Source organism: Lissotriton vulgaris, chromosome 4_1, assembly GCF_964263255.1.
Source record: "Lissotriton vulgaris chromosome 4_1, aLisVul1.2, whole genome shotgun sequence".
Lineage (NCBI taxonomy): Eukaryota > Metazoa > Chordata > Amphibia > Caudata > Salamandridae > Lissotriton > Lissotriton vulgaris.
The window spans coordinates 1,882,477,146-1,882,621,324 of record NC_141691.1 but is presented as its reverse complement, the minus strand read 5'-3'; the positions used below and the strand labels follow the sequence as shown (position 1 = coordinate 1,882,621,324).

The 144,179-nt window shown below is 45.9% G+C and overlaps 1 pseudogene; it reads right to left on the bottom strand.

Annotated features, from left to right (window-relative positions):
- Window positions 1–70,596: 70,596 nt before the first annotated feature.
- Window positions 70,597–125,606, bottom strand: LOC147724674 (uncharacterized; annotated as a pseudogene).
- Between the last annotated feature and the right edge of the window lie 18,573 nt (window positions 125,607–144,179).

Genomic DNA, 144,179 nt, shown 5'->3' with positions numbered 1-144,179 from the left:
ATTAGAAAGCCTGCATCCCCTGCAATGCATTAGAAACACTTGCTGTCCTTTTTACATTAATGCAGGGAAGTGCGTCTTTTTTGTCTGTTTGAGTTTTATCAGCTGGCACCTGTTGCACTGCGCTTCCTCCCCCCTCTAACATCCTAAGGGCACCACTAGGAGCCCTGCGACTGCCAAATGTCTCTCCTGTGCAGAGAGCCGGCAGTTCGTTGCTCAAGAGGCCCTCTGCGGACCCACTCACTCCTCTTTTTCAGTTCTCTATATGCCTCAGGTCCCAAGACGCACTCTTGGAACGGAGGTGAAGGAGGTGGAGGCAACCTCAAGCGAAGAGGGCACTGAGCTGATAGTGGGGTGGAGGTGAGCATATGAGGAGGAGTTGCTGAGATTAAACTTTATTGTGGTTTACATTAAGGGTATACAGTATGTTTTTGGCATGATGCTTAGCCAGTCTCATAATTAACAAGGGTCCATGTATGGCCCGTGGGTGTGCACGTGTTGCCTTGAGAATTCATATCTTTTTGTCGAAAATATGTAACGGATGGACTCTGAAATGTGCTGCTGACTTCAACCTCTTCTCTGCCCAGGCTAATGAATATTGAGCCAGGCCAGCTTTCAGTGAGCATGTTACTAAGGGCTCAAAAACAAGTCAGCTTGAGCTATGGTTCGAAAAAACAAATACTATTTAAAGCAGCAGTGTTTGCTTCCACATTCAACAAAATGTTGGGTTTTGGCTTACTATGTATTTTCTGGTCAATATAGCTTTCCAGGGCTACAAGATCATTAAAATCATACTATTGACATAGATGGATGTACATATGAATATGCAGTGATTTAAACGGAAAAAAAATAAGTGCTGGTACTCACCATATAAAGATGCTATTAGGGGGTTGGGGTTGGGCTTTGGCGGGTAGGGGATATGGGGCGGGGCTACGGGGAGTGCTAAGGGACCCGGCCAGGGGCACACATTTGGTTTGATTGAGAATTAATTGGTGTGCAAAACTAGTAACCCACATGCCTATCTACATAAAATACAAATCTGGGATCAGCATGTTGTGTTTTGCAGCAAGCACATGGACCCTTCATGTTAACTTATAATTGGTCAAAACTGTTATCACATAAAGCATCTTTTTGGCAAGTACTTTTGTTGGCAATTGAAAAACACAACATTTGCAGTTAACCTAATTATTGAAATTATAGTCGAGCTGAAAATGTCCCAATGGCGCCAACACCTCACCTGGCCTCCCAGCGATGCCTCTGAGCCTTTACACACTCCCACACCCACCATGGCCTGAATGTGATGGCCTGGCATAGAGTTCAGCTGAAACAAATTGCTTCTGCACTGGGCTAGCCCTTTAGGGCTGATGTGGGAACAGCCCAGAGCTTTAAATGGGCCGGTACTGTCCTGTACCGAGTACCAGCGCTTTTTTTTTTTTTTTTAAACCTTTATTATGTAAAGAAATAACAGTTACAGACCCACAACCACGGAGGCTGGTCAGTCGAGCATAAGAACATCAACATCAAGTTACACAGCTCATCAGCCGACAACCCAGGGGTTCGGCAGCGATACTCCACGATTACGTACAAGCCTGTGGCGTGGTAGGATACGTAAAAGGTTTCGCATTTTGTATATTATTTAAATAACCCACTAACAAAAAACACAAAAGAGAGAAAAACGAGGCATGGCTGTGTATAAACTGGTAGTTCCCTGTGGCTGGGGGGGACAGGGGAATCATAAATGTCAATAAAATAAGGAGAAATATCGAGGAGGGCAAGGAGGGGGTAAATGTCAATAAAATAAGGAGAAATATCGAGGAGGGCAAGGGGGGGGGGGGAACCTAGCAGCAACCAATACAATGCAACCAACAAGAGCCGAGTATCAGGAACGCACGATCAAGGAAAAAGGAGCCGATCCGGAAGGTCAGTGAATTGGGGGGGTACAAATCTCACCACGATATGCATTCCATTGTCCCCATATCCTACCCCATTTCTTGGGTCTGCCACGGGAAACATACACAATTTTCTCTCTGAACATGGACCAATCCACATTCTCCTTCTAAGACAGGAGCGTCGGTGGCCGTGGGAAACCCCATAGCTGGGCTATGTCACGTTTAGCAACCATATTACCCAGTGTGACCCAGTGAGTTTGAGCAACAGTGCAATCATTCGGTTCCCAAACATTCAACAGACAGCGCCTAGCTTCAGGCAACAACACTACACCCGTCACATCACCCATAACCACATGCACTCGACGCCAAAATGCCGCCACCTCCGGGTATTCCCAAAGGATATGCAGAAAAGTGGCTAGCATACCACATCCGCGCCTACACAACCTGTCCACAGAGAAACCCATATGCATCAGTCGAGGACCCGTGACATACACCCGATGCAATATTTTAAGTTGCACCAGTCTAAGACGTGCCGGGATCGCAACCTCCTTAGGAGAAGAAATCGCCGCCTGCCAATCCTCATCGTCCAGTTCTAATCCGTCTCCGGTCCAGGCAATCCCCAACTGCAAAAGTAGGTCCGAGCGATCATTAATGAGTTTCTTGTAAATGAGGGATATAGTACTATCGGGGACATATCCGTCAAGCACCCTATCCTCAAGAGGGGAGGCCTCCGGAATAGAAGCGTCAGCCGGAAAAACGGATTGAATCGCATGGCGGACCTGGAGGTACCGGAAGTACTCTCTATCGCTCAGTTTATATTCTCGCTGTAGTGCCTCAAAGGTCTTGACTGCACCCTTGGCCCAGAGGTCGCCCACCTTGCTAATACCAATAAGGTCCCAACTGGTGAAACCTTTCGATTTCCACAGACCACCTAGCGCTTCCGAGGCAAACAGTGGAGTAGACTTCGTCAATGTATCCGTCCATCCCGTGGCAGCGGTCGCGCTTCCCCAAACTCGCACAGCCACTGCTGTAGGGCCCGGGAGATGTTTGCGGTCGGCTCTGGAATAGAAGGCCCGATTGTAATCTCCCCCAGGGAGTTGCCATCTGTCCATTTCAAAGGCAGGATTAGGGACGGGGCCATACATGGCGTGATTCACAGCACTCAACTGGGAAGCCCAGTAATAGCGCTTGATGTCGGGTAGTGCGATACCTCCATCGTACCAAGGCAAAGTCAATTTTGCCAGTGCAATACGTGGTCGCCCACCCCAAACCAACCGCCTCTGCAAGCCCTCGATCTCTCGAAAGTAGCTAGCAGGTACCAAATCAAGTGTATTTTGAATGGCATATAAGAAGCGGGGGAGAGACATCATTTTGAACAGGGCCGCCTGTCCCAAGGGGGACAGCGGCAGGCCATTCCACGCAGTAGCGTCCGAACGAAGCCAGGAAAGCGGAGGTAGCAAATTCCGCTCATAGCGAGTCTTGGGGTCTAGTGAAATATAGATCCCCAAGTATTTGAAACCGTCCCTAGTGACTAAGCATGAGCGAATTTTGCGGATCTCGCGTTCGCGAATTTTGCGGATTTGCGGATTCGCAATCCGCAAAATCCGCGAATTCCCGCGAATTTGCGGATTTTTTTTTTTTTGTGTTCGCCCGTGTTTCTGCCAGTTCGCGAGGGTTTTGTACACTTTCGCAAATTGCGAACTTACCTGTCGGGTCGCAAGTTTCGCGAACTTGTTGTTTCTACGTGTCCAGCCTGTTTGGGACACTCTTCTTCATCACTGCCACTCTCTGTCACCACTGCCACTCTCTGACTACTCATGCCACCCTCTGGCCCACCCATGCCACCCTCTGTTTCATCACCACACCCTCTGGTTGTCCAGTGTACATTATTTTCGGCAAAGCAAAGCACACCTTCCCTGCCTCAAGTGACCTGAATTAATTTGGGGCTGATTCATGTGTCACAGAATATTTTTTTAGCTGGCACCTGCTTCCTTAGTGCGCCCTGATTAGTGATCTTTTGCACTTGCTAAGTGCTTTCATTGTTGCAAAATTAGTTACAACACCTGCCCTGCCCCAACTGACAATAATGAATTAGGGGCTGATTAATGGATTTTAACTTCCAGCCTGGCTCCTGCTTGTCTCCCTTAGCTGTAATTCAGGACCTTTGTGGCATATGTGTAACTATTCTGAGGTTCAGAGCAGGGTCACATACTAGTTTCAACTGGCAACTGAACTCTGGAGGGGCCCCTCAGGAAGCACTCCAGGAAATGGCTACTAATGATGAGCCTGAACTTTTGAACCTGGTAAGTAGTTACTTTCAGTTTTGCTAAGATCGTATTTCTGCAATTTTGCACTTATTCGCGGGGCGCGAACTCACGCGAACAGTGCGAGCAGTGCGAGCAAAATCCGCTGCTCGCGGATTTGCGGATTTTGCGGGAAATTCGCAAATCTCGCGGATTGCGGATTTCCCGAAAATCCGCAAAATCCGCGAGCGGAACGGATTTTCCGCCCACGCCTACTAGTGACCGGTATAGGACAATGGCGAGGAAGAAGAAGCTAATCGTCAGTGAGTGGATAAATACAGGATTTAGCCCAATTAATTACCAGATCGGAATTCCTTCCAAAGGAACGTAGCACGTCGAACAGAATGCCCAGCGACTTACAAGGAGAGGTAATATACAACAAGATATCATCCGCATAGAGTGATATACGGTCCTCGAAGTCCGCCGACCAGCGGATGCCCTTAAGCGACGGTTCCCAACGCAGCCATGCAGCCAGGGGCTCAAGGGCAAGTGCAAAGAGGAGCGGCGACAAGGGACATCCCTGTCGCGTTCCCCGGCCAAGGGTGAAGGGCTCGGAAGCCCTTCCATTAACCACCACCTGTGCCAGTGGCTGCTCATATAGGAGTCTAACCCAGCCGATGAATTTAGGGCCGAAACCAAACTTGGCGAGAACAGCCCACAAATACGGCCATTCGACCGTGTCGAAGGCCATCGAGGCATCGAGGGAAACCAAAATGGCCGGCTCCCGAAGAGTCCCCGCCCTTGCCAAGACGCCATGAAGGCGACGTAGGTTGAGCGCGGTGTTTCGGTGGGGTATAAATCCAGATTGGTCCGGGTGGATCAAATCTGCTATCACTGTAACCAACCGATTCGCCAGTAGTTTAGCAAGGATCTTGGGCTCGACATTTAAAAGCGAGATCGGCCGGTATGACGAACATTGGTCACGGGGTTTGCCATCCTTATGTATGACGACAATGGACGCCAGTCTCTGGTCGCGAGGAAGAGAGCCGAGATCTCGCGAGGCCAAAAACATCCTACGGAGATATGGCGCCATTTTGTCCGGGCAGAGTTTATACAATTCTACCGGTATACCGTTGGGCCCGAGGCCTTCCCGGACCAAAGTGAACGGATAGCGAGCGCTACTTCATCGGTGGAAAAATCCGCCTCCATAAGCTCTATGTCGGGATCCGACAGGACGGGCAAAGCTATATCTCGGAGCAAAAGATGCGAATCCTCTTCCGGAAGATCCGAGACCGGTGTATAAACCGTCTGAAAGTGACGGGCAAATGTTCGGACTATGTCAGTCGGGTCCACCACTCTAACACCATCCACACTCTCAACAACAGGCACCACTCTGTTCAATCGATCCTTTCTATCCAGCCATGCAATCAACTTTCCCGCCTTATCACCCACATCACACAGGCGCCCCTGTTGCTCTCGGTGCATCGCTTTAGCTGCATCCGTGACCAGGGTCTTATAGTCAAATTGTTTCAGGGCGAGGGTATGCAACACCTCCGGATCGTCCCCAGTCCCAACCTGTTCCTCCAAAGCAGTGATCTCGTTTTCTAGTTCCACCACCACCGCATTTTTACGCCTCCTTTCGCTGGCAATGAGGGACAGGGCCTGCAAACGAATCACTGGCTTATAGGCCTCCCACAAAGTAACCATGGAGGAGACCGATCCATCGTTCTCAGCGAAATAGCAATCCATACATTTCACCAACTCTGACCTGATTTTAGGATTACGAAGGTGCCAGGGGTTAATCGGGGCAATTCGGCCTTCTGTGCCCAACTGCATATCAATCGTAAGGAAAAGCGGAGAATGATTCGAAATCTCCCTGGCCAAATGTCTAACTTCCCTTACCGAGACCATCTGTGCCGCTGGCATAAGAATATAATCTAATCTCGAGAAGCTCTTGTGCGCACCCGAGTAGAAGGTGTACTGGAGATGACCTGGGTGTAACTGTCGCCAGCAATCAGCCAGTCCCAGCATATCCAGCAGTTTCCCTAGCCAGAGTTGTGCAGCAGGCAAAGTTCTGGGGGGACTGCGATCTACATCACCACTGACCACTGAATAGGCGTGGGCGGAAAATCCGTTCCGCTCGCGGATTTTGCGGATTTTCGGGAAATCCGCAATCAGCGAGATTTGCGAATTTCCCGCAAAATCCGCAAATCCGCGAGCAGCGGATTTTGCTCGCACTGCTCGCACTGTTCGCGTGAGTTCGCGCCCCGCGAATAAGTGCAAAATTGCAGAAATACGATTTTAGCAAAACTGAAAGTAACTACTTACCAGGTTCAAAAGTTCAGGCTCATCATTAGTAGCCATTTCCTGGAGTGCTTCCTGAGGGGCCCCTCCAGAGTTCAGTTGCCAGTTGAAACTAGTATGTGACCCTGCTCTGAACCTCAGAATAGTTACACATATGCCACAAAGGTCCTGAATTACAGCTAAGGGAGACAAGCAGGAGCCAGGCTGGAAGTTAAAATCCATTAATCAGCCCCTAATTCATTATTGTCAGTTGGGGCAGGGCAGGTGTTGTAACTAATTTTGCAACAATGAAAGCACTTAGCAAGTGCAAAAGATCACTAATCAGGGCGCACTAAGGAAGCAGGTGCCAGCTAAAAAAATATTCTGTGACACATGAATCAGCCCCAAATTAATTCAGGTCACTTGAGGCAGGGAAGGTGTGCTTTGCTTTGCCGAAAATAATGTACACTGGACAACCAGAGGGTGTGGTGATGAAACAGAGGGTGGCATGGGTGGGCCAGAGGGTGGCATGAGTAGTCAGAGAGTGGCAGTGGTGACAGAGAGTGGCAGTGATGAAGAAGAGTGTCCCAAACAGGCTGGACACGTAGAAACAACAAGTTCGCGAAACTTGCGACCCGACAGGTAAGTTCGCAATTTGCGAAAGTGTACAAAACCCTCGCGAACTGGCAGAAACACGGGCGAACACAAAAAAAAAAAAAATCCGCAAATTCGCGGTAATTCGCGGATTTTGCGGATTGCGAATCCGCAAATCCGCAAAATTCGCGAACGCGAGATCCGCAAAATTCGCTCATGCTTACCACTGAATTAAAGTCGCCGCCCACCACCAACACATCGCCCGGGAGCCCGAGGATCACATCACCAAGATCAGCAAACGTGGTAGATTGCAAGCCAGGGGGAACATACACCGACAAAAAGGAGACAGTTTTCCCTTCCCACCGCCCCGTAATGGCCGCATAGCGGCCCCTATCGTCTAGCAAAACATCATCGATCTCCAGTGGGAGGGAAGTACGTACCATAACCCCCACCCCTCTCGAGCCAGAGGTGAACCCCGAGTGTGCCACCATACGATAACCACATCTGTTTAATGCACGGCATGCATTGCCCACCAAGTGTGTCTCCTGAAGCAAAATCACATCTGGGGTATAACGTTACAAATATTGCAAGACAACACCCCGCTTTATTCGATCACCAAGACCGTTAACGTTCCAACTCAGCATTTTAAGCTCCCCCTCCCATCCCAGCATTGAACACCCATCCCGCCATGCCCAGAATCGACAACAGGAGATGTAGCAGCCTTGATCAAAACAAGAAGAAAAGGTCCTCCCCACCACCCCCAGGAAGCCCCAAAAAACACACCCCCCCCACCCTGCACCCCTGCATTAGACCAGAAAGCCACCCCAACTTGCAGTGTGCCTGTCGCCCCATAAAACTAACCTACGAAAAGAGAGAAAAGTCCCCCGGAGGAGGAAGAGGAAACCCGAATCCCCCCACCTCCGGGTATCCACAGTAGTAGAAAGTCTATGAAAAAGCCACTGCTAGAGGTCCAAAGTAATCAGTTCACCGCTGCAGGCTCATTCCTCCTGTTCAGCCAGGCCGCCCTCGGCACCTTCAGGGCCCTCGCCGCCATTACGATGTGTCGGTAAAGTATCCAACCAGTCACTGGCCACCTCAGGGAGATCGAAGAAGAAGGCCCGCTCCTCATACTCAATCCTCAACCGGGCAGGAAAAAGCATAGCGTATTTGAGACCAATGGCAATGATGGGTCTCGGCACAGCTCCCAACTTCGGCTTCCCGCCTGGAACTCTATGGGCCCGTTCCACTGTGAAAAAGTTACTTAGTCCTTTAGGCGCGAGATGTTTAAGGACCAGGTCTTCCACCAGAAGGTCCATAGAGACGTCCGTAGAGGTCTCCGGAACCCCCACAATACGAATGTTATTTCGCCTTGCCCGGCACTCGAAGTCATCCAGCCGGCGGGCAAATTGATCGTTGGAGGCACGAAGCGTGCGAACCTCAGTCTGAAGGTCTGAGACATCCGTGGTCAGACTAGCAGTTTTGATATCTAAGGATTTGACCCGTTCATTTGTCTTCCCCAGGTCGGCTCTGATGAGATTAACTTCAATTGCCACCGTATCGATCTTGGCAGCAAGAGTCTCATACTGGTGGCCCATGTCGGTCCGGACACTAGTAATGGCGCCCATGATATCACTCAGTGTCGGTTCTTCCGACGGCGGGTTATCATCCACGGTTCCTCCAGGGGATTTACTCACTCCGCCAGGAGACCCCTTCGGGCGGGTGAAGCGCTCTATAGTCTGGGTTTGAATGAGGCCCCCACGATGCGTGCTCTTGGTGTTCCGTTTTTCGGCTTCCAGCCTGCCCGCCATAGTGGGCCTCGAGCTCCCACGAAGTCATTGCGATCTAGTCAAAATGATCACGTTTTCGATGAACCTCGAGGGCAAGAGGGCTAAAAACCAGAGCAGATTCAGGATCCTCAGCAAGGACAAAAAGATGAGTGAGGCAGCCGTAGACTTTGCGACATCGGCCCAGAACGAAACCGAAAGCACCACAGGGGCAGTGGGCGTGTCCAACCAGCCGTTGTTGTTGACTTGCCACCCGGGTACCTCGGTGACTCCAGCCCGGGGACGGTCTACGATGTAGGCCACAAATTTCAGGACGGAGCAAGTCCCGATCACGGCGCCCGATTTTGGTTCTGAAAAGTTCCGCAGACTCAGCAGGGCATAGTCAACAAGTACCCATCGATCAAATCAGGATTTGTGGCAGGATAGATGCGGGAGGCAAAGAGGGTCTCCGGAGCCCTGTGCTCACGCGTCCATCTTGGATCCACGCGAAGCGCCTCCCCCGCGCTTTTTTATTTTGAGAGGGAGCGTACCCACACTTCTCAAGAGAAATGCTATACTTTTAATTGGAGAGTACCAGCACTTTTCAGAAACAAGAAGGTACTCTGGCACAGAGTACCTGCACTTCTATTTTTCCCTTTCAAGCACTGGAACGGCCCAAAAGGTAGAGCCAAACCTGGCCTTTCAGGAAGGCCTCTGTGTAGTACCCGCACTCTCAGCCTACCACGGGATGAATGTAAAGCGGCTGCCTGGGAGATAGCATGGGAAAAACACAACCTTTAGGCTGCCGAATGACCTTAGGCCACAACACCTTGCCTGACCTCCCTGTGTGGCTCCTCAGCCTCCTCACACTCTCTTCTCCCCTGCCTACCGTGGCCTCAGTGCAAGGAGTGCTTGGCAGAGGAGTACTGCAAAGACACTGCTTTTCTGTTTAGCTGTTCCAACTAACGAGCCCCGTGTCCCGCGGGGGCCGAGTTGTGAATGGCATAATGACCAGAGGAACACCTGCCCTGCCCGACGACCTCCATTAAGGCACAGTCTGACAAAATGGCAGGAAGGAATGTAGAATAGCACTGCTTGTGGGGTCTGGGTTAAGGTGAAGATGGCCAAAAACTACAGCCACAAAACTGGCCTCTCACTCGTCTCAGCTCCCCACCTCCTAGCACAGCCTTTTGTGCTGCGACCCGTCTACACATTCCACAGTGGCTGATTTACACACATATGATTGTCTCTGTGCATGCGTGTGTGGTGTAAAGTGCTCTGACACCATACACTGGTATGAGTGGTGCTATAAAATTAAATGGCACTGTTAAAGGGTGCTAGTGAGGAAATCTGTGGCAGAGTTGGCCGCGGGGGCAACAGACATTGTCGCACAGGGCGCCAACAGCGCTAAAGCCGGCCCTGCATAGTGGCCTAGTCAGGTGGCCATAGTGGGGGCTGGGTGGCCAGTAGGATATTGTGGTTGGTTGTCCTCCATGAAATTAGCCCACAGGTGACACTAGGGCAGGGCCCATGCGCTTTGCCTATCTATCCCTGCCTGCTGCCCACATTACTAACCTTGATTCCCATTGGCTGTGCTACAATTTCACTATCAGCACCTTCCTCCTCAAGTTTCAAGTTTAAGTTTATTTGCTTTAGTTCTCTGCTGAGAACAACACCTTCCTCCTCAATCTGACTTTAAACAAGTGCATCCGTACTCTGCTATGCCAGCACGAATCCTTTCTTAGATTTCCCACAGTGACAATATGCCTATTAGCAGGCCCTGCCCACACACCTACAGTGCTATTGACGCCACAAAGCCTGAGTGCCAAATATCACAGTGTGACTCGGGCCCCTCCCAAACTTTCTGCCAGCTCTAAATAAATGCATACAGGCCGCCCCACAGTTAGTACACTGAGGGCAGATTAGCACTTGATTATTCTTTTTGTACATGCTAAATTGCACTGAGCTTGGCATGCTACCCCATGAGTACCGGTACTCTCGTTGGACATGGAGAAGTTCCGGTACTCATGAGCAGAAAATGTAGAAGTGCCCGTACTTAGTACCGGTGAGTACCGGCCAAATTAAAGCACTGTATATATGTATAAGTATATTAACATTATATTGGGACGTGTTATATAGAGTATTGGTGTTTCAGATTCAGCATCTCAAATGCTTAGTTATAGATTCCTCTTTTCCCCAAGTTAGTCAAACAAATAACCTTCGTTATACCCTAGAAACCTGGAATGCTTAAGCTGAGTTTTTACATGAGTCCCCTATTCCTCAAAATCAAATGATTAAGCGTGGTCCCTGGCCGAACTTTGCGTGCAGATACATATCTATATTAAGGCACATCTGGGTTCCAAATGCAGCATTCTACTTGGAGTAAACAGAACCATCATCACCCCAAGAGAAGAAGAGGGAGGCAATCAATTGGAGTCAGTGCTTTAAATGGAAAATAAGAAGTGCCGGTGCTCACTAATTAGACTGGGTGGTCCGTTAGGGCTGCAGCTATGAGCCAGGAATTTAACAATAGCCATATAAGTAAGCTTTAATGCAAATGCTCTGATTGTCATGTAAAGCACTTGAAAACTCATGGGTCAAATTCGCACAATATCAAACTGCTTCCTTACATAGGAGACATGGCAAGCATCAGCTCCAATGTCATAGGTACAGGCCCTCATTTTTGGCAGTCTGATATTGCGCGAATTTGTTCCATGGACATTTAAGCACTTTACATGACAGTCAGAACATTTGCATTAAAGCTTACTTTTTTTTTAAGCACCACTGGTTACGGGAGTTGTCCAGAACCACAGGATGATAAGCCGACGTCAGGATTCAAACCTGGTTCTCCAGTTCCTCTGTCGGCAGCTCTGGCGACCTCCTCATTCTCATTGCGATGCCAATTAGAACCTAACACTGCAGGAGCACCCCAGCGCAGGAATACACTACCATCTAAAAGGGTTATTTTCAGACGTTTTTGCATTGCACATACCCGTACTTCAGGGCATGAGCCCTGTTGCTACTGGGAGTAACAGTACTATCTTTGCCCAATAACAAATTCCGGTACTCAGGGGGAGAAACTTGAGAAGTGCCGGTACTCAGTACTGGTGAGTACCGACCCATTTATAGCACTGGACCCTAATGCTGATTTTGTTTCTTATAGGTGAGCACATATCATGCAGGTGCACCGTGACACAGATCTGTCTCACGGTATGCGGCCTTGTTGGACCAGGAGGGGCACCCAAAGTGCTATCCTTATAGTGGTGGAAGGCTACAGCCTTCACCAGGTGTTAAGCCGCAAAGCACAGTGGTGGCAGCATACTGTGTAGTGATCAGCAGTAGTAAACAGATCCTTTTTACCATGTCACTGGAGTGAAGCCTACAACCTCACTCGCTTGTTTAAAAGCTCCGCTGCTGTGTACTTGAATCACCCATGGCCTAGTTCAGGTAGATGTGCAGTGCTGCGCAGGAGCAGTGTCTCTGCACTATATATGTATGCACCCGGGAAGGGTACAGTGCAGGGATTTGTATATGCTGCTGCCTGCTGTACTTATTATTGTTTTAACAGTGACTTTGAAATATCTGCACCTTCATGCACAAACCAAAGGGGCATTGGTTGGCTAAACTGGTTTGATTTTTGTATGCTGCTGCCTGCTGTACTTGTTATTGTTTAAAAAGTAATTGTGAAATATGTGCACCTTCATTCACAAACCAAAGAACCGTAGTCTGGTTAAACTGGTTAGATTTGGTTTTTGTATGCTGTTGTGCATGTTATTGTTTGACCAGTCACTATGAAGTATTTGTGCCTTCATACACAAACCAATGGGGAAATTGTTTGACCAACCTGGCTTCATTTCTGCATACTGTTGAATTTGTATTTATCACGCACTTTGATTAAAGGGTCTTCACCTTGATGCAAGAAGAAAGGGGGATTGCTTTACAAAGCACGCTTGAGTTTTGTAGATTGCTCTTTCTTTTATTATGCACTTTGAAAGTATTTGCACTTTTTCCTTTGCTTCACCAGTTACAGTGGGTACAGATTCTGTCATTAGGTACTTGCTAATATGGTTTGTTTTCATCCTACATGATACGTTATTGATGTTGTTGTTTGCATTTGTCTATAATATGTGCACCTGAAATCGTGTAATTAGCGTTGTTTACAATACAGAAATGATAAATACAGACACACATCTGCATCAATGTTCTGAAGCATCCAAGCAGTTTTCATCCTCAGTCTTGTGTGCCTGCCTGTTTATGCCCTGCTTACTAATAATGCCCTGATGGTAGATATTGAAAGTGCCACACCAGTTTATTTCTCTTGTAGCAGGCCGGATACTGGGCTATATCTTGTGTACTGCTCATGTATATTGTCAGTCGAGTTTGTTAAATTGCAGTTTTGGGTTTGTCTTTCAAAGTTTCAAGTTCTTTTCCATCAATGTCAATTCTAATTCAGACCCTATGTAGTTGTTCCTTGTTCTTCAGCGATAGGCAGTTCCTCAAACAATACAACAGCTCCTTAGCATTGCTCTGATTCCTGTCTCAGTTAAATAATCTGTTCTTGACAATAATGTTACAAATGGTGTAGCTTATATGTTAAAAGTGTTTCTTACTTTCTTATTCTAATTTTGAGTACCCAAATATAGAAGCATCTCATTAAATGTTGGAGTTTTCAATTCAAATATAGCAGATTTTTGGGCGGTGGGGCAAAGTGGTGGGCGGTGGGTCAGGGGGCACCCTCCATGTACTTGGCAGGGTTTGTTACGCCCCTAGAATGGAGGGTATAAATCATGGACATTAGGGTATGGTATGTAGGAACTGGCAGTACAATATGTCACTATCCTTGCCATATATTGACACAGATCTAGCAACAGGCTAAATATATAGCATTAGAATAGGACTCAGGTGAACTTGTCTCAATTACTCATGACCACTTCTAATGTTAGCCTTCCAAGTACTCATCAGGATATTTTTTAAGTGACTACATTCTTGAGAGAGAAGGGTACAAAGGAGTGAGGCACTTTGAAGCAATATGTCAAGACAAGTGAAGTGGCTTTAGCACTGAACTCTGGGTGATTAGAACAGGTAAACCTGTTAGTGTTTGTCCCGTCTTGAGAGGTAAAAAACATGATAATAGCATGTCAATTAACGCCAAGAAAACGGCTTCCTTTGCTCAGAATTGACTTGGAGGAAACGTGGGAGACAGACTGTCAAAACATTGGTGGTGGACCTACAGAATTTAAGTTACCTTTTTCTTGGTATTTGATTGGGACAGTTTTCCCTTATCTTTGTTATCTGCCCTCCCTTGATGTGTTCTCCCTATCTCTTGCAAACTTTGTCAAGAGGGGTTCTTATCTGACTTTCTTTCTTTGTTCCCTACACAGAATAAACATTGAGCCAAGGATCAATGTTTATTCTTCTGTGTTAATTTTTACATCATTCAAGAGCCAAAGTATGTCATGCCCTTGAGTTCAGTACAAGAAGAATGAAGGGAGCTGGGTTAAGGGCAGGTCCTGGAGGTTGTCCTATGCCACATAAAATGCCGAATCACACTAAAAAAAGAGATTCATGCATGCACAAAATAGATCCCTGACTACCTTCTTATACGTACTTTAATAATGTACACCACATATTCACATAGGCATACACATGCACATAATAGACAGAAGCATACATGCACTCACAAAATAGAGACACAGCCACACATACACACAGATATATGGACAGAGACATTACACATACATACATAAATGCTGCATCATCTCCTCCTCCACTTGTCACTCAGTGGCTATTCCAGCAAGTCTTCCCCCGTCCTATTCATCCTGGCAGCCATGGCCTATGTAGCCTATTTTTGGGTTTTTTCCCCATCAATTATAATCTAGTGTTTGGCACAGCCTACAGTTGTGCTCTCTCTCAGATAACTGGAAGAGGCACCACCAGAGTGACTCAATCAATCAACCAATCTATCAGGGACCTGTAAAGTGCGGCTACTCAACCGTGCTGATCGGACTGGGTGGCGGATCATTCTAAGAGCCAGGTCTTGAGGTCCTTCCTGAATTGGGTCAGTGAGTGACGCTGAGGTGCAGGGGCAGCGTGTTCTATGCCTTGGTGATGAGGTAGGAGAAGGATCTTCCTCCAGCTCTGGTCTTGTGGTTCCTGGGGATGGAGGCGAGGTCAAGTTGGGTGAATCGGTGTTGCCTGGGGGTACGAGGAATGTGAGACGGTGGTCCAGGTACGCTGGTCCTTCGTTGTGTAGGACTTTGTAGGCATGAGTGAGGAGCTTTAAAGTGACTCTTTTGTTGACTGGAAGCCAGTGCAGCTGTTGGAGGTGTTGCATGATGTGGCTGTGGCTGGGGATGTCAAGGACCACTCTGGGGACGGCGTTTTGGATGAACCGTAGTTTATTGAGCTGTTTCTGGGTGGTGCCGGCGTAGAGTGCATTGCCATAGTCGAGTCTGCTGGTGATGAGTGCATGGGTGACCATCCTTCTGGACTCTGTGGTGATCCATCTGAAAGTCTTTCGGAGCAGGCAGAGCGCATGGAAGCAGGCTGAGGAAACTGCGTTGATGTGGCGGTCCATCGTGAACAAAGAGTCCAGTATGATGCCAAGTCTGCGTGCCTGGATGGGGGGGAGCACCCAGAGCAGCGGGCCACCAGGAATTGTCCTGGGCCAACACGGTGGGTCCCAGAATAAGGACTTCTATCTTGTCCGAGTTGAGCTTGAAGCAGCTGTCCTTCATCCATGTCACAATGCCCTTCATTCCGCTGTGGAAGCTAGTTCTGGTGGTTGAGGGTTTATTGGTGAGGGAGAGGGTCAGCTGTGTGTCCTCGGCATAGGAGATGCTGTTGAGTCCATGGCTTCTGAAAATGGCTACGAAGGGGGCCATGTAGACATTGAAAAGGGTGGGGCCAAGGGAGGATCCCTGAGGAACTCCATAGCTGATCTCTGAGGGTTCTGAGAGGAATGGTGGTAGTCTAACTTGCTGGGTCCCGCCAGTCCCAGAGACTGTACGATGTAAATGAGAGAAATCCGGGGCTGGCAGAGGCACCAACATGATTACCCCCTCACAGGTTCAGTGACAGCTCCTTTCCACATAGGATGTGTGAGATTCTACTCAAAGCTATCCAGCCAGCAAAATCCCCAAACTTCACATTGATTCATGGGGCTCAAACATACAAATCATCAGCTTACTGCTGCCAATGCAAAAGAGATCATACAGGGAAAGCGTACACTGTGCAACTGACATAAATTATGTCATTGGTGAGATGGCTGCAGTAATTTTCTGCTGCACAGTTTCACATACATAGAATATTGGTGTCTCCCTCTGCCAATTTATGTTCTAAAAGCATAATGCAAGCCAGACACTTTGGCTTTGCTAATGCTCATTTTAATCTTCACCCAGAACCCTTTGGTCTTATTCCAATATCTTGAAATGGCTAACCATAATCATTCTCGATGATGACCCTCTGCTATATTTCAAAATTAGATCTCAGTATGACTTCAAAACTCTTGCTTCTGGCATTGAGATTATCAAAGATTGGATGACCTTTCACCATTCTCAAATGAACTAACAGTTCGGCTCATTTACACTCTGCATACTTACTTACCACCCTGGCACTGATTTTGGACATCAAACCTGATATGATAAAATATGGTAAATGTATAGCTTTTTATCCTAGACATCATATATGTTTTATATACCCATAGTAATGTAGGCAAAAACAGTGATTATCAGTTTAGATAATTTTAAGGGCTAACATCAAAATCTCTAATGAATCTTAACAGAACTAGAAAGTTTGACACACTTCAAGTTTCAAGAAAAAGCACACCCTTAAACCATCTTTTGCGTGTTGAAATTACTACCCTACTCTTAGGACCAACATCTCTCAGGTCATTTTCAATCAGGAAGGATAACTACACTTTTGAGGGCAATATTTCCACATAGAAATGTTTGAATACCTGCCCACCTTCCAAGTTTCCTCACAAATTTAGACACAGCCCAGTTTCCCAAAAATATATAAATATTTGCTCAGTTATTAGTTCTACTTTATGTTGTTCTTGTTCGCTGCAACCTATTGCCCCTTCGGAACAGCCCCTCTTTCTTGTTTCCATATTTTAACCGTTTTCCTTGTTGGGTCTCAAACCTCTGCTTGCCTGTTCTTTTTCATCATACATTCTCACCGTGTATGACAAATACTTATGCCTGTCTCGGAATGGATGTTTGCACTTAAAGTGAGGGGGAGGTGGGGGACGAGATGGGAGTTACAAAAGTATCTACTAAGCTCAATGGTAAAAGAAAAATATTTCTGAGAAAAATATTTTTGAATTTAGGAGCTATCTAACCAACCTCTATCAGTCTAAAAAATATACAGGTGGGAATGCTCTATTGAAAATTCAGAGGCAACCAATAGCCACTTGAATGATTCACAATGCTTTGGATGGACCTAAAATTGATGAATGAATGTATTTTTGCAGTACAAATCAGGATGAATCATTGGACATTACACACTATAAAATGTGTGTAATGTCCACATCCACAGTGTTATGAGTGAGGCTGTTAAACTCCACAGGGCCGATGCATCCGCCGTGGATCCAGGATCCCTCTGTAGTAGTGCTGCAGTCAGGGTTTTGAAATATGCTGGCATTGCCTCTGCGAAACTAGCCGGTCACATTATGAATTGGTTTTCCACCGTCCCTTTCACGGTGGTGAGCCTGCAATGAAAAGGGTGGTGGAGATGCAACTAAAGGGGCCCTAGCAGGGCCCTCTGACACTCCTGGGGCTGTGGGTGCATGCAGAGGGGAAAATGTTGCGCACCCATGCATTTGCATACCCCAGTACCTTCATGGTGTGGCGTGCATACCACACCATGCAGGAACGTGCAGTTGGCCTCCTCAGGGTGGCAGTTGCAAGTTAAGCTCTTCTATAAGCCTAACAAACCATCGCCATCAGACCACCACTACAACGCCCGCCCGCCATGAATTACAATCGTATTCCAGCGGGCAGGCTCACTACAGCCCTGGTGGTCCTAGAGCGGATGGATTTGTGGCGGTGGATGTCTGTTTCCTTTCACAAGGGTTTGTGGGTAAGGATAGGAAGGAAGGACGCAGACTATAGAGAGGTACTGAACCCGCAATTTTTGTTACTGTGACAAAAAAAAGACGCCATCTAGTGTAGGGACACAGGCAAAATGAAAGACAGAAATATTGGCTATTGCAGGAGGATTTCATCATAGCACGCACTAAGCTATAAACTCATGATGGAGTGGTCAGTTGGTAGATTATTTGGTCACTTCATAGAAAATATTTTCTTGGTAATTACTCTAATGTAATCGCCATGGGACTGGGTGTTATGTATACGTAGTCTGTGTGTAGTAGATTTTAGCAATCTTATCTATGTAATTTAATGATTGTATAGGGAACTGGAAAGTCTAATCAGATTTAGCCCAGCTGAGCCCACAGTCCATACAGGCCTGTTAGATAAGAAGAGGTGTCATGTTGTGTGGATCACTTTGGGCCTTAGAAGTATTACAAATAGGCTGCATTTTCCCTGTGTGTGCCACTATGCACCTTTGAACAGGTGCAGTGGGTGAAAACAGGGAACTAGGTCCCTATTGTGATGAATGCGCTACCCTCAAGGCAGCCTTGAACGTTTGTTGCCCTGGGGACAGGGGATTCAATTTAAGTAAGGAGAGGCCCCTTGAAAGCTGCTCTGTGTTTCTCTGTGCAGGTGCAATCCCACCAACACTTTGAATAGGGGTTAGAGATCCCCTTGCAGATGGGTGCAGTGAGTGACTGCACTGGCCTGCGGGGAGGGCTGCCTTTAGGGGGGCATTCACAGTGCACTTTCTCTTAGATGTGCACTGGCAGTGTGCCTCCTTAGAGAATGTTTACCTGCATCTGTAATACAGTTTGGGTGCAGCGGCATTGTGGTTCCCTCAATTGCATGAGGCCACACCCCCTTGCAAATAAGGGATCACCCTCTCACATTCACACTGGCACTACATGTGCACCAGTGCTATCAGTATTACAGAAGGGGCCGCACAAGCTGACAGAGTTGTTCTCAGTTGGGGTGTTCACCATTGGCTAACTCTGTGCCAGGCTCTGCTCAGCATGCTTTTGATCAATTTAGTTTCCATACGGGCCCACCCCTTACCCACTGCACAAAGATCTTTGGTCTCTGGGTGACCAGCTCTTATGTAAACTGAATATGAGTGAATAGAGAGTCTGCCGTGCGGATATGCTGGCCTGTCTCATTTGTATTATATCAAACAACAGAAGAGTAACCAGGTAAACTATTAACCTGGGTAAAAGTTTGTTACCTTAGAACCCACAACCAAATGAAAATAACGGTAAAATTAGTCAGACACTGTGAAAATGAACCCTCATGCACCAACAAAGTCGGTGACTAGCTTCATCATTGGGTTCTTTTTTTATAGGCTAGTGAATTAGTGCCCATGTGTGAAAATAGTGATTTAAAAGTAGATGTAACTGTTCCCTGAATAGATGATTTTTAATAAAGGGACAGTTCACCTTCGATAAAAACAAAGTGAAGACGGACAACTAATGGTTGAGTCAATTTGAACCAAAGTGGCCTATATAAACATCGTGGTCGACATGTTTCTGCTTTCACGAGCTCATTACGCTCAGCATTCATCAGGACCATTTGCACAAATAATTGAAGACCCCTAGTTGGTAACACATTTTTACCCAGGTTAATAGTTTACCTGGTTACTCTTCTGTTGTTTGATATAATTTACCTAAGGGGTGCAAGAGTGACTGTTTGACCCTTTTCTCTCCTGTTGTTTGAATCTGTCTGATTTGTAGGCATGTGTCACTCAATCCTCATTAAATCTCAAATCCCCAACCCCGTAATGACTTTCAAGAATTGTGCTTTTGTTGAACATTGATTCTTCTTTAAAAGAGAGTTAGTGGTAGACCTTTTTTTCTGGAGCAGCTTACTCTGTTGAACTGGAAAAGGAGAGTGAGTTTGGAGACCAAAGTAAATTACTCGAGAAACGTCCAATCATTCAATCTTGCTGGTTTAAATATAATAAAGTTCCCCCTCCTATTAGTGGCCAAGCTAAGTCTATATTTGCTCTAGGTCTCTGCTCTACTAACTTACCCGTATGTTATGATTCCTGTCCAACTTGAATGCTAGCTTGACTATTTAAGTGTTTCATATGGGACTCATTTTGCCCCTTCCTGAGGTCTTAACTAATATAGTGTTTACTGTGTAATCCAATTTCTTTAGCAAAATAGTTAATCCAAGTTCTGAGTGCTCTAACTCCCTTTTGCTACAAAAGCATACGTTTGATGAAATCAATGAAAGACCTCATTTAGAGTTTGGTCGACGGGTACTCTGTTGATATGTAATGATATCCTGTCCACTCTATTACAAGTGTCATATTCAGGGGCATAGCTTGGCCAATAATATTACAGAGGTGTGTAGCTGAGGATTCCCAAAAAGCAATGTGGTATACCCAACTAAAACGGTAGATAGTGGATAGGGGCAGCTGGGAGGGAAGGGCTACAAGCTTTGTACTTCACAATGACTAAACAATCTGAATTTGCAAAAGGAAATTAGAGGGCCAAAATAAAGTAAACAAATGGACATAGTTGGTGGTGACGGGGCACCATTAACTATAGTGGGACACATTGATCAAGTATACCTTGAAATACAGCATTACAAAAATGTAAAGAACATATGCAGGCTCGTGCTGAAGGATGTGTATCACTGCAAATAATGGGAACAATACAAGGTCCATTGAGCTCCCTTCATTGAGCATATATTCCAGTGCACCCTCCATATCTTCCCAATTATCCTTCTTAGCTTCAAGGCACGGGTAGCTTACATGCACCACTTCTTGACAGCCTATTTACATTAGTTCCTGCTAAAAGCTGACATATTGCCTGAACTGCAGCCCCCGCATGACTGTTGTGGAGGGAGCTCTGCGTACTATGGGCCTTATTTATGAAGGCCTTGCGCCACGGTGCGTCACTTTTAAAATGGGAAAAAGTGACGCACCGGTGGCGCAAGCCCTTCATAAATAAGGCCCTATGAATCCAACTCAAACAAGCTTGCTTCTAGAAAGGCCCAGCTTAGATCACTGACCCAGTGCACATCTGATGCTCTCAGAGGCCTTGAAATAGCTGTCATATGGCTCAACTGTTAATGTGACAAAAGTATTCAGTCATGACTCTTTAGCAACTGCAAATTGGATTCTGATACAGGTAGTCTATTTTTAAAAATGTTCTTAGTCAAGTCAAGTCAAGTCAATAGATTTATATAGCGCGCTACATACCCAGAGGGTCTCAAGACGCTTGAAGAAGGGTCATCATGAATAGTGCTGTTAGCTAAAAATATAACACCGACTTATGGTGTCATGCATAACCCAGAGCTACTTACAGGTATTCTAGCAGAGGATAAGGCCCATATTTTGGAAATCTACTTATGATTGTAACCATGGTAACCATTGTTGTCACAGGGGAACCTCTACCGGCTAATTAAAATTGAAAGCATACACCTAGCACAGTGTTAAATGATTAATGGTCCTTTCAAATATTGAAATAAACTTGAATTTTCACCAGGATAAACAGGTACTTTTTTTCAATCCACTCGAGCCCCACCCTGAATGAAGCAATATCCCTGCAAAAAAAATGTGTTTCACCTGTATTTTTCAACCACGGATGCAATTCTTCTTAACAGCCCCCACCCAGCTCAGCTCAGCAATGGAATGTCTGCCACGAATCATGTTACCTTTAAAACCAACAACATATTTCATGTATTTTTTCATTCACTGTTAAATGGTACAATCAAAATGGCATGTTCCAGAATGTACAGTGATGTTGGTCAAAAAAACGGTACTTGCTGAAAATGGTCACATTTGGCCTGGGGCCACTAGGCAGGTGTGGCTGTGCAATATGAGCAACAGCTCATCTTTTCACTCATGATGCACTCAAGTATTACCTAAACGCCTATGTAATTTTAACAATAGTTTGTTGTAGTGACAATCTAGTGGCAGCACCAGCTCTACAGATGTGTCAAGACAAAAACACCACATTATCAGCTGACATTTGTAGTGTATGCAAATAATTACAATTTTATCATGGATGTCCCAAAATTCCCAACATGTTGAGGAGTGCCATGATGTCTAGGGAGCAGGGGCAGGGTCACACCTGGGTCTCATGGCACATGTAGTACTTTTATAACAGCACAAAAGAGAGGTAGAGGACCTGGGCCCTTATTTATGAGGCCTTGCGTCAGTTTTGCGCCGCCGGTGCGTCACTTTTTGTGACGCACCAGCGGCGTACAAAATGCGCCTTGTTGCGCCATATTTAAAAAGTGACGCATCTAGGTAGATGCGTCACTTTTTAAACCCCTGCGCCACATTATACCTGCGTCAGGTATAATGTATGCAGAGGGGGCGTTCCCCCGCAAAAAGCCTCGTAATAGTGACGCAGTGAAATCTATGAGATTTCACTGTGTCACTTTTAGGATGCTGTTGCGTCAAAATCTTGCGCCTGCCTCACAGCAGGCGTAAGACTGACGCAAGCCCTTTCACATGGGCCTTGCCCCATGTGAAAGAACGCATTGCTGGAGTTGCGTCACTTTTGTGACACACTCCGACAATGCGTCACTTTTGCGCTTACAGATGCGTCAGAAATACTGACGTATCTGTAAGTCCTTGCGACATGATGCGTCATACATTAAATATGACGCATCATTGGTGTCGCAAGGAGTGCGCAGTGAAAAGTGACGCATCGCTGTTTTCACGCAGCGATGCGTCACTTTTCATAAATGAGGCCCCAGATCCCTGCCCTACAGCCTCACCTCAATGCACTAAACTTAAAAAATTATGATGATGAAGCATGCCACAAACAAGTGGGTGAGGCTTTTATGTTCATGAACACCTGGGGCTGTAATAAAGAAGGTGCCCCAGGAGTGCAACTTGTGTTTGCGGCCGCTTTGCACGCCCCCGGGGCACTTTGGTATTATGTAAGGGGACGCAGACGCCTGTGTTTCCCCTTCTATAATACCAATAGCGCTGGGGCACTTAAAGCACCAGCGCTATCAACAGAGGGTGCACCCTCATTTGCATAGGGGTGTGCCCTATGCAAATGAGGAAATTCCCTTGACTCTGAGCCGGCGCCATATTACAGACGGGAGCACAGACTAGTCAATGAAGCCCTCAGGAGGCGCACTGACAGTGCGCCATTTAAAAGGTGGTACACTGTCAGTGCACCACCTGATAGCAGCTCTCTGCAGAGGGTAAAGGGGGTCTCATGGACCCCCTCCCCCGCCCCCCCCCCCCCGACATCCCCTTGCAGGCCAGTGTAGTCACTCACTGCACCTTCCTACAAGGGGATCTCTAAACCCCTTTGAAAGTGCAGACGGGTGCCGCCTGCACTGTGAAAACACTGAGTTTTCGGCTGCCATGGGGGCGGCGCATACACCATAATGGGGTGCATAATCACTGTTTGCACCAGGCGCACTTTTTAAAAGGTGCTCCGAGTGCAAACAGTGATAATGTGTAATATGGACCATGGTTGTTCAGGAAGGCTGGTATGGCTGGCCCTCAGATCTGTAAACGGGGAGGGGGGGGGGCGGTCCCTATGGAGCATAGGTGAGCCACTCCTGGATGCCCTACATTTTTGTGAGTTATATGTAATACTTTTGCCAGCATTTCCTCTTAAACATCCGTTTGCATTCTGGAACTTGCAGTTTTATCAAAGCGTGAAATGTGCTGTTAGATACATAGTCACGGCTGGCTAAGGGTGTTGAACCTGACGGGAACAACTTGGGATCTATGTAGGTTAGATAAATACTAGTTGGCACAAAAGTGAGGAACACAAGCTGTGTTGCTCAACAATGAGAAGGCTTTTGTATATTTACTCCATACTCTCTGTTCAAAGATGGTCTGCAAAATGCTTGTTACTTTTCTTATATCTGGATATAAATCGCTTTATTGAGTTAAAAATTTTCACTGAAAAAATTCACAAGCAATTCACAAACCACTTCTGAACAGGGTTTAAATAAATTAATAAGTAATTTCTCTAGTGGTCACAAGCTGCTAGAGCTGCTAGGATTGACTAGGACACCCGACTTGGAGTAATAGGTGCAAGTGCTGTGCTGTTCATGTTATACCTAGGCTCAGTATAATTGGGGCTTGAATAGCTTGCATGCAATTTCAAATCAAACATGCCACATCTGCGTCACGAGCGCACTCACGCGGCCTTCGGTCCTTGACAGCACAGGCATGATTCAGCACAGCCCCTGCAGCCAGGCAGTGATGTGAAGAAATATCCCACCCAGTTGGGTCCGCCCTGATAAACAAATATATTAGGGGAGGTGTTCCACCCCAAACACCTCCCCTAAAGATTTGCCCCAGCCATAGCCTGTAATGCACCTGTAATAGAGCAGACGGGACATCCTGCATATTTGTGACAGAGTACCCTGCCGCCAAACTTTAAACAAGGCCCATAATCTTCGATCATTACTTGACTTTAAGCTATCGCAATGGTCCTTATGGAATGTATACATATTATTTCACGTACTTGTGTTTGGGTGCTATGCAGTGCACTTCTTGGAATACAAAGAAATCTACCGGCATTAATAGGTGCTATATTTTTTGGAATGTGCATTTATACTCATGCTAACTTTAATTGCTGCGGTTTATTTGCCCCTTCCATAAATATACTGGGCCTCATTTATGAGGCCCTAGCGGCACTTATGCGCAGCCGGAACGTCACCTTTTATACGTTCCTGTGGTGCAATGTACCACAACATATTTATAAGGTCACGGAAAGCCACTTTAATGGGCTTTTCATGGCCATATAAATATGTGCCCCTTTCACGCTGAAAACTGCGTTAAAGGGGCGTTCCATGGGTGTTGCTATGAATGTTCCCATACAACACCCATGGTACCTGTCACATTCCAAGATTTTCGACAAATGTTGAACCTGGGAATGCATCAGAACCAAAGCCATCCCAGGGGTGGCATTAGGGAGATGCAACAAGGAGAAATCTTTTCATTTCTCCTCTTGCTTTCCTTTTTCTATGTGTGCTGCATAATGCAACAAACATAGAAACAGGAAATTGTCTTAATTGATTGATTTTGTGCAGGAAGGTGCCCCTTCCTGCACAAAATCAATCAGTCCTGCACGGCAGCACATTGTGGGGAAAAGGACAGGAATGCCCCGTATCACATAGATTCAGCACATAGCTGCCCTTTTGTTTTGACGTAGGGCAGCGAAGCAAGGTTCCTCGCGGTGCTGCCCTGTGTCAAAACCTCATAAATGAGGCCCACAGCTTACCATGTCGACGTTGATAGGTTGATTGAGTGTCACCTGCAGGGGAGAGGATGTGGCATAACCTCCAGAGCTGCCGACTTTGGAGTTGGAGAACCAGGTTGGAGTCTCCATCTCCTGTGGCAAATCACTTAGGGACATATTATCAAGGACAATGTTAAAATTATCGCCTGTTTAGCGTCAGAAAACTGGCACTAAAGTAGCGATAAAAGGCTTGTTAATATGCCCTTGAGAATTCCCATAGAAACCCATGTTCTGGTGTGAACATGGGCTTCTATGGGAATTCACAAGGGCATATTATGAAGCCCATTATCGCCGTTTTAGCGGCAGTTTTCTGACACTAAACCGGCAATAATTTTTAACGCTGTTCTTGATAATATGCCACATAATCTCCCATTGCCTACCAAGAAAATGAATGTGTCTTTGTGTACCGTAACTGGTGCTCGGATAAAGCGCTCCAATACCTTCAGGTCGAGTTCGCACTATTTAAATCTGCAAAAATAAATAGGAATTACTTAACTGCTAGGCAGCAGAGGTATTCATTGCAAAATGCCTGTTTACTCCAATTTCTAGCGCCACAAACTCATCAGTGACAGTTTGGTTTATGTTCTTTTTGTTGTCATAACGTTATTGCTCAAGTCTTCATTTCTGGCTGCTTTCGGTCGAAAGCACACACCGGAAAGTAAGTTACTGATGTTGTTACAGGAGGCCGAATTGAGCAGTTATCTCTGGTTTCTTGCAGAGTGTACAGTAAACACTACGTGAAAGGAATTTTGTGTACACTCCAGCTTTGGCAAAACGTGTTTTTTCTGCAATGGTAATAAAGAATTATTGTATTGTAATTTGTGTCGTGTTTTGCTTCGGAATTTTAAGGGATATGCGTTTATTGACAGTCAACTGTTTAAATATGTGAAACATTTTATAAATGCGAAGTTAGAGAGCTGCGTCCTGTTGGAACAAAGCAGCGCGTTTATCAAGTGCTTGTCTCCTAGTGGGCTGCAAGTGCTGCACAAGTGGCCTTGGTTGTCCAATTGCACCTTGGTTTGGCTGGGAGCCCACTAGCTTCCGGTGCACACGTACTAAGGCTTGTCATTCTGCAACGAAAGGTTAATGGGCATGATGTCACTGAGTCTCATCTGTGGCACCTCTTTTATGAGTGCCGGCATCTTTTGAGGTTGCATTTTTGTCATTGTATTTCTTAATTTTGGGCCTTGTACGTACTGTTTTTAAAAATGACTGCCAAATGATTTGTGCCAAGGCAGGGTTGCTTTTTTGAGGACTCGAGGCCATATTATCAAGAAAGGGCGATACATTATCGCCGCTTTTATCGGCAGGAAACTGCTGCTAAAGCAGCGATAATGGGCTTGATAATATGCCCTTGTGATGTCCGATAGCAGCCCATGTTAACACCAGAACCTGGGCTTCTATTGGAATTCACAAGGGCATATTATCAAGCCCATTATCGCCGCTTTGGCGGCAGTTTCCTGCCGATAAAAGCGGCGAAAATGTATCACCCTTTCTTGATAATATGGCCCTTAGTAACAAGCAAATAAATACTGAACAGTTTCCTTATTCCCATTTGTATTGAACAAATGGCTTTTCACTTTATGTGGCTCAGCTAAAGGCCCTAAGGGGGTGGCCTGCTCCTAACATCCGATCCTCCATGGATTGGAGTTTAACAGCGGCCATAATGATCACCTCAGCCGGGATCACCCCTGCAAAATGACACATACCACCCAGGTTTTCCTGTTTAATCCACCAAAATACGCATGTCCTGGTATTTTCCACCCTCTTTTCCTCTGTAAATTTCCTCAGGTTTGACTTGGATAGGAGTGTTGTAATGAGTGCCAAAGTAGAAGGCCCGAAGGTTTAAAGAAAAGTTTATGACTTAGGGAGGGTTCTGCCTATGCGAGGCACACATACTCCAGGAAAAGGCAGTTCAGCTCTTCTTACAACATAAATCAGTGAAATAGAAGCTACTTAATGAGGTGGTGGTGCAGGGGTTGGAGGAGATGTGGGGGGAAACAGCACTTACCTGCACGCTGGCCCGGTGGCCGGTCCTTGACTATGGCGGAAGAGCGTCGCCCCACTGCTTTTAAGCAGTGCAAGGTAAAGGAAACATAAAATGATTAGAACTTTAAGTCATTTTCAGTTTATGTTTCTGTGCTGCTTAGTTTGCGAGTGGGCTGGTGGGTGGGTGCGGCTGCTCTGCTCTTGGAGCAGTGAAGGGGCGGAGTGTTTTGTCCACTCCGAAGAGAAGATGACTATTTGGCTGGCCCTCTCGTGCCGCCCAAACCAGTCATGCACACTTTGCCGTTCTACATGCAGGCTGCATTACAGCCTGCATGGAGAACATGCCCAGACCCCCATTCCCTGGCTGAGCGTCGAACCAGGACGCTCAGACCAATCACAATGCTGCATTGTAGCATTGTGACAGGTCAGGGGAGCATGGGTGTTTACTAATCATAATGCTGCATTGCCGGGAGAGCCTGGCTCTGCTTCCTGTTCCTCGAGTCAAAACGAGGAGAGCAGGAGCAGAGATGCGATACCGGTGGCAGTGTAAGTGGTTATTTGTTTTTTACATTGCCCACAATCCCCGCTAAGTGCCCCACACCCTCCCCGACACCCGCGAGGCATGCCACTTACCACTGCGCTGGCTGGCCACTTCCTCTCTGTCCCCTCCGGCTCTTTGGTGGAATATAGGAGCAGGAAGGAAGCAGGAACCATGAATCACACAGGCTCCCAGTCTCTCCCAGCCAATCACAACGCTGCCTTCTAGCAGTGTTGTGATTGGCCTCTAGGCCATGGTTTGGCACTCAGAGAGGGACAGGAGGTCTGGGCATGTTCTCCACCCAAGCTGTAATGCAGTCTGGGTGGAGAACATGCAAAGTGCACATGAATGTTTGGCCAGTCCGAGATCCGGCCAAACATTCAGGCGCACTTAAGCGTGTTCTGGTGACGTGCAGCCCTGCCCCTTACCAGGTGAGACACAGGCGGAAAAATGTAATGATAATAACGTTTGTTATAATCCTTTTCTGTTTCCTTTTGTCAACTGCTCACAGAGCAGTGGGAGTGGGACTACGCTCCTCCGCCTTAGTGGAGGAGCCGCCTCTGGACTCAAGCTCACAACCTTCTCAACTTTGTGACAAATTTGAAGGTCATTTTATCCTAAGGAATTAAAGTGCGAGTTCCAAGGAAAGTGTCAAAGGATTTTCACGGAAACCTTATCCAATTGTTACAAAAACCCACTGTGTATTCGCTAAATGAGCATTCACAAACATTTATAAATGGTTTCGCCACATGTTGATAAAACATACATGTAAGAAGGAGAAATAAAGCATTTCTCAAGTAAAAATAAAAAGCATCCCCATTTCGACCACTTGCTTTAAATAATTAGACATTAATAGGCTTAGGAAAGGAGTTGAAAGTTTGTTTGTTTCATGAATGCAATGCCCTTCAAGTTCAACTCTTCTCTGTGAAGGTCGTACATTATTCCTATTTCGGGATAAAAAATTCGTGACTAGCTAAATAGTTGTAACTTACGATCAAACTTACACCTGTTGTACACCAGGGTTATTTGTTAAGTATAGGTGACAATCCTTAAATACTTTAATGTCACTGCAGAGAGCATGTATTGTTATCAGGTCTCAGAAAAACAAGAAGAAAGCATTTCTCTTTACCGTGGATATAAAAATTATTTTACAGAATAGATATTCTCGACACGGGAAATGTCTGTCTCACTAAACAAACCATGCATTATTTAGTAGCACAGCGAAAGCTTTCAGGTAACAAGTTAATTATTCACCAGGTGCTGAACCTTTTCAGATCGGTCTTTATTTACTTACACTGCCCTGTATATGTTTACTGCTAGTAATTACCAGCGCTAGAGGAGCACGTCTGAGGAAGAACCCATCATCTCGCGAGATCTGCAGGTGAGTGTTTGAAAAGCCAAAACCCAATCACATATGAGGGACGGGAGGACTCATTTGAAAAAAAACCCACATTATTTATACTCAGAGTGGACTAATAATTGAAAGCCATGGCTCATCCTCACTTGTAAGTGAATGGATCTCTTCCTTGACATGAAAACAGTCTTCACTACTACTGAGTGAGTGGACAACTTTGTAGTGACCACTAGACCTCTCGTTGAACAAGGAGTAAAATAGCCTGTCCACCGACAATGGCAGGAGTGATAAGATGCTCATGTACTTTACCAATGCAATATTTGTCAGTAATTTTGCTCGATCCCTAGATGATTGTTTTGATGATCTGCAGGGTGTTAAATTTGAAAATGATTGGGGACAAGTATGATCAATGCTTTATCATGTCTGTGTTGGATGGTCTGCTGAAGGCTTCAATACAGTCCTCTCATCTGCCACCCCATGAATGTAGATGTGTTAGGATATGGATTTGCAATAATGCTCATGGTCATTAATTTCATGTCTCTGGTAACTACAATGTGGGCAGCTTCACAGAGATGTACACGAGGATGGACGCTCGATAAAACATTAGCTAACTGAGGTTTGGGTCCAACCATGCTCACTAGGGAACCAAACCACTTTCTCTCCCTTTCTGTTTCCTTTGGGTGAACAAACCCACCACAGACCTTCTCCCTAAGAGGCATGTTTCTGCAGCCATTTTGGGATCCCTATCTTTCCTGTGTGTCAGATAATCATTTGAGGATGTAGGGGGTCCAGAGGTGTTCTCAGGCTTTTTTCCCAATTCTTGCAGTTGAAGGAACAACCAAGCAACATCATATGGGAGATTGCTGGTGTCCAGTAACCAAGAGAGCAGATAGTTGGTCTACCTTGCAATGAGGCCCCGAGGTGGCAGACTTCAGAAATAGCCTTGAATGATGACGGGATACCAAGCATCCCCCACTCTCTGGATAATTGTAAACATGTGATCCATGTTAAGCCTCCAAACCTGTCACATACATAAAGAAATAGCACAAAATCAGTGTTCTCCAATTTGTGATCCACGGTCAAACATTTGGAGTTTAGGGGCAAATTACCAAGCAGCAGCGATAATTATCGCTGGCCGCACTCAGTTTCAAAATGTTTATCGCAGATCATTATCGCCATGCTAGTGCTGTATTAACAACGCTTAGAGCAATGGCGAGAATTATCCCAGCGATAGCAATGTGTTTCATGGAACATGGCTGGTTTTCCAGTAATGCTACATGGAAAACAACTATATCATTGTTGATAGGGCCTGTGGTCTCAGCCACAAAAAATCTACCCCCCGTGTAAGGTATGCTTAGTCAGGAATTTAACAGACGTTAAATTCCTGCGTTAAGGCATACATAACACGATTTAAAATATCACTACCCCTTGTTGAAAATATTGTGAAGCTGGGTTCATCATATTTTCCCATGGGGTTATGTCAGACACGCCTCCTTTGCATCTCATTAACGATGCAATGCGAGGCGTGCAGTCAACGGGCGCAAGAGAAGGAAACACACGCTAGCGTGTCCTTGCTGATAATGCGATATTATTATCACCGGTTTTCGCCCGCATACGGGCTCTAAAGCGGCGATAATATTATCAACACCCCTTGATAATATGCCGCATAGTTTAATATTAAAGATGAGCTCAAACGAGGTGGGCTGAGGTTGAGTCTGAAAAGTACAACACAGTCATCATAGTTTCTTTAAAGATGAAGCCGGTGCTGTGGGTTTTTGTATAACATCTCCGTCAAATTATGAACATATGAACAGTAAAAACTGTTGTTATGCATCAAAAAGTATACAAATCACATGTGCAATAAAAGGTCCTACAGAAGAAACACCGCAATAAATCAGTATAAAGTTATTATCTTGCATCGGTTTTTCAGTCCTTGGCCTTTGGTGATTCTTTTGATCGTTCACAGTCAACACTGTTGCAAATGAGGGAACACAGTGGCGACCGGTGCAGTCTGTCTCTAATCCCTGCTTGCCAGAGCTGCAATGTATAAGAGCATAAATAGCAACACAAAAAGCAAAAAGTAACAAATCAGAAACTTAAAACGACAACACCGTGTCATTCATTTCTGAGGTGAAAATAAAGAAACTGGACTTATCGATGTATCTCTTGATTTAAGGTGGGCAGTTGTTGGTCCCTAAAATAATCATCTCCTCAGGCCTAGATGTCCTAGCAACTTCATGCAACAGCACAACACTCACGAGGGACCAACTTTTTGGGTGAAATTGAGAAAACGAAACCTCCAAAACAAAAGGAATTTAGGGGCATATTTAAAAGGACATAGGGGCATATTATCAAGAATGGGCATTACATTATCGCCGCTTTTATCGGCAGGAAACTGCCGATAAAGCGGCGATAATGGGCTTGATAATATGCACTATGAATTCCAATCGAAGCCCATGTTAGATGTGAAGACATGTAACATGGGCTTCGATTGGAATTCATAGAGCATATTATGAAGCCCATTATCGCCGATTTTATCGGCAGTTTCCTGCCGATAAAAGCGGCGATAATGTAAGGCCCATTCTTGATAATATGCCCTTTTATCTCCGCTTTTTTGGCTTAAAAAGCCAAAATAGCAGAGATAGAACCATCGCCCTATTTACAAGAGGGTGCTAACATGCAAAATCGCATGTTAGCACCCTTTCTCCCAACGCCTCCCCTTGCATCTCTAAAGAGATGCAAAGTGGGCGTCACTGGGCGTACCCCGGATGGACTACCTTGCAAATATCGCTGATGTTCACATCGCGATATTTACAAGGCTGCCCAGGGCATTTTAGCACACGTTAGTTTTTGGAGAAAACCACTGTTTTCTCCAAAAACTAACACCTACTAAAATGCAAACTTACCTATCCCTAACATTGGGCTGGATTATGCTGATATGACCCTGTGGGTCGTATCAGCAAGGTTATCGCCGTTTTGCAGGGAACATCGCTGGAAAAACAACGATGTTCCCTGCAAAACAGCGATAACCTCGCTATCGCTGGAATTTTTATCACCCTGGGGAAACGCTTTGTTAATAACAAGCTACCACGGCGATAAATTCCAGAGATAGCCTGCGATAACAAAATTATCGCTAAGCGCGGCCATCCATAATTATCACTGGCCGTTGATAATATGCCCCGTAGTGCACTCAGAAATGGGACACACAGTGAAGGGCCTCTCATGCCCTTCTCAGGACATTCTCAGTGTGGCAAAGGTGCAGTTCAGCCAGGTGCTAGGCCTCTCTACAAAAGAGTAAGGTGAGGGTACAAAGGCAATATAAGGGGGTGCAGGGTGAGAGAGTGCTCCCCACTCAGCTCCTCTGGTGATAGTTCTTAGTGTGTTCTTCCTTCTCTGCCTTTTTAACAAAAGGGGTACTCTAGGCACTGTGCCCACATCTCTGGACTCTATGGGCTACCTTAAGGCTTCCAGGGGAGAAGGAATGCAGGTCAAGAGATCTTCAACTGGCTTTTGGCCACAAGGAAAGTACTGCAATTTGCTCCACACCCATAAAGCCCCAGTCCTTGGCCACACGGGTCGAATGGATTGTCCTTGAGCGATAGAAGCAGAAGGACAGGTCTTGACCAACCCCTGAAAGCAATGCAGTTCTGTTTCCTACCAGACAGATCTATCTCGAGGGACCTGCTCTGGTGGGAAACTGTGTACAGGGCCTGGACAATGGAAGCAGGAGAGTGGGGGGAGGGGCTTTGCTGGTTGTTTCTGTGAATGCGTCATACCCCACAGATAGCTGCTATCCTTCATCTTGCATTTGTTATTTCCTACCTAAACATATTTGTAATCACCCAAGGGCTATACTAGTGACAGGTGAGCTAACTGTGCACAAAAGGTGATCCCAATCTATATTCTGTGCACATACATTCCAGCGAGTGTGATCAAAAATGTAAAAGTCATGCACATAAAGTTCGCAGACATACACATTCATTAAAAAAAACATGAAACCTTTGTGTCACTGTGCTTGGCTTAGATAGGGAGGAACTTAGCTCAGCTGCAGCCACTGCCCAACAAAAGACAAAAAAATTGTATCAGCACCTAAGGCCTGGACACAGAGGTAGAGGGGCACTACCCACTGAGACTACACTTGAGGGCAAATTCATTATTCCCATATCTCAGGAAAAGAAAGGAGCCCCTGAGAAGCAGTCTGCATCAAAATGTGAAAAAAAAAATCAGGGTAACCTCAGAACAAAGGAAAAGTGGCAAGAATGAGCTACACAAATGGTCAGGGACTACTCAAGAACTTGTGTCATATGAAGGGGTGCTTCAATGTGGATGTGTGCTGACTACCCGGCATGCCATTCTCCCCTCTGATGATATGATTTGTACACGACTGTCTTCTTTCTCGTTGAAAGGCAAATAAAGGAAATTTGGGTAAAAAATGAAGGGGAGCTTGACAGAGTGGGTGAGTACTCTACACATTTCGATGGTGCAAGGGAGCCTGGGGCATTGCAAGGATGACATTTAGGGAGGGTGTGAGAGTAGGATATGTAGTGGAAGTTGCTGTCCGGGCTGGCGGGATATCAATACCAGCAATGAAAACAGCCGAGCCCACATCCCAGTGAGCGTCTGCCCCTTGATAATATTTTTCTAAGTGTGCTGTGCTTCATGACCCCATATTGTGCAGAAATGAATCTGACGTCTCGTCAATGGCACTCCATGTGCCAGCTCAGGAAGAACGGGCAATGCGTAGCTTCATCATTAAGGGCAGGGATGCATTCATTGGCCTTTCAGTTTTAAAAATAACAAGCATTGGCAAATGCATTCGGTTTCGCCTATGTAATTAATAATATAATTTTTTAAGTTTTTGCTTGGCAAGCAGTTGTGCAATTTCAGTTAAAGAAACTCTGTAAAAGTGTTATGACTGGTTTATTGAAAAAGACAATATATTGTGTAGTATGTCCTTCTCCACCGTGTCGAACAGGCGGGCATCCAAGGCGTTGCTCTTGAGTGGGTCAAATCCTTTCTCACGGGAAGAACCCAAGCGGTCCGCCTAGGTCCCTACACTGCTAAACAAACCCCCACCTCCTGTGGTGTCCCCCAGGGCTCTTCCCTTTCCCCGCTCCTTTTTAATCTTTATATTCGGCCACTTATTCAGACACTTTTGAAATGGGACATTGTCACTTACAATTATGCTGACGATCTACAAATCATTTTTTCTCTCAACTCACCACATGCCATTAAAACTTTCCATGGAGCCATGCTTCACATCCAACTCTGGATGAACCAGAACCAATTGAAGTTGAACCCCGGTAAAACTGAGCTCCTTCTCCCTGGGCTCAGTCACACCTACTGGGGCCCACAGTTCTGGCCTCCAGAGTTCGGCTCCCCCCCCTACCCCAGTAAAAACAGTAAAGAGTCTGGGTGTCATCATTGACACCGAGCTCTCCCTCAGGGCTCAAGTTGGAGCGGTGGTTTCCTCCTGTATGTACCAACTTCGGAGGATCCGCAAAGTTTGCTGCCTTCTCCCCCCAGCGGCACTTACTCAAATCATTATCTCGCTGGTACTTTCCCGTTTGGATTTTTCTAATGCCATCTACCACGGTCTGCCGCAATTTCTGATACAACGTCTTCAAGTTGTCCAGAACCAAGCGGCCCGCTTGATTCATGGAACCCCCAGATGGCAATCAGCCAAGCCTCTGCTCATGAGCCTTCACTGGCTCCCAGTCGATCGAAGGGCCGCCTTTAAGGTGGCATGTCTCACCTTCAAGGCACTTCACTGCCCTGGTCCCGCCTTCCTAAAATCCCTCATTCACCCTCACTGTCCCACACGCAATCTGCGATCAGCTCACCGCAATCTGCTGATCACCCCCAGGAGTAAAACTAAGAGATTCGGCGGCCGCCGTTTCTCCTACCTAGCCCCTGTGCTTTGGAACCTCCTCCCTCTCCCAATCAAATCCTCCCCTTCCCTCTTGAACTTCAGGAAAATGTTAAAAACCCACCTCTTCCCCATCTCTGGCTAGTTTTTGTCATCTATACTCCCCCCTCACCTGTTCTGTCTGTCAGCGCCAGGAAGCTTCGGTGTCAGCGCGCTCTATAAGTCGCACTTAACATAACATGTGGTGGTAATATAAAGCACTCCTTTACCTTCAGGTGTTGTTGGTGGTATATAAAACTGACCCCAAAATAAAATTGTGAAAAGCAAGTTTGAATGTGAAGGTGATTAGTGGGAGTGTACGTGATCTATGCAATGGTAGTTTACCAGGGGCAAATTGCGAAGTGCGGTAGGTATACTGGCAACATGCAAGAAATTTGGGAAGCCACACACTCTGCAGCAAAAATGTGCAGCCCAGTATTATAAGTTATTAATTAAGAACCAAATACAATGCCATAACAACGTCCCGTTCCCTGTCAAAGAAATGTGGTTTAGCCTTGTTATACACCAGTGTGGTTGCTTTTCAGCACGGTTAAAAGTGGTGTAGAGAAGTGTGGAATGGAGTGGCGTAGATTGGAGTGGCGTAGAGTAAAGTACACTGTGATTTCAGCAACGAAGCCATGAATGTCTGTTCATTGAATTTTTGCAACCCACTCAAAATGAAAAATTACCACCCCTATCCCAGAAGTGTCTTCTTAGTGCCAGGAGATATTGTAATTATTTTGTCCACACTATTACAAGTTATCTTTATGCATATTAACAGGGATTTCCGGGTTTCAGTAGTAAGGGGTCTGGCAATTAAAGACGTGTTGGCATTACTGTCTCAAAGCTATGCTCGTACAACTCATAAATTTACTGTATCCCTCACCCATGCATGCATTGACTACAAAAAGAAAATGGAATTCAAAGTAGCTAACATTACATAATGCAAGGTATGAGAGAGTGCATAACACATTTTCACCAAGTACTTGTCAATTATGTATTTCTTAGAAAAATTCCCACAAATACATTACATATTCCTACGATATCATATGCCACAGGGTTGCATTCAAGTGAAGAATTTCATCTAGAGGCTTTTTGTGAGTGAAATTGATGTGAGCTATCACCAACGTCTACACAAGAGTGTATTAAGACCAATATACCATTCAAATAAGTTGATATTTACTGGCTGTTGGGAATCTGTCAATTCACAAATTATCAACAGTGCATCATCTTTAAACTATAGCCTTTCATAGTTGATGCACAACTTATGGAGGGCAGGGGGGTGACCAAAGGCATCTAAAGAAAGGGATCGATGGATGGGTTATTATGTGATCATGTGCCTTTTCAGCAAGGACCACGACGGCACCCACACCTGCCACAACTGCAGGGACAACAGCAACACAACAACTGTCACAGCAGCTATGACCACAGTGCTACACCCGCAAAGATCACACCAGGCGCACAGCTGTGACCAAAGCAGCCACCCCGGCAGGGACAAAAACAGCAAACCTAGTTGCCAGCAAGTCAGGGTCAACAGCACTGAACACAGCGGTGACCACAGCAACGACAACACAGGATCAGCGGCCACAACGAACACAACAGCAGCTATTATCAAAGTAGAGAAAACAGCAGTGAGCACAGTCTTCCCCTTCGAGAAAAACAGTGATGAATGGGGAGCTTGAACTAATCTCAGCTATTAATAATTACTCTCATTCACATTCCAGTCCATCAATTTGTTTTCTCACTGTGCCAGTGCAGACAGTGACCAAAATAAGCAATTCAGCGGAGGTTCTCCTCTGTTAGCAAAAGTCCAGCGGAGGCTGCTAAGCTGTGGCTCCTCTGACTGGGAACACAAACAAACAACCTCAGAACAGTGATGTCTCACAGGCCTTATCACTGATGTGTGGCTTGAGTACAACGAAACAGGGAGCACAGGGCCCACGTCTCGGTACAACCTTTGCACTTAGGGCCTTTTTTTCTGGGAAAAGCAAACAAGACTAGAGAAAGTCTACAAGTCTGGTTGCACACAGACACGCCCACATATGCACATAATTGTACATCGCTTCTGTGCCACTTTGCTCTCTCTGTGCCTCCTATGACTGTGCCATATTTTTTTCAAATTCCACATGCTTGTGGTGCCAAGCAGAAGACTATACAGTGGGATGACACTTTGAGCATGCGCTAGGACATGTACTGCAGACCTTTTGGCTTTGCCAATGCTTGTTTTTATCTATATCGCCTTTAAGTAGCTCCCTTAAACTATTACCCTTTCATGCCTCTGCGATCCTCAAGCTGCTGTGCCCCCTGCCACATGTTCTGCCCTCTGGACACGTCGGCGCAGGGCTTTAAAACGCATTTCCTTTACTTATTCTACCCGATTACTGCTAACTGACGCAGTTAACTGACAGCTGTTTCTACCATCAAAGGGAGGCCGGCGAATAATTTCTAAATTATTTCACTACCAGCGGAAGGGTGAGAACGTGAGGTATGGGTTTAGGGGAAACTGATTTTGAAGGATTGTCTCGAAAGGTTCGTCAAGGAAAAAATGAAGCCTTTTACACAAACTGACAAACATCCCGAGTGCGCTTCGCATCATTCGTGAGCGACACTTCAATACACAGCTGCCTGGAGGCTACCGGAGCAGTTATTTCATTATGAGAACACACGTTTGATGAAGCAGACTTGACTGCCATACCACGGGCTTACACTGCCATCTTGTGGTAAAAATGAAAGAAAGCATTTTGTACAATTAACCTCTGCGTAATATCTGAATATATCTGCTAAGCTATTTCTATATCCACCTTACTTATTTCCCATCGGTTGGTGTTACCATCTTTAAAACTAAATAAACGAGCCTTTTATGTCGACAAAATTAACGCGGAGTTCCCCTGTTTTGCAAGGCATAGGCTAAAATTTGCACAAACCCATGCTGACTTTTATTTCAGGTATGTTTGCTTAAAGTGATTCAGTTCTAAATATATTCTTTTCATGCAGAAGAGTTCTAGTTCCCAGAAATAAGTCAAGTTTGACATTGGAGGTATGCTTTATCTGCTGAGAAAAATATTCCTTGCGCATTCATGAATCCATATGAATGGGCCCTAGCGCAAGCAAGGAACATGGGCCCCAGACTATCATAAGAGTAGGATAGTAAGATACAGTCATATTCAGTCTTAGGTACCCCGGTGCGACTACACCTGCTGCACTGTTGATACCTACCCCTCTGCTAAGATCTCTTTTTTGTGGTATTCTAAAGGAGCTCCCACTACGTCACTTCATTGTTGATGGATTGAATACAGGACTGGTTTGCATAGTGGCACACCCCAGTGAGGCCGTTTCACAGCGCAATGTTAGAGGGGACACAAAGGTATTCAAGTATGAGGTTAGATAAGGCTTGCCTAGAAGAAGCAGGCGTGTCCAAGCTGATGATCATAATGCAATCTGTCAGAAGATGCGAGCAGGAGAGGATGACCCTTCGGACACATTCTGGTATCCTGTCACCTTTAAGCGTGACAGGGTTCCCCACGGAAGTTGCATCTTTCGCCTGGAGACTCCATCAGGTGGAATACTACAGGGATATGAAGAAAAACCAAGGGACTCAGAAACCACATTAATATGTTCATCGGTAATCCGTCCATTTGCAAGGCACATTCGGGGTCTTACAAGCACTACATGGTACCTCTGGGCCCTGGAGATACTGAATGACCCCGGTATCAATAATTCAGGGGGAAGGGCATAGTGATATAACTCTAGGACACTCGCAATGAGGCCATGGAAAGCATCATATCTGGAAAGTGGGTTCCAGGCCAAGTTTAGGATTCTGACCGGTATGATGAACATCGATCAGTTGGTCAGGCAGTCTGGGAGGCAGAAGACTTGGGCTGCTAAAAGAAATAAAGGAAGAAAGCAGTCCTACACTATTACATACTGAAGAACCGGGTTTTAGAACCCAGCGCCGCCAGGCATAACGCCCGATGTCTTCGGATTCCCCTGCCTTGGCAAACAGAGACACGGGACACTTCTCGATGACGTCAAAGACCAACTTTATTGGCTGCAACCAGGAACAGAGATCTACGAAGCACAACACGGGTGGTTCGCTAGAGACTGCACAAATTCATAGAGCGGAGCATCGTCTTTTATGCTAAAAATCACATTCCTGGCTAGCAACAATTACATACAAACTGACGAATCATAAGGTGAACATATCGCTTAACGACAATCCCACTTTCCGTTGTCCAGCCCACCAGAGATGACCAAGCAAAAACCAACATTCCTGTCCGAACGGGCCGGACAAACCCATCATAAAGACCTCAACCCATATCAATGAGTAAGCCATAAAGGAAGAAACAGAAGCAGATGAGAAGCAAGATAGAAGGGTGTGTGCGTGTACCATAAACTCAGCAATGTCCTGCTCTTTGATCTCTATCTGACCAACTGCTTAACAAGGATCTGACTCAACGAGGTCAGCCTCGGGCAAGGAGTCAGTTCGTCCAGGTCACAAAGAAGTCAGCTAAAGGTGTACGTGTCCCAGAGACTCGTTCGGCCATAGTCATCGGCCTATGTGAGGGCAACCACACAAAATGGCTGCCGTACACAAAATGGAACCCGAGGGTTCAGAACGGAATCCATGAATACGTAGTGTTCTCATTGATCGGTTATGACGAAAACACTCATACATACCGCACTCGTCATTTGCGGTCCCTGATACCAAAATCGTCTATTTTCGACGACCTTCATGAAACGGGTTCAGAATCTCTGAACCTCAGACCCTCAGAAACACAGAACCACAGACCCTCCTTTTGCCCTTACGTAGGCAATAACCTAAACTCACGTCAGTCTGAATCCAGGTCTATATTCATCAGATCATCAAGATGTTGCTGTAGCATCATCCTAGTACTTAGCAACTCTCTCTGGACAGGTCTCTTCACACACGAAGTATCACAAAGGCCACATATAGCAGGAGCACACTGTATGCAGAGACAGAACAGGAAAAGGATCGCTAAAACCATCCCAATGATCATCAGAATCTTCCATCCCCACATGGATAACAATTCCCAAAACCATCCCATCAACGGCCAATCTCCCTTGTCTATATGTACAGACTCGGAGATCTTATGTAACTGGGAAATGGGCTGGAAAACTGATGGAGCGTTGTCTGGAATGAAAACGCAGCAGCTTGATTGAATCAGTTTACACACCCCACCTCTATCTGCAAGTATGACATCAAGTGCAACTCTGTTCTGAAGAGTCATAAGGCGATCCGACTGGAGTTCAGCAGTCAAGTTACTAAGGGCACCGGCAGTTTCGGCTATGGTGGACTCAACCACTCTTGTCAACTGTCGTATGTTCCTGCTGTTAGCCATAGGTCCCCAGAACGGCAGAAAACCCTTCAGAAAATCTCCCAATTCTTGTCCTGCAGTATCTTCCTTACTGAAGACACCTCTAGCAACTCTTGTCTTGTGGTAATCTGCCACAGCTGTAAAAGTGGGAGGCAACATGTGAGAAGTTGGCCTGGTATATAATGCTCACTAATTCTAGTGATCACTTTGTACCATGCCAAGCAACCCTTATGATGATTGGTTGTAATTCAACCTTGTAGACCAGTTATCCTAGTGGTAACGTGGACAAAGCAGTCTTAGGCTAAACTCTGAAAGGCATGTGAAGCCAGCTGTAATACCATACACAACCCCCTTGAATACCAAATGAAAGGGACACCACACAGATATATATTGAAAATATATATTGATTTATTAACTATAAAATCCCCTGGACTCTTTATGAGCACAGAAGCACAAGCGTTAAATCACAAGACAGTTTAAAATACACAAAAGTTGCACAATATGGATGAGCCCTAGGGGCCACCTAAACCATATACTAAGAAAGTGGTATAAGAGATACCAAATGGAAAGGGAACAGGCCTAGGGCCTTGGGAATCGCTGGAGCTATTCGAGACTAGCAATGATTAAGTCGGGAAAGGCCCGCGGGACTCGGGTGCAGTGTCTAAAGTGCACGCACTTTCCAATGTAAAGTCTATGGTGCGTAAAAAGTACAAAGTTAGATAGTTCGGAACCTTCCGAGTGACCTAGAACGCTGAAACTTAAGACACAGGCCCTTGAAATGTGTACCAGTGTAGGAACACCGGCGGAGCTGAGTTACCTCACCCACAGGAAGCGGGTGCACAGGGTCGAAGTAGTGTCGGGTTTCGTCACGCTGGTCGATGGTGCTTGGAGCTGAAGATGCTGCAGGCGGCTCGATGTGAAGAGTTCCGGTGGATCCAAGGGTGGATCTGAAGATGTGAAGACCTGAAAGCAGAGGGGACAATGTTCAAAGTCACTAGCCAGTGACTACAGTGGAACCAGATTGGAACCAGGCGATGTCGGGTGCAAACAGGCGTTGAGGTGTAGCTTCTCTCTGCAGCCACGTGGACACCGGGGGTCGAGGATGTGTAGGAGTCGGTCACGAGCTGTCCCCCGCAGGCTTCTCACTGTTGGCAGTGTCGGCGACCTGATCGGAGCAAACAGGCCTTGGCTAATGCAAGCCACGCAGGAATCAAAAGATGCTTAACACTCGGACCTGGAAGTAGGGGTGGGTACTCCAATATACCCTTGCGGGCTTGGGCGGTAGAATTGTTTTAAGGAAAAGGTTGCCGGCAAGGGGTTTGTTTGTAGATCTGAGTTAGACAGTGTAGCGCAGTCTGTATTAGTCAGACTTAGCAGCTGAGTGAAACAGTAACTGTTTAAAATCTTATGAATCTGTCAGCCCAACACTCGGACCAGCAAGGTCAGAGCGAGTGCTCCTTTTCACAGGAGCTTGGGTAAGTCTGGAGCAACCAGACCCGCAGTGTAGTTTGTCGGTTTCGTCGCCAAGATGGCGGCTGACCACGTGGCTAGTGGCCGGGATGGCGCGTCGAGTGGCACAATGCAAAAGGGCCCCACGCAGATCGTGGAGATGCTGGAGGGCTCTTCTTCGGTGCAAGGACTGCTCGGTGGTGGGGGTTCTCAGTCCCCAAAGCACAACATCGAGGATGCCTCGGTTGCTGCGCAGTCAGCTTTTTGGGTGTCTTTCAAGAGGTCCGGTCCCACGTCACTCGGTGCCTCCACGGGTCCCTTCTTTGCAGAGACTGTGGATCGGGCTGTGAGAGGTCTGGGAGTCTGGGTCTTGTCAGGCTCTGGGCTCGGGCTCCGGTGGGAGGCGGCGGCGAAGCAGACGTCGAGTTGCTGGTTGGTGCCTGTGTTCACAGGGTGGCCACTCCTAGGCCACAAGGGAGATTCTCTTCAGTCTTCTGAGCAGCAGAATGTCGAAGTCCAGTCGTCTTCTTAGTTTTAAGTTGATTCAGGATGATCTGCTGTGCAATGGCACTGCTCCCACTCTTATTCCCAATCTGAGGGGTGGATCACCTACTAGGTCCCTCCTCTGGGAGGAACCAGGAAGGGGGGCGGTTACACCCTCTTTCCTTTGTCCAGCTCCTCGCCAGGCCTGGGTCTGGAAAGTCCCAGGACCGGTTTGGACTGGCTTATGCACGGGGACACCTTGTGTGCCCCGGGCATGTCTGATTCTATTCAGCCCTGTCCTACCCAATACACAAAACCCTGTCTGGGGTGGTGCTCGCACCTCCCAAGGCAGGAAACCCTTTGTCCAGGCCACCATCTGCCGAGTTTCGGTCAGCAGCAGGAGGCCAGACTTGTGTCTTTGGTGGCAGCATCCATTTTGTGATGCTGAGGCTCTGGTTAACTTTAACCGGGGTTAAGGCTACACACATGTCGTGTCCCTCTAGAAGGGTGGAATGCTATCCCCGTCGACAGAACTGTCGAGGGGATAGTATTCCAATTCGTATGACACCTTACTCGACATGTTTTGATAAAGCCAAACCAAAGATAGCATTTAACCGCGAGGATTATAATGCACTTAAGAGTATATGGTATGGCAATATCCCGTAACAGCTTAGGGAGTGGTTCCCGACAGCTGCAGACAGGCTCAGCTCATGCTAGAGCACCATCTCACATATTTCCAAGCACTCTGCCTCCAGGATTGATGAGGCCTTCCATAGGAGTGGCTGATAGGAACATAGGTGTCCAGTTTAAGGTTAGATATAGGGATACTATATCTAAGTAAGATGTGATTACACCAACTTACCCCAGCTGAGTGATCAGCCAGTTGTGTCAAATATGGAGGCCAGGCCAGGGGTGGCACAATACATGCTGCAGCCCCTGGTAGGCCTTGGAAACACCTATGCCCTGGATACCCAGGGTACACTGTTACAGGGGCCAATAAGGTGAACCAATTCCAATACGTAATGCACCTAAAGTGCATTGGCAGTAATTTAGAGAGAGAACAGCAGGCTGTGGGTCTGATTAGCAGGCCCACAGCCACATTAAGTCATAAACCAGTGAAGCAAAAAGCAAAAATTTGGGGTGACCATAGGATAGCAGACCCTACTCTCCTACATAACCCCCCCCCCCCCAAACGCAGGGACATTAGACTAACCTTGACCAGTTGTGTCTTCATGTTCTAAGTGGAAGTACCTGGAGGGACCATCTGCGTTGCCATGGTCAGTCCCTGGGCGGTGCTCCACTGTAAAGTCCATCCCCTGTAGGGAAATGGACCACCTGAGTAGTTTGGGGTTTTCACCCTTCATCTGATTAAGCCATAAGAGGGGCTTATGGTTGGTCTGAATCTTGAAGTGAGTGCCAAATAAGTATGGTCTCAACTTCTTCAGGGCCCACACCACAGCAAAGGCCTCCCTCTCTATAGCTGACCAACGTTTCTCTCTGGGGGTCAGCCTTCTGCTAATAAAAGCAATGGGCTGGTCCTGGCCATCTGCATTAAGCTGTGAAAGCACTGCTCCCACTCCCAACTCAGAAGCATCTGTTTGGACAATGAACTCTCTTGAGTAGTCAGGACACTTCAGGATAGGTGCAGAGCACATGGCCTTCTTCAGGTCATCAAATGTCTTTTGACAGATTTCTGTCCACTGAACCTTTTTGGGCATCTTCTTGGATGTCAGATCATTAAGAGGAGTCACAATGGACCCATAGTTCTTAACAAACTTCCTGTAGTACCCAGTCAGGCCCAAGAAAGCTCTGACCTTAGTCTGGGTAGTTGGAGGGGACCAGTCCTTTATGGTCTGGATCTTACTCTCCAGTGGTTGAACTTGGCCTCCACCTACAAGGTGGCCCAGGTATACAACCTTGCTCTGCCCTATCTGGCACTTTGTTGCCTTGATAGTGAGGCCTTCCTTCTGCAGAGCCTCAAGCACTTCCTTCAGGTGGACCAGGTGATCCTCCCAGGTGGAGCTAAAGACAGCAATATCATCTAGATAAGCTGCACAAAAGTCATCCAACCCAGTGAGGACTTGATTCACCAACCTTTGGAAGGTGGCAGGTGCATTTTTCAAACCAAAGGGCATTACCACAAATTGATAATGCCCACTAGGGGTAGAAAATGCTGTCTTGGCTTTAGACTCCTCAGCTAACCTGATTTGCCAGTAGCCAGCTGTTAAGTCAAATGTGCTCAAATATTTGGCAGAAGCCAACTTGTCAATGAGCTCATCTGCCCTTGGAATAGGGTGTGCATCTGTCCTGGTGACAGCATTGAGTCCTCTGTAATCCACACAGAACCTCATCTCTCTCTTGCCATCTTTGGTGTGAGGTTTGGGGACCAGAACCACTGGGCTAGCCCAGGGGCTCTCTGAAGGCTCAATGACACCTAATTCCAGCATCTTTTGCACCTCAGTCTTTATACAGTCCCTGACGTGGTCAGGTTGCCTGTAAATCTTGCTCTTTACAGGAAGACTGTCACCAGTGTCCACCACATGGGTACACCAGTTAGTCTGACTGGGTGTCAATGAGAACATATGCCTGTATGCCTGTAGAACTTGTCTGCAGTCATGTTGCTGATGTTCAGTGAGGCTGCCACCTAAGGCCACACCATCAACTGAGCCATCCTCAGGGGTCTGAGTGAGCAGGTCTGGGAGAGGGTCACTCTCTTCCTCCTGTCCCTCATCTGTAGCCATGAGCAAGCCCATGTCTTCCCTGTTGACATATGCCTTTAGTCTGTTAACATGGAGCACCCTGTGGGGGCTCCTGGGAGTTCCTAGGTCCACCAAGTAGGTAACCTCTCCCTTCTTCTCCAGAATTGTATGGGGTCCAGACCATTTGTCTTGGAGTGCTGCTGGGGCCACTGGCTCCAACACCCATACCTTCTGTCCAGGCTGAAACTCAACAAGGACAGCCTTTTGGTCATGCCAAGCTTTCTGTAATTCTTGGCTAGCCTCAAGGTTTTTGGATGCCTTTTCCATGTACTCTGCCATCCTGGAGCGGAGACCAAGTACATAGTCCACTATGTCTTGCTTAGGCTTTTTGAGAGGTAACTCCCATCCTTCCTTCACCAGACACAGGGGTCCTCTTACAGGGTGCCCAAACAACAATTCAAAGGGGCTGAAGCCAACCCCCTTTTGAGGGACCTCTCTGTAAGCAAACAAAAGGCAGGGCAGTAGGATGTCCCATCGTCGCCTGAGCTTTTCAGGTAATCCTTTGATCATGCCCTTTAGGGTCTTGTTAAATCTCTCAACAAGCCCATTACATTGTGGATGATAAGGAGTGGTGAACTTGTAGTTAACACCACATTCCTTCCACATAGCTGTCAAATATCCTGACATGAAGTTGGGCACTCTATCAGATATTACCTCCTTAGGAAACCCCACTCTGGAGAAAACTCCAAGTAAGGCCCTGGCCACAACAGGAGCTGTTGTGGTCCTAAGTGGAATTGCCTCTGGGTACCTGGTGGCATGGTCCACCACCACCAGTATGAATCTGTGCCCAGATGCTGTAGGGGGATCCATTGGACCTACAATATCAATCCCCACTCTTTCAAAGGGGACCCCCACCACAGGTAGTGGTATCAGGGGGGCCTTTGTTGTTCCACCTGCTTTACCACTGGCTTGGCAGGTTTCACAGGAGCGACAAAACTCCTTGGTGTCTTCAGACATGTGAGGCCAGTGAAAGTGAGGGACAAGCCTGTCCCAGGTCTTGTTCTGGCCTAAGTGTCCTGCTAAAGGAATATCATGGGCTAAGGTGAGAAGGAAACCCCTAAATTGCAGAGGTATAACCAACCTCCTGGTTGCACCAGGCTTGGGGTCTCTACCCTCTGTGTAAAGGAGTCCTTCATCCCAATAAACTTTATGGGCACCTTGAGCATTCCCAGCAGCCTCAGCAGCAGCCTGCTGTCTGAGGGGTTCAAGAGAAGGACAGGTTAACTGAGCCTGCCCCAAGTCTGCCCTAGAAGGTCCCCCTGTCCCCAGAAACTCAACCTGATCAGGTTCAAGTTCTTCAGAGACAGTTCCTTCAGGGGTCTCAAGACCAGCTTCCTGTGAAGCTTGATCCTCACTTGCAGGCAGTTGGGAAGGCACAGCCTTAGCCCTCCTGTTCTTCTTCTTGGAAGGTGCTTGGTCCATTGTTCCAGGATCCAAGACCTGAGGTTCAGAGAGGCACTTTTTGGCCTGTGACCTGGTCACAGCAAGGACATGTGATGATATCCCTAACATCTCTGCATGAGTCCTGTACTCAACTTCGGACCATAGAGAGTTCTCCAGGTCATTGCCCAACAAACATTCAACTGGGAGATCAGCACTAACCACAACTCTTTTTAGGCCAGTTACCCCTCCCCAGGAAAAGTTAACATGTGCCACACTATGTGTAGTAGTGACATTGCTGGCATTGGTCACCAGGTAATTATCACCTGGCATGTATTGTCCAGGGTCCACAAAGTTAGGTGTCACCATGGTGACACTGGCACATGTGTCCCTGTAAGCTTGAGCCACTTTGTTATTATTCAAAGGCGTCTGTCTGTATTTGCCCAGATTACTGGGACTGATGTCAGGGGTCAAATCCATGTCCCCTTCACAAATCAGGACAGCCTGTGTAAGGGTTCTGACTAGGTCAGAATCTCCTTCAGTTCCCAAGGTGATATCCACTACCCCCTTGGTTTGTGGACCAGCACTGCTAGCTGTACTAGTGGGTGCAGTTGCCTTAGGGGTCTGCAGTGCTGGGGGCTCCACCCTTTTTACACTCACTTGTCCAGTGAGAGGTGTTTTTACAAGTTTTACACCAGGGTTTCTTCTGACCTTCTTTCTTCTTCTTCTTGGAAGTTTGGGACCCACCCTATGTATCATTTTGGGGCCCTGTTGAAGACTTCTGGTCTTTAGCTTTCTGCTCCCCACCCTTCTGGTCTGTTTTCTTCTGGTCACCACCCTGGTTCTGGTTCTGGTTCTTTTGCTTAACTCTGGTTCTTACCCATTTATCTGCCCTCTTTCCCAATTCTTGGGGAGAGGTCAAATCTGAGTCAACCAAATGTTGATGCAACTGCTGGTTCTGACAATTATTTAAAATTTGTTCTCTCATCAGCAAATTATACAATCCTTCATAGTCTGTAACCTTGCTTCCCAGCAACCATCCCTCCAGAGCCTTAGTGGCACACTCAACAAATTCAGACCAGTCCTGAGTCTGTGTCTTCTGGGTATCTCTGAACATTAACCTGTACTGTTCAGTGGTTAAGCCTAACCAATCAATCAGAGCACTCTTCAGGACCAGGTAGTTTCTAGAATCCCCATCACTAACTGTGAGGAGTCTGTCTCGGCCTCTACCTTCAAAGGAGAGCCACAAGATTGCTGCCCACTGCTCCTGAGGGATCTGCTGTACTCTGCAGGCTCTCTCCATTGCAGTGATCCATTTATGGATATCATCCCCAGCTTTGTAGGGGGACACAATCTTACTCAGGTTTCTGTTATCAAAAGACCTGTCTTTATCCTTGGGGATATTGCTGCCACCAGTGGGTTCTATTACCCCACTCTCTCTAGGCTGTCTTGCTCTAGCAAGTTTCTCTTGGGCCAGGGCAACCTCTAGCTCTTGTCTCTGGATCCTCAATTCAGCCTCTCTCATTTTGGCCTCATGTTCCCTTCTCTGAGGGCTAGTCATCTCCCTTCTGGAGTGACCATGAGAGCCTCTAGAAGCATGGGAGTTATTAGAGTCACCTGAGTGAGTCCTTCTCCTCCTAGGCTTCTGGTTAAGTCCACCTGGGGGTCTGAATGGGTTGTTACTAGATTCAGTCCCAAATAGGCTTAAGTTAGCCTGGTCCAGTCTACTGACCAGCACCTGACTATTTATGTCATCATCTGACTCACTGCTCCCCCCTTCTGTCTCTTCTTCCTCTTCCTCTTCCTCCTCATCTACCTGAGGAGCTCCAGTGATGGGGGCTTCCTCATCTACCAGGATGATAGGGACAGGGGTGTCTACAGTGTCATCCGCAGAAGGATGGCCTCCTTCAGCATCCCCTGTGGGGTTTGCCTTAGAGGGCTTTAGAGTCTCAGACTGGTCTAAGAGCTCTATTAGGTGGTCTGTAGTAGGGGAAGGCCCTGTCTTCAGACCCCTTAAGACACAAAGCTGTCTTAGTTCCTTAAAGGAAAAAATAGCAAATTTGGATGGTGCCCTTGGAGGGTCACTCTCAACGGGGATGTTCCCAGTGGAACCCTCTGCTCCAGACATTGCTCTAGTGTGGGTGGATGTGTTGCAATCTACCTACACTGGTGTTTACCTACTAAACCTATCTAGTAGTTGTAGTCAGGGTGTGCTACTCCCTTTGCTCTACAACAACTAAGTTCAGTAGAACTTAAGTATACTAGTCTTGTTTTATATGTACCTAGCAGGTACCTGTATGATCTTTCAAATGATAATCTCAAAGATTGTAATGGTAAAACAACAGCAAGCTCAGATCCCACCGCTGCCACCAATGTGAGAAGTTGGCCTGGTATATAATGCTCACTAATTCTAGTGATCACTTTGCACCATGCCAAGCAACCCTTATGATGATTGGTTGTAATTCAACCTTGTAGACCAGTTATCCTAGTGGTAACGTGGACAAAGCAGTCTTAGGCTAAACTCTGAAAGGCATGTGAAGCCAACTGTAATACCACACACAACCCCCTTGAATACCAAATGAAAGGGACACCACACAGATATATATTGAAAATATATATTGATTTATTAACTATAAAATCCCCTGGACTCTTTATGAGCACAGAAGCACAAGCGTTAAATCACAAGACAGTTTAAAATACACAAAAGTTGCACAATATGGATGAGCCCTAGGGGCCACCTAAACCATATACTAAGAAAGTGGTATAAGAGATACCAAATGGAAAGGGAACAGGCCTAGGGCCTTGGGAATCGCTGGAGCTATTCGAGACTAGCAATGATTAAGTCGGGAAAGGCCCGCGGGACTCGGGTGCAGTGTCTAAAGTGCACGCACTTTCCAATGTAAAGTCTATGGTGCGTAAAAAGTACAAAGTTAGATAGTTCGGAACCTTCGGAGTGACCTAGAACGCTGAAACTTAAGACACAGGCCCTTGAGATGTGTACCAGTGTAGGAACACCGGCGGAGCTGAGTTACCTCACCCACAGGAAGCGGGTGCACAGGGTCGAAGTAGTGTCGGGTTTCGTCACGCTGGTCGATGGTGCTTGGAGCTGAAGATGCTGCAGGCGGCTCGATGTGAAGAGTTCCGGTGGATCCAAGGGTGGATCTGAAGATGTGAAGACCTGAAAGCAGAGGGGACAATGTTCAAAGTCACTAGCCAGTGACTACCGTGGAACCAGATTGGAACCAGGCGATGTTGGGTGCAAACAGGCGTTGAGGTGTAGCTTCTCTCTGCAGCCACGTGGACACCGGGGGTTGAGGACATCCAGGAGTCGGTCACGAGCTGTCCCCCGCAGGCTTCTCGCTGTTGGCGGTGTCGGCGACCTGATCGGAGCAAACAGGTCTTGGCTAATGCAAGCCACACAGGAATCAAAAGATGCCTAACACTCGGACCAGCAAGGTCAGAGCGAGTGCTCCTTTTCACAGGAGCTTGGGCAAGTCTGGAGCAACCAGACCCGCAGTGTAGTTTGTCGGTTTCGTCGCCAAGATGGCCGCTGACCACGTGGCTAGTGGCCGGGATGGCGCGTCGAGTGGCACAATGCAAAAGGGCCCCACGCAGATCGTGGAGATGCTGGAGGGCTCTTCTTCGGTGCAAGGGCTGCTCGGTGGTGGGGGTTCTCAGTCCCCAAAGCACAATGTCGAGGATGCCTTGGTTGCTGCACAGTCAGCTTTTTGGGTGTCTTTCAAGAGGTCCGGTCCCACGTCACTCGGTGCCTCCACGGGTCCCTTCTTTGCAGGGACTGTGGATCGGGCTGTGAGAGGTCTAGGAGTCTGGATCTTGTCAGGCTCTGGGCTCGGGCTCCGGCGGGAGGCGGCGGCGAAGCAGACATCGAGTTGCTGGTTGGTGCCTGTGTTCACAGGGTGGCCACTCCTAGGCCACAAGGGAGATTCTCTTCAGTCTTCTGAGCAGCAGAATGTCAAAGTCCAGTCGTCTTCTTAGTTTTAAGTTGATTCAGGATGATCTGCTGTGCAATGGCACTGCTCCCACTCTTATTCCCAATCTGAGGGGTGGATCACCTACTAGGTCCCTCCTCTGGGAGGAACCAGGAAGGGGGGCAGTAAAACAGAAGTCCTCATATTAGGTACATCCCCCTCTGCATGGGACGACTCTTGGTGGCCGGAAGCCCTTGGAATAGCACCCATCCCGACAGACCATGCACGGAACCTAGGCGTGATCCTGGATTCTTCTCTTTCAATGAACAGACAAGTCAGCGCCGTATCCTCATCCTGCTTCAACATTCTTCGCATGCTCAGGAAAACATTTCGCTGGATCCCCACCGAAACAAGGAAAACAGTCACCCATGCTCTAGTCACGAGCCGACTGGACTACGGAAACACCCTCTACGCAGGTACTACCGCTAAACTCCAGAAGAAACTCCAACGAATCCAAAACGCCTCAGCCAGGATCATATTAGACATCCCGCGCAACAAACACATCTCTGGTCACCTGAAAGACCTCCACTGGCTACCCGTCAATAAGAGAATCACTTTCCGACTGCTAACCCACGCACACAAATCACTCTACGACATCGGACCAGAATGCCTCAACTCACGACTGTCCTTCTACACCCCCTCCCGCCAGCTACGTTCTTCCAGCCAAGCCCTCGCCACTGTACCTCGCATCAACAAGACCACCATGGGTGGCAGATCCTTCTCTTACCTGGCTGCTAAAACATGGAACTCACTCCCCGCGTACCTTCGCCTCACCCAGAACCACCTAGCATTCAGAAAGCAGCTTAAAACATGGATATTTGACAAGTAATCCTCCTCCCCCTTTCTAAGCGCCTTGAGACCCTCTGGGTAGGTAGTGTGCTATATAAATTCTCTGACTTGACTTGACTTGACTACACCCCCTTTCCTTTGTCCAGCTCCTCACCAGGCCTGGGTCTGGAAAGTCCCAGGACCGGTTTGGACTGGCTTATGCACGGGGACACCTTGTGTGCCCCGGGCATGTCTGATTCTATTCAGCCCTGTCCTACCCAATACACAAAACCCTGTCTGGGGTGGTGCTCTCACCTCCCAAGGCAGGAAACCCTTTGTCCAGGCCACCATCTGCCGAGTTTCGGTCAGCAGCAGGAGGCCAGACTTGTGTCTGTGGTGGCAGCATCCATTTTGTGATGCTGAGGCTCTGGTTAACTTTAACCGGGGTTAAGGCTACACACATGTCGTGTCCCTCTAGAAGGGTGGAATGCTATCCCCGCCGACAGAACTGTTGAGGGGATAGTATTCCAATTCGTATGACACCTTACTTGACATGTTTTGATAAAGCCAAACCAAAGATAGCATTTAACCGCGAGGATTATAATGCACTTAAGAGTATATGGTATGGCAATATCCCGGAACAGCTTAGGGAGTGGTTCCCGACAGCTGCAGACAGGCTCAGCTCATGCTAGAGCACCATCTCACATATTTCCAAGCACTCTGCCTCCAGGATTGATGAGGCCTTCCATAGGAGTGGCTGATAGGAACATAGGTGTCCAGTTTAAGGTTAGATATAGGGATACTATATCTAAGTAAGAGGTGATTACACCAACTTACCCCAGCTGAGTGATCAGCCAGTTGTGTCAAATATGGAGGCCTGGCCAGGGGTGGCACAATACATGCTGCAGCCCCTGGTAGGCCTTGGAAACACCTATGCCCTGGGTACCTAGGGTACACTGTTACAGGGGCCAATAAGGTGAACCAATTCCAATTCGTAATGCACCTAAAGTGCATTGGCAGTAATTTAGAGAGAGAACAGCAGGCTGTGGGTCTGATTAGCAGGCCCACAGCCACATTAAGTCATACACCAGTGAAGCAAAAAGCAAAAATTTGGGGTGACCATAGGATAGCAGGCCCTACTCTCCTACACAACAGGAACAAAACAAAACATGTGCCCGAGAAATCAGGGGGCAACCATGTGTACGCTTTATCGTAACAGATAAAATAGGTACCCTTAGCTGCTAGGAACGCTGGGGAAGTCTGAGACGCAAATACATAAGTCTCAGTACAGACACTCTTCCCTAACTGAGCTCTCGTATTCTTGCCATTACCTTGCAGACAATATTGACCCTGATGGAGCACTATCCAAATCGGTGGAGAACTTTTCGCTCGCTGGTTAACACTCAGACTAACTCCATATCCAGTAACATTCCAACCAATGTATGCTAGTGTCTCATCTCTCGGGATAGTCTCATAGGAAGTAATTCCTCTAATCATGTCGACTATACCCTTGACCAGAGCACTAGTCTTCGAACTATCTTTCACGGAACGTAGGGGGTAGGCTTCACGAGCATAGATGAACATCGTTCTGTATGCCCAAATAGAACCATTGTAGCTGAAAGGCAGAACTAGGTAAGGAATACCTTTATCGGCAGTATGGGGCATTAGGCCACAAACCCAACAATTTGTCGTGTTCATTACTAACTGGTGTTGGTGCAGAAGCTGAACAAAGGAATTGTTAGCAAATTCCAGTCTTCTAACGATTTCATGTTCGGGCAAAGGATGAAAAGAATGAGAAGAAACAGTAGGAGGAGGTAAAGGTTGCATAGTGGGCATGAACGCCCCTTGAAAAAAGAATGTCACATATCCAATTAAAAACATCATTAAGCTTAGCAATGTAAACAAACATAATATTAAAAAACGTTTTCTGCTCATTAATTTACAGATTTTGTTCTTGAAGCTTATTCTTTCAACAGGTCTCTCCATCTCGAGAAACTCCATCCTCTCTAATTGCTGCTCGCAGCAGTAGAGTGTTCTGTGCTAAGGAATGCTTCTGTCAGTCCAGGGCAACTCCCTTAGACCAACCAGAACCGTCGACCTAACGTCTTCGGCTTGCACTCCAAAGACTTGATACCGCGACCCTACAGCTAAACCCAGATGGCGGTTCGAAAAACAAAAATCAAAGTAGTTCCTCGGAGGAAAGCTAAAATTAAAAATCAGAAGAAGAAAACTTCAATTCTTTATTAGTCCCGCGACTCTCAGTCGCAAATTATAATGCTCTTTGCCAGGCAATGTCTGTTCACAAAACAGTAAATCAGGTTCAACAGTGTTCAAACGGCCCAACGGAGACACAGCTTCCTGAAGGAGATCGTCACTTTCTTGCTCAGTGTTCGTTCCAATCAAACGGGCATTGTTGAAAGGCAGAAAACGAGGCACGGTCTCAGTCTCAGAATCAGGAAGTCCTTTCTGGACCCACCGGTCGTAGGGCAGAGGCAAAGGGGCCCTCTTACAATGTACACCGTGGATCCAGTTCTTTTTACCGTGCACTCGTACTGCAGAACGGGTGGCCAAAAGCACCAAGTAGGGTCCGTTCCAGCGGGCTGCTCGTTCTTGGTTCGCTAGAAATTTTTCACGAGCACCCATGTGCCAGGTTCAATGGCATGTCCTGGATCTTCAGAAGCTTGTGGCAATGTATCGTGAACCTGTTGATGCAAAACACTCAATTTAGCCGTCAATTCATACAGGTAGTCAAGCAACACAGGATGTTCTATTTCGCTAAACTTTGTCGGCCGCGGCACTCCCCAAACATTTGCCGGGCGACCAAAAACTACCTCATATGGACTCAAACCCATGTGTGATTGCACAGTCATTCTAGTGGACAAAAGGGCTAGAGGCAAGGCATCTGGCCATTGTAAACCAGAGCTCGTTTGTATCTTGGCCAATTTAAGTTTAAGAGTGCCATTATAGCACTCTACTAGACCAGCTGATTGGGGGTGATTTGCAGCGTGGAACTTTTGCCTAATTCCTAATCCATCACATACTCTCTTCATCACTTGACCCACAAATTCACTTCCATTGTCACTCCAGATCATTCTCGGCAAACCATACCTAGGGAAAAACTCCTTAATAAAATCCCTTTCACACTGATATGAGCCATTCCATGAGCCATTGTAACCACTGGAAGTACATACGCATTGGGTAACAACCATCTCTGATGCTCTGACAAAACAATCCAACAACCATTCAAATCCAATTTACCCTTGCTCTCTCTCCATTCATTCAACTCTTTCTCTGTAGCTTCAGCTTGGATGGATTTCACACTCTCAATCGTATCTTCACACATACTTCCATCTGGAACCCATCTCGCCGGACCCGCAACATGCATTCGACTCATCACATTTCTTGCAGTTTCTTTCGCGACTTCATCTGCAAACGCATTACCACGACCAACATCATCCATAACTTTCTTATGCGCACTGCATTTCACAATCGCAACTTGCAACGACAAATTAAGTGACTCAAGGAGTTCGTTCACCAACTGACCATGCTGAATCTTAGTCCCATGCGAAGTCAGGAACCCGCGCTTTTTCCACAAACGTCCAAAACTATGAGCCACACCAAACGCATACTGACTATCGGTATACACAGTCACTCGCTTCCCTTTTGACAACACACACGCTCTTGTCAATGCAACCAATTCTGCTGCTTGCGCTGAATTATGTGGGATACTTGCAGCGTCAACAATCGTATGCAAAGTCGTAACAGCATATGCCGCAGTCGTATCACCATTCGGAAGCTTGAAGCACGAACCATCAACCAATAAAGTACCATCACACTCTGAAAGAGGAGTATCCCTAAGATCTATCCTCCCTTTCGTTTCTTCCTCTGTTCTAACGAAGCAATCATGCTGTTCAGTAACATCTGTCTCAACTGAAATCGGCAACAACGTAGCTGGATTCAACGTATCGCATCTCTTTATATGCACTTGACTCGCTAACAAGGTCAATTTGTAACCCGACAACCGAGCACTAGTTAAGTGCTGTGTCTTGGTACAATTCAACAAGGTATCCACTGCATGTGAACCATCACAATCAGTCTATTGTCCATCACCAAACCAGCGAATCGAAACAGCCGCTGCCGCTGTAGCTCTCAAACAACTCAGCAACGCTCTAGCTACGGGATCCAAAGTCGACGAAAAATAAGCACATGGACGCTGCTTATCGCCAAACTGTTGAGTCAAAACTGACAATGCACATCCCTCTCTCTCGTGGACATACAATGTGAAAGGCTTGCTGTAGTCGGGGGTACCCAACACAGGAGCCGAAGACAACGCATTGCGCAATTCTGAAAAGCTCTTCTGACATTCGTCAGTCCAAGGAATAGGATTTGGAGTATCCTTAACGGTAAGAGCTATCAAAGGTTTCGTGAGCAACGAAAAATTAGGGATCCACTGTCTACAATACGACGTAATACCTAGGAAAGCATGCACTTCTCTCTGTGTCGTAGGCACACTTATTTTCACAATGGCTTGAATTCTTTCTGGGGTCAATTTCCTTCCCTCCTTCGATAAGAGGTGACCTAAGTAGGTAACCTCTTGTCGACAATATTGCAACTTCGAAAGAGAAACCTTATGATGGAAATCAGACAAATGACGTAACAACGACAAAGTAGCCTCTTTACAAATGTCTTCGTTGTCAGCAGCGACTAACACATCGTCAACATACTGAATAAGAGCAGCACCATCAGGTAAAACAAGCAAGTCAAGTTGTGTCTTCAAAGCTTGACTATAGATTGACGGACTCTCACAATAGCCTTGAGGAGCGCGCTTAAACCGGAAACTTCGTCCTCCTAAAGAGAAACCAAAGATATCTCTACTTTCCACAGCAATCGGGATGCTGAAGAAAGCATTCTTCAAGTCAATCACCAAAAACCACGTGGCTGTAGCCGGGATCAAAGTCAGTAAAGCGGTGATATCAGGCACAACTGGAAATTGCGGAACTACGATCTTGTTCACCTCGCGAAGATCGATCATAAACCTATATACAGGAGGTTGTGAAGAATCAGTTCTTTTCAGAGCAGGCAAAACCGGACTATTGCACACATTACCTCTTGTTTCTTCAATCACACCTTTCTCAATCAGATCATAGATGATCGCCAAAAGTGCTCTTTCACCATCACTGGAAATTCGGTATTGCGGAATGCATGGCAATCTAGCATTCACTTTCAACGTCACAACATATGGCGGAATCTCTAGGAGACCCACGTCATTAGGACCAGTAGCCCAAAGAGAATCAGGGAGAGAAGACAATTCAGGTGGAAGTCGATCATTAGACAAGTACATCGGAGAGATCACTCTCTTACCCAATGTAAGGTGTACTCCTGGCGGAGAACAATATAGCGTTGCATACAATCTCTTTAACAAGTCCAATCCCAACAAGTTCTCACCACAACCTGTCATCAGAATGAGGGGTGCTTCGAATTCACAAGGTCCAACAGAAATAGACAACGGACTAGAAATCGGATTCGAAACCGGGGCGCCAGGAAAACCTACTGAAACATTCACTAAGCCAGACAAAGGTGCGCCAGGGAGTTTAGAGTGCATAATAGAACTCTTCGCAGCACCAGTATCCAACAGAAAAGGCTCTGACACACCTGATGCAATCACTTCAACATAAGGTCCACTCTGATCTACTGGAACTGAAACAACTCCCTCTCTTTGTCTATGGCTGTCCTAGCAATCATTACCATCCATATTCTCAACTTCAACATAGTAATCGTCCACATAATACTGTGCCGTCCTACCAGACGCACCATTCTGCTGATCAAAGCTATTCATAGAATTCTGTGGAGGCAAAGAACGCACGTTCTGACCATGACCTCTACCTCTAGGAGCTTGTTGAACACCTCGACCTCTCACACCAGGAGCACCATTCGTGCGCTGGAACAGAACCGGACAACTACTCTTAAAATGACCCTCTTCTTTGTAATACGCACACTGATTAGGGCCTAAGGGAAAACGTAGTTGAGAAGACTCGAACCTTTGCGAGTTTCTCTGATATTACTGAGGTTGCTGATAATCACGCTGATTATTACGAGGCGGATAAGCTTGCTGTAGAAGAACTGTAGTCTTCAATTCCTTAGTCTTCCTATCCACTTTCTCTATCTCATCCTTGTTCCTATTCTCATAGTACTGGTGGGCAGTAGCCAAAATCTGCGCTGACGTAGAAACAGCCCAAGCACTCTCAGAATCCTTCAACCTATTGCACAATTCTGGAAGCAAATTATGAACAAATTTGTCAACGAACAACCGTTGACCACCTTCTGTACTCATGTCCTGACCACTGTGGTCTACAAATGTCTCTTCGAACCGCGTGAAAAAGTCGGACACAGTCTCTTCTTTCTTCTGCTTACATGCAGACAATTTGTCCCAATTAACACGCATAGCCGGCATTAGAGTCTTCATATAATCAATAATTCTACCAGGGAGTTCAGCAATCACATCCTCAGGCTTAGCACCACCTACTTGTCTAGCATCTGCAGCTCTAAGATTATCCCATGCATCACCTAATTCCTGTGCATGATCCGTGTGACGAATCTTTCCCCATATAGGCTGTGGAACAACATTCCCAAACAACATGTCTATATCGGTTAGATTCATGATACATGAATCCGCAGTTTGGGATAGCTCCTTATAATATCCTGCTGGATTCTTACGTGGATCAGGCAAAATCTGCTTAAGAGCTAAAACTTCAGCACGCTTCCATGGAACATGTACCCAAACTCGCTGAAAGTGTGGCGGAATAGCTGGATTAGCTGCTGCATCACCAGGCCTCCAAACTGGGGGAACCTCACGCATCGGATATTGTCGTGCTTTTCTCCTAACTGAAGAATCAGGCTCAAACAATCGCTGAGAAGGAGATTCACTCCTAAACGACAACAACGTCGCAACTGCTTTCTCAACCTCAAGACCCACAATAGTCCCTTTCGCAAACTCAGAACGTATACGGTACAACTCAGGCGGAGTTTGTCCTACCTCACCATCTTCCCATTGTTCACAAAGGAAAAAACACATCTTATCGAAAACATATCTTTGTTTCGGTGCTTCCCATTGATGGAAAACATCCATAACACCCTCAAGATCATATCGCGAAGGATACGTAACCCATTTACGCGCTAAAAGATCTAACACTGTCCATTCATCAGGACCAGGCAATTGGCTACGCAATTGCTTACGCTCTACAACAGGAGATATACCCAATGAACCCAACAGAGGAGAAAAGAGACCAGCAACAGCATCAGTCATTCTCTGTCGAGCAGAAGGAGAAGTTGACAAAAGAACAGGAGACGGAGCAAAATGAGAAGAAACCAACGTTGGGACAGTAATAGAAGGAACAGGCAACACAGGTGTAAGAATAGCAGACGAAGGGGGTAGCAAAGTTGGCGGCCCTTGAGAAGGCTGCACCAAAGGAGTAGGAGCCAACAGAAAAGGAGCTGGCTGTTGAGGAATCACAGGTGGCAAAGCAACCGGAGGTTGCGCAACAACAACTTGTGGAGGTGCTGTAGCACTCTGCACATAAGGGGGTGGCGAACTCAATAGATGCGACGTTAAAGGATCTTTCGCAAGATCTTTCTTTTCTTCTTGCTGTTGAGGTGGCAAAACTGGATAGCACTTGTCTACCGCAAGTTTACGCTGCCTAAGCATCTGTTCGCTTTCTTGTTCTTCTTCAATATCCCTAAACTGTATAGCAGCTTGCACCATTGACATACCTCGTTCTCGTTTATTTCACTTCGCTAACTTAATTTCTTTCTGTTTGGCTTCCTTTCGCCATAAGCGGAAAGAGTCAAACATCGTCGGCCGGGCTTTCTTCTTGAACAGTTTACCTATGAGATTGTCTAAAATCTCCGTTTCAAAACTACCATAACGGGGCCACTGTAGGACACCGTCTTTCCTGTTATATTTGATCCATACCTCATTATACGTGATGGGGCCCACTCCATGTTTTACGTAGAGCTCATTGGTCGGAGTTCCAATCGGAGGAACCGGACACGAATCCTCCAATCGGGAATCCCTAGTACAACCACAACAAAATATCTTTCCAAGTCTGCTAAGACCAGGCATCTTCGCTCACTAGTCTAGCTTCAAACTTCAAGGTAAATCTCAAAACGATAGACTCGTGAATACACGAGTCCCTCGGCTTTGGGGCCTGCAGGTACCAAATCAAAGCGATCCCAAAGGGATACCAAACAAAACTAAGGACTGGGAGACGCTCCGCTCATACTTAACTGAAATGTCGATGGCGTCACCAGAAGACCCGTCTATCGTCTCGCTCTACAAATCATCTAATTGCTCCAAGACAGGGCGACAGTCAGGGCAGCAGTCCTTCATAGCCGTCGGAAAGCGGGGAACGTTGCAGCAAATTCCCTACCGACACGCACGCTCCGACTCCATCCACAACTTCCGTCCGAGCCTGACCCGGAAACACTCAATTCGTGCCAGACGGCACCATAAACACTGCTACTTCCGGCCGGTCAAGTACGATGTGCAGTTTCTACGTTCCTAATGGGTCGCCACGTCACAGCACCCGGAAGAGCTGCATATCATTTCAGATTCACGCCATTAACCCATTCCCGGATTCGAAATGGAGCAGCTATCAACGGATCGAGACAAAGTATGAATCCAATCGCGCAGGTCATATCAGTCCTGTACATATATGACCAGCTCAGGAACAGACACGGACGGCGCAGACGGTAAGTCCAACACCCACCCTACAAAAAACCCAGGGAGTCCACACCCTGTCAACCAGTACCACGGCTCCTTAGTGAACCCCTGGCCACCAATACTGCCACCCCACTCATAGGGGCATGTTATCTATTACTGATGCCACCCCACCCATATGTGTCATGTTGCCTATTACTGATGCCACCCCACCCACATGTGTCATGTTGCCTATTACTGATGCCACCCCAACCATATATGGCATGTTGCCCACCACCCCTGCCACTCCACCCATATGTGTCATGTTACCTATCTCTGATGCCACACAACCCTTAGGGGCATGTTACCTGTTACTGATGCCATCCCACCCATATGTGTCATGTTGCCTATTACTGATGCCACCCCATGTTCCCCCTGTTCCCATGATGCACTGGGCCAGGGAAAGACTGATTTGCATATAGCCGGGTTCTGAGCTGGGATGGTGCAGTGAGATAAATAACGGTGATGGATCAAGCCCTGATCCTTGGACTGGGTAAGAGTGGTCTGCTTAATTCAGACACTCTGCTCATCACCACCCCCTTTTCTGAATCGTTTTTGGCCACTATAGGTGTGGCAGGGTATACTCAGACATGAGTCCCTTTCTCACTGCACCATCAGGATTCAAGCAAGCCGGGCCGAAGAAGGCTGAAATGCCAGAAACCGGTCCCCGGTAGCTTGTCTCCTTTCTGGTGAAGAATTGGCTTGGTAGTTTAGTCAGCCCTGTTCCCATGATGCACTGGGTCAGGGACAGACTGATTTGCATATAGCCGGGTTCTGAGCTGGGATGGGGCAGTGAGATAAATAACGGTGATGGATCAAGCCCTGATCTTTGGACTGGGTAAGAGTGGTCTGCTTAATTCAGACACTCTGTTCATCACCATCCCCTTTTCTGAAAAATATAAAGGACCATCTAGTGAGAGCATCCCTACCACAGCAACCCCTCAAAACCACAATAAATGATGCATGGGGTTGCCGCCACTCTTGGGTCATTCAAAATGTGGAAACTGTGTATGTTGCGACTCAACCATTGAAGGCAAAACTTTTGAGTTTGGAAATATAAAATTTGACCGTAAATACTTTTCTGACTGCAACTCCGCAAATCTTGTATATGCTATTTTATGTCCATGCATGCTCATTTACATAGGCCAAACGAGCCAGAAAGTGAAACTACGGATTGGCCAACACAGAAGCAGGATAAGGTGCAAGACAGCTAATGCACCGCTTGTTGAACATTTTTCAGAAAAAGGTCACAGTGACAAAGACTTGGTATGGACTGTGATAACAATCATCAAACCCCCTCCTAGAGGAGCAGACATGTCCCTTTTGCTCAACAAGGAGGAACTCCATTGGATCGTTAAAACCAACAGCATCAGGAATGGCCTGAATCGTCTCGAAGATTGGACCTCCCTACTGTAAACAAAGCTTACATGAAATAACCCTCTAAATGTTATTCTATGTACTGCAATGCACCTGATTAACTTGAACAATGTTTACTCTTTTCACAATATTCACCACCTTAAGATGGCCGCCGCGTCTGCACACGATGACTAGAGGTTTCACTTCCCTAGTCCTTTTTCACTGTTCACAGCCTAACCGGCTCTCACTTCTGCAGTCCATCATCGCTTTCTGCAGACCACATGGTCCTTTCAAATAACTTGCCACACGCCCGTTCTCTAACACCAGAACCCCACCATCCGCCACAGCGCCGCCGACTTCTGCATGTAAGTAACCCGCACGCGCCGTTTCCTTTCACTACAGTCCCACCATGCCCCGCTGGGTAATTGACTCCACTGAACTTTCTCCCCAGACCGAGCTATTACGCTCCCGATCTAGACGACTCTCCACGCTGGACAAGGCAGTACCTGTAATTATTCTACCAGTAGCACGCCATGCCGCTCACCCCCCTGGTCGCACTCGACCCTTTTTTAATGTTCAACCATTACTTTTCCAGATTCTCCTATGTTCATGGTATCTGCTGATTCGATGATTTGCCTGTTGTAATACGCGTAGGTTTTAGTCTCTATTTTTGCCAGTCGCATTCTCCGTATTTATGTTCACCTGCACTCATAAAGTTTGTGCCCTTCACTACATGACTGCCCCACGGAACCCGGTTCAGCCTCCGTCTATATTTGTGTTTTATGGTTTATTAGACCTTCACTGCCAACATTTTTGACCGATCTCACACTAGTCACTGTGTCACATCGAAATTTGGAACACTTGTCTCCATCACTGCGAGTAATAGTCTGCCCTCACGGTACTTGATAATTTGCTCCTCAATGCGCCGTTATTTTGTCATCACTAGCACTCAAATACACCCCTCTTACACGATGAAGTCATTTCCCTGTTGTCTTTCGCAATCCTGGACACTGAGTTCCACCATGCGCCGTTTTTTTTTCTCCACCACGAGCACATGAATATACTCTGTTTTAATGGAAGAGATGAGGTTGCAAATTTCCAATACAACATGCCTAATTTCATGTATTTCTTCTCTCCCCTTTTCTCCTCCTTTTTCCCACTGTAACAATATCATAAAGGGTACCACTATAACACATCCAATGAAAGGACATAACATTAAGTTGAGAGTAAATGCCACTTGTGACTCTACCCATGTTATATATCTACTAAAATGCCCGTGTAGTACAGTATATATTGGGAAAACCGAAAAGAAAAGAAAAATACGATTGAATGAGCACAAATCCAATATACGGACCCTTAACCAGAAATCTACAGTGGCAATACATTTCGCTGAAGAACACCATTATGTTTCACAATTGAAATTCACAATATTGGAAACAGCAACCAACATAGAGGGGACCGATATGAACAAATACCTCCTCCAAAGAGAGAACTTTTGAATATTTAAAATGAACTCCATGAAGCCCCAAGGGCTCAATGACCGAATTGAATTTGCGTGTTATCTGTAACTAGACATGTGTATAAATGTACAAACTTTATTGATATTGTAACGCTGTATGTTTTTACCCATTGGTTCGGCAAATGATGAGGTTAACATAACTGTTCTTTAGACTGTACGTATTCACATCACATTACCACTTGTGCCCGTACATTTCATTTTCAGGTTTTTTTTTACATCATATACACATTTCTTTTTTCTCTTCTTGAGCCCGTCTTTTTTATTTCTTTCGTCTCTTTCGATATTTTGCGTTATATTTACATGTAGTTTGTGTTTCAGTCCGTCGTTTAGTTCGACCATCACATGATTGGAGTTAGATGACCTATCAGGAACGTCCTTACATTATTATGCGAATGCAACACACCGATCATTCATAGACGCGGCGAACCTGAGAGTTTACACAGATTTCGCAAGCTGAAATATTAAGAGACTTCCGTGGCTCATATGTAAGTACCGATACCTGACCCGAATCGACCGACATCAACACTCTGTGGAGTTTGTACTACTTATAATCGCCAATTATATGCATTACTCATTTTCTTTCACAGTTCTATAATTTCTTATGAATGCCTAAGAACCAAGAGTCTGGCATGTAAGTAATATCCCTGTTTTTCATTTATTTTGAGCTCACGCTGGCACAAGCATGCAACACACTTCACTTATCACAATTGTGGGCACTTTATACGGAGTGAGTTTGTTGTGAATATTGACCACGAGTGAACCACAACGTTATGTACAAATAGAGTGAACGTAGAGAATATATTTTTCTGTTGATATGTCATACATATAAATATATGTTTTTCTTTAGTGATGCTCCCTGAAGAAGGGCTCTATGCCCGAAATGCATAGGAGGAGTTGAAGCCAGATGCATTCTAAAATGTTGCAACTATGTGAGAACAACATAATGATATAAGTTTAATTCGACATATGAAGATAAGAAAGCAACAATAAAATCTTTATTTGAAAATTCATTGAAATAATTTTATAATTAAGGTGCCAAGAAGAGTAGTTCAGCTATTCATGGAGGGGGAGTGGAAACGAGCGGGAACACAGTCTCGGATGGTTTTAATCTATCTGCATAACCGGTTGGCCTCATTCGAAGAGAGCGCCGGCATGAAATAAATCGCGGTGGCGATGGGGGCACCTCCGCAAAAAATTGTCACATGAGCATGTGACTTTGGAAGCTATCGAGTTGAGGTACCGCAAGCTGGATACCCGCGAGGACACCTAAGTCTGTGACATAGATCCAAGTTTGTATGTATAGTTTCATTTACATGTTTTTCTCCCCCCCCCCTATCCCCCCCTTCTTTGTGCATGGGCGCTCATTTGAAACAATCCCTTATTAAATGTATTCTAATGTTTAGCCATTGAATATGGTCTTTAGTACATTGTGAATAAAAACTCTGTACTTCATCCCGTTTTGGTTTTATGTATGTATGTATTAGTGTGTCACTACTTACTGTAGATCTTTTTCTCCCAGTTCGCGCCCACTCTGTCTATAACGATCGTAGCAATAGCAGCACATGCCAAACAGTATGTATGATTCTTGGTCATGTCAGCACAACACATGTTCAGTCAACCATCATTTACCACCCGATGTAGGCACTGGTGACTTACGCCTGGGTACGGTACTGCCCCTTAAGTCACCTGCACATAGACAATACATATGTCTACCAAGTTGCACAGAGGACACAGTTGACTTAACATCAATGACGCCCACACCTGCATGTACAGTGGAGATGGGACAACAGTCAGGGAAAGTGTCAAATTGTACATTGTGAAGCACATCATATGTGCATGGGTGCAAGCCACAGATGTGGCCATGTCAATGAAATGTTACCATCCCTGTGCTAAATTAGTTAATCATGACACACCAAGTCAGCTGCATAGGATGACATGGATACCAACCTGAACAGGAAACACATCTCATGGTCCTCATGGAGTACACCACATCAACAACTCAGTAACAGACATTTGTAAATCCTGCTTCACCACAGCAAGGTCAGGGTAAACAGCATCAACAATATGTATTGCTAAATCAAATGCACAAGGGTAACAAAAAAACCTTTAATCAGCAATTTGACTTCTGAAAGTGAAAATCCAAAATGAAATCTAGTCCAATGTCCTTCCAAAAATACAAAGTCCAATGATGGTGTGAGTCACACCTGTCATCCGTTGCTTGCCTGCACTGATAAGGACTGGGGAAATCCACTCTGAGGAACATACATGGGGCAGGCCAGGCACCGCAGGGACAGGATCATGGCTCAGCAGAAAGAGGCTGTGAAGGATGTGAAGGGTGCAGGAGAGTCACTGGCAACTGCAGTGGAGATGTCTGACATGGTTTGTGCCGTCACAACTGTGGGACACAACTCTGATCGGGTGGGTTCTGGAACCACTGCAGTGGACAGGTCAGGTGTAGTGGACATGGTCCCCACTGCAGTGCCAATGTCAGACTGGGTGGTCGTGGACTCCACTGCAGTGCCTAACCCCATGGGAGTGGAAAGGGTTGCAGGTGAGGTTGGCAGGACAGCTGGGGGGGGGGCACGGTCCCCACAGTAGTTGCAGTACCAGACAGACTGGTGGTGGCGTCAGTGGAAGAGCAAGTGGGAGTTGGAGAGGATCTGAGCATTTTGGGGATGATGTATCTGTGGGTGGGGGAACTTGGGACAGAGTGTGGTGGGGGAACCTGTGGTGTGCTGACCTGGGGGATGGAGGAAGGAGATTGTAAAGTGGAGCTGGGGGGGGTGGGGGTGAGGTCTTGCTCTTCTGGGTACGGATGACTTGCGGGTGGGGGCCTCAGGCTGCCTGCACCTGGGGAAGAGGTGTTCGGGTGTGAGGGGCACTCTTCTCTGTGAGCGGCGACTTCTTCTTCCCCCTGTAGTCTGATCTGCTGGATCTGAGGGGAAGAGGCCTAGGTCACACAGGAAGAGCTTTTTAGGAGATGGGGTTGCAGGTGAGGCAAGGGAAGGGCTCTTGGAGGGAGAGGGTTCTGAGGACTGCGGAGTGCTTGTGGATGCCTGTGTCTGTGTTTGCGACCCATTCCGTGTGTGTGTGGTATCAGTCCCCTGACTTTGCTTGCATGCACGTTTTGACTTTTGTTTGGGTGATTGTGTGCCGTCTGTGTCTGTGTGTTTGGGTGACCGTGCTGGTGTGTGTGTGCTGGGGACAGGTAGGGTGATAGGAGTTGTTCTTTGGGCATCAACCATGGCACCCATATCCCTCCTGGACCTGTACCCATATGTCTGTTGCATGCTGGCTGATAATACCCCAAAGTGCCCACATGCACTACATACACAGTTGTTGTACATGCAAATGACCATGTAGAAGTACATTACTATTGACATACCTCACATCACATGCCAATCACTCAGTACAGGTGTCTGGATGAATGTATGCCCAAACTCACATTTCACAATCTTGTGATGCCTAGCAGCACAACACACAATGATGTCCTAACGTCCTGAAAGTTAATGACACAATGGGGTGCATGGAGCACATTTGACTCCAATGTAGGATCCCCCTTCTCAAGTCAATGCCATGGCACACACATGCATGGTAAGTCAGTCTTCACTGTCACATGTCATGGGGCAATGCATCCTGACAACATCAGTCTGCACTCGGTCACATTCACAGGTCATGTCCATACCAAACGCTGCAGCAGACAAGTGCACTAGTCTGTCCCCTGCCACACACTGTTCTTGGACTACGATGAACCTACATCACTTAAATCTGACATATGAGTGACTGAAAACACAACTACCTGAACATGAGCACCTCACAGTCTGCTGCTAATGACACACAGCTGCGTGAAAGTCACTGTTGCCTACAGCATTGTGCACATTCAACTGACCACACCCCTATATGTTGCACAGCTATCATCCTCATTGTCGCAACTCAGATGTCCTGCTGACACTAAAATTCTCAACACACCAATTGTCACAAAAAGGAAGCCACACTACAATGAAATTGTGTCAGGCACATGATGGCACATTTCAGGAAGCACAATCAGTAGGTCCATACACGTGAGTGTGAATACAGAGTCTCCCAATGCTGTGGAGTGGGCATGACAGACCAGGTAAACCAAAAACAGTATATTGGCATGGACAGTAGGCAGGTGTCTGGGCTAGTGTGACATACTTCCTCTACATAGTCCCAAGGACACTACATGGACTCACCTGCTGGATGGGTATGTTTTAAGAACCCCACACACATGTTGTGACCCAGACCAGCAATTTAAACACATATGAAAGGCACACACAGAACACATGTCAGAGACCAGGTATAGTGCAAAGAATAGACCCACCCACGATGCACACATCAGAGTCCCAGTAACATATGATGTGCAGGACCATCAGCATAGCTGATTGAAGGGACACAGTGCCCAAGTGGAAAAAGTCACAGACTGTAGGGGCCACAACTGTGGATCAGATGAGGAGTGTGACTTACACAATTGAGGAACACGAGTCCTGGACTCCAAGACCAACGTAATGTGGGAGTATGACAAGGCCAAAAGACTGCAAATAGCATGTCAGAGACGTTCACAGATGAGGCATGGACTTACCCCCTACTTGCTGCTGTCTGGCCATCAGTTGCCCATCCAGGTCCGGGAAGTCTACTGGCAGAATCCTGAGCATGTGGGGGGTCAGGGTCCGGTGTCCACCCCTACGGCGAGGAGGTGACAGCTTCAGCTGGACCCTCGCGATCCTCCGGGTCCAGCCACATAGGTCCTGTTACCTCTTCTGGCAGTTGCGGATCCGACACTTGTAGACCCCCACTGATCTCACTGCCCGGGCGATGGTCAGTCAGATTTCTTGCTTCTGGTGGGCATCAACCTGTCAGTATGACAAAGTGAAGAGGGCATTATCAAACATGCCACATAATTGTGCTGCATACAGTTGAAAATGCATGTAGTCATCACAAATCCAAAAGAGGTACACAGGTAGTGCACCCATATAAATGTGCATTTGTGCTGCGGGTCTGACATGGTAACATTGGCCAGGAACTTAAGGCTAGCACTACTGCACTATCCAGCAGGACACCTGTTCATCACATAGGTAGCTGAAAGTACTCAGTGCATATGCCACATACTGCTGTGCACACGTCTATTACTTTTAGTCAGACAACTTGCAGAAAATGAAAATCAATGGAGTGCATACTCACCTGTTCCCCTGGTTTTCCATACAGCTTGCTGTACTCTGGAAGGACCCCAACCAGCAGGGTCTGGTTCTCCTCCTCTGTGAATGCTGGGGCCCTCTCCAGAGTACGTGCCATTGCAGGATCCAGAGGAAGCAGAGACAGCAGCAGCAGTGGATTCTGAAAAGTGGTCCTGTAGCATGTAGTGCAGGCAAGTGAGCTCCCTGTGGGCCTGCCAGGCTTAAATCAGTGCTGCAGAGGCAGATTCAGTGACATTGCCCCTTACTGATAGGCCATACGCGGTTGCATTCTATGAAACTGCCCAATCCATGGAAATGTAAGACTCCTACACGTATTCCACATTGTTCAAAACGCTCACCTTCAAGATACCCTAAGATTGCAACATTGTTGTAGGCATCCAACTGAATTTCCAGCGCAGGACTCGAACAATTTTTGAATTTGCGTCCGTCTCCATGACATCCCATTGCCAATGAGTGCGCACGGCTCGGTAAACTGAGTATACGATGCGTATTTTTTTAACCAAACGCGTCCGTCTGGATACGATTCTATGGGCTATGCGTGTGCGCGTCTCGGTCCAGGAAAGCACCACGCATCACTGTAGAAGTCACCCGCGTCGGGTCAGATTGCATACGCGTCCAACATGCATCAACCAAGCCGTGCGCACGCATTGCCTATTGGTATCAATGTGATCCGATGCCGGTGGCTGTAATGCATACGCATCGTGCAGTCAATGGACAATGTGTGAGCACTACTCGGTCCATACATGTACGGCGCATCTGCATACAAGTCACCCGTATCAGATCACATTGGTGTGACTTGCAGACGGTTTACACACAGATTTCATTGCCATGGCCACACCTTCAACACCACAGCATGTCCCACACTGCATCACATGGCATCTAAGGCTGCATCACCTGTGTGTGTATGGGGGGCCACATTTCTATTCTTGAGTGGCCCTTAGGTCAAGCCACTACCAGGCTGGGCTGGTGTTCATGGGGACATATTAGTTTTGGTGTGCTGCACCTCACAAATTTATTGTCCAAGTGTTGGCTTATGGGCATGAGTCATGGACACAGTACCAGTTTGGAGATGTGTATGACCTGTGACATACACCATGAGTACAGGGTTTCATGTCATGTACGTCACAGCCAGACCCATGGCCACAATCATGATGTACCCACACAGTCTGTGAGCATGTTGTATCTCTGATGTTTGTGATTCCATGTGCCCAATGTGAGACAGGGTCCACCATGTGCCTTGTGCATCCACATTTATGCAGTGTGTGTGTCTCAGGGACGTCCATGTATGGCCTGCAGGGACCACTGTAGCCACTAACTGTGGGACTCATGATTGGTTGTGGGATGTCCATGATACAACATGCCATTCCAGTGCACATGTGGCAATACAGGGACCATGGCTATCTCCCTGACATGGAGTTGTGATGCCTGTGAAACATCACTCCTCACTTGTGACTGTGTTGTGTGTTTTTGATGTGACATCAGTCCATGGGTACTGTGCCACAGCCCAATGATTTGCCATTGCACCACAATGAACTCATGCACACATGTGTCAATGATATGTGACATGATGGGCATGAAGGTGACATATGCGTCCATAACCACCATCACATACCTTAGTTAATTGTGAATTGCTATGATGTGTAATGTGATTTTTTTCAAGATGAGTGCTACATGGATAGCTGAATGTATAATGTTAAGTTACCCATCTCTGTACAGCAGGGCACCAGCAGTCCATAGACTTTTCCCCGACCTCGAGACCATGATGGAATGCGACAGCATCCGACGGTACCGATTCACCAGGAGCCTGATTGATGAGTTGGCGGAGCAGTTGGCGCCACATCTGCTACCTGGCCCACATACCCGAAAGCACTGACACCAAAGGTGAATGTGATGGCAGCCCTGCACTTCTTTGCCACCGGTACCTTTCAACATACTGTGGCTAGTGTTGGTGGTATGTTACAAACTATGTTCAGCCGTGTGCTACGAGATGTCTTGGAGGGGATGTTGAATCACCTAGACTCCTACATAAAGTTTTTCTAGACCGGGTGAACTCGCAGAGATCAAGGATGCCTTCTATGGACTGGGCAGGATGCCAAACATGATTGGCTCAATCGATGGCACACATGTGGCCCTGATACCACCACGGGCACAGGAACAGACATACCGCAATCTCAAACATTACCACTCAATCAATGCTCTGGTGGTATGTCTGGCGGACATGGTGATTACACATGTGTGTGTACGTTTCCCTGGTTCGGCCCACGATGCCTACATCTTGAGGAGGAGTGGCATACCGTTGATGATGCCACAGATGCCAAACCAGTGTGTCTGGCTTGTTGGTGTGTACTGTTTACCATTATGTGTGTTTTGCAATGTTGTCTCCCACCCCCTTACAATACTCAACTAATGTGTGATTCTTTGTATGTAGGTGACTCTGGATACCCCAACATGCCGTCGTTGCTGACACCCCTGAGGATCCCTGTGACAGCATCCGAGATGCGCTCCAATGAGACACATGGCAGAACCAGCGAGTCATCGAGCGTACCTTTGGTCTCCTGAAGAGCCGCTTCCGCTGCCTGTACTAAAGCGGAGGGGCCCTCCCATATGAGCCTGCAAAGGTGTGCAAAATCATCATCGTATGCTAAACCAATATCCAAAACAGGTTCTGGGTTCCTGAGGGATGTGCATGGACAACTGTGGCTCACTTGTCCTTCTTTGGACGACCCCTCTTCTTCTTCGGGGGGGCTCCTCAGGTGCAGGCGTCAACGTTGCATCGGACTCTCCACCACATTCATCCTCCCTCCCTGTGGCATTTGTAGATGTTGTTTCAAGAGATGTTGTGGGCACACAGGGAGGGGTGGACATATTTCTGCTGTTCTGGCGGAGACAAGTCAATATGTCACTAAGCACATCAGTAACTTTGTCCCACTTGGCCTCCATGCATACATGATGGCCAGCCTGCTCCTGTTGCATGTCCTTGAGGATCCCCACGACATGGCTGAATCCTCTGGTGCTATCCTGGTACACATCTATGATGCGTACCAGTTGGGGGTCATCATGCAGTCCAGGCCCCTCTGCAGACCATGACCTCTGTCTCACACCACTCCCACCACCCCTAGACACATGAGCTGGACCTGTGGTGACAGGCACAGTTGACCCAGGACCCCCTTGGGTGTTGCTACTGGTGTCATTGTTTGTAGCTTCCTGGGTGGCCGGTGTCCCTGTGCTGTTTGAACTTGGTGTCCTAGGTCTGTCTGTGTTGGTGTTGGGGTTGGGTCTGTGGCCAGATGTTCTTGGCGTGGCTGCAGGGGTTTCAGGTGTTTCTGATGGTGGGGCTGCATGATGACTCACACCGGAGGTGCCAGGTTGATCTTCGCCATCCGAAGAGTACAGAGCCAGATCCACACCAGAGAGCTCATCCTCCAACAGCATCTGGGAAAGGGACTCCTCTTCACTTGTTGCTGTTTCCGCAGTAGCACCTGTGTTTGGATGAGACAGACATTATCCGTTAGGTTACTACAGACATCAATGGTTAACCTATGTATATTGCAACAGGGAGGGAGGGAGAGGTACTGATACATCCATCTTGCAATGGGTAGTACTAACATTGAAGGAGGCGGCAAGGTATAACCAGACTCTAATTGACCTGCTTTTCACGCTGACCATCTGTTTGAGGGGAAGCTGGGGCGTTATTAGGGCAGTGTACTGCTATTTGTAAAATTTGCGAATTGTTGCTTTAAAATTGAATACATTTATTTTATTTTATCACCCTGAGACATAAAATCGTTTTTAAACGTCCGCTTACCCGCACATAAAAACTTTCCAATTCACCCGCTGCTTAGCGGGATTTAAGGCTCCTCAAGGCTAATCGATCTGGCACTTCGCCATCTTGGGTGTGGGGACTGAAGGCTTGTTGGTCTTTACTGAGCGCCATCTTTGTTCGCCATCTAGTGTCCGGCTGACTGCACTTGCCTGCCTTTTTTAGACAGGCAATGCAAGCGCGCAGCGCGCGCGCGCAGCGGGCGCACCAGAGGCAAGCCCGTCTGCGCCCGTCCGCGCCCCGGACGCACACAGCACCAGCCATGCTGCTCGCTCTGACAGAGAACAAGGTCGAACAATATACTCAAGGGAGCAGCTGCTTAAAATAGGGAAGAGGGAGGATAAGGGACTTTTGCACTGTCCATCTGGCATGGACCAGGATAAAAAGCCCCTGAACTGTGGGTTGATCAACAGCAGATCTTTAATTAAACATCATTTGGAAGTATCCCTCATGATAGAAGATATGGACTTGGATGCCCTTTTTTTAACTGAGACATGGACTAGCGTAGAATCCGCTGTAGAAATGGGGCTTGCCTGCCCTGAAGGGTATGAAATCTTTCACAAACAAAGGTCTGCGGGGAGAGGAGGTGGGGTGGGGTGATTTTTAAAGAGGAATGGAATTTTGCGCCGTTAAAGATAGGTGATGTCAAAGGAATTGAAATTTTTGGTTTTTCGCTGCAGGAGGCCAAAGGTAGGCTTCTTACAGGAATGATCTGTTACAGACCTCCAGGATATGATACCCAATTTCAAGCTTTTTTGGACAACATTACTAACCTGACCCTAAGCCACTCCAGAATAGTTATATTAGGAGATTTTAATATGTGGGACAATGGAAGTATGGGAAGCCATCTCAGAGACTTGAGGCACACATGTGCAAATCTCGGCTTACAACAACTGGTCCACCAACCTACTCATCAAGGGGGGCATGTCCTTGATTTGATGTTTGCTACCCAAACTGAGACTGAAGTGATAGACATCTTGCCACAGAGTTGGACTGATCATTATCTAGTCCTTTTTAACATCAAGGCACTCAGATCTGAGAATATCGATAACGGCCCGGCGACCTACCGGAAAGGAAGAGAGTGGGCGAAATTAGGGAAAGATAAGACTAAGGCAGTTTTTACGAATCTAAATATTTTTACCCCCTGCATCTCTGTAGAGGAGAATTATCAAATATTTTGTGACTATATAGCTAGAACTCTAGACCCGATAATACCAGTAAAAAGTCTGAAAATCAGGAAGAAAATTTCTGCCCCCTGGTATAATGAGGAATTGAAATGACTGCGTTTGTCATGGAAGAAAGCCGAGAGGAAATGGAGGATGAATTATTAAGACCCAGACAAGAAAGATCTGAAATTAGCCCAGGCTAAATATAAAGAATCTATCGCAAAATCAAAATCGGATTTCTATGCTACCTCTATCCTACAAGTCCCTAATAGCACTAAAGCTCTTTTTAAACTTGTTAAGAACATTTCTAGCCCTACTAGTATGAGCAATAAGGTAGCTGCATCACATAAACTCTGCAATGAGATTGCCACCCACTTCGAAGACCAAATCGCTAAAATTGTTGGAGATCTCCGCCGCAATGATAGTAGTGACTATGACAACTCTACCCGGACACTAGATGAAGTATCCTGGGTGAGTAGCTCCTTGGAGAATTTTCAAGTCCTTACAGATATCATCTTTAATGACCTGGTCCACAGTGTGTCCTCGGGCTCGCCTCTTGACCCTCTCCCACATAGAATTTGGAAAACTATTGGTCAGGAAACCTTTCCTTGGCTGCGACAGATCTGCAGCCAATCCCTGAAAGAAGGAGTGGTCCCGGAGGTGTGGAAGCAGGCAGTAGTGACACCCCTATTAAAAAAAAACCCTCACTGGATCCTAAGATACCAGCAAATTTTATACCCATCTCCCTCCTGCCTTATCCAATTAAAATTCTGGAAAAAACAGTCAGCAAAAGTCTCTCATGTTATCTGGAGGACAATCAGTTACTGGACATGGAACCAATTTGAGTTTCGTTCAGGCCACGGCACCGAGACTGCTCTGGCCACCGTACTGGATAATCTACGTATGCGTGCTGACAATGGGAATGATACCATCCTAGTGTTAGTAGATTTGTCAGCCACATTTGACACGGTGAGCCATACACGTACTGGTGGATAGACTGGAGAAGATAGGGGTGACAGGACGGGCCTTACAATGGCTACAGTCCTACTTATCAGGAAGACAACAGATGGTGACTTTGCCACCGTTCACCTCCAGCAAGTCTCCAGTACATCATGGTGTACCGCAGGGCTCTGCGATCAGCCCTATTCTTTTTAATATCTATTTACAATCCTTGTTCCCCATCATTAGATCCTTTGGTATTGACCTGGTCAACAATGCTGACGACACTCAATTAGTGTTTTCCCTGGAAGGGAAACAGGCGATATCCATGGATACATTCCAAGAATGTATGCGGCAGACTGCTGGATGGCTTAGGAGAAACTCACTAAAATTTAATGGGGGGAAAACAGAGGTGGTCTACTGTCCCACTGCCAGAATGTCCCAGCATATACCTCTGGAGTTTAAGATCACTCCAGATGAGGAGCCTTTGGTTCCAGCTAATACGATGCGTAATCTGTGGGTCCTGGTAGATGGCAATCTCCAAATGGAGTCGCAGGCCAACAAAACCCTTAGCGTGTGCTTCTCTCTAATGCGCATGCTACGACAGATTTTACTCCCAAAGGACTCATGCTCCCTTGTAGTGAGGAATATAGTGCTGAGTAGGCTTGACTACTGCAACTCCCTGTATTTGGGAGCACCACAATACATCCTTCAGGGACTGCAAAGAGTCCAGTCTATGGTAGCAAAGTTGGTGCTGAACAGACCACGCGGGTCCTCTACTACCTTGGCCTTGAGAGACCTTCATTGGCTGCCTATCAAGGAAAGGGTCTGCTTTAAATCGCTATGCATTGCCTATAGAGCCGTTCACGGCTTGGGCCCAGTCCCGCTACAGGATAAATTTAATTGGTATAACCCCAAGAGGCAGCTTCGGTCTTCCAATACAAATCTGTTGACAACTGCCAGATTTAAGCGTTCCAGGATGGGGGGAAAGGCTTTCAGTGTGGTAGCTGCACATTTATGGAATGAGTTGCCCAAGAGTATCAGGCAAGCCAATTCCCTGGTTGAGTTTAGAAAGAGTCTGAAATCCTGGTTCTTTCCCAGGGTCAATCTCTAGCCCCATCCCTGTCGTCACTCTGGTCTCCTTTATGATGGTCTTTTTCGAGTCGGAGCACCAGGATACCCGTAGGGTGACAGTTCGCGCTATATAAGAACCTAATTCAATAATTCAATTCAATCACTCATCCTGTGCAGCCATGGTATGTACATGATTTCATTCCTTAGTAAATTCCCTCATATACGTATACAGGAATGGGGCGGTGCTTCTTGGATTGCCCCCTCAGTGTACTGTAGCGGTACAAAAGGGGGTGGTGATGGACGAAGCATCTGAATGACATGGCTTGGCAATTCGGGCTGGACTGTTCCCATGAGGCACAGGGTGAGACTGATTTGCATATAGCCATGTCTGAACTGGGGTGGCAGAGTGGGCTAAAGAGCGGTGATGGATTAAACCCAGATCTTTTGACTGGGTGTGAGTGTTTGATTGGTTCAGATGCACCGTCCATCACCACCCCCTATTGTACCGTTCAGTGTACTGTAGCAGCATTTACTTTGGATCACCATTACTGCAAATATGATGTGCCTCCACGTGGAGGTAGACTGGCTGCTTTCCTAGTAGTGTCCAGAGGAGATATTAGCTCTAGAATCACATGGGGCTGCAACATTTTGGCCAACAGTGACCGACCCTGGTGCGGTGGATCAGTATCTGGATGCATACACGAAACACCTTTGTTTGTAACTTCATACATCACAATGTTCAACAAAAATGATGGAAATATTCTTTTGTATCACTACGCTATGTAGTTTTTTAAATGAATTTGTGATAATGTTTTAGATTGTAACCCAGTTGGGAGGAAAACAATAAATTCCATCATTTTTAAACTTTGTCTGTCCGTCACATTTAACTGTGTTTTTAAGTTTGTTAAATTGTGGTTCAGTGACTCCCTCTACCTAGTGAGTTATTCGTGTTATTTATATGATGGTATAGAAAACCATCCCCTCAAGCCAGACCATTCCCATAAATTTTAAGACAGTCATTTTCTATCTGCTGTTTTGATAAGCAGGGACTCCCAATTTTTCTGCTGTTATAATCCCCCTCCCTGCTATAAATAACAGGGGAACCTCCAATTTGTTTTGAACAATTCCTAGTAGGGCCTTGTGCTGCCCACAACAGACCCCAGTCCAAGAGTACTTGCAAGCCGATTTCCAGCCCCTCTGAGGTGAGCATTCTTCAGAGAGGTGTTGATGGTGCAATTGTGAGGGGGGGGCATTATCTGTGACAACAACCCCATCATGCTTTGGTATACACTCACTTTACCAGCATACCTACTTTTCATTCCTGTCAGTCAGCTTCACTGTGAGATAGTGGTTGTCGTGGCAGGGATGTCTGACAGTGCCACTGCCTTGCCCTATTTGTTGGTAGGTTTTTCGATGTCATGACACACTTACAAATCACTATGATGTGGCCATTATTGTGTTTGTCTGACTAGCATAGACTTCTTGGGCTGATTGACTTTTATTTACTATGCCTTTGCTATCAGTGCATGGTTTCACTGTCCCCTTAACGGTGATGTGTGTGTATTGCAACACAATATTGGGTATATTGGTTGTGTACTCATCAGGCTCTGGTATTTCAGGTAGGCCATGGATGCCCTCTGGTGGTAGGGTGTCCCGCACCTTCTCCTCCCAGGACCTGAAGTAGACTGGTTTGGCAGGAGGGCCACTGCCAGTGATCTGGCTCAAGGCGTATTCCTTCTGGAGGAGCTTCTTGACCCTCCTGAGCACGTCATACCACCTGTTCTGGATGTCGGTCTTTTTGCGACATGCTGGTGCTGTGGTTCCGTGGTTCGAGGGTCTGTGGTTCGTAGATTCTGAACCCGTTCGATAAAGGTCGTCGGATATAGACGATTTTGGTATCAGCGGACCGCAAATGATGAATGCTGTGTGTTTTCGTCATAATCGATCAATGAGAACACTACGTATTCAGGGATTCCGTTTGAACCCTCGAGTTCCATTTTGTGTGTGGCAGCCATTTTGTGTGGTTGCCCTCACATAGGCCGATGACTATGGCCGAACTAGTTCTTGGGACACGTACACCTTAGCTGACTCTTGTGTGACCTGGCCGAACTGACTCCTTGTCCGAGGCTAACTTCGCTGAGCCAGTTCCTTGCTAAGCCGCTGGTCAGATAAAGATCAAAGAGCAGGACATTGCTGAGCTTATGGTACATGCACACACCCTTCTATCTTGCTTCTCATCTGCTTCTGTTCCTTCCTTTATGGCTTAATTATTGCTTTGGGTTGAGGTCTTTATGATGGGTTTGTCCGGCCTGATCGAACAGGAATGTTGAATTTTGCTTGGTCATTTCTGGTGGGCTGGACAACGGAAAGTGGGATTGTCGTCATGCGATATGTTTGAAATATCACAATGCTATTGGTCAGTTTGTATGTAATTGATGCTAGCCAGGAATGTGATTTTTAGCATAAAAGACGATGCTCCGCTCTATGAATTTGTGCAGTCTCTAGCGAACCACCCGTGTTGTGCTTCGTAGACCTCTGTTCCTGGTTGCAGCCAATAAATTTGGTCTTTGACGTCATCAAGAAGTGTCCCGTGTCTCTGTTTGTCGAGGCAGGGGAATCCGAAGACATCAGGCGTTATCCCTGGCGCCGCTGGGTTCTAAAACCCGGTTCTTCAGTGCTTGTGCACGATCCTGTCCCACATCTTGGTTTTCTGTGACATGGTGGTCCTTTGTACCAATGTGCCAAACAAATGTGGCTCCACTCTGAGGATCCCATCAAACCAATATTTCTAACTCTGTGTCTGTGAATGGTGGATTCTTCTTAGTGGGCATGGTGATGGGTGGTGGTGAGGAGTGATGTGGGTGGGTGGGTGTGTGGGTGTAAGTGAGGGTGGGTGGGTGTCTGTTTTGGTAGGTGTATGTGTGAGAGCTTTTAGAGGGGTGCTGATGGTGTGTGGGTTGTATGATGGGTGAGTTGTGTGTGAGTTGTATGTGTCTGTGGTTGGTGTCTCAAGTTGTTCTGTGCTGGCTACTCTGTTGTATTTGCAAAGGATCATGGTAGTGTATTTTTGCTTTTTTATAGGTGGAGTTGTGGGTGTGTCTTTGTGCTATTTTTTTTTTTTTTTTATTGACTTTGTCATTGCTTGACTGGTTCTTTTTTTGTGTTTTGCCATTGTTTTTTGCGGGCATGTAGGAGACGTTCTTCTGACCAATTCGGATGCTCATGTAGGCTTGTGCGGGCTGCTCCGTGCCTTTCACGCAGTTTTGGTTATGTGTTGCATGCGAATCGATCGCAGTGGTCTGTCTCGCTTCAGGTACAATTTCGGGCTGTATCGGTCGTGCGGCTTGGGCTCCATGCGAATCGGTCGTTTTTCATGCATTTTGTATCGTACTGTGCGTGTCGGACGTCGCGAGTACATATTGGTCGGGTTCAATCCGAGTTCGTATCGGTCGGTGCGGCTCGTGTCCATTTTCCGGCCGGATATCTGAATTTTATACGGATGGGTCGTACGGCTTGTTTTCCGTACGGCTCGGTCGTAGATCACTGGCTTTGCATTGTACTGCACGGGTTGTACGGTGCCGGTAGGTGTCGGTCAGACTCCGTTCCGGGTACGAGTCGGTAGGGCCGATTTCGGAATCGGCCCCTTATGGTCTGATTTACAAACTGTACGTTTTCTAGTACTACAAAATGTAATTAAAAATGTACGTTTTATCTAAACTTATGTGTGCAGGGTTTTCCGACCCAACTGTGGAATCTCAACACACCTAAGTGTAGGTTTTAGCAGACGTAGTGGGCATGGTTCACAGGTGGTGGGGCAAGTGTGGACGCGCAGGGGAATGGGGGCACAAGGGGGGACATGGTGTGCAATAAAACAATCTATATAATAGAAAACACACTTACCTGTCCGTGCCAGGTCCTGCGTCCCTGCTCTCCTAGTCAGAGAGGAACAGGAAGAACTGCCGGGCTCCCCTGACCAATCGCAATGCTGCACTGCAGCATTGTGATTGGTGAGCACCCAGGCTCCCCTGGCCAATCACAACTTTGCAATGAAACGCTGTGATTGGTTCTGAGCATCCTGGTTCGACGCTTAACCAGAGAATGAGGGCCTGGGCTTGTTCTCCATGCCGGCTGACCAGCCTTCCCCCGCTTGGCAGGAGGGGAAGCAGGCTGCCGCAACCACGACCGGGAGAGGAGCAGAGTCCCCAAGCAGAGCCCAGGTGAATGGGCTTCCCGAGGCAGTAGTTGATGCCTGAGTGGTCCCGCAGGAGAGCGGGCTGCTCCAACGATGGGGTCATTTTCTCTCGAGTCCCAGTGGGGACCCAGTAGGCACTGCAGTGCCCAGGCTGATTTCCTTTTGGTGGCTCTCACAGCACATTGGTGCCAGGGCCCATTTCTGACCTAAATTTTGACACAGTTGCACCAAACCAGCGTGGTCAGCTGCAACATTGGGCACATTTGTTTTGCCAAGTACCAGTGGGGACCCAGGAGGCACAGTAGTGCCACCGCCACTATTTCTTTGGGGGCATTTTTATTCATTTGATGAGAAAGGAATTAGGTACACTTCTGCCCTGCCCCAACGCAGTGCGTGCCCTGTGATGTTGCTGCATTGGCAGCCAAGCCCTGACATTTAAGCATAGGGCATTTGAGTCCCAGAGAGAAGGCCAGTTGGCCACGGGGTCAGTGTTATGTTGGTAGGGAGCCTTTGTCCTGTCCTATACCTCGCTGCCCACCCATGGTTACGAGTTGCCATTGTCCCTTAAGGAATTGTGGTCAACTTCATTTCTCTAATCTTGAGCCTGGTTAACATGCCCTTTTGACTCCCAGACCTCGTTGGCTCTTCCAGCCCCTGGGACTGTATAGCCTCCACCCTCGAGACTGGTTGGTTGGCTTCACCACTGACCCAGGAACTATTGCTGTTTGATCTTGATGGTGTTACCGTTTGAACCTGCTTAGCACCCTGCTCAGCCTAGCCACTGAACCTGACACCCTGAGGAGTATTAAGCATGCTGCTGGGTGGCAGGTTTCCCGGAGGCTTGGCACCATCATTCTCTGAGTCTGACCTGCGTAGAGACTTTGACCCTGAGCACCTGGAGTCCTTTGGGTGTGACAGCACATCTCGCGCTGTAAGCGCACGCTCTCTGGTGGTTCTGCCTGTTTGTTCCCCTCGCCGCCGCCTGAGTTCCATCTGCGGCCGCCGAGTAAGGGGACTACAGCCCCCAGAATCCCTGGAGGCAAACACCGCCCACCCACGCCCACTTCCACGCACGGAGGCGCAGAAAACACCGGCGCTCCTTCGGTGGAGCGGGAGACTTTGACCCTGAGCACCTGGAGTCCTTTGGGAGTGACAGAACATCTCCCGCTGTAAGCGCACGCTCTCGTGTGGTTCTGCCTGTTTGTTCCCCTCGCCGCCACCTGAGTTCCATCTGTGGCCACCGAGTAGGAGGACTACAGCCCCCAGAATCCCTGGAGGCAAACACCGCCCACCCACGCCCACTTCCGCGCATGGAGGCACAGAAAACACCGGCGCTCCTTCGGTGGAGCAGGAGACTTTGACCCTGAGCACCTGGAGTCCTTTGGGAGTGACAGCACATCTCGCGCTGTAAGCGCACGCTCTCTGGTGGTTCTGCCTGTTTGTTCCCCTCGCCGCCGCCTGAGTTCCATCTGCGGCCGCCGAGTAGGGGGACTACAGCCCCCAGAATCCCTGGAGGCAAACACCGCCCACCCACGCCCACTTCCGCGCACGGAGGCGCAGAAAACACCGGCGCTCCTCCCGCGTCGGCGGACGCGCGCGGGCGACGCCGGGCAAAGCCCGGGCCAAGGGCGGGCCCGCTTAAGCCCGTTAAAGACCGGGTAAGACTGGACTGGGCCACCTTATTAACATTCCACTATCGAGACTTTGAAACCTGCATTACTTGTATATGCTCATTTGCCAAACCTATTTGTCTAACTCATTGTTGGCAAGAGGGCTTCCATTAATCACTAGGTATACGTTATCATTACCTTCTCTTATCCCTGTTTATTGTATTACTCACGCTGATTCCTACCACTAATCATGAGTACAAGGGGAAGTAGGAGCAAAATGGCTCAGGGTGTAGGCCAGATCACAGGCCCGATCGATCAATTCATCACAAGGGCAAATGAGGCGATAGATCAGGGCATCATCCTGTTGGAAAGAAGGGTTTCACAAGACCTAGCTATAGCACGAAGGTCCTCAATGGGCCCCTTGGCGTCAGCCAGAACTCCAACCCAATCAGGAGCAATTGGCCCACTGTTGTTGGAAATCCCAGCAGACATTCATAGCATCCCTAATAATGTAGATCTATCCGCATCCCAACTTACAATGGATTCAGAGATAAGGGAAGACTTAGAGAAAACCCCTGTCTTGGTTATGAGTCCTACCCAAATAGTACCCCCAACCCAAGTAGAATCCCCAAGAAAGCAGGAAACAGGGAGGAGGGAGGGAGCCATCCCAAAACAAAGAAATAAGAAGAAGAAAGAGCTCAAACAACAACCCACCAAAGTCTCTGTAAAGAACCAAAGACACCGAAACTCCCGCCTAAACAAAATGACTTAAATTCTACAAATACATCTATAGTCAACCTCTCTCCAACACCGCCTAACGCAGATGCTACAGATGGGGGGGAGGGGTTTGTAACCTAAGTGAATCAAATAAACAGCTGCTAGCCAGCATTGGGGAGTTGATTAAGATTCATCTAATACCAATGGAGCGAACTCTAATGAACATTGAAAAACAATTAGCCAAGCTGACTATCCACCCAAACAACCCGACCAATCCAAAAGCTTTAGGAGTCACTAATCTGGGGGGTAATAAAGGCATCACTACACAGAAACAGCTAGGGCCAACAACAAAAACTAAAACCCCTTCAAAGATGCCCAATGCACAAGAAAAACCAAAAGTAGTTCAGGATAACACACAGACAATACCTGATATCCCTAAAGGACCCACTCAAGCAGAAAAACAAAAACCAACCCCACCTAAGACACCAGTACCTCAACCTGAGGGAGACAAAAAAAGGGAGGAAGGTTTAGGCATACCATCGAACTCCCACCAGAGGCAAGCCCTTTCACAGCGTTCCTCACAGGGGTCCCCGAACTCCCCGAAAATGTGAGAGAATCCACTTGGTCTTTAAAAAATAAAGTTCAGCAATGGCTTAGCACAAATAGACCGCTTCCCCCCTATCGTAGTAGTAGAATTTCTATGGTGCGCAGGGTACCCTGGATTGGAGAAACAAAGAAAAGAACACAGGGGGACTGTATCATTATAAATTTTGATGACCCAGGTACAGTTGAATATATCTGCTCATCGCCAACACTGGCAAAAAAAGAAGGAATTAATGCAAATCGTCTATCCTTCTTTTACCCTCCAACATATGCTTATGACCAAAAACCCCTGTATAACTGGAATCAATGCTCTGAATGGAACTGGAGTTAAGTAGACCCCCGGAATAGGAGAAGGGACTGGGAGGCCTGGTCCTGGAATCCAAGAAGAGACCAATCCTATATGGAGGGTTGGAGGGGCATACCAACTAGTAACCGATTTACATGTCTAGAAATGGTAGACTGACCACCAGCAAGCGTAATATCTAGCGAGATAGATGCTATAAACCCCACGACGTTCATAGCCCAAAGGGGAAATCGTACTCAATCAAACGAGAGGACTTGTCATTCATCCAAACATAAACTAGGGATAATTAATACTGATCTTTCTAACGACCAAGAACCCCCCAGTCCAGACCCATTAGTAATAAGTAATGTATCTGGGGGGGCTAGCATTCTAACCAATAACAGGGGAGACGAGGAAGTCTTATCGGATGGTAATCGAAATAAGTTTCTAGCCCAAAGAGATAGTGTAGGAAAAAATGGGAACTCAATCCAGTTAAAAGTGGGGTCAAGTCAAACGGGGCCAACTCGAAAAGGTTCCAGGGACAATCTGTCCATTGTGACATGGAATATTGCGGGACTTTCTAAAAAAAGCCACAGACCCACCTTTTCTGAACTTTGCCAATAATTTTGATTTAATATGCCTTCAAGAATGTTGGGATCTGGAGCCTACCAACCTAGATGGCTTTAGCACTAATTTTACTCCGGCTATACAGACTAGTAAAAGTAGGAGCTCAGGCGGTCTCTGTATGTATGCTTCAAACATGGCAAACATGACAGTAGAGAGTCTGGATTCTGAGCAGGATAAGAATAAGAATAAAAACAAAAACAATAAAATTGGACACTCAATCCAGGCATTCATAGTGAACGGGAAAAGGGCCCATAGTTTCTTGTTGATTAATTTATATAATAATATTGTGAGGGACGACCAAGTAGAATTTACGGATGAGCTATCAAATGCCCTGTAGTGGGGAATGGGAAGGGATAATGTGGAAAGATGTGCCATAGTGATGGGCGATTTTAACTGTCATTTATGCCCTCACAGCGGATCGAATGTTTGTGATATAAGAAGCCTTAATGGCGAACCAAGCGCCCACTTCGAACATACCCACCTAGGAAATTTAATGAACAAATTAATGGATGATTGGGACTTACGCTTTGTTAATGAGCTCACCAAGCCAATGGTTAATTTCCAACCCACTTTCCACGGGATGGGGACATATTCTTTAATAGATGTCATGCTGATGTCCAATATCCATTATCGAAGTGCCATGGCTTTTAAAAATGAGGACATCGCCATGAGTGATCACTATCCGATTAGTGCAAAATTTGATGCAGGCCTTAGGGTCAGTCAGACATCGGATTTGATGGAAACTTTACACTGTCACTTGATCTCCCTGGCACGTACAAATGGTTACTCTATAAAATGGTCCAAGGTAAACCCAAAGCTTTTTTGAAAGATCTGATCATGGAGGATCTTGATCAATTTGTGATATGCCTTGAAGAACCTTTTAACCCGTGCGCAGTAAAAGCGGCCTTTGGAAAAATAGCAGCCACAATCAAGAAAAACCTGACAAGGAAGAAAAGAGAAGATAACAGGATAAGTCTGTGGGGTGGTTCAACTCTGAATGTTCAAAAGCCCATAATACCCTTAAAGACATATTAAAAGAGTACCCAAAAATTTACTACAAATTAGAACTGCTCGACTGGTATATAAACAGTCAATCAAGAAACGAAAAAGGGAACTGAAAGTTGCCGCCTGGGAGGCGCTACTTAAAGCTAGCACCTTGAGGGATAATACGGCCTTCTGGAGGGAAGTGAACGCACCTTTTTTTAGGGAGAGGACGACAGACCTCCTAGAAATTGCTATAACAAGGACGTCTGGATCAACTACTTCACAGATTTATATAAAATAGATGACTTGGTTGAACCACATAACCTCGATCCCTGGTTGATAAATGAGAGTGACTTACAGAGATCCCCGGCAGATATATTCCCGTTACAGATACACTTTTCACTTCCAGAAATAGAACAGGCCATACTGGAAAGTGCAAACTCTAAAGCTCCCTGGCCGGATGGCATCCCAATCGACATATTTAAAGATAATATGTCTATATGGGCCCCCCTCCTTACAAATGTTCTTAATTCCTATAGCCTAGAAGGTTTTCCAACAACATGGCAGGAAGCCATTGTAATTCCCATCTTCAAAAAAGGAGATAGAATGGACCCAAAAGGCTACAGGCCAATCTCCCTACTTGATTCAATGATGAAGGTAGCAGGTAGAGTCCTGTTGAACAAATTACAAACCTGGGCCACAGAAAAGGGAGTTCTTTCAAAATTCCAATATGGATTTGTATCGGGGCTAGGCACCGTAGAGCAATGTCTCAACCTGGCCTTGATTACAACTAAATACGCTGTGGTAAAAAAGAGCAATCTATATATGACTTTTGTTGACCTAAGTTCAGCATTTGATTGCCTCAACCACAGCGTACTATGGAGCACCCTTATAGAGCTGGGAATTGATTTAAACATACTTGAATTCATGAAGGAATTATACCGAGGGGCGGGGGCAATGGTCCGATATGGAAAAAACGGAAAATGCACCAAGAAATTTCCTATAAAAAAAGGTGTCCGCCAGGGATGCATCCTTGCCCCATTTCTTTTTAACTTATATATAAACGGAGTGGCAGATTACCTGGCTAAGCTGGAAGTAGATTACCCCAAAATTAATGGCATGGCAGTAACAATATTACTTTATGCAGACGATGCTGTCATAATGTCAAGAACACAACTAGGTCTGGACCCTCCTTCAGTCCGGTTGCTCCCCCACGCTCCTGCTGACCTGCACGCTGGTATTGTTTGATCTCCTGCTTTCAGTTCCTGAACCCAGCATCTCTGCAGCTCTCTGCTCGCCTAGCGCTGCACTGACGCATTTATTTATTTAATTATTAGCGCTGCACTGTCGCTTTATTTATTTAATAGCGCTGCACTGTCGCATTTATTTATTTAATAGCGCTGCACTGTCGCTTTATTTATTTAAATAGTAGCGCGTCGTCGCTGAGGCAGTAACTTTGATTTTCGCTACACTAAGGCTGGTTTGTGCGTTTAAGGCTCTTTTCCTAAACACTCTGTGCATTTGCTGCCCCTGTCTGTGCTCGCCTTTGACCCTCCATTTTGTGTTGTTGTTTTTCCCCTGGTCCGCCCCTCCTCCCGCCACCGCCTCCCAGCTGCTGCCCCTCCCACGCTCCGCCCCCTCCACCATCCATTTATGACCAATGACCTAACGCGCAGCGTCCACGCGCAGCGTTCGCGCCCCATTCGCGCCGAAGGTGCGCCAAAGGTAATCCCATCTACGCCCGTCCGCGCCTGGACCGCGCCCAACGCCAGACCCCCTGGCCCCCGTACCTCCCTCCCCTCCCGCATTACGTACGATGCCACCACCCTCCTAGCCCTAAACCCCGGCCGTCCCCCCAACTGTGTCCAAGCCGCTCCTGGACACACCCATGGACCATTCTCTTGCAACTCCTGCAAGTTTGACGGCACCAAGAACAACTCCTCATCTACGAACACACAACAGATATCCGACCCCAACCACCTACAATGCATCCTGCTCAACACCCGCTCGGTCCACAGGCACGCCATCGACCTCTGGAATCTACTAGACACCATCTCTCCGGACGTCGCCTTCCTAACAGAAACATGGATGAACGCCACATCAGCCCCAGACATCACCATTGCCATCCCGGAAGGCTATAAGATCATTCGCAAGGACCGTACCGGCCAAACAGGAGGAGGCATCGCTATCGTCCATAAGAAATCCATCCGCATCTCAACCAGCTCAGACGTCAATCTCGCCAACACTGAACACCTTCACTTCCAGATCCACATCGACCCCAAGACCACACTCAGAGGCACCCTCCTCTACAGGCCACCAGGACCCCGCTCACAATTTAGTGAAGACATCACAGACTTCATCACTCCACACGCGCTCCCCTCCGAGGATTACATCCTTTTGGGAGACCTCAACTTTCACCTTGAAAAGAACAACGACCGCAACACCACCACCCTCTTGGACAACTTCGCCAACCTCGGACTTAAACAACTTGTCACTACCCCCACCCACATCGCAGGTCACACACTCGACCCTATCTTCACCTCCAGCAAGCATGTCTCCTTCAGCCACACCACAGCTCTCCTTTGGACTGACCACAGCTGCGTTCACTTTACCTACAACAAGTCCACATCCAACAACCACCCCCAACCCACTCTGCGAAGAAACTGGAACAAAATCACTATCGACCAGATCTCCTCATCGCTTCTTCAAAACCCCCCCCGCCCACTCCTCAAACCCCGACCAAGCAGCCACTAACCTCACCCAATGGTTATCCTACAGCGCCGACATCCTAGCACCACTGAAAAAACGACATATCAAACTAGGCAGCAAGAAGGCCTCCTGGTTCAACGATGATCTTAAGAAATCCAAGAAACTCTGTCGCTCCCTTGAGAAGGCCTTGAAAAAAGACCCAAACACCAGCACCAAGGACGCCTTCAAAAACGCCACCCGCATACACCACCAACTGATCCGGAATGCCAAGAAAGCCGCTTTCAAGGACCGACTAGATGGCAACGCCCACAACAGCAAGGAACTATTCAACATCGTCAAGGAATTTACCAACCCCTCAGCCAACTCCAACGACATCACCCCCTCTCAAGCCCTCTGCGACTCCCTAGCCTCATTCTTCCACAACAAAATTGCAGACATCCACAACAGCTTCGACAACCGACCCGAAGACCAACCCACCCAACCCTCTGCAGGACCCCCACCCCCCTTGAACATCCTCAATGACTGGAACCCAATCTCCACTGAGGACACCATCCGTCTGATGAACTCTATCCACTCAGGATCCCCCACAGACCCATGCCCTCACCACATCTTTAACAAAGCAGACTCCATTATAGCACCGCACCTCCGAGACGTCATCAACTGCTCCCTCAACTCCGCAACCTTCCCGGAAAGTTGGAAACATGCCAAACTCAGCGCCCTCCTGAAGAAACCCACAGCTGACCCCACCGAACTCAAAAATTACCGCCCTATCTCGCTCCTTCCATTCCCGGCCAAAGTCATTGAGAAAGCGGTCAACAACCAGCTCGCCGCCTTCCTCGAAACCAACAAATCCCTCGACTCCTCACAGTCCGGCTTCCGAGCCAAACACAGCACTGAAACCGCCCTCATCGCAGCAACAGACGACATTCGAACTCTACTGGACAATGGAGACACAGTCGCCCTCATCCTCCTCGACCTCTCCGCAGCCTTCGACACAGTCTGTCATAGCACCCTTTTACAGCGCCTCAGAAACGTCGGAATCCAAGGAAAAGCACTGGAATGGATCACCTCGTTCCTCACCGGAAGAACCCAGAGAGTCCGCCTCCCACCATTCAAGTCAGAGACCACTGAAGTCATCTGCGGCGTACCACAAGGATCCTCACTCAGCCCCACCCTCTTCAACGTATATATGAGCCCCCTCGCGACCATCGCACGCCAACACAACCTCAACATCATCTCCTACGCTGATGACACTCAACTGATCCTCTCACTCACCAAAGACCCAAACACCGCCAAAACCAACCTGCATGAAGGAATGAAAAAAGTAGCCGAATGGATGAAACACAGCCATCTGAAACTGAACTCAGACAAAACAGAAGTCCTCATCCTAGGCACCTCCCCCTCCGCCTGGGATGACTCTTGGTGGCCAGAGGCCCTTGGAAAAGCACCCATCCCGACGGACCACGCACGGAACCTGGGCGTCATCCTGGATTCCTCACTCTCGATGAACAGACAAGTCAACGCCGTTTCTTCATCTTGCTTCAACATTCTTCGCATGCTCAAAAAAACATTTCGCTGGATCCCCACCGAAACTAGAAAAACGGTCACCCACGCACTGGTCACGAGCCGCCTGGACTACGGAAACACCCTATACGCCGGTACCACCGCAAAACTCCAGAAAAAACTCCAACGCATCCAGAACGCTTCAGCCAGGCTCATATTAGACATCCCGCGTAAAGAACACATCTCTGGTCACCTGAAAAACCTCCACTGGCTCCCCGTCAATAAGAGGATTACTTTCCGCCTCCTAACCCACGCACACAAAGCACTTTACGAAATTGGACCCGAATGCCTCAACACACGACTGTCCTTCTACACCCCCTCCCGCCAGCTACGATCCTCCAACCAAGCCCTTGCCACTGTACCTCGCATCAACAAAACCACCATGGGAGGTAGATCCTTCTCCTACCTGGCAGCTAAAACCTGGAACTCACTTCCCACTCACCTTCGCCTTACTCAGAACCACCTAGCATTCAGAAAGCAACTTAAAACGTGGATATTCGACAAGTAATTCCCCACCCTTCTTCAAGCGCCTTGAGACCCTCTGGGTATGTAGCGCGCTATATAAATCTCTTGACTTGACTTGACTTGACTTGACAGAAAGCATTGACTGGTTTTTCCTCATTTATGGGTTCAAGAGGACTTAGGATAAATGTGGGAAAAACCTTTACTATGTGTTGCACGTTAAAAAACAAAGTAGACTGCAATACTTTTTTAAATCAAACAAAGATAAGCTTGACAAAGACCTTCACCTATTTGGGTATTGTTTTTAATAGTAGGGGATCATGGAACACATCCATCAACACACGCAACCTGGCCTTTTGTCGTGAAATAGGCGCTTTAAAGAAATTTGCTAAAAAATTGGGCGGTGAGCCGGTCCAGATCCTGCTCAATATTTACTCAGCAAAATGCGTTTCCACTGCGACCTATGGCGCAGGAATCTGGGGCATGGCAGACTGTCGGGAGATCCAAATTAGTGAGAATGCTTTTTTGAGATACTTATTAGCAGTGCCTAGATCTATCTCTACCACCATCTGCCACAATGAACTTGCTCGGGTCCATATCACTGACGTAATTAAGATAAGTCCAATATTGCTTTGGCATAAGATATGGACCTCTAGTGAAACAGATTTTAGCAAGGATGTTATTAGAGACATTATGGGTCTAGCCACCTCAAGAAACATACCATGGCTTTCTTATGTTAGTAAATTTCTAAATTCCATAGGCCATTCTCAACTGTTTGAAAATCCTATTTCATGTTCTTTAATTACGAAAAAGGCTCTTAAAGAATGCTGCCTAGGTTTGCTGGAAGATAGGCGCTCTTATTTAGAGGGAAACAAGCCAACTATTTCCCACCATCACCTCCTGTTGTGCGGAGCAGGTATTCAACCATACCTATCACCATTATACTCCGCCTATACGAGATTATTATTAACAAGGATGAGGACTGACTGCTTCTTCAGATTGATAACATTTCCTACTGTAAATGATTGGTCTGCCAAATTGATTAACTGCCCGTGTGACGATATTTCAAACCAATCAAACATCCATTGCATTTTATTCTGCAAATATTATGAATGGGGAAGAAAGAGACATTTGATTCTGTTGCTAAAATTATGGGGCCTTAGACAATGCAGACCAGCCTTGATTAAATTATATATGTTACAAGATGAAGTCACTGTGGCAGCAGTAGCTACGTTTCTGAAGTACATAGTAAAATGTAGAGTGTCGATGGACTGAATACTTCGTATAAACTATTTTTATATATACTATTTTCTGGAAATACCTCATAATAGGTTCTTATTAATGATACAAATTTTAACCTCATGTATAATGTATTAAATGTATGTAAATGTTTTTAAAAATTGTATTTAAATGTGCTTTTATGGTTTTTATCTTCAAAAATCGAATAAAGCTATATTTGAATTGAATTGAATTGGTAGGGAGCCAGTCCCTAATGTGATTTATGTGGTGCCTATGATAAACATGATTTATGCACCATGATTTATGCCTCTAATGTGATTTATGCTTATGAGGTTATTGCATACTTTGTTTATATTCATGAGGTTGGTGCATAATGTGTTTTAATGCCTAAGGAGATGATGGTTGCATAATGTGATTTATGTTGCCAGATATAATGCTGTGTACAGTACTTTGCCTGTAATTACTGGTTGTGTTCTACATTTACTATTTGTGCTTTGTGATGGTTCTGACAGTGGCCCAATTGGCCCTGTCATGTGTATATAATCCCCTGTGGATATTGTGTGATTACTATTCTAATGTGTTTGGGATAATATAAAGGCTAGTGTTATATATAACCTTGTGTGGAGTTTCTTTTGTGGTGTGCCTAGTGTGTTGCTGCTGTGTGTGTGTGTTGCACAAACGCTTTACACATTGCCTCTGGGATAAGCCTGACTGCTCGTGCCAAGCTACCAAGGGGGTGAGCAGGGGTTATCTTCAGCGTGTAACTCCCTTGCCCTGACTAGAGTGGTGGTTTCTGCCTGGCTTTGACGCATGCCCTAGCCAACCAGAAATCCCATTTCTAACAGGGGGGATACATGTAACTTACTCTTTTGTAGTAAGTTTACGCTTAGAGTTTGTGAATACCAGAAGTGGTGAACTTACTCCAAAGTGTAAGCTTAATCAAAAGTGCAAGTTACCTTTGGGAATCAGGCCCTATCTGCTGAGATGTGTTGTGATCATAGGCCATAGGTTTGATTCTCCACAAGACCAGCTTTGCCCTAAAAGCTTTCAAGATCAATGAACTGAGTAATATTAAATTGTGTAATATTAACACTAATTATTTACAGCACTTAGAAATGTTATTGCATTGTGGTGTTGCAGTTTTATACTACTTTACTAACTTCTTATATGACTTGGTGGGCCTTTACTAACTCTTGTCAAGGCCTTAAAGCACGTTCTTAAGTGTTCAGGTGCGTTATTTCTACTTCTGTAGCTCAGGGAAGGGAGAACAGTAATACTCCGATCTGGTAGTACTGAAGTTCCGTATTCTGTTTCAGGCCTGGAGAGTGTGCTAGACTTTGTTCTGCGTCATATATGCACTGGTTGCACTTGTTGATATAAGCAGTCATTGCTGATAAATGAAATTAGCTTTCGGTCTATACAGAGAAGCAGCCTGGGTGGCTGTGAGCCATGATAACAAGAAGGGCAGGTTCCCAGGCAAGCCAAGATCATGTAAGACGTCAGGATGGCCATTTTGAGTTCAGGCCGCCTTGATACATTAACACAAAGAAGGAGTTAGGTGGACATTTTAAGTTGAGTCTTGCACTTGAATCCTGACAAAGCATTAAACATGGCTGCTCCAGTGAAAAATACCGCAGTGAAATTACTTCCTATTTAAAATGCATTTATGAGATAAATAATGAAATGGGTGATCATTTAGCGGACACTTTAGATGTGAAAAAGTCATTTATGTCTTGTAATGGAACCGCTTATTAAAAGCTGGAATGATTCACCAAGAAACTGATGGCATGAGGTTATAAAAGAAACTCACTCATTATAGCGCATAGAAGTCTAACAAGTATTAAATGCAAAATAGCCCAATAAAAATAAGCATGGACCAGAACTTTACCCTTGATCAATTGGAGCATGTAATGCTAAAATCCATACATCTCGGTGCTTCATTTATGCACTTTTTCTCAATGCAAGTGGATGGAAGCGAGAACACATAATGTAATCAAAGTCTACAGATAGGCATTCATGAGCACATGCCAGACTTTTCTTATGGAAAGATTGTGGTAAAAAAAGATACAGGTATCATCAACAAGTGCACTTGTTAATGATACCTGTATCTTTTTTTACCACAATCTTTCCATAAGAGAAGTCTGGCATAGTATGAATTTACTTTCTCCAGGTGAAAATTAAATACCCCACTTTGCTATTTCTTAAAAGCTTTAAGAAGTAAATTGTCCGCACTTCGTAATAAATGAAACAATATCAAAGCAGTAACACTTATTGGAGGGTTAATAATATTGCCCAGAAGTTGAACGCACAGTGCTAGCTTCTTGTATGACTTGGTGGTCCTGGGGTTGAACCTCAGCACGGCCATCATTGGCTTCATATGTCAGTAAATGGAATAACATTTAATCGAGTAATTGAAAAGTGTGGTTTGAAGTGCTTCATAAAAATAAGTAAGTGTCGTTTATTTTGGTTCAGTGTGTTTTTGTGTAAATATGACATTCAGCTAGTACTAAAGAGCTAGAATACATGGGTTTTCATAATAAATTGGTCAGTATGAAAGTAGACACACTAAGTCGAACATGTCTACTAATCAAATTGAGCTTTGAATCGTTGTATCTTTGTAGTTTTGAAACTTTCACTGTTTTCCAAAATTGATTTGTCTCTGCTAAGTTTAAGCAAGCATGTTCAACACGTGCCACTGGTTTAAAAGTATTAATTTATAAGCATTGGTAAAAGCAGTTACATTAATTGGTTTTACAACTTCTGGCCCACCCTGTTTCATTTGCACCTGGACGCGAACAGATATAATTAAATAAAAATAGAATCAAAATAACAAATGCTGTCTAAGCTATGGATGCATCAACAAGAAAATCAAGGCATACAGTGTTTACCCAGAAAAATCTGATCATTTTAATTTGTTTGAACATCTAACTCCTACCAATCATTGTAAATATGAAGACACATGTTTATTCTCTATTGATAGTGGGGGCATTAGTCACTAAAAATATATTAGATCTTCTCCCACAGAATTCCCCTGAGAGTTAACTTTAGCACTGGTGGCACGAGCTATGACAGTCTCTTTTGGTACCCCTCTCCGCACAAATATATCTAATGATGCATTTTTTGTATTGGTTTGATGGTAACCACTGTTCTGTCTCTAGAGAGCTCAGTCGTGCAATTGGCATAAGCTCCATCTGATCTTCCTAACAAGATGGGTAGTGGAGATGGGATGAATGATGGAGTGCGGGACGCAGCGGGAGCACGTAGGAAAAAGAGGGAATTGTTGGCTTATATGTGACCAAACAACTCCTTAGCACACGTATATCACAATACAGTTATGTATAGGCGTTGCCACCCCTTAGACACAATCACAGTACGTAGTTCTTGGTTAATAAACGTATTGTATTTATTCTTGAAAGCTGGAAGTTCTCCACACAGCCGACACGTGTTTCGTCGTGGATGGGAGTGTAACCCAACGACTTTTTCAAGGCTATTTCCAGATCTGTTCTTTTATTGTTGGTATGCGGTGATAATTCCAACCCGCATAGGGGTTCTACGGGGGTCTTCTATTATAATGTCCACTTTGTCTTATCCACAGGACTCCACTTCTCACTTTGTTTAGGACGGCTTTCGCCCGTGTTGTTATTCTCCGTCGGTGCCCCAGTCGAGCACACGCTCTGATTGCGCAGGGCATCACAACGTGACGCATCTCTCAGATGCGTCACGTGGTAAATACCCCGCCCCATTGCGCATCTTTTGCGCCGCCGGTGCATCACAAAAGTGACGCAACGGTGGCGCGAAAAGAGGCGCAAGGGGCTTGTAAATCTGCCCCATAGTGTTTGTCAGAAAGCTTTCTTTTTTGATAAGGGTAATTTGAAATTGAATTTCCCTTCTGCACACTTTTGAGCACACATACTTATTTGCATACAAAAATTACATTTTGTTCAATTGGGTTTGCTCCTCTAGGAAGATTATTTTTGATGTATCTTTTTATTAGGCACTTAAGAGAGTAAAACATTGTTACATACCACAAGGTACTGTTAAGTGTAAACAGTACTCTTCCACTGTGAACTGGTCTTTTGCTTGTATGACAATACACTCCTAATCTGGTGGAAGTAAGACGTGGTATTGACAATATTTTTAAATCTGGAGGACAGCCCCATGGGGTGGCACATGGACTACCTCTATAAACATTCCATTTGCCCCAAATCTTCTCTCACTTTTTAGGACAGCCTCTACTTTCATACGCCACCCTTTCAGCAATCATGCACCAATCCATGGGCCTCATTTATGAAAAGTGACGCATCGCTGCGTGAAAACAGCGATGCGTCACTTTTCACTACGCACTCCTTGCGACACCAATGATGCGTCATATTGTATGACGCATCATGTCGCAAGGACTTACAGATACGTCAGTATTTCTGACGCATCTGTAAGCGCAAAAGTGACGCATTGCTGGAGTGTGTCACAAAAGTGACGCAACTCCAGCAATGCATCCTTTCACATGGGGAAAGCCCCATGTGAAAGGGCATGCATCAGTCTTACGCCTGCTGTTGGGCAGGCGCAAGATTTTGATGCAACAGCATCCTAAAAGTGACGCAGTGAAATCTCATAGATTTCACTGCGTCACTATTACGAGGCTTTTTGCGGGGGAACGCCCCCTCTGCATACATTATACCTGATGCAGGTATAATGTGGCGCAGGGGTTTAAAAAGTGACGCATCTACCTAGATGCGCCACTTTTTAAATATGGTGCAACAAGTCGCATTTTGTACGCCGCTGGTGCGTCACAAAAAGTGACGCACCGGCGGCGCAAAACTGATACAAGGCCTCATAAATAAGGGCCCATGTCTGTTTAGCTCTGTTTTTCCCCCATTGACGGGTTATATTACATTTGGCAATTATCATGCCCAGGGTCACCCAGGATTGTTCCATACAATTCATATCCTGGCATCTCAGATTTTGAGAAGACACAACTTTGCTGATGGTGTGAAAGTGCTCCCACATACTCGGCTCATACAGATTGTCACTGATTTCCAGTAGTCTTGAATCACTGGACATTCCCAAATGACACGGAAAAGGGATCCCTTCCGCCCGCATTGTCTACAACAATTCCAATCGAGTGCTCTACCCATCTGTACCATGGTGGTGCAGGACAAATAGGATCTATGGAGTATTTTTAACTGCACCAATCGATACCTTGCTTTGCTTGCTTCTTCCCCGGGTGAGGTCATTGCCTCTGGCCAGTCTTCTTCTGTCATAGCTCCTAGGTGCACTTCCCAGCGGTGGCATGAGGGGAGGAGGGTGTCTGAGGAGTTGTTTATTCATTTTTATAGGCAAGGAAGATTGCCCCTCGGCTCAAATGCACGTCTAACAATCTGTCTTTCAATGGCAAAAACTTCTGGGAGGACCTCTCCCAGAGGGATGGTCGCCCCTCCTCTAAAGTTGGCTTTTCTTACATATGTAAAATATGAAAAAGATATATAAATCAACACGATAATTTTTTTTTTTTTTTAAGTATGTTCATTTTCTTTATTTCAACATTCTTTTGATTAATGTGTCACAGTTTTGCTGGAGTGTTATTGTGGTAGGCATTAATACAAAAGTCAACATAATATTGTTTTAATAACAAACATGCTAATGTATGTTTGAATTAATAATGGCAGGAAAAGTCTATCATTTGTTAAATACCTATGGCTTTTAATAATAAATGTAACACAAACCATGTCAAAGGAGAATAATACTATTAATACTACAACCTCTCTCTCATATATAGAGGCTGTATGACATTTAAGTAAGGACAATCTTTTAACATACACATATATGTGTTTATGAACCACTGATTAAACAAACATATTCGTCTATACTATTTAAGATTGAAATATTGATGTGTGTTCATAACTTTCACACCTAATGACATTATGAGTTGACTTAATATGAACTGAGAGTACCTGGGCACAATTCATACCCAAAACTGTGCAAACATTTGTAGCGTCTGTCTAGCAATCCAAGGTTGCTTGAGGTGTGTGTAGGTGTAAGGCTAATATGGAAGATTTTTAAAACAACATATCCACTTACATGTAAACAAAAATGAAAATATTTAATTTTAATTAGTACAATAATAATGTGCAGTAGGACATGTATTTTTGAATAATCTGCAAACACTTCTTGCTGTATCCTACAGTTGTTGCAATACATTTACATACTGGCCTGCTGATTTCCAGGCCCCATTGTGTGTCTTTTAAGTCGACAAAGATTGGTATAATATATTTTCTTCAAAGTTCGCTAGATGTTACTTACCTGTAACATCCTAGTAAATGATACCTCATTGGTAAGCCAATTAGGTAGAATGAAAAAAGTGGACAGAACTAATCATCCTGTAAGACACTACAAGGAGATACCAAATATGACTACAGGACAAACTAACATCATAAACTGGATGAGGTACTATTACATTAATAATTAAGTACGTCAAAATACTACTATGTTTACCGGCATTAGCAATGTTGAAAACATGTATAAGGGAATTTAAATGTAGGGCTACATTTCACTAAGGCAGGATAATTTTTACTTTTTTAACAAACCATATATAAAAGTCAATTCAAATATATCCTTGTATGGAAAGTTATCAAGTCACAAAGAGTAACACTGGACTGCAATCTCATAATAAGTAGCTGCTTATCACATTTTCTGATTTATACGTTTGGGTTCTTGCCATTTAGTACACCCAGATTTTTTTGCTTCTTTTGATTGCCATGTTTTGGACATTTTATTGGGTTTGAGTCTCACTAATTATGTCTCACCCATAGGAATTACATGATTTATGACTGCACATGCTTACTACCAGTTTTCGTCTATTAAGTTAAGGCATGTAAGGGGCACTTGGCTGATTACAGGTGAACACGTGAACACTTGTGCACATGTGTGAGTGCTGTGCCTGTGAAACTACCGCCAAGCGCGGTCCAGTAGTTGTGCACAGTAGGCCTGGTGCAGCGGGGACTCTGAAAGGTTAGGTGGTGAACTGGGACGCTCATATGTATAGTCAGTATGGTTAACTGTTTTTTGTGTGCAGTGACACTGTATTATAAATTTAAGCAGAAAGTGCAGTTTCACTTCTATTCTACAAAGTCCAATGAGGTATGAAACTATGGGGTGAAACGTGCGCCCTGTCTGACCAGGAAGGTTTCACGATCATACATGTATACTTTATGGGTGGGTCAGAATCTTCATATGTCTCTGACTCAGCTAAGATTCACAGCCCAGACCATTAGTCACCCTGCTGGCCCAAGGTAATTGTATGGCTCACCAGCAGAGGAAAAGGAGGCCTCCCAAGCAAAATGAATAATTAACAGTGATTCCTTCAGTTCCTGAGGAGGAAGGGGTGGGAAAGAAAACCAACATATGTTGATTAGCTGTCAAACTGTACCAGGCCTTGGACAGCCCAGGCCCACTGAACAAAGGAGGAAGCCTGGATAACCAGAGCCATCACAGGAGAGGGGCTCCTCTTTGGAGTTTTACTGAGAAAAGCCCTGGCCTTGATGTTAGTGAGTGTCAGTGCTGAGGCCGCCAGAGGAGATTTGACAAGTCACATACAGATGGCACCCTCTTGAACTGTTCCAGTATGCTGTGCGGGCGGTTTGTGACAGGTGTGAAAGGGTGATGTGGTACCCTAGGATTGGCCTTGGGTGCCTGGCTTCTTGAACCTTCCACCCCCATTTAAAAACTCTTGCACCAGGAAGAGAGTGTGATTTTTGCTGTTTGGTTTGGACAATGGAACTGGATGGGGCAACAGTCACAAACAACTGGAAGGACAAGGCCCAAATGCCCTAAAGGACTATGGACTCTGCCCACACTTAACCCCAGGACAAGTGGGTCACTCCAAGGGCCTGTCAGGCTGGCCCTCTTACACTCCTTGAGGAACAGTTGGGGGAAGATCTGGACCCAGAAGGAGGAGAGGAGCCCCAGAGACAAAGGAAAGGAGAAAAGCTGGTGCAGGGAGCTAATAAAACCAGCTGGCACAAGGAGTCAGTAAAACCAGCTCCCTGCAGAATGTGCGGCCCCATAGGTTAGGAGGTCTGCTGAAACTGCTTCTGGTGGCTAAAGCTTGCCACTAGAAGAATAATGAGCCCAAGATAATCCAAATCAGTCCAGTAGGTCCCAAGCTATTGCTTCTTGTAGCTCTGTGACCTTTGACCCCCTATAAATAGAGCATGTATGGCTCCACTGCATTCTTACAAATACCCCCTAGGTTGGACCAATGCTCTTGGGTCAGCATGAGATTTATTTGATTAGCTGAAAGGAAGGGGTGTGCATCAACTACATACTGGTGTAGTTGGTCTGAGTAAGAATTAGCTATTGTGTTCTCCTTCATGAATACATTCCATAGGCCCTCATAGGTACTTACCTTCTACCCTGTATCCAGCCCTCTAGTGCAGTCACAGATAGGTCTACAAAGTCAACCCAGATTTGCGTGCAGACTTTCTGGGTGACCCTAATCCACATCCTATACTTCTCAGGGGTGAGACCAAACCTTCTAACTAAGCTTTGTTTCAAGTGAAGATTAGGACTCATCTTCCTTCCCCTCTTGGGTCAAGAGCCTGTCTCTCCCTGCTACGGGAATCAACTCCCATAGGAGTGAACCCCAGTACTGAGAGCTCACACTTCTCATCTTAAGGGTCCTCTCAAAAGCTGTCAGCCACTTATCAATGGCATCACCCTCCTGATATTTAGGGACAATTCCCTGGGGGAGTCTTGGGTCAAATTCACCATCCCTAGACACTTCTATCTCTTCTTCGCTTCTACCATCCATCCTTTCCTTGTGTGCCCACTTCTTTTTGTCCATGACCAACTTCTCTACCTCAAGTTCTCTCTCTCTGAAGAGCAGTCATGCTTCTCCTGTGGTGGATCCTTTCCCCCCACTAGCTCACCAGGGCCCTGGTCACTAAATGGGTGGACATCCATTCTGCTTCCTCATCAATGAGGTCTAAGGGGTCTGACTACCTCTCTTCTTCTATTTCCGGAGAATCCTCTGTTTCAGCAGCCTGATTTGCTAGCTGGGACTCTGTCCAGGCTGTAAAAGCATTTATCATCTCTGACTTCCTGCTAGTGGAGAATGCTTGTAGTTCCTGAGCCTTACACAAGCACCTAACCTCTGCTACTTTGAGAGTGGGTAGGATAGCCAGATCAAGCTCTATGGTATTCCTTAGTTTTGGATCACACTCAAAAACTATGGCAAAAAATGGTTATTGCAATTTCGAAAATATATTCAAAAAAATAATTAGTTAATATTAGTCCAAATAAAAAATAAAAAGCGATTTTTGCACCATGTCAATCTAGAGGATTTTTAATTGCCTCACTTAAATACTGAATGGTGTTAGCAAACACAAGGTCTGGATCCCACCACTGTGCACCAAATGTAGAAAGGTGGGTTAATGGTAGGTGAAGGTAGGTACATACAGCTAGTAATATTACCTCAGCCTCTAATAAGGTCCAGTCAAGTCTCAATAAATGAATCTTTGCTCAACCTTTGGTAGCTTGGCAGACAAGCTGTCATGATTAACTGCCAGCTGTGTAAAGCATTTAATATCATTAACACAGTAAATAATTTAAAGACTCAACACAATAAAAATCCAATACTAATTTATAAAAACAGAGAATATATTTTTTTTAATGGCATGAAAATGACAGACAACCAATGTAGGGAACTGGAGATATGAATTTATAAAGATTAAACTGCAGTATAGCACTAAAAAACATAAAGCGCCAACCGCAACTGTCTGGTCGCGCTGAACATGGTCAAATCTAAAATTTTAAGCCGACCAGGATGGAGAGCAGGTCATATAAAGCTCCAGGTAAGTCCTGCTGATGTTTTACTTTCTCAAGAATTGTGCAAAGAGTCCTGTCCAAGTTAAAGAGAGCGACACTGGCGGTGGTCCAAAGGGCGCAAAGGGTCACCGGTAAGCCTGGGTTACGCGGAACTCTGCGAAGTGCAAAATAAACTTTGCCACGCTACGCAGCGCTCTGTGAGCTGCGGAGTGCGTTAGATAAATGCCTTTCAGGGTATTTGTCCGTACTGTGCAATCACTGCGAATGGCAACATGCACAGTGCAAGCGGGCGCTGCTTCCTTTTTGCTGTTCGAGTAGATTTTTACTCGAGCGGCAGCTTTCTCAACGCAAATGGACAGTTTCTCAACGTGAGTGGTCGCGAGCATACGCGGCCACTCGCTATGAGAAATCTGACCGTCGGCTTTGAAAAATCTCACCAGGAGGTTGATTTTCTTCGCTCGCCAACTTGACGTTGAGTTTTTGGGAACTCTGTGAGCTCCGTGTAACGCGGAGTGCGGAATACTCCACAAACTCCGCGAATGAAACGGAGTTCACCGCCCACACTTAGCCACTGTTGCGTGCGGGTGGGCTAGAGCCTCGCGGTCACGAGTGGTGATACTTGCTGTGCAAAGAGATTAACTTGAGCCTTCTCGCTCTGATCCTTTGTGTGAGTGGCTTGGCTCTGGACTAAACAGGCCCCTTTGCATTTGCAATGAGCTCAAAAGTTTGAATTTATGGGCGCAGAAAGCACTCCAAGGGCCCAAGACCTGAGAGGCGCCTCTTGGAGGTCAGGAACTTGATCCAGACGGGTCCAGGAGCTGTGGTTCTGTTGGTTCATGGTTCCTGTGGGGAGATCAGTGTCCTAGGCGGAGATCAAGGGTTCAGAAGCTCTGGATTGCCCCTGGGGGCGGGACTCAATCTCCCACAATGCATCTGTTCAGCCCAGGAAAATGCAGTTGCAGCTTGTCAGCTGAAGTAGCCCTCTCTTTGGGCTGTTGCAGGTGGTTTCTCCCAGCACATTTCTACCTGTTGCTGCTCAGGTAGTCCAATCATTAACCTTTAAGAAAAGCACAGTCCTTTCTTGTATGGAGCCCTGTGACTGCAAAAGGTGCAGTCCTTCTGAGTACAAGCCTTCTTGGTGCAGTACAAAGGTCCAGCATGGCTGTCCTTCTTCTCCAGAAGTTTCAGACAGGGATCAGAGAGGCTCCTGCAGATCTCCCATATTTATTCCCCATTCTGGGATGGCAATGGGGGGGAACTCAACCAATGCGGTCCAGGTTGTCACCCTTTGTCATAACAACTTCCTGGAAAGTGTGGCATATTTTTGTCACAGGATGCACATTTCGCCAAAAACTAAAATGGAGAAATTATCTTCTTGGAGTGCCAGGCTGGCTAACCCAACCAACAGATGTAGCTAACTTTTTCTTATACTCCCCTTCCAGCTCCTCTCCTAATCTAATTAGGGGGCTTCCATTTGACTGGGGATCAAGGAAGTGGGTGCTGGCATGTGTCCTCTGATGTCTGTGCTTCTACCTTTGAAGTTCAGTGTATCCCCATGTTAGCCTATGGAGCTAGAAGCACTACAATGGAGAAAACAAGTTTGGCTGTTATTCCCTCACCAGGGCATATAAAACATATTTTATAATGTCTATGCTTTTAAAACAAGGCATCCTACCCTTGGTACACCTAAGGCAGACCTTAAGAATGGGTTATATGTAATAATGAGGTAGTTTTTGACTTTGGAAGTACTTTTAATTCCAAAGTCGAATTTGGACACCATGGCAGAACATACTTGTGAGAAAGTGCCATCTTTCTTGCAAGGTATGCCCCCAATTTTTACTGATTTGCTGATGTGCTTTGACTGAGTGTGCCCTGGGCTCCTGCCAATCAGGTGTCCATGGCCTGTGTTCCTTCCCTAAAACTGTGTTGAAACTAAAACCCAATTGGCATCTCTGGCCCCATGTCAGCCCCTACTAAATGGTACCCTAGGTACCCAGGGCATTGTGACCAGAGAAGACCTCCTAAGGGCTGCAGCACTTATTGTGCCACCCTCAGTGGCCCTGTACCCTGACACACACACATTGCCTTTGCAGGCTAAGTGTCCTGGTGCTGAACTAAACAAAGAGTCAACATGGCACACATCCCTGTGTGCCATGCCCACAAACCCACTGCCCTCGCATATATCAGCCACCCCCCTAGCTGGGTGCCCTATGCCAGTGGTGTGGGCACAGGATCATGAGCCCTATTCCCCTACAGTACCCAGGGACATTCCTGGGCACTGTAGGTGTAGTGATGCCATTAAGAGTATATGGTGCTGGGAGGTTGTCATTATGAACTCCACAGCACCATAATGGCTACACTGAAGACTGACAAGTTTGATATCAAACTTCTCAGCATATTAAACCACACTGATGCCAGTGTGGGATGTAATGTCAACTGCACTACAGAGGGCATCTTAGAAACCCCCCCTGAAACCTAACCTACAATCCATGTCTTGTCTGGGAGGCTGCCACACAGCAGACATGTTGCTGGACCTTTGGGTTGAGAGCCCCCAGCTCTCCTGGGCCTGCAACAATGCACATCCTGGACTAGGTGCTAGGCTTCCTCCCCCAGGATGGGCAGGGGGAAGCTTCAAAGGCATACCACCTTTGTGAGCTTCTCCAGGCCACTTGCTGTACTCAGCAACTGGCTCCCACCAGTTCTGACCCCCACTCTGGCGGGAAACCCTACGTCAGTAAAGGGGGTGTGCCAGCCTGTGTCAACTCCACCCCTCAGGTGGGAGAGCCGAAGTGAAGCACAACTCCGGGCTACAGCCATCTTGAGGATGAGGAGCCCTACCCACTCACAGCTAGGCTCTTGCCCCCCTCCCACAGGAGAGAAGCAGGTTAGGGGGAGTACCCACCCCAGGACAGGGACCTATTGGCCCCTGCCCTCACCCTACCTGTAATGCCCCTAAATTTAGTATTTAGGGACACCCTGAACCTTCCTTCCTCAAATCCTGATTTATAAACAAGAAAGAAGACCAAGAAGAAGAAGACCTGCTGTGCAGCTGCTAACAAAAGGACAACACCAACTGACTTGGCCCCAGCCCTACCGGCCTGTTGATCCTTGAACCTGCTCCTGCTCGATCCCGGCGTCTCCTGCGGACAGCACCCTCAAAAACCCCGGAGGACCTGCCTGCCTTGACCCTCTTAGAGACTGGGACTCCCACGAGCAGTAGCTCTGCTCAAACAACAATATCCCTGGTGCCAACCAGGAACCGCGAACCCAGCCCACTCCGCACCCGCCGAGCCCGGCCTGTGCCCAAGTGGACAAAGACCCTGAGGACGTTCCCCCGGCGATTCTGACTTGGAATCAAGTGCCCAAGGATCCTCCTCGATGACCCAGACGACTCCTGCAGCCTCAGAACCAGGGACCCACCCAACCGTGACCAGCTGAGGGTAAGATTTCCCGACGCCAAAAGACACCCTTACACCCGGCGCCCCACGGCCTCCTGTGCCCAACTCCTGGGTGTCCACCCCTCCTCCAGATTCCCAACTTACCTCTCAAAGTGGTGGTCGCACCTGAAGCATCTCCGTTCCGAGCCTGCAGCCTTTGTTCACTTTCCAAGATTGCCATTGCATAACATTGAGCGCCCAACGGCTCAAAAGCACCCTGCACCCAGCCGCTCGAGTGCCCCTGACAGTGCTACCTTTGCCCTATCCCACTTCCCTATTTGCCCTGAGCAAGTGACCAGGAGCCTAGCTCCCACAGCCGAGTGGCCTGCTAGCCAGCAGCCACCAACTGAAGGCCCCCTGCCTCTCATTGGATAACATTGGGCCTACCTACCTCTGCACCCGGCCGCCCCTGTGTCGCTGAGGGTGTGCCAACTGTACCTACCTGATCCTGGGAGACCCCTCAGTCTATGCCCAGAACCTTAATTCTCCAGTCGAGTACTTACCTAAAAGCCGATAACTCACTTTTCTTCCATAGGCTAACATTGTCTGGTTTTCACACAGAAATTCTTTTAAGTGTGAAGTTTTGGAACATTAAAATATTCACCTAAAATCATCCAAACAACAAATTCCAAATTACTCACCTGTTATCAGGAGAGACCTCAGTGCTGCATCTTTTAGCCCAGCACAAACCCTGAAAAGTAATTTTTACCGTACTTACCAGTAATCTGAATTGTCTTCCTTAGGAAACCATTGTCTGCTTTTCTGTGAAATTTCTTCTGTCGATTTTTGCAAACTACAAATATTCTTTAAAAATCGTACCAACTACTAAAACTTAATTACTTACCTGTCTTAGATAGATGTCCCTGTGCTGAACCTAAGAGTCCAGTACTTGATTACAAAAGTAATGCAAACATGCCTTACCTGCAACTTGAATTTCCTTCAGTAGGATAACATTGGTAATTTCTAAGTGTCAACTTTTAAAATACAATAATATTCCTTAAAAATCACTACTGTAACCAAAACACTTTTACTTAACTGTTTAAAGGACGTGTCCCCTGACTGAATTTAGGATCCAGTCTTGTGGTTAGAAAAGTAACCTACAAAGTAATCTATTGCATTTATCTGAAAATTCCCATTGAGCTCAATATTGCATTGTGTTTGAAATGGTGTTGCTGATTGCAACCACCTGTGACTATTACATTCCAAAAGTCTAATGCCTATTTGAAGAGTATTTAACTAAAGTAATTCATTCTGATAAAGTATATTTTGATACCTTGTTGTTTCTAAAATAAAACAATTATATCTTTTGATACAAAACAATTGGCCTTGAGTTCTGTTCGTGAGTGTGTGAGACCATTTGCTGACTGAGTGTGTACAACAAATGCTTTACACTGTCCTCTGATACTGCCTTACTGCTCGACCAAGCTATCACTTTAGAGAGTAAGATTATATCTAACTTTAACCTCTGCCAACCTCTGGGGATTGGAGACTCTATACACACTGTACCTTACTTTGATCCAGTATATATAGAGCCACTTTCCTACAATACTTAAGTGCATTAAATCCACTGGGGTCTCTAAACCTACATGCCCTACCATATACTCGGGACTTAAAGGTAGGCTGTCTTGGCCAAATATAATTACACCAATTACTATGTACGTTTTAAGGCCAGAACACTGCCCTGGGTCTGATTACCAGAGCCTACAGCATTTCGAAGTCAGTAACCACCAGTAGCAGTCAAAAAATGGGGCGAGCAGAGCATTAAGGATGATTTTTCTCCAATATATAATAAATAAAATCTAAATTGACGTTTACTATGGAAGGACTCGATTGATAAACACAATTCTTACTATACTAAACCAACAAATAATATAAATTTATAAACAACTTTAACCAATAAAATCAAACAAATAATTAAATCAGCAATATAAAAGGCACGCTAATTTCAACAATTAAATAGTTCAAATATGACAAACGTGAGGAAACTTTGTTGGATTTTCTCAAGAAACCAATATAGAAGAAATATATACTCCTCAACAGCTACATAACAAAGTAAGAAATACTTATCTTTAAACTAAACCGTAACTGTTATGAAACTTAAAAATGTAAAATGGCAAATACATTTTAATACACTATCAAACTTTTATCTTTTTACATAGATATCCTAAAAGAACACATTTTCACCTATCACAAACCAACAATAATCTAATAGAAAGTAAATAAGCATAAATAAATAACAAATTATAAACTCATCCAAATAGTGAACAAAAATGAACCTACCAACCTCAAACTCTACAAATCATCAACAAAGTACCCTTTACAATGACAAAACAAGATACTTGTATAAGAATGTATATGTTGAATGTAAACAATGTTTAACTCAGGATCACAATCATGTCACCCCAACACATGCTTACAAGTGTCTGGTATTATAACATATTTATTCCGTTGTTCCAATCATAGGCTGACATGATGTCTATCAATAAATCAATCAATCAATCAATCAATCAATCAATCAATCATTTGTAAAGTGCACTACTTACCCGTGAGGGTCTCAGGGTGGTGAGGGGAGGGGGAGGGCTGCTGCTGTTCAAAGAGCCAGGTCTTGAGGAGTCTTCTGAAGGTCAGTAGGTCTTGGGTCGGCCATAGATGTTAAATGTTAAATGTCGTATACTTGTAAAGCGCACAGCTGCCCCAGCAAAGGGGCGTCCCGGCGCTGTATACCGCTGGGCAACCCATCCTGGCTTTCCCTGTGAGATGGTCCCTCCTGGGCATCTCCAAGCTATTGCCCAGAGTTGCTGAGTGGGACCCATGGTTGGAGTAGGCACCGAGGCGAGAATTATCGAGTCTGCTGACCATGGCCCAAGACCCTGCCGTGTTGGGAATTGAACCCTGGTCCCGGGTCTGCCGTCTCTAACCAGTGAGCCACACCACTCTATAGGTGGGTGGGGATGGTTTTCCATGTCTTGGCGGCGAGGTGGGTGAATGATCTGCCATCGGCAGTCACTCTACAGATACTGGGGACAGTGGCGATGGCGTTGTCCGCGGAGTTGGCAGGTGGGGGTGTAGAAGCTGAGTCGGCTGTTGAGGTATGCTGGTCCAGTGCTGTGGAGTGCCTTGTGTGCGTGGGTGAGGAATTTGAAGGTTATCCTCTTGTTGACAGGGAGCCAGTGCAGGACTCAGGTGGGATGTGATGTGGCTGTGGCGAGGGATGTCAAGGATCGGGTGTGTGGAGGCGTTCTGGATGCGTTGGAGCTGTTTCAGGAATTTGGCTGAGGCTCCTGCGTAGAGGGCATTTTGGTAATCCAGTCTGCTGCTGACGAGGGCCTGGGTGACCGCCCTTCTCGTTTAGTTGGGGATCCATTTGTAGATCCAGCGGAGCATGCGGAGGGTGTTGAAGCAGGAGGAAGAGACGGCGTTGACCTGCTTCATCATGGAAAGGGTTGAATCGAGTATGACCCCTAGGTTGCGTGCGTGGTCGGTGGAGCAGTTCCTAGTGCGATCAGCCACCAGGAGTCGTCCCAGGCTGAGGGAGTGGATCCTGAGGATGAGGACCTCCGTCTTGTCCGAGTTCAGTTTCAGTCGGCTGTTTCGCATTCATTCGGTGACGGCCTTCATTCCTTCGTGGAGGTTGGTTTTGGTGGTAGAGGGGGTCTTTGATGAGAGAGAGGATCACCTGGGTGTCATCGGAGTAGGAGATGATGTTGAGGTCGTGCAGTCGGGCGACGTGGGCGAGCGGTGCCATGTAGATGTTGAACAGGGTTGGGCTGAGGGATGAGCCCTGGGGTACACCGCAGATGATCTCGGTGTCTTCGGAGCCGAAGGGGGGTAGGCGGATGCTCTGCCTTCTGCCATAGAGGTAGGAGGTGGTCCAGTCCAGGGCCTTCTCTTCGGCTGAAGACGGCTGGAATGCCAGAAACCTGTCCTCGGAAGCTTGTTTCCGGTCCAGGGAAGGTATGGCTTGGCACAGGGTCAGACTGATTTGCATATGTCCATGTCTGAACTGGGGTGGTGTGGAGTGAAAAAAAACGATGGATTTAGGCCCAGATCTCTGTACTGGGGTGAATGTATGACATTGTTCTGCATTCTGTCCATCAACTGTGGTTTTGCATTTCTCTTGGATCCCGGCATCGTGGAGACGTGTTCATAGCGTGCAGTGTGCAGACCATGTCAAGGTCTAAGAGGATGAGGGTTGCGGTTTCTCCGTTGTCTAGCAGGGTCCTGATGTTGTCGGTGGCGGCGATGAGGGCAGTTTCGGTGCTATGGTTGCTGCGGAACCCGGACTGGGACAGGTCCAGGATGCTCTTCTCCTTGAGGAATCTGTTCAGTTGTTTTTTGACGGCCTTCTCGATGACCTTCGCCGGGAACGGGAGCAGGGAGATGGGTCGGAAGTTCTTGAGGTCCTTGGGTTCCGCCTTGGGTTTCTTGAGTAAGGCGTTGATCTCGGTGTGCTTTCAGCTCTCTAGGAAGGTTGCGGTCTCGAAGGAGATGTTGATGGCTTTCTTGAGATGGGGTGCAACGGTGGTGCTGGCTTTGTTGAAGATGTGGTGTGGGCATGGGTCTGACGAGGATCCGGAATGGACAGAGTTCATGATCTTGATAGTGTAGTCATCATTAATGTTGGTCCAGGAGGTCAGGCGGTTGGTGCGGTGGTGGTCAGGGGGGCGGGGGTCTCGGTGATTGCCATGGTGGTCGTGGCGTCAAAACTGTCATTGATGTCTGCGATCTTGCAGTGGAAGAAGGTGGTCAGCGAGTCGCACAGGTCTTGCAAAGGTAGGATGTCGTTGGTGTTGGAGCTGGGGTTGGAGAGTTCCTTCACAATGTTGAAGAGCTCTTTGCTGTTGTGTGGGTTGTTGTCTAGGCGGTCTTTGAAGGAGGCCCGTTTGGCGGATCTGATGAAATGCTGGTGTCTGCGGGTCACATTCTTGTGGGCTGCTAGCTTTCCGGTGTTCGTTCACGGATCCAGTTCTTCTCTAGCTTTTCACAGGTTTGCTTGGAGGTCTGGAGGTCTTCGGAGAACCAGCTTGATTTCTTTCTGGTGTGGTTATTGGAGGGTTTCTTGAGCTGGGCAAAGGTGTTGGTGCAGTTGTCGATCCACTGTCCGGGGTTGTGGGCGGCGGCGTTGGGTCAGTCAGATCTGTGGTTTTTTTTTAGGGTGGTGGTTAGCTGGTCCTCAGTGACTTTGTTCCAGCAGCAGGGGGGGGGGACTGTTGAGTGCGGTGGTGCATGGTGAGTTTTCAGAAGGTGAAGTGGATGCAGCGATGGTCGGTCCAGTGGAGTTCGGTGGTGTGGTTGAAGGAGACGTAGGGGCTTGCGGTGAAGATGGGGTCAAGCATGTGGCCGGCAGAGTTGGTGGGTGTTGTGACAAGTTATCTGACTATGAAGTTGGCGAGGTTGTCGATCAGGGTGGAAGAGTTGGAGTTGTTGCTGTTCTCGAGGTGGAAGTTCAGGTCCCCGAGGAGGATATAGTCCTTGGAGGCTAGGACGTGTGTGCTGACGAAGTCAGCGATGGAGTCACTGAACTGTGGTCGGGTCCAGAGGGTCTGTAGACAAGGGTTCCTCTGAGGGTGGTATTAATAAGTAATATGTAATATGCGCGCTCAATTACTACCGGAGTATCCTGGCGCGGAAGACCGCTGGGGAACCCGTCCTGGCTTTCCCTGTGAGATGGTCCCTTTCTGGGTATCTCCACGGTGAAACCAGGCATCCCCGGCGTCTGTGGGGGGCCGTTGTAGAGATGAGGCAAGCTTAATGCCCAGAGTTGCCGAGTGTGATCCCTGGTTAGAGTAGGCACCGAGGCGAGAATTATCGAGTACGTTGACCCTGGTCCACGACCCTGCCGCGTCGGGAAATGAACCCTGGTCCCGGGCCGTTCTCTGCTTTCGGGTCTGCCGCCTCTAACCAGTGAGCCACACCACTCCACTTGGGGTCAGTGTTGGGGTCAGTGTGGATTTGGAAGTGCAGGTGTTCGGTGGTGCTGAGGGTGTCCTCCCTGTTTGTCAAGATTTTGAGAGTGTTCCTGTGAACGCTGGCGATTCCTCCTCCTACTCCGTTGGTACGATCCTTGCGGGTAATCTTGTAGCCTTCCGGGATGGCTATGGAGATGTTGGTTGCCGAGGAGGGGTTCAGCCAGATCTCCGTCAGGAAGGGGACGTCTGGAGTGTTGGAGTCCAGTAGGTCCCAGAGTTCCACAGCATGTTTGCGTGCAGAGCGGGTGTTGAGAAGGTTGCATCTGAGGAAGTTGAGTTCTTTGGAAGGTGGGTTGGCGGGCCGGATGCTGGTGAAGCTGCAGTGCCGGCAGGAGAAGGGTCCTTAGGGGCTCTTCGAGGGGGGGGCAGGCATTGAGTGTGTGGAGGGTGCTAGAGTCGTAGTGAAGGCAGGTGTTGTGGCATTTGTGGAGGCCAGGGGCCCTGGCGCTGGGCACGGTCCAGGCGCAGATGGGCTTGCCTTAGGCATGCCTTCGATGTCAGAAACATAGCAAATTATACATGACAAAAAAAATTCTATGTCAGTGATCACATTTCCAGGTGCAGACCTTAACAACATGGAAGGAGGGAAACATCAGACAATTTCCTATAAAATAGGTAAAATGAAAATGAAAATATGTCTATTACATCAGCTGGAGCCATATCACCTACCTCACAAAAGGAATACCAAATCTTTTAAAATAATAAACAGACACATGGCAATACAACAGTTTCTGATCATAAGGCCATTCCAAACCAGTTTTGCTGCATCTGGTGAAATGTCACAAACAAATGTCAGTGATGTGCCACAAGCACTTTGGACTACAATGAGGAGAAACAGCAATAGCTACATACAGTTCGGAAGCTGATTTAGCCAATGTGAAGGCAAGATAGCATGATATTGGCCCAAAACAACATTCTGTTGGAGCACATGATGGCACACATTTTGTATTAGGACCACCACAACACAAAGAGCCAGTCCAATGGTACCCTCTTAACTTCCATCTAAGCCTTGGCGGAGTTCACGTAGCTGCGCCACGGGAACTCCGCGAAGCAGTAAAAAAACTCTGCAGCGCTACGCATAGTTCTGCGAGCGGGTGGAGTTGCTTGTTCCACACGTTTGCAAGACATTTCTGCAACACGGATTGCGTGTTTGTGGGGAAATTTCATGTGAACTTCACCATGCGGTCACACACGGGTGAAGCCATCTTGTTTTTCTTGTCTGTTATGGTTCTGGGCCTGTTTTTTGGAATCCTCTCTAAATCTTTGCAATCCTCTGTTCCTAAAACTTTTTTCTGATCTTTTTTAGTGTATATTTTGCGTTTTTCTACTTTTTGTGTGTTTTGTATTGCATTTTTGTACTGTTTTTCTGTTATTTGCTTTTTATTTTTTTTACTTCCTTATTTCTTCTCCTCACTTAATTTTTTCCTTTCAATATTTTCATTATCCGCCCGACCCCCTTCCCACCCCAGAATCATGGCTACGACTCAGAGTGCGACCCGGGGAACGAGGAGCCGCCTTCGTTGCGGAATGCGTCGCCTGGAAGGGTTGCAGCCCCGGGCCTTGTTTTCGGAGGGGGAGTTGGCTGCACTTGTTTTTTGTGCCACCCCACCTTCTCTCCACCCTAGCAGCAGGCGGCAGGCCTAGGTCCGGCAACGGCATCTGGGAGCACTAGCAGCGGTGGGCAAGGGTGTGCCAGGCAATGTATTCGCTACTATGGGGTCCGGCGCACCCATAAACAAGTGAGGCACCGGTGGTCCGACGTCCTGGACTATGAACAGGACCGGCAGGACCTGCTAGGTGTTGAGATTGTGGGGCTATGTGAGTAGCTAATTATAATTATTATTGTGTGTTGTATGTTATTGCTCACATGTAAATAAGTTACATTTAAAAATCTTGTATTATGTGATGTATTATGTGATCGTTATTCTAAACAGGTGCTTGGCGCTACCTAATCGTACTTGTTTTCCACTTTGCGTTCATTTGGGCTGATTATGTAAGAGAACTTAAGTTAGGTAATGCAGACTAGAGAGACTCCTTTCCTTTGTCCTGTCACTAAGATAGTTGTACTTAGTTAGTTACTTAGTATTAGTTGGTAATTTGGTGGCCCGCATGGCGGGCCTCTCACATGACTTCAGTCCTTGACTCCTCCTTACTTATTTTAGTAGAACCTTTTGCAGTTTGTATAGTGAGTGAAGATGGGGAACAACTGATTACCATGCACCTTGGCTGGAAAGAAGTATGAGGAGAAGGAGATTTTTATGCTCCGATTCCCTAATTGATTATACAGTCATAGGGTAATTTTCGGATGTGCCTGATGCCCATAGAAAGAAAATCCGTTCAATTACCGGTTTGTATACACACCATACATGGTATGTCCGGTGAGCTTAAACAATTAGCCTGGGTGAGGTGATGGTGGCTAGAGGCGCCACCATCACCGCACCCAGGCTAATTGGACGGATTTTCCTTCTATGGGCATCAGGCACATCCGACAATTACCCTATGACTGTATAACCAATTAGGGAATCGGAGCATAAATATCGCACGGTGCACATCCCAAGTCACTACCAGCGGAGCAGCGTGTGGGGTAGCACGGAGGTAAACTCGTCCCGAGTCTGTGAGTATTGGGCAAACAAAAACACCGTTTCCCATCCTAAAAGTGAGTACAAAATACTGAAAACAATCCTTTGTCCTTCTAGATTGCAAAATTAGCAATCAACCCCAGACGTTCTTGAATGCTCATGAAGCAAGACATCTTTTTACAATGAGTATGACCAACATGTTTCATAAAACATTTTGTGTGTTATCTATGTTGTGTGTTCTGTCTGTCATTTTACTTTTCAGGGCCAATATGCCATGTGGTGTTCCAGGTGACTGCACCTGTATGAGCCTCCCTACTAAGGGTAACCATATTCATTTTCTTTTTTCCTTTTTTCCTGTTTTTAGGTCATGCAAATGCATGGTCAAAAACCGCTGTAGGCACATTATAGCCTTTATTTAGTATTTAAGACACTGTAAATAGTCCTGCACTTTTGGTTATTTACATAAACTATAGAGATACGTGAGTAAGGTGGGGAAGTTGTGCCCCCGTCCTGAAGAAGGAGCATATGCTCCGAAACATGTCGACGCACACCAGAGGTACTGTCCATAATCACGACAGTTAATTACCTCACACTGCACCTCTTTTAACAGTACCAGCCCGGGGTTGTGAATAAAGTTTTTTCCTATACACCCACGAGCCAGGTACTTTTTAAACCTTCACTATATCCCACCACTCACATTTAAGTACCCCTACCACTTCCACCACACACACCACACATAGTCCAACTTTCAGTGCTCCCGCGTAGTCGTAGGTCGCAGCACGCCGCATCCTGTTAGAGGGGTGCGAAGACCCCTATGATGAAGCATGACACCAAGGGGCCTGTTGGTGTGTGAGGGGTATTTTACAAAACACTGCGTGTCCCCACACATGTGGTAGACACGTTTTCACTTCCACTGTGAGTAGGATTCCTTTTGTTTATGTAACAGTGCCCATGGAGTAAGAATCCTATCTGTATACTCTACCTCCCTCCTGTTGTTTTTTTGCAACTAAAACCCGTCTGGACTTGGAAGAGTGTGGGTATGTGAATTAATTAATTTCCATAGTTTATACCTTATTGCATCCCCCATACTACTTCTCTTACCTGTCACTTATGGTTAGGCGAAGCGATGCCTGCATGGTGATATTTTGGTTTCCCAAGGTGCCATGGCGGTGGTAGTAGCAGTAGACAGTAGCATTTGTAAAAAAATCAAATGAGACAGTCACCTGATGGACACTAGGGAACGACCAGTAGAAGTTCAGTATACAAGAAGAAGACTGCCAAACAAGTAACCATGATGATAAGCCATGCTAAAGTAAAATAAAACAGATTGTAAGTTACAAACTGAAGTCGACTCAAGCTATGAAGTAGACAAGAGTATCCTTTAGTGCTGGTAGGTTGATGATGCTGGCAATTAATTATGATGGATTATGGTCCTCTGGAAAACAATTAATGTATACTGTGCATGTTTGGGCAATATAATATATATATTGCCAGTTTGGGCTATATATATACTTAGAGCAGAAGAAGATCCTCGTGCTGCCTTGAGTTAGTGTTGCTTTCACCACATCCACCCCAGCAAGTGTGTGATCAATTATTGGTGTAAATTTAATTTAGTCACACCTCAATAAATCAGATCACACAACCCGGGGGAAGAGGGTAAGGGTTTGATGAATGATTGGGAAGGGGGATTTGTGGGAAAGGTTTGACAAAAACAAATACTACACATGTACAACACATTCATCTTGGCAGCAGACCATCATTAATCTTATAAGGGAGAAAAAGGAAATGCATGCATGATGATGATGAGTAGTACTAGACTAGTACCGGGCAGTATATATTATGCCATTGTCTGTCTGCCCCCAGAGAGACCCAAGTTACATACATTATGTTCTGTTGCACCGAGCTTCCTTTGAAAGATAGCAAATAAAATACAAATATCTGTAGGAGTAAAATATAAGCAAACATAAAGAACACACACAGTCATCGTAATGATTGAAGAGAAAAAAATTATACTATAATTTTGCCAAATTGGGAGTTGCATCTTCGAATTCCTCTTGGTCCTTCCTTGTATTGTCCATCCGTCAATCTTGGGTGCCTGGCGAATCCGGTTTGGTAAGGTAAGCGTGAGTTGTTTTTCCAGTATAGCGCAGGGTAAATGGCCTGTAGATGGAGAAACCAAAAGGATATTGAAAAATCAAGGAGAAAAGTTAAACTGCATAATTAAGGAGGAGTGCTACAAGAAGACTTCTCAGAGGCAGCATGGCTAATTTATGTCTGTTTCTGGCAGTTACCTCCACAACAGGAACAAGCCTCTCCACCCAACCTCCACTTAGCTTTGAATTTTAGTCAGATAGCACAGTGAGCACACACACACACCAACATAGCATTTTCCAAATTAAGTAAAACACGAATGCGAACGCACCACACGCTCCACCACCACTACACAGACATGTAGGTTTGGTGTTACTGTTTACTTTTAGGCCATTTAACGCCCTGAGTTATTCCATCATTCATCTCTGATCCTCCTCCTGACTCTGACTGCGAGTATGGTATGGTGTCTAACTCCCTACCAACATTGTCCCGACTCCCAAGTGGTTCCCAAACTCATCTCAACTCAGAAATGAAATGGATCAGCCTGCAGTAGTACAATTTTGTTATTGAACAACAAAAATGAAAAGATTGACTTGAGTCACTTTTTGTGTGTAGAAGAATAGTAGACATCATTCACAACAAACAACAATCACTCAGCATGCAATGCATGTAATCATTTACCTGTACTTCTGGGGCTGTCCCTATAGGCCAGAAAAGGATAGATATATAGTCAGGACCCAGGTTGGAAGGCAGACACACTTTCAAATTTGTTGCATTCTCCATCAAATGTCTGGCTTGAGGGAAATGGCCTAGTGTCAGGAGGAGTGGACACACTTCACTGACTGCACACATTTGCACCTCCAGTCTGGCAATAAAAGAGTAAGATGTTGGGGATGGATTTGTTGTGAACCAGAAAGACAGTAACACACATAAATAATAAAGTAAATAATATTCCTAGGCTATATCTTTCTTTTGGGGGGGGGGGGGGGACAAAGGAAGAAAGAAAGTAACTAAAAAGCCTAGTTGTCAGGGACGTAGAGCTCGTCCTCAAACTCTGGTGGTTCACTCAGAAGTAGGTCACCTAACTCTTTACTTCCATGACCTGAGTCACCGTCATCATCTTCCTGCTGTGCTCCTCCAGGTATGGTGTAATTCGGTGGTATAAAGTACTGATTCATTTTTATCATGGTTAACCTCTCTACATTTTGGGGTGAGAGACTGGTCCTCCTCACTGTCAGAATGTCACCAGCAGCACTGGAAACATGCTCAGCAGAGATAATTGCTATGGGGTAAGCCAGATAGTTTATCATCAACCTGCTGAGCACTGGCCATAGGAGCCTTTTCCCATACCAATACAGCAAGGGGTTCTGATCAAAGTAGCCCTCTGTTGGGTCATCCAGATAGGCCTTGACCATCTGCTCAATGGTCATGGGTGCACCCCTTTGCTTGCTCTCTTTGCCTTTGCCTCAGCACTGGACTTAAGCGAAACCCTGCCTGTAGAAACCATTCCTGTGCCGATTTTGGGGCTGATGCTCCTGTTCTTGATGTTGTTGATGTTGTTCTTGGTGTTGTTGGTGGTTTTGGCTGCTGGTAGCCAATTGCACTGCCCTCGGGCCCTGAAGTTGAACTTGTAGGCGGCCATGCCGTACTGGAGGAGTGGGCCTCTAATTCCTGGCCGTTCTTTTTCTAGCTGACTTGCTTGCACAGCTATCCAAGTTTTGTAGCTGGCAACATCCCGTCTGAAAAAGGAATGAAAGTTTGCAGTAATGGTTTGTACTGTTGATCAAGAATTGTGGCAAAAATGTAATGGTCGGATGACACAATGCCTCTTTGCACCCTTGTATTTTCAGATAAGCGAAGGGTTAAGCTCTCCACCAACTCATATGCTTCTTTTTTTCCTCCACATCTGCATACATTGCAGACACCTCCTTTATCTGTTCCTGTAGCATGTGTAACAATGAGATAGCTTCGCCCATGGTACAGTCCTCCTTGCTGACTTCAACTGTGAAGACCTCATAAGGAAGCAGCATCTCCATCAGGAATTTAACAAGGCCCCTTTGGTCCATCTCAATGATCATGCCTTTCACAGTAGCATCCCCTCTTTGCATGACATATTCTTTTATTGGTCTGTACTAATATTCAAGCATGTACTACGTTGAATTTAAACTTGTTGGAACCTCCTGGATGAGTGCTTTAACTGGCATTCTATTATCATGTTGAATGATCCTCAGCTGCTTCTGGGCTTTAAAAGAATAGCCTAAATGTGTGCAGATTCTTCTGCAGGGGGTCAGTAAGTTGGTGACTCTGTCTTCTTTTTTCAGAAAGTCTTGAACAATGATGTTAATATAGTACGCCAAACATAGGGCCCTGAAATACCCACCATCGGCCATGGCCTTAACTATATTACTGCCATTGTCCAGGGCAACAAAACCAATGTTAACCACTCTTGGTCACAGCAATTCAAAGACTTTGCTGTCAAAGTCTTCCAAAATGTTTGCAGCAGTATGAGATTTCTCCATGGCGAACATAGCTATGGTTGTATGTTTCTGATCGGCATTACAAATCTCAGCAGTGTCAACCCCTGCAGATATCTTTTCTCTAACCCCACAAAAGAGATGCAGTGTGCAGTGATGCACATGTAATAAGTGGCCTGGCAACTGGTCCACATGTCTGTTGTCAGGTGGATAGTGAGAAAGCTGCAAAGCTTGTTTAAGCAATTCAAGCATGTCGTGATATAGTGCTGGACCAGCAACTCTGGTGAAATAGAACCGCCTGGGAAACTTTCATTTCAGGCAGATGGCTGCCACAAATTCAAGAAAACCCATCCCGTCCACAAAAGAGAAAGGGAGGAGGTCTAACGCTAACATTTTAGCCACCTTCATGTTGTACAAACGTGCCATTGGGTGGTTGTGTCCGTACTGCCCCTCTGGCCGAAACATGGTGAGAATGGTAGCCTTGTTTTTTTTCTTTTCTGGTGCCACTGATGCAGGTGACTTTTTGACGCCAGATGTTAGGCTCAATGCACTTTTTTTCATTACGTTACTCTCTTGCCTTGGACCCCTTGGTGTCTCAGCCTGACTTTTATGCCATTGCGATGTTGCTAATGATGATGTGGGGGTACCACTGCACTGCTGGGGACAGGGCTGCTTTGTGTACCAGAGAAAATGTCTCCCTCTTGTTCACCTTCCACCATGATTGGATCTTCTTCATCCCCTCCACCAACAACACTTGCAGTTTTTTGGCCACTAAGGTGAGCCTCTCACTGGATCAAGTGGTGTTTTTTTCTCAGATGGGTTGTTTGTCCTCCGGTACCATAGGTTGTACCAAGCATACCCTGACTAACACCTACTCCACAAATGGGGAATATAGCAATGTTCACCTCCTTTCTGCTAACCAAAAAGATATCCCAATCTAGGGTGGTCAACTTTCTGACGCTGCTGGTGCCACTTGCAATGTTGGATGAACTGGTAGGTGGGCGTGACGTTTGACTCTGCAGTATCTACTTGCACTGAGTTGGTTGTGGTGGATGTAGGTAACTGCCAGGACTTTGTATATATAGCAGCTAGAGGTGGTGTTGATGGTATCCATGTCACATCTCTCACAGCAATCTGGGTTGGGGTAATGCCGGTCTCCACTGGGGCGGGGCTAATGTTCATGATGACTGGCTGATTATCATCCTCTTCTACATCTAACTCTAACGCTTTCTGGAACCTTCCTTTTCCCAAGCCTTGTCTTGTTGCGTGTCTCACTCTAATACTGATGTGGGATTGAAGTGGTATCTAGATCATCAGAAGGGGGTTTGCAGAAGAAGTTGATGGACTAACCCTCCTTTCCCTTGCTGGGGATCTGGAAGACAATGGATCTTCTGAAAGAGTGGCTTGCTCTTTTTCTACCTCAGCAGGAAGCTCGATCTCCTGAACTGCCTCTACTTTGGGAGGAACAACAACTATTGGGGGTGGTTGCAGCTGACGTTGCCCACTTATCTAAGTTTCCTGCATTGATTGGGTACTACCTTGCGATAACGATAAGTCAATTTCAACATCACTGCTCGTCAGCGTTGTCGTGATTAGTCTGGCTGCCTCTGCAACAGACATGGGCTTGGGCCTAGGTTGGTGGGGTGGGTCCTCTGATCAGGGGGTGCTGCTCCAAGCATGCTCCTGGATCACCGCTGCTGCAGCCGCATTTTTTGATTTCCTAAAAAAGGTCTTGGGCGACATACTGGTGGTGGTAAGTGGCAGTGCCTTCTTTTCACTGGCAACTTTCTTGGTACTGGACCTGGTACCTTTATTTTGGGGCTATCTTGAAGATGTCAGTTAGCACGCAGTGGCACAAGTTGAAGAGATATCTGTCTGTGGTCACACGTCATGTGACGTCGTGCGCAGGGTGAAGGCCTCTGTCTGGCAGTACAATAGGTGATGTTGTCGCCTCTTCTTTTGTGCACCTAAAAGCAAAGAAGCAAGAAGAACATCAGTGATACATGGCATTGTTGTGGTTCAATTACTAGTACAAACAAATACAATATAATTTAGTGTGTGTGGTCACACTTGTTAGTGTTATTATCTCAGTTATTAAAACAATAAACAATAAAGTATAACCATTTGTGAAACTTTGACAACAGCAAGGTATTTCCTGGTGTACTGTAATGGAAAAGAAGAGCAGGGTTTTTAAAACACCATGGTATACTCCAGAACTTCGAGAGTTAAGAAAAATTCTTTAAAAATCCGAACGTACTTGGAGGAAGGACTGGGCCTTACATAATAAAGCTGAGTAAAGAGCATCTATCAGGACCTACAAATCATCCCAGAAATTGGCTCAGGGCGCATACTTCGAGGAGAAAATTAGAACTGCCTCTAATGCATCTAGAGAGACATTCAAGATTGTAAAAGACCTCCTTAAGGCACCGAGCCCTCCGATGGTGCAGGAGGCGTCGGAACCAGATGTAATCAATTTTTGGCTTTTTTTGAAAGTAAAATTCTAAATATATTAAAAACTCTACCTTAGAATGATCATTCCCCTGTCCCGGTTCAATCGAATGCCCTATCTTCTGGCCCCCGCCTAGATGTGTTAGCTCCGATTTCAAGGGACGAACTCCAAAAAGTTCTGTCCACTATGAAGAGTGGTTCCCCTAGTGACCCTGCTCCCATGCACATTCTGAAACAGGTATCAGCCACTATTGCCCCATTGACTACAGATCTTCTTAATGCCTCCTTCTGCCAGGGAATCGTCCCTCCCAGCTGGAAGCAGGCCACGATTAAAGCGCTTCTTAAAAAAACAGAGCTCGACCCCTCGGAGCTGGCTAATTTCCTACCAATCTCGCTGCTTCCTGGTATCAGCAAGATAGCGGAGAAAATAGCCAATCTGAAGCTTTCCTCCTTTTTGGAAAGTAATAGGCTGCTTTGAAACTCCCAAATGGGTTTCCGTCCAGATCAGTCTGCCCTGTTAGTAGAGGCGGAAGAGACAAGGTGTATCTTGGACTCAGGAGGATCAACGGCTTTGATCCTCCTGGATCTAAGTGCAGCCTTTGATACAGTGGACCATAAGATCTTAATCCATCGCCTGAGTAATCTGGGAGTGTCAGGCACAGCATTACGATGGCTCAGATCTTTTTTGGAGAACCGAACCTTTCAGGTCTGGGAAGGTGACGCACGCTCCAAATTGACCCCCCTCCAGTGTGGGGTCCCGCAGGGCTCATCGCTGAGCCCTACCTTGTTCAATGTATATATGGCCCCCCTGGAAGATGTGGTGAACCCCTTTGGAATCAAAGTAGTCACCTACGCTGACGACACCCAACTTGTCATCTCGCTGTACCAAGAGAAACATTGCGTGGAAAATCTTCACTCATTTCTCTCGGATATCCATTCATGGATGAATTGTTCATGACTCAAACTGAATGGAGCCAAAACAGAGCTCACACTGTTAGGCCACCATGTAACATCTATACCTCATTCCATCTGGCCGACCTGCCTGGGGACTGCTCCCACCCCAAAGAGGGAATTTAAAAGTTTGGGGGTGTGGTTTGAGCAGGACCTGTCATTCAGGATCCAAGCAAAAAAGACCACAGGCATATGTATATGGTTACTTCGCTCTGCCTGTAAGATTCTTCCTCTATTGCCAGAGCAGTCGATGAAACTACTCATTCAAGGACTTATCCTGTCAAGGCTAGACTATAGCAATGCCCTTTTTCTGGCCGCCCCTGAAACCACAATCAATACTCTTCAACGAGTCCAGAACTCGGCGGCTAGGCTGCTCACTGGCACTTCTCATAGAGCTTCAGCCAAACCTGCGCTCAGAGCCCTGCATTGGCTACCAATACGTGAAAGTATTAAATTTAAATCCTTATGTATTGCTCATAAGTCCCTACAGGGGAAGGGACCTCCTATTTTAGGGAATCTTGCCTGTCCATACAAGGCCACTAGATCCCTTCGCTCTGATAATGCCAATTTGGCTATTGTCCAGAGAGTTAAGAGGGCCCGAACAGGGGGGTGCCGATTCTCAGTGAATGCGGCAACCCTGTGGAATGCCCTCCCTGTCAGGATTCGTACTGATCCTAGACATATGAGGTTCAGAAAGCTTCTTAAAACATTCTTGTTTCCCCAAGATCTCTAAACTCTAGCTTTCTCTTCAGTATTCCTTGTTCTATAGTGCTGGGACGCTCCCGGGCAGCCATGTGCTTTACAAATCGAATTTCATTTAATTCATTCATTTCATACTGTGTACACTACAGTACACTCAGGAAGGATAAGAAAGAAGAAGAACAACATCAAAAATACAAATGTAACGGTTTGGCATTGTGCATCACCTGGGATGCAGCACTCAGGGAGCTGCTGCTGACAAATGAAAATGGGAACAATAAGTCAAGGGGAACAAAGGGAAGATAGACATGCAGGTCTACATGGCAAAAGAACACTAACTGCCTCCACAAAGTAGCCGCCAGCAACATGGTCACACAACAACAGCAAGCAATAGGCCTGGAAAACAATGAACTCAAGCAGGCCTATATGGAGTATGAAAACAGACTTTACAAATTGGCCCCTGGCCACATGGGGAGACTCAGCCAATGCAAATGATGGCTCACTATTACAAACACACTCATACACTGGCCAGACAAAGGGGGCATGCTAAACAACACATATTTAATGCAACAATGCCAAAAATGAAAACCCACAGGGCTGAAAAAAAGTTTGCAAGTTACAACCACATACATCCAACAAAGGCATTTCACACACATGAAAAAAATGTGAAATATCCCAAACAAAAACACATTTTGTATTTCAATCCAATGCCATCCATGCCCTAAATGTTGTTGAAATTTAACAGAAACCACAGAAACAGTGCACCCGTGAGTAGCTCTGGACCTATTGGTTGGAAAATCCATTGGCAGACTAGGCCACATAGTGAATCAATTCAAATCAATATTGCAATTTTTTTTAAAACATGGAGAAAATGTAGTGACCTGTGCAAATTTTTTTGCTGAATAAAATTGCATCCAAAACAACAACCAGCAAGAAGACATGACCACCACAAAAATGGCATGCAGGCCTATGCCAGAAGCACACTGTCCACCTTCACAAAATGGCCACCAGCACATGGCCATGCCACAACAAAAAGCAATAATAAGCCTACAAAGGTAAGACAATGCAGGCTTATGGCAAAAGCACACTGGCTGCCTTCACAAAATGGCCGCCAGCCACATGGCCAGGCCATAACAACAAGCAATAAGCCTACAAAGGGAAGACAAACAATGCAGGCCTACAGCAAAAGCACACTGGCTGCCTTCACAAAATGGCCACCAGCCACATGGCCAGGCTACCACAATAGGCCAAGAGGAACAAAGGAAAGACATGCAGGCCTATGGCAAAAGCACACTAACTGCCTCCACAAAATGGCTGCCAGCCACATGGTCACAACAACAACACGCAGGAGGCCTGGAAAACATTGAATTCAAGCAGGCCTATAGGGACACACACTTTACAAAATGGCCTAAGGCCACATGGGGAAGCTCAGCCAAGGCAAATGATGGCCCACTATTGCAAACACACTCACACACTGGCCAGACAAAGGAGGCATGCTAAACAATACATCTTTAATGCAACAATGCCAAAATCAAAAGTCCACAGAGCTAAAAAAAAGATTTGCCAGTTACAACCACACACATCCAACAAAGGCATTTAAGACACATGAAAAAAAAGTGAAATACCAAAAAAAACAACACATTTTGCATTTTAATCCAATGCCATACATGTACTAAATGATGTTGAAATTCAACAGACACAACAGAAACGGTTGTTTCATGCACCCACTCTTGGCCTACTGGCTGAAAAGCCTATTGGAAGACTACTGGGCTACAGAGTGAATTAAATAAATATTGCAAATAGATTTCGAAACATGGAGAAAATTTAGTGAACTGTGCAACATGTTTCCTTTATAAAAGCAGAAAAATTACTTACAAAGAAACAACTAGGCCCCTCCTGAAATTACAGGCCACCCACAAACAATAAATAAAAAAAAACTACGAAAAGTACCAATAAATCTAGGTACAATGCCCCAATCAAACAAACAACACCAATTTTCCAACTTACTTGTGAAATCTCAAATTCAAAGTCCTCAAATCCAATGATATATGATGCAGCAGACACAAAGAGTGATCCTTCCAGCTCCAAATCCAAATGAAACGTGACCAAGAAATGGACAAAGCACTGAAAAGAGCCTGCTGGACAGGAAAAGGAAGTTGGAGACTCTTGGGCACTTCCTTCCTCTTAAAAAAAAGTACAAATAGAAAGTGGACTCCTTACACAAAAATGTAAATTTGAGAAGTTTTATTAATCCAAATCGGCATATTGAGAAGGTTTTGATGCTGCTCGCAGAGAAAACCTTCCCCAGAATGCAGTTGCGGTAGCTTCTGCGTATTCGGGATTGCGTTCTTCACAAAACCTCCGCCGGAAGTCCGATGGCACGCTCGACTGATGTGTTTGGGATCGCAAACTCTTGCGTGACCATGCGGTGGCACTCGAGAACAGCTTGTGATATCTCGTCGGCGATCGCAGGCACCCTGTAAGTCACTTCCGCACACACGAAAACGCATTTTGGGCGCGCAACACAAAAATATCTCTGCTCTGTTGCGGAGTGCAGAGTTTTTGGCAACTCTGCCTTCTACGTGGAACACAAGGTTGCCTAAACTCCAAAAAGTCCGCGAGCACAGCAGAGTTTCACATGCAGGGTTACTTCCATCCTATCACTGTGCAAGCTGTCTTGGCACAGTTTTTGTGCACACAAACTCTGTGACAGACATTCCCAGGGAAAATCCATGACCACTCTTTTACTTCCAAACAGCAACATATACCTGCTGATGTCACAAGTCTGAAATGTTCAAATGAAGATGCCATGGTCAAGGTACCTAAAACACAACAAAACAAAGTGATTAGCTATGAACCCATACATTTGACACAATTCCCATTGTCATCTTCTAGCGAACACAGTCCATGGACAAATTCTAAGCTAAATTGTCGACCTCGAAGTTGGGGACCCGGATTCGAAACTCGGCAGGGTTGCTCAACCTCCTGTGATTCTGTGGAAATCCCCTAATCTCCTCAAGTCTAACAAAATGAATGTGTCCATCTGTAACGCAACTGGTGCTCATAAAAAGTGCTCCGATACCTTTGGGTTAATTTCGCACTATATAAAACAAAAACAATAAAACACTAACAAAAGTCAGCGTGTGTCATAACCTTACTCAACAAACACCTTTCACCAGATTTTGCCAGAGCTTTATCTTCCTAGTATTTTCCATAAATATCCTTCTCACATCATCACAACAAGTGTGGCTTTAATAGTTAAAATTATGACATCTCACAACATACTTACACTCATGAGTAGAAGCTATCGAGATCTTGACGCAAGTCTGCTCCTTCCTCTTCACCACTATCATCATCATTTGTCATTTCAGGATTCTCACTGGGTATGTCATCATGGTCTTCATCCTCTGGGATATAAGGGGTGTTCTAACTGCAGGGCAATGTTGTGGAGCATGCAGCAGGCTACGGTGATTTGACACACCTTCCCAGGTGAATTGCGGAGGGCTCCCACAGTCTTGTTCAGACATCTGAATCTGGCCTTCAGTAGCCCAAAAGCCCGCCCCACTGGAAGCTGTGTTCTTCCATGGGCATTATTGAAGCAGACCACGTAGTTGGATTCCTCAGCAGTGCCAACAACCATGGATGGTTGGGGTACACTGAGGGGTATATGTACAAGAACTGCCGCTAATTCGCGTTAGCTGCAGTTTTCCTAATGCGGACTAGCACCAAAAACTATCGCCCTGTTAGCGATGTATTTACAATACGTCGCTGCATGGCGATAGTAACAGCTATTTGCAGTGAAAACTGCCATTAACACTAACGTCAAGGTGATAAAAATGTTGACATTAGCGAGCTAAAAGTGACGAACGGCCCATTAGTGGCAAAAAACTCACGTTAGTCAGCCCAACGTGAAAATAGCCTTTAAGTCTACCTCCAATGAAATTAGGAAATAAAACCAATGGAATGCAGAATGGAGGAGCCAGGGCCAAGGGCAGCACAGATCAACAACCCCACCAAACTCCCCAACAGCCAGAAAGACCAGCCAGAGTCCCAAGGAAAGAGGAAATGCAGATTCAGGGCTACAGTTATGAAACAAGGCGCATTGCTGGGAAAAACCAGTGATGCATAACTTTTCATTGCACCCTCCTTGCAACGCCATGGCAGCCAAAACCTTGAAAGCGGGGACAGTCCCCGGGTCCTGGAGACCTAGCTGGGCCTGCATTGGATTACCGGATTGGGAGGCAGAGGTGCTGTGGAGTTGCTGAGCCATGGTGGTAGACATTGGGGCATTGACGATCTCCCTTACCTGGTGGTGAAGTCTGGCAGGCCACATGGACACACATTGCTGACATGTGTGAGAAGACCGCCTGGTGCACCCTGGAGCTGTGAATGGTAGAGGCGCTCCTGCGCACCAACATAGGGAGGTCTGCATTGCATACCAGGCGTCACCACTACACCGGTGTGCACAGAGGAGATTACCAATGGTGGGCTACGCCTCTCTGCGTTACAGAACGGAGGATGTTGCGCTGGCCGGACGCTGGGGAGAGTGTGGCCCCTGAGCTGCGCCAAACTTGTGTGGCGGGAGCGCTGCAACTTCACATCTAAGGCGGCGCTGTTACATCACCTGCATTGGCAGGTTCCCCAGTCGACTTGGCTGCGACTGCTGTACCCAGGCTTGTGAAACTCCACCTAACTGAGGCTCCTGCTGGCTGAGTCACAGATTTGGAGAGAGTGCAGCTCATTTAGCCCCATTGTCAATATCCAGGTGAGGAGAAGGTGGGACGTGTAGCGGAGGAGGCACAGGGGTGAACCTGCCCCAGGCCTAGCGCCTGTGGGTGGCACACGCGGTGCCCTGAGCAGTCCCTGCTCTGCGGCTCACCTACATCACTGAGGGCACCGCACAAGACTGGTCAGGGACTCCACTAACTGGCTCAAGTTGTTGAGATCGGCCATTGGTGGCAGTGGGTGCCAGGGGCACATGGCCGGTTCTGGCCCAGGTTCTTGGGAATGCAGCTTGATCCCCCGTTAGTCACTGGGGAACACGGAATCTGGTCACTACTGTTAGATCGGAAGAGGCAACCGGGTGGTGCTGTCTTTCCTTGTCCCCAGTTAGTTTGTTTTTGGGTGTACGGGGGACTAACCCTTAGTGGACTTCCTCTTCTGACAGCGCTGTGACATCTGGTTGCTGCTGTCCCCTTCTGCTGCTGCTGGGTCCTCTGACTCAGATGTCAGGTGTTGGAGTTCCTCCTCCATCTGCAGGCTCCTGCCTGCGCCTCATCCCTGATGGTCCAGTGGTAGAGGGTCACTGCTATGCACCTTGACTGCCCTCCTGTTCCTCTTTTCTGTTGTTCCTATCAATCTTTCTGCTTTTCTTCATTGCTTTTCTACCTTTATCTTTTTTATCTTTGCTTTGTCTGGCTTTGCTGTTCCTGTACTTTTTTGCATTTCCTTTATCCCTATCCTCTTCCTTGTTGCCGCTGCGATACCTCGCGTCCCCGCCTACAACAGTGTCCTTTCCCACGTATGCTGCTTCCCAGCTGTCCAGCCTTGCTGCTGAACTACCTAATCTGAGATGCTGTACAGCCATGCGCAGTGGGCGTGTCACTGTTGCGCCAAAGGTAAGCCAAAGGCAAGCCTGTCTGCGTCCATCTATCCCTGTACTGCGCCCAGCACCAGGGACCCAGCCCCTCGGACACTCCAATGCTACAACGCCAGCACCCTCCTCACCCTCAACCCTGGAGGCCATTCCGCCTGCCATCTAGCATCAACTAAAAGTACCCTTGCACCCTGCACCTGCCGAAACTGCAAATGCACTCCTTGTCACATCAGTACACCAGCACCTCTTGCCACCTAACAGCGCAACCGACAGGCTCAACTGCATCATCCTCAATGTGGGGTCCCTCAACAAATACACCACAGAAATCTGGGACCTCCTCAACGCCACCTCTTCAGACATCCCCTTCTTCACGTAAACCTGGACCAACCACTGCTCCGGACAAGACAATGTCATCCCCAACGGGTACAAAATCCCCCACAAGGATCACCTGAATGTCCAGGAGGTGGCATTGCGATCATCTACAAAAGCACACTCCAACTACGCACTCTAATGACCCAATGGCAACCATGGAACACCTCCACTTCTATATCTGGACCAACCCCAACACCACTCTGGACTTGAGTCCGTCTTCTCCGCCAGTGGGAACTTCAACTACAGCCACTCCACAGAACTCTCCTTGACTGACCATCATTGTATACTTCACGCATTCACCACGCCCACCGTACACCACTGTCATCATCACCCCCGTAAAAGCTGGATCAAGGCCACCAAAGAACTTCTCGTCAACTCATTCAGCACCACCACTCCATCAACGCTGACAGACCCCAACACCACAAGGCACAACCTCCACCAATGGATCTCCAACTGCCCCGACACCCCAGCACCCCTCAGGAAAAGACCAGGCAAACAACACTCCAAGGCCAACTTTTTCACTCCGCCCTCCACTAGTCTAGATGCACCTGCAGATGTCTCGAGTGTAGATGGATCAACAACATCAATCAACTCCGTAACATGGTCACCCTTGCACCATGGCGCAAGGGTACCTGCGTTGGCGCATGGAAGTCATTGTGTACCTTCGTAGGGGAAAAAGACAGGGGGGCTTAATTCTGAGCTCCTTCGAGCAGGTGAATACTGCCGGTGTGTCATTTTCTTGACTTTCTTGCAGCGTGAATCTTGCACCACATTGCGCCGTATTTACAAAGTGATGCATCTAGGCATATGTGTGACCTTGTGACGCCCTCTGCCACATTATACCTGTGTCTGGTAAGTTGTATTCAGGGTGGGTGTTCCCATGAGATAAAGCCTTGTTGGATTGGCGCTGTGAACTGTCAGATTTCACTGCAAAAATTCTAGAACACCCCTGCGTCAAAACCTCACGCCTGTCTCATGGCAGTCGTAAGGGTGATGCAGTGCCATAGGGATAGGCTGGCCCCATGCATTGCTGTAGTTGCATCATGCTTGCAACACAACTGTAGCAATGCATTACTTTAGCGCTGCCAGAATTGTCAGGATTCCAGATGTATCTCTCATTGATTGGGACATGGAGCGCCATACATTGAATACGGAGCATCTATGGTGTCGCAAAGAGGGCGCAGTGACAAGTGTCACAACGCTGTTTTGTCGCAGCGATGCAACACTTTTGATGAATGAGGCCTAGGAATGCAGCCTATCTTATTGATAGTGCGCATTCCTGCCCTTTTGTTTTGTCGCAGGGCAGCGCTGTCCATCACCAAAACCTCTGAAATGAGGCCCCAAGTGTTTGCACCAATTTTAAGACCAGCTATTTGTCTGGTCTTCAAAAACTGACTCTAACTGGACTTAGCAGCACGGGCTATCGCCGTATGGGAATTTCATTTTCTTTTCTACCATGAACAGTGGAAGTAGTACATCTCTGAGGGTAGACAGAAGGTGTATTGGACCATTTACCAACTGTAGTAATGGTGGGCCTAACGTTGCTGACGGGCCTCTTCGACCCAAATTTCCAGCACAGGGTGGTCAAAAGTGCACCCTTGATAATCTAGTTCCCGCACTGCTGGTTGAGGATACCGGACAGGGTACCGAGATGGGCTCTTGTAGTACCTCCAATATACAGGATGTCTCTCAGTTGGCACTCGCCTCCTGGAACATGGCAGGTCTGTACTCCAAGATTACATCATTGGATTGGACTGCTTTTATAGAGGTTCAGGATATACTTGTCTTCCAGGAAACTTGGTCACTTAACCCAGTTTACCACAATGGATATTTAAACTTTTCAAAGCCAGCATCTGGTGGATGAAAAGGCAGACCTTTTGGAGGGCTTACTATCTGGGTTAGACAGTCTTCCTGCTATAAAATTGAGGAAATTATGATTGACAACCCTGATATTATGGCAATCCTTCTATGGTTCAAACACCCTCCACACCTGCTTGTGGTTAATGTGTTTGCAGGAGGTGTGGTGGAAGGTAATTTATCCACGACAATCTCCTCACTTGACAGTTTCCTAGATAAAAATAGATGCTTAAATAATCTGGTTATAGTAGGGGATTTTAACACCACATTTGAGCCCCTTGATTATGAGGACAGCAACCTTAGCGCTGAAGAAGATGCCCAATGGGGCATTCCTTTATTGGAGCTGCCACCAATTAGGAAATGGACCGAGGCTGCTTTACACCTCAAAGCATTAAGTTTGGAGAGGGGAGTTAGGGTGGTGAACGGAAGAACATCCTCAGATTGACTGGGTTCCCATACTTGCTGTAATGTCGCATTGACTACATTCTCATCAATCTTGAGAACTGGTCGTCCCTAGTTGATATGAAGGAATGCGTGAGAAATTAAAGTGATCATAACCCACTCCTGTTAAAGATGCTGGTATCTGGTCACGTAATAGCTCAGCCTCATAATATTGAAAGGGTGACCACTGATGCTATTATATGCAATGATATGAGGAGGGTCAAATGGTCAAGGTTTGTAGAAAATGAAATTTCTCTTGTGAAAATGAAGGAAGTAGTTGTCAGGGTTACCCACAATGGGGAGGAGACAAGTTCCACAGAAGCGAAGATGAAAGTCCCCCACACTTCCAAAAAGCAATGACAAGAGTGGGATATCAACACACTCAATGCCGACTGCTCCACAAAAGTGTGGGGGGAATAATCCAAGGAATGTACCAACTCTCCCCCAGCTGGACGTTGTAGCGGCAGTCTTGAAGTCAGGAGAAAGCTGTAACAAATATACAGTGCGTCTAAACCTCAAGTATAACCTTTAAAACTTACATACATGTGTTCAACATGAAGCTCCACTTACCCCAGGATAGTGAGCGTCTGACTTGAGTGAAGAGACACCAGGATTACTCCAGAGAGGCAATGATCTAGGTAGGAACGGAGTGACACCCGACTAATAGCAACAAAAGTTAAAGACACACCCACAACCAGGGGAAGTCTTACTGTCTATGCACAAAACTCAGCGTGGTAAGAACATGAACTAGCCAAAGAGGCCACCCAGTCCTGCTCTTAAACTAAAGACGGAGCAGACCGGGAATACAAGAAACACAGATGAAAAACTCCGCCCCACTTATGGAGCTAAACACAAAATGGAACGGAATACACACACCACGTCCGACTCATAACCTTAAGACAGAGCGGAACAGGTGTACACCAAACACGTGCACAAATGAGAAGCCCCGTCCGACCCTAAACTGAAGACAGAGTGGTACGAGGCTCTCAAATGGCCAGAATGACACGGACTTACCAAAGACACAATGCAGAGCCGTCCAACTCTTAAACTGAAGACAGAGCGGAACAAGCACTTCACGGGACAGACACACACAAAGACTTTACTCACGAACACGATGTAGACAATACCAGGTGGAGATGATAGAGGAAAAATCAGGGGAAGGCGGAATGCGGAAGTGCAGGATAGCGGGGGCAAGGCACCCCACCCCTCGAGCGAGGGTGAGGGAATCCGGGGAAAAATAGGTAGACAGCAAGATACCAAGGATCTATCCACCAAGCGATTGGCCAAGGAACAATATCAGGAACTCCAGCAGGAAGGAAACCAGGAAACAAGGCTCCGGTAGCTTCAACGAAGCACGAAGAGCGAACGCTGGTTAAAGGGGGCGTGGTCACGTCACAATCAGTAAGCCAAGCGGGCCTTCACGTGAGAGACATCCTTTTCAGTTCCTTAGGAAGCGTCTCCAAATTACAGGACAGGGCACAAGGAAACACAAGGAGCTCTATTAGGGGATATCTAAAACATGCAATTCTGGTTAAAAGGGAACACAATGCTGAACACATGCTACAGAGGGTCTGTGAATCCGACCACCCCTAACAGTTCTCCCCCCCAAATGCCTCCCTCCAGGGTGTGGTTTAGAGGAGTGTAATCTATGGAACCTTCTAACTAGATTGGGGGCATGAACATTTTCTGCAGGTTCCCAAGTTCTGTCTTCCGGAGGGTATCCTGCCCAATCCACTAAGTATTGCAATTTCCCTCTCTGTCTCCTAGAATCTAGGATTCGGTGTACTTCAAATTCTTCTTCTCCCTCTATCTCTATAGGAGGGGGAGCTTGTTCAGGTTTCAATGGGGGTATGCATTTCTTGAATAAGGAGCAATGAAAAACAGGATGAATCTTTATGTTTGAGGGTAAATGCAATTTTAAAGGGACTGGAATTATGACCTTGCTGATTGCATACGGACCTATGAAACGGGTTTGTAGTTTCTTGGATCCTGGAAGTTTGAGGTTCTTGGTAGATAACCAAACTTTTTCCCCTATCTCATAATGTGGCTCTGCTCGACGATGCTTATCTGCCTAGTGTTTCATACTTTCTTTGGCTTTATTCAATTCTTGAATAGCACTTTCCCAAACTGCCTTCAAATGTTGATGATGTTCTTTTAAAGCAGGGATATTGTCAAGTTCTTTTGGAAAGGGGATGGGTAGAAACACTGGATGTCCTGCATAGTTAAAAAAGAAAGGGGAGACCCCTAGGGAAGAGTGAGTTGCATTATTGTATGCGGATTCTGCCAATGGGAGAGCCTCCACCCAGGTAGTAGACAGACTGGTCAGAAGACAACGTAAATATTGCTCTAATATTTGATTTGTTCTCTCAGTCTGCCCATCTGTTTGAGGGTGATAGGCCGTGGACAATCTGTGATTCATTTTTAACACTGAACACAACCCTTGCCAAAACTTTGAGACAAATTGAGGACCTCTGTCTGATACAATAGCAGCAGGGACGCCATGTAATCGAATGACGTGAGTCAAGAAGATCTGTACTAACTCTTGCGAAGACGGTATCTTTTTTAAAGGGACAAAATGGGCCATCTTAGACAACATGTCCACTACTACAAATATTATATTATACCCTTGACTACAGGGGAGCTACGTTATAAAATCCATTCTTATAGTATGCCAGGGTTTGGGAGGAGCAGGTATCACCTTTAATAACCCTGTGGGGGCACAATGTGATGCTTTTTGTCTGGCACAAACAGAACAGGCTTTTACAAAAGCAGTGATCTCTTTATTCATGTTGTCCCACCAAAACCATCTTTGACATGTACTAGCAGTCTTGACATCCCCTGGATGTCCTGCTAAAACATTGGCATGGCACCACTCTAGTATTTGATTCTGTAAGGAGGAAATGGGTATGTACAATCTGTTATCATGGTAATATAATCCTTCTTTGATAGAATGCAAAGTATTCTTCTTCCATTCTTTAGCAGGGATAAGGGCATAATGCTCTCTTAATAACTCAAAAAATGTTTTGGTATTGTGTTCTTCTGCTCCAATGATCTTATACTCAGGAATGATAGGAGGCACCTCTTCTTTGAGCTCTTCTTGAGGGTTATTAATACGCGCTATAGCGTCTGCTTTGCCCTGTTGTGCTGCTGGTCTATAAGTGATGACAAAATCGTATTCACTGAAGAATGACACCCATCTCCTATGTCTCGGTGTGAGAGCTTTGGCAGACTTAAAGAATTGCAAATTTCTGTGGTCGGAATAAATGGTGATAACATGTGGGGATCCTAGAAGGTAATGCCTCCACTCTTGAAAAGACAACTTAATGGCTAGTAACTTTCTTTCGCCTATGGTATAATTCCGTTCTGCTGGAAGTAGGGTCTTTGAAAAATAAGCAACTGGATGCAGTTGACCTGTACTCTTATCTCTCTGAGATAGCACTGCTCTGACAGCTAATTGAGATGCATCGGCTTCCAAAAAAAAGGCTGAGTGTTATCGGCATGCCGGATTATTGGAGCGGAAGTAAATTTGTCTTTTAGAACACAAAAGGCTTTTTCTGCATCTTCCGTCCATGAAAACTTGGTACCTTTCTTGAGTAGTTTTGTAATAGGAGTGATGGTATCAGAAAAATGATCAATGAATCTCCTATAGAAATTGGCAAACCCTAGAAAGGATTGCACCTCTTTGATTGTAGTGGGACTTGGCCATTCCATTAGGGCTTTGGTCTTTTTCGGATCCATTTGGATTCCCTGAGGTGAGATTATGAATCCCCAAAAATCAATGGTATCGGTGTCAAAAGTGCTTTTGTCTAACTTGGCGAACAAAGAATTCTCCTGTAATTTCGTTAATACTCTTTTTACATGAGTCTCATGTTCTTCTTCAGTATGTGAGTAAATCAAAATATCATCGACCTAAACGATGACAAACACATCAAGAAATGTTCGCATTACTTCATTGATAAAATATTGGAACGCAGCTGGAGCGTTACATAAGCCGACGGGCATGGCACCGTACTCATATAACCCAAACCGGGTGCGAAATGCAGTTTTCCACTCATCCCCCTCTTTAATCCGGATAAGATGGTATGCACCTCGCAAGTCAATCTTGGTGAAGATCTTAGCACCTTGCACTTGGTCAAGAAGGACCGAATGAGTGGCAGAGGATACTTATTTTTAATGGTGATTTTGTTCCAAGCCCTGTAGTCCAGGCAGGCTCTCAAACCTCCCTCCCGTTTGGGAATAAAACATAAAGGCGAGGACACCGGGGATGATGAATGCCTAATAAAGCCTTTCTGTAGCATTTCTTCCAAATACTTCTTCAAGTAGTCAGTTTCAGCCGAAGTCAAAGCATATATTCTACTATTAGGAAGTTCTGCCCCTGGTATCAAAACGATACGACAATCGTAACTACGATGTGGGGGTACTTTAGTAGCCTCTTCTTCATTGAATACTGAATCGAACTCTGAATAGACATCCGGTAACACAGATGTGGCTGCCGCAGATTGAACGGTACAACATAAAGGGTGTAGACTGTCACTGGCTTCTTGATAACAGTGCAACATACAGAATTGAGATTTTGGCGTCACTGTACGTTCTATCCAATCAATTTGTGGGTTATGAGCTTGTAGCCATGGTTCACCTAATATTGCTCCAAAATTAGGCGTGTCAATCAAATCAAAGGTTATATGATCGGAATGTCCATTGCCACATACCAATATAAGGGGAGGTGTTTGATGAACAATCAAACCGTAAGATAATTCCAAACCATCTACTGACTTAACTGGTTCAGGATGACTCTTGGTAATGAAAGGGATGCTCATCTGATGAGCTAACTGTATATCAAGAAAATGTCCTGTGGCTCCAGAGTCTAGTAATATAGACATATTATGTCTGTCTTGATTTGAAATTATGAGGGTCACATTTAGAAGAAAATGTTTCACTGGTCTAATTAGCGTTTTGTTGGATTTTGAGACTTAATTTAATTGTGGGTTTCTAACGCACTAGAATCGACTCCCGAAGGAGTATCTCTGCGCAATAGACCGCTGGGGAACCCATCCTGGCTTTCCCTGTGAGATGGTCCCTACTGGGTATCTCCAAGGTGAAACCAGGCATCCCCGGCGTATGTGGGGGGCCGTTGTGGAGATGAGGCAAGGTAATGCCCAGAGTTGCCAAGTGTGATCCCTGGTTCGAGTCGGCACCGAGATGAGAATTATCGAGTCCGCTGACCCTGGTCCACGACCCTGCCGCGTTGGGAATTGAACCCTGGTCCCGGGCCGGCCTCTGCTCCCGGGTCTGCCGCCTCTAACCAGTGAGCCACACCACTCCACGAGAAGAAGATAAGAAGATGATGAACTTGAAGAATCGATCTCATTATTCTTCAAGTTTTCTAGTTTTCCTGAGTACTAGCAATCTTTTTTGGAGGAACTGAAGGCCTAACTGGGCAATCTCTTGCAAAATGTCCTCCGTTTCCGCAGTACAGGCCTAGATTGTTTTCACGTCTTCTTAATTTTTCTTCCTCTGATATAGGACCTCTCACGCCGCCAATTTGCATGGGCTCTGGCATATCTTTAGATTCTTCTTTGTCTGTTCTCTGTATGACATACTTTGGAAAACCTGCTCGAGATTTTTCTCCTCTTCTTGCTTGTAATCGATAATTTAATTTTACAGTGAGTTCAATGAATGAAGGACAGTCCTCAGGTGGATTAACTATCTGAGATAATATATCCTTTAACTCATCGGATAGTCCTCTGTAAAACAAGGATGTTCGCTTGTCTTCAGGCCAATAAGTTTCTGCCAGTAATCTATTAAATTGTGTGATATACGTGAGGAGATCTTTAGATCCCTGCTTTAAATTAAGAAGGGCATTGTCACTAGCCTGCATGTATGTATGTCTGGCAAAGAGACTTATCAGCTTTTCTTGAAAAGTGTTATAATCATATAACAAGGGATCATTAGTTTCCACTAGGGGTACTGCCCATTCGGCTGCATTCCCAGCTAAAGATGAAATAACAAATGCTACCTTTGCAGCATCATCAGGGAAAGCAGCCGCTTTCCACATAAACTGGAGGTGGCATTGAGTCATGAAACTATTGAACTTAGAACTGTCCCCTGTGAGCCATTCTGGCATTGCTAATGGGACTTGACTAGGGGTATGAACAGTAACCTGAACAGGAGGTATAGCACTTGTGTCACCAGATGGGACACTTGCAGAAGAGGTCGGAACAGAAAAATGTGCTGGCTGAATATAATTTCTCCTTCCCTTGGGAATGGCACCAACCCTCCCGTCGTACCTAGATCTTGTGACTTTAATTGGGTGACTTCTGCCACTAAATTTAGATTCTTAGAACGTAACTGAGCTACTTCATTTTGCAACTCTATTAACACTAAAGACAGATCTTCTACTGTAGGAGCTTGACTAGGTAAGAGGGTTGATGGGTCGGAAGGACTGCAAGTGTTATCAACATTCATCTTCGCTCGGGTGGAATATCTTCGTGGGCTTGGCTTTCTGTCAGGGTTCCCCACAATGGGGAGGAGACAAGTTCCACAGAAGCGAAGATGAAAGTCCCCCACACTTCCAAAAAGCAATGACAAGAGTAGGATATCAACACACTCAATGCCGACTGCTCCACAAAAGTGTGGGGGGAATAATCCAAGGAATGTACCAACTCTCCCCCAGCAGGACGTTGTAGCTGCAGTCTTGAAGTCAGGAGAAAGCTGTAACAAATATACAGTGCGTTTAAACCTGAAGTATAACCTTCAAAACTTAAATACATGTGTTCAACATGAAGCTCCACTTACCCAAGGATAGTGAGCGTCTGATCTTGAGTGAATAGACACCAGGATTACTTCAGAGAGGCAATGAGCCAGGTAGGAACGGAGTGACACCCGACTAATAGCAACAAAAGTGAAAGACATACTCACAACCAGGGGAAGTCTTACCGGCTATTCACAAAACTCAGCGCGGTTAGAACATGAACAAGCCAAAGAGGCCACCCAGTGCTGCTCTTAAACTAAAGATGGAGCAGACCGGGAATACAAGAAACACAGATGAAAAACTCCGCCCCACTTATGGAGCTAAAGACAAAATGGAACGGAATACACACACCACATCCGACTCATAACCTTAAGACAGAGCGGAACGGGTGTATACCAAACACGCGCACAAATGAGAAGCCCCGTCTGACCCCTACATTACACTAAAGGGGGTTTTACCCATGCAGTCACGGGGACCTGGGCGCTATGTGGTACATATAAATAGAGGGTCCCCGCAATAAAAGGTGTATTGTACTAGCTGTACTAGCACTTTACAAAATTCAAAGACAATGTACACATTTTTATGAAACTTGCAAGTATTGTAATTTATTAACAACACTGAGCACCAAACTGACCCCTAAACTGAAGACAGAGTGGTACGAGGCTCTCAAATGGCCAGAATGACACGGACTTACAAAAGACACAATAGAGAGCCGTCCGACTCTTAAACTGAAGACGGAGCGGGACGAGCACTTCACGGCACAGACACACACAAAGACTTTACTCACGAACACGATGTAGACAATACCAGGTGGAGGTGATAGAGGAAAAATCAGGGAAAGGCGGAATGCGGAAGTGCAGGATAGCGGGGTCAAGACACCCCGCCCCTCGAGGGAGGGTGAGGGAATCAGGGGAAAAATAGGTAGACAGCAAGATACCAAGGATCTATCCACCAAACGAATGGTCAAGGAACAATATCAGGAACTCGAGCAGGAAGGAAACCAGGAAACAAGGCTCCGGCAGCTTCAACGAAGCACGAAGAGTGAACGCTGGTTAAAGGGGGCGTGGTCCCGTCACAATAAGTAAGCCAAGCGGGGATTCACGTGAGAGACGTCCTTTTCAGTTCATTAGGGATCGTCTCCAAATTACAGGACAGGGCACAAGGAATCCAAGGAGCTCTATTAGGGGATATCTAAAAACATGCAATTCTGGTTAAAAGGGAACACAATGCTGAACACATGCTACAGAGGGTCTGTGAATCCGACCACCCCTAACAGTAGTGGAGAGCACATTAGTTGATCTCCAAAAGTTTACTACCCGGGGCTAATTAAATACTAGCATCATCCAAGCCCATGAGGATATGTTTGGATCGATTAAGAACTTTTTTGTTAAATAACACAAAGCAAATAGTAGGCCCCTCTTAAAGCTCGACCATTGGTACAATAAGGAATTCAGGTAAGCATGTAAACAATTGTCCCTCGCAATTAAATCTGAAGATATGGGCAAAATCAAAAAAGCACGTAAGACGTATCAAAACGTACAAACAGCAGCAAAAAAGTAATGGGATGAGTTAAGGTGCTCAGAACTCCTGCAAGCCAGCAAAAAGAAAAATATGCAAAACTTTTGACAGCTGGTAAAATGGGGCAGAGGAGGATCAGGCCATATACCCCAAAACTATGTAGCGCCAGATCAGGGGTTTCCTTTTTTGAGGCACAATTTGCAGTTGGGGCTAATGACAGTGGTCATGTCCACCTTGAAGAACCCAAGTCAGATTTGACAGTGTTTTGTACTATAAATGAGGTGGAAGCCGCCCTTAACGCAGTGCCAAGGGGCAGGACTCCAGGCCCTGACTGTATCCCGGTAGATTTGTTTATGTTTGACAAAGATAACTGGCTTCAGTATATTCAGTTGCTTGCAAATGCGATAGCCAGTGGAGCTACTATTCCTGACTCTTGGTGAGGAGACGAAATTCTACCTATTTACAAAACCAGGGGATCGATCCAACCCTAGTAACTATAGGTCGGTTAGTCTAATCGACTCTACTCAAAAGATTACGGCCAGGTTAGTGCTGAACAGAATTCAGTTATAGATCGCAGAAAATAATATACTATACCCATTACAGGCAGGATTTAGGGCACATGTAAGCACTATCCACCAGGTCTTTTGTTTTATCGTAATCTACTGGCGTGCTGCAATTTTCACAGGTGGAACTATTTATGCTGCCTTTGTTAATTTTAAATCAGCATTCGACATGGTTCTGCGCAATAAGCTGTGGGTTGTCTTGAAGGTCTGGTGATGCCCTTGGAGCTTTTACTGCTTATAGTCAACTTTGCACAGGTCTGCTGGGGAACACAGGGCAATATCACCCCTAGGTTTCCAATTTTAAAAGGGGTATGCCAAGGGTGTGTTCTGGCTCCCACCCTGTTTTCATTATTTATAAATGGGGTGGTTAACTACTTCTCCTCATACCCTGCCGAGGCTCCCTCCCTAGCAGGTATAAAGGTTCCAAAACTTATGTTCGCAGACAATCCCTAATTATATCAAAAACCTGCTTTGAGGAATTTTGTAAAGACCATGAACTTGTGGTAAATGTGGTTTAAACCAAGTTCATGGTTCTACATAAGCATAACGCAGTCAAGGGAAAGGTCATCATGAACAAGGTGTTATTGGAACAAACAGATGTATTTACATACCTTGGAATTACCATAGGCAGGAAGCTAGACTGGAAACCCCAGATAGATTTATTGATACTTAACCACTGCCAACTGGCAGGAGCCTTATTAAATGAGCACACGCTCTCCCAGACCAAGCCGGTAGGCCCAGTTTTAAAGATTTACAATACAAAGGTTATGGCCTCAACTCTTCATGGAGCAGAACTTTGGGGTCTTGAGAACCTTTCTTCGATAGGCCTGGCTCAGAACAAATTTGTGAGGGTCCTCACTGGACTCCCCCTAAATACACCATTCAAACTCCTATACTCTGATTTGGGGTGTAGTACATTGGTAGAAGTTGCAAGATTTAGACCATTAGCATATTGGAGAAGAATATGGTCAACCCCGGAGCGGTCATATTATGCTAATGCACTTAAAGATGATAGAGATGCTGACCCGTCTCATAAGATTAGCTGGTTACGCAAGTTAAAATGCTCCTTGGTGAACATGGGTATGAACCATCTTTGGGGAGACCTAGATAGCAATCTGTTCCCCCCAAAAGCTGTTTTCAAGGAGGCTTATTGGCTATGATTAAATGTAACAATATGCGATCAATTAAGAATCTTTCATTAACTAGCACATTTCTGGACTATAACCCAGAACCTTTGCATGGAAATGTTAGGGATTTTATAACTAAGCCCGGTGACAAGAAACTCTTTTATCAGTTTCGGCTAGGCACATTACCGATTAAATGTTTTCCTCAAAATTGGCACAATACTTCTGATAGCAAATGTTTATTTTGTCATGAGCAGGACGAGACAGAACTGCACATTTTATTTGTATGTCCAGCATATATCTCTCCACGGAACAAATAGTTAAAAACCAATTTGTTCTAATTTGGGCACTAGGTAGTGTGCTATTGCATTTCAAATACTGCAAACTAACACCCAAGAGTCCATTGTGATTGCACTAGCAACATTTTTAGGCTGGATGTGGAGAATACGAACCGATTTCTTAGAAGTAGCAGGTTATAGCAATCATCTTTAATATATTATATAATGCATTGCTATTTTGCTGACTGTATTGGGCCTCTTGTACATAGTGTAAATAATTTTTATACTCTAATTAATTTTATTACTTGGATGAAATGAAAGGCAAGCTATTCTTAGTGTTTGAACAGTATATTGTCTTGTTTTATATTCTTTTCTGATTGACGATGTGTCTTTTTAAATTGTTTGTCTAGTATCTCTTTTTCGATCCTGCTCTATCAAAATTGTTATAAGTGTCCATTGTGAAGCATCTGTGATGTATAATGTATTTATTCAGTTATTGTTTATATCTTTTATGATCAGTATGATTGAAATAAAGACTTAATTGAATTTCATTGTAAATATCTCAAAGTGGAGTTAGCAGCGGTTTTTGCACGGGAACCCCATACTTGCATCTAATATTTGTTAAGTCCCGCTAACAGAAGTGGTGTTTTTAAAAATTCACGTCTATGCCAGAAAAGTGCTACTAATTGTAGTTAGCGGCACCTTGTAAATACGGTGAAAAGAAAGAGGCGCTGTAATGTTAAAATATTGCTGCTACGCCAGCGTTAAGTTCTTGTACATATGCCCCTGAGTCTCCTACATGAATGCATTAATGCATGATGATGATTTCTAAAGCGCACAGCTACCTCTGCTGAGGTATCCCGGCGCTGGCAACCCTATGACTTCCACCTCTTGGTAGAAAAAGGCATCAGAAAGCCCCACGTAAACAGGTGTCAGATTTATCATCTAGTTTGTTCCCGATCCTCAAACGATTCAGAAGCAGAGATTGCAAACATATGAGCTTACCTTTAAATACTAGATCAAATCTGTTGTTGGGGGGGGATACTTAAAGCAAACCAGCTAGTACCAGACTGAGAACAGCCTCTCGCAAAATCTGGTGGTATGAAAGAAACATAGGAAGGATAGGACTGGTCTGTATATTTCAATGACAAAAGCCAGATTAATAGTCCATAACACATCTTTTTCAAGCTGGGGGACATCAATTGCACCTGAGACAGTGTATTTTAACTTCCTTGGAAGAATACTTTTACTTGAAAAAAGCAATGTAAAGGCATATCCTCTGGAAAAAAGTTTCTGTCTGTAGGATAGGCATTAGCATTACATTGCTCTAGAGAGAAGGAAATCTTAAAAGCAGAGTAAAGAGGGTAGGAGCCCGACACCTACTTTGAGACTGATAATACTACAACTAGTTAGGTGCAAAGAAAGCATAATGTTAAAAATGGGAGCAGAACAGCATGCAAACCACCTAGTTAGGTTTACACAGAAAAAAAAGCACCGACCCCTCTTCTTCATATTTCAAAATAACCTACAGCGGGTAGTCAGACTAAGTCTTTGTATACTAGCTGTATATAAGTCGCAAACAAAGTTATGTAGTATTACTGTAATACAAGATTATCATTGACACCCTTCTCCAGATCAGAGTATATAAAGATAGTATTCAGGGATACCCAATTATGACAGCAATGTGTTGGTGCTGTAACAAGTAAATCACTAGCAACATTCAAATCTAATAAGACTTTAATTGAAGTAATTTAACATATAGTTGTGGACTAAAAAGAATATTTATTATCTACTTGGAAATTGGAAAATCTTTGAAATCTTGTACTGTAAATGTCTAACTGAAGCTGCAATTAAAGCATGAATTTCCTACATGAACGACAGACAGAAGTGCAACAATAAGTCACAGACTTTCTAATTATAGTACCTGATATTACCCACACAAAGTTAGGATATATCCTCTCCGGTAGTAGTTGTGACATTAGCTGGGGTATGGTGCTGTTTCACAGTATGAAGGAATCATGTGCTGAACCTGGGAACCGGGCACATACATTTGAGATGTACAAATTCAGTAAGCAGACAACTTGCACGTTGATATAAGGAAGTGTTTCCTTATAAGGTAAATTTGTTCCTTGGCTTGCGGTGGTACAAAAGCAATATGGGTGCCATCAATGACTCCAACTACATGTGTGATGTCCCCAAATATATAGAAATCCCACTTCATAGTTGCTAAATCCTCATGTTGGGGGAGTGGTTTTAGTTGTCCATGCATCTCATCATCGCTGAAAGCACGTCTCGTAGTACATCACTGAGCATTGGTTGTGATATACCACCAGATATACACGCAGTGTATTGAAGGGAACCAGTGGCATAACTTTCACAATTGGTGGGATACTTATTGAACAAGTGATTTGTGGAAGAAGATCATGCTCCAGCTGATGACATAAATCCTGTATGTTTTGCCCTTTCAAACAAAACTTCTTGATGACATGGCTTTCTTCGTGGTCTTGAAGGTCTAGAAAGTAGTGGTACACTGGAGGCTGTCATCTCCTCCCTCTAGCAGGACACCTATAGAAGGAGTGAAAACAATTTTGAACATTGGTCACAGTTTCCAGACAAACATATATGAAGCGCAAGCCAGAAATCATGTGACGTAACATAACTGCTTCATGAGCCATTACATATAGTTCACAAAATCATTGTCTACTGTCCAACATCCACCAACAATCCCCAGTGTGGCATTTACTGATTGTAACAGAAATGTACACATTATCCATTCAGAAATGTAAAATTTGCACTATAATGATGAATTTGTGAAATGTTACAGCAAAACCGTCAACCGCGGTGTATAGTGCACCACACACATTTTGCCTTTAGGCACAGTGATGAACTACACAGATGATTTGTGTGTTGGAAATTGCATGGAAATCGAGTATTTAAAATGTAAATATGTTAGCCCTCATTTGTATTGGTGGTGATACACTGAAAAATCACCAATGCTGTAGTTCCAAGCACTAAAATGGCAGATGCTTGAATTCGTATACAGGACATTTGGGACTCCACTGCTGGCGGAAGTTGCCCTCATGGTAGGTGGTTTCATCCATAGCAGACATAGCCATAGGCTAACAATGGTGATTGTAATGGTTGCAAACCAAGGGCTGTGTTCGTCTACGCTGATGACTGCGTACGTGGCATACATGTACGCAACTCACTTGCCTCCTGACACTGCTACAATCATTACTTCCTCCACTTTAGCAACTGTTTGCCACCTCTTGGAGCAATCATGCCAGGTTAAGCAGGTTAGTGGGCCAATCCCTTCACTCCAGTAGAGCTGGAGAGGTCTATCCCTTGTATGCCCAGCTCTATGGCTTACCAGAGGAACAGATAACTATCTCAAATATATTTTTGACTCTGTTCAACTTTATCCTTTCCAATACCCATAGGCTACAATGTGCTTCTGAGTCCCAGAGTGAAAACAGATTTTTCATTTGCGAAATGTTGTGGTCCCTACATAAGACAATCATGTAATGGATTATGGGGCACTGTACTTTGTGAACTTAACATCACTATTGTAATGTGTGATAAGCCCTATATCCGACTTGTGTTGCATGCACATATCTATGCTTGTAGAAATTCCATGGTACATATGATATATTTGCTTATCAGATCATAGTAAATGTACAAATACATGTATAGGCATTACAGCATGAGCTGTGCCTCTATACTGTAATAAGGAGTTGAGGATGATGTTAGATATGTGTACAGTCCCACATATCACTCATCCCACATCATGCTTCACCACACTTTTGTCTGGGAGCTAGCTACACCTCTCAGACCCCTTAAGACTGCCACACAACATTGAAGTCACATATTTGATGCCCAGAAAATGTACTTCTATTTATTGAATTGGTGGAAATGTGATGGTTATGTGGGTTCAATATGCTCAGCGTGCATAGAGCAAGGCCTGACAATGAGTTGTGCCCATTATGGGCTATGACCCAAGCTGGGTCAGGGTTACTGTGGCAATACAACTGATGCACAGAGTAAATGTTTGCCCTGCATTGGCAGGGTATTCCCAGACGTGGGTTCCTTGCTCACTTTGCCACTGGATTCAAGCTAGTCTGACTGATGAGGGGTGTTACCCCGAGACCAGTCCCAGAATGCTTGATTCTGGTCCAGGGGGTATACAGTCATAATATCGAATAAAAAATATTGATTGGCCAAAATATTGAGTTAAAAATATAGAATGGACACAATATCGAATGGACAGAATATAGACTACAAAAATATAGAATAGAATAGCAAAATATCGAATAGAATAGCATTAATATTGAATCCAAAATATAGAATGGACAAAATATCGAATGGACAGAATATAGACAACAAAAATATTGAATTTGAGATAAGTAAGTTAATATGAATTTTTTAAAGTGTTTTTTATGTTACTATATGTGTGAAAAGTGTATATTTATTTTATAATTCATTTTGATTAATTCATTTAATTGTATTTAATTTTTGCGTAATATAATTCTGTAGCGGGTTGTGGGTTTTATAGGGGAATAGGGTGGGAAGTAATTTAACTATAATTAATTAAATATGTTAATTTATTTATTGGTATTTATGTTGAATTAATTGGTAATTAATTGTTAATTGGTAATTAATGAAAATATAATTGGTAATTAATTTTAATTAATTGATTAATTGATAATTATGTTAATTAAATTAATGTATTTTCTGCAGTGGGTTGTGGGTTTATAGGGGAATAGGGTGGGAAGTAATTTAAATATAATTAATTAAATATGTTTATTTCTTTATTTGTATTTATTTTGAATTAATTTTTAATTAAATATTAATTGGTAATTAATTAAAATATAGATGGTCAATATTTTTTATTAATTGATTAATTGATAATTATGTTAATGTTATTAATTTCTTTTCAGTAGTGGGTTGTGCGTTTATAGGGGAATAGTGTGGGAAGTAATTGAATTATAAATAATAAAATGTTTACATTTATTTATTGCTTATTTTTGTTGTAATATTTAATTTTTCATTAATTGTTAATTAATTTAGTATTAATTGGTAAATAATTTGTATTAGTAGGTAATTTTTTTTAATAATTACATTTCATTTGTATTTTTAATTGATTAATTAATATAGTGAATAAAATTGTTAATTATTTTATATTATTTGTAATTAGTATTAATATTTAATTTAATTTAATTCATATATGAAGTATTTACTTTCCCTACTGTTCCACTCACTCGAGTGGGAATAGTATTTTTTACCCCTACGCTATCCAAAGCTTTCCCTACTGTTGCACTCTCTGGAG